The 128,926-nt window shown below is 46.0% G+C and overlaps 1 protein-coding gene across 2 annotated transcripts; it reads left to right on the top strand.

Annotated features, from left to right (window-relative positions):
• Positions 1-51,498: 51,498 nt before the first annotated feature.
• Positions 51,499-116,570, top strand: LOC144165117 (uncharacterized). 2 transcript variants are annotated; one of them, XM_077695230.1, is made up of 6 exons: positions 51,499-51,608; positions 57,473-57,540; positions 68,057-68,158; positions 78,936-78,965; positions 101,086-101,187; positions 114,717-116,570. In XM_077695230.1, the coding sequence occupies exons 3-6, from the start codon at positions 68,106-68,108 to the stop codon at positions 114,769-114,771; spliced, it is 240 nt and encodes a 79-aa protein (XP_077551356.1). In that variant the 5' UTR covers positions 51,499-51,608; positions 57,473-57,540; positions 68,057-68,105; the 3' UTR covers positions 114,772-116,570. The 2 variants fall into 2 exon arrangements, with proteins under 2 accessions (XP_077551356.1, XP_077551355.1); XM_077695229.1 differs by lacking the exon at positions 101,086-101,187 and having other exon boundaries at positions 51,505-51,608; positions 114,717-116,566.
• The last annotated feature ends 12,356 nt before the right edge of the window (positions 116,571-128,926 follow it).

The following is a 128,926-nucleotide window of genomic DNA, read 5'->3' as shown; positions in this document are numbered from 1 at the left end:
TCCTGTGTAGACTTAACCGATTTACTTGATAGTTTGCATGACAGCGTTGCTGAAAATCAGCAATATCCTTCCTTCCTTCGCATGCAAAGGCAAGGAACAAGATTTCCGTAAATATAGCCGTTTAACACATAAACCACCTATTGTTTTACTCTAAATTTCGCCAATCGTATCTCTCATCGGCGTCTTTAATTGCAACCAAGTAGTTTTGTAGTAAACACAAATCTGCTTGTTAAAGGCGACCGCCATACACCTGTGATTAATAAATCACGATTATCAATTTAGCATGCAACGATTTAGCCTTAGAAGGTTACCTAATACCCTGTCAACAGCGCCGTTATTATCATGTGGTGTGTAATAATCAGATCATCTAATAACCCGTGGAATGAAGACTGGAAAGTCAAGAAACATATGGACGTTTCGAGCCGTCACTGAGTTCCAGTATGATCATCAGATAACAAATGGCGTCAGCGGGCCGGAGCCTCAGCGGCAGCCGAAGTATTTCCTTCGTCTCAGGAAATGTTCGACTCATCGCCGAGAAGACGACGGTGCGCGCTACTGGGGCATTATCTCGTAGCCGGTACCACCGCGAAGCACTTTTCATCCTTCCACCGGGGCATAAAGGGTCCTTTTCCACTTTTGCCATACTCTTCTCCTGCACTTTCCTCCTCGCTCTTTCTTTCGTGTCCTCATCGTTCCCTCAGTTACATCGATGGTAGACGCCGACGGAGTTTGCGGAACCCTAGGACCAGCCGATTGAAATTAAGAGCTGGGCTCTAAAAAAATTCAAGCCGTTCCACTCAGCGTTACAACTGACGGAAGTGCAGAGAAAGTGATTCGATATAATGGGCTGTAGCGCTGGTATCTGCTTACTGCTACCTCCTAAAGAAATTCAAATTTCCCGCCTCCGTAGTGCTCGCGCGCGCCCTGCCTGAAACAGTGCCAGCGGGAGTTCCGTTTTTTTTTTTGTGCTCGCTTTTCGTCCAGCACGTGCCGGCGTTGCACTGCCACTTTTTTCGAGTACAATCACAAAAACCAACTCGACGAGCCTTTCGAACTAAATGAGCGGGCTGCTGCTTAATTGCACATATTTTCCTCCAAATGTAGCTGCAGTGTTTGCGCTAAAAAGAGGGGAGATGTATGACAAGCGCCAACGTTTCACGAGTTTTCGAGAAGTTATCAGTATTTAAACCGCTTGGTTTCGGATGCATCTTTGGGATGAAATATAACGTAACGCCGGGGTTTACTTGGGTTCGTTATCTCGGGGCATCGCCTGATTCCGTAGTCGTTTCACATCGACCGTTAGACCGAGCTACGACGACAAGGCCAGCCCTAAATTGCTGTGCACTTAAAAGCCATAAACACAATTTAACAACTCTCATGCGAATTCTGCAGTGAACAACTTGGCACCCGCATTCTGTTTGTACAGAAAGTGCGCGGACCACCAGCCTGCAAAATGCAGCGATATTAGGCGGGATTAGGCAAAATTAGGTGAGATCAGGCAGAAAGTTCTCTCGTCCGTCGCTTTCCATAGCGATGGTTGAACGCTGTGGAAAGCCATGTAATTGTCGTACCAGTAAAACACCAGAAAGCACAATCGCAGCGCGGGAAAACCGTCCCGCTAACGCATTGTCACACTTACTCCCGATGCTACGTCCGCCCGCAAGAGCACCAATCAGTGCTGGCCTGAAAGCACAAGATTGACGGAGGATTGCTTGGGCTTGAGACGCATGATATGTGCACTGTCTCTGTGGGGCGGATGAGACAATCGCAACAGGCGACAGAGAATGTCTTAGAGGTACTGTCAGTAAGCTTGTAGATCTGGTGATAGGGCAGGTGTAACATGAGGAGAGGGAGTGAAGAGCGAAGGAAGTTACCCCAGAGTAAAATCGAAACTGTGGGGCTGGACGCTCTAAGGCGTCTTTGTTGGCTATGCAAAGCCGTGAGGTGGGCGTCGGCAATTGGCACATGTAAGTACAAACAGGCGAAATGATCAGTGCTCTATTTTATCGGTGATGTAGGCGGTGGCAGTAGGTTGTCCAGTGGCAGGTTTATCTGCCCTTCATACAGAAGCTAATAGGGACATAATCCAGCCGTGCCTTGGTGTGAGAAGTTTTATGAGAAGATAGTACTGTTGACAGGTGATAAGGAGTGGAAAATAGCCCTGTGGTCCCAAGTTTCGACTGCGAAGATGTGGTGCGACGCGCAGATGGGGCGGGTTCTCTTATGGCCAGCATGTTTGCTATCGTCTGTGGTTCATATCACCGATGTCCTGCTGCCTTGAGCACATTGTACCGGTCACAACGGTCAGCATTCGCAAACATTGGGAGCGTGCTAGTAATAGTCTGTTTTGTCGTTCCGGTAGTCCATTAGTCAGACCACGGTGTGCAGTGGTGAGCTTGTGCTAGGGTTAGTAGGAGGAAAGAAATTTGTCAATAACAGTGAGCAAAAAGTATGGGACCTGGTCGGTGAGGAGTTGCCAAGAAGCTTCATAATGCCACGTAATATCCAGGAGGAGAAAGTTCGTAACTTCTGTGGCACAGCTGGTTTACATTACCGCATGTAATGATGAGCAACAACCAATATCTTGTTCTTCCGGCAGTACCTGGACACTTTAATAAAAGTTGAATAATTGATTGTCCTGTCACGAAAGGACATTGTAAACTCTCCCAGAAGACGAGATATCTAATTAGGAAACGGCAAACCATGACAATGTCCACCCCAGCTGACAGATTTTAACTTGCGGAACTTTCGAAGTTATTCAACATTCGTAAGACAGCTCACATACAGTAGTATATGGAGAGGAATCATATATGCTGTAAAGAACGGAGGTAGCCTGAAAGCAGGTTACCCTAGAGAAGGGCTGTGGAATTGAAGCAATAAGTGTTCAGGAATGTCAAGTATTGTGGGGATCACGATAAAAACGAAAAAAAACGAAACAAAATAAGCTGGCTGCGAATCTCTGTGCACACCGGACATCCCATGGTTTGGATAATGTTGCCAGTCGGTATGGGCATCACGGTGTTTTTTTCTGACCAGCGTTAACTGGAGCGTATGCACGCCGCCGTACAAAGAAAGGCTTCGTTGAAAAGAAGGGTAGCAGAATCAGGGAGTGCTACAAAGCAAGAGCACAGATATGTAGACTGCCAAACCAGAGTCGTACACCAAATTCCTGTATTGTATGGCGCGTCATGCATAGGGCAGACGGGCAGGTGTGCGAATGTTAGATTGCTTGAGCATGCCTTCTTCTTCAAAACACGTCGACGATGGCATTTGTCCTCACAACGCAACATGTACGGCTGCCTCCCGATGTTTTAGCAAGTTGATGTTCTTACCAAACAGCCGAATCAGTTACACTTAGAGATAGTTGAAGCCTATCATATTAGTAAGAGAGTTGAAAAATTCGTGAGACACCCTTCTGTGGTGCTTACTGATAAAGAGGTTCAGTTCATGGATAACGACCAATAAGTAATGTTTTATCAGTTTTTTCTTCTTTCTATTATTTATTGTTTTGTTTTTGAATAGCACTTCTACACGTGTGCTGCTGTTTGCATTCGCTGTAAATGTGTGTCGCGAGTTTTTCATAAATTCAGTTGAGAGTCAGCGCTTGTCCTGTGGTTATTCTTGTGTCTGTCTCGTCTTTCACACTGTGATTAGTGTTGAACACCTGCCAACACGCCCAACTTGCAACTGGTGTCGTAGGCTGGGTGTAGGGTACGTACTAACACGATAACTTCAAATATAAACAATGGAGCTCGTGGCTTTTAGCGTTTCCTGGGCACCGGCCGCGCATGCGGAGCCCAAATAAAACACAATTGGTTGAGTCGAAACTTGGTATAAAGTCACCGTCGTTGGACGTGTGATTAGTTTAGGCCACATTCATTTGGCGTACGTCCATGGGCTCCGCCCCGTCGGTGTCGTGACCGAGGGAACATTGAGTAAATGGAGCTTTCAATAGCTCCCCAGTACCACCGAAGTACAACCGGTTTAGTACCCAATTGCAACAGTACGTGAACAGGCATATCGACAAAAGAATTTTGTGCACCCGAAGGTGGAGAGAAATTAACAGTGAAAGCTACCTCGTGGCCCACCGCCATAGCGACGAGCCCAGGGGGACCCCCCTTGTCTACCCTAGGAAATAATTGGAAGACCGACGAGTGAAAGAGCGCACGACGAAAGAAAGCAAAGGAGAATGTGGTCGCGAAATTGTGAGGGGAGGGGGGTCCGCCGTGGTGGAGGGTGCCAACGTTCTCCGAAAGTGTGTGTGGGGGGGGGGGGCAGTAAGCTGTACCCGCACAAGGCACGCGACGGCGTGATGCTTGGTGAAAACGTGAGGGGGGCATGGGCTAGAATATGATGTGCATCCGCTTAATACAAAGTTCGCACTCCCTTTTTGAAACACATTTCGCGCCGCCGGCGCTTAGTGTCATCATTGCTGCCGTCGAGAGAACGCACAAGTGAGTGCTGCATCTGCGCACTGCGGCCATCAGGAGTGCGTGCTGAATTACGAGTGAGGCAAGCGGTTGTGCGTTTCGTCAGCCGCTGCAGCTGAAGAGCTGCCAGAGCGGAGTTCCAGTACCACCAACGGCAGACCCCCGGGTGAGTGCTGAAGAATCAGCGAGGCAACCGGTTCATGTGCTTCGTCAGCCACTGCTTACACAATTTTTCTGTAACCATACAAATATGTCCGTCTGAAATTCTTTAGCTCAGCATATTTTGAACGGTCAAAACAGCTGAACAGCTGCGCCAAAATATTGCATTAGGGAGTTTCTGAACCGCCAGCCAATTTTTAATGCGGCAACAGCTCCGTTTAGCAGCCGTTTACGCGGCTGATATTGACATTGCCGCCGTATCAACGTTTCTCACCATATTTTCGTTTCGTAAACCCGGGAAAAGGGACCTGTAGAGGTGGGCCACGCCGAACGGATTTCGCTGCTCTTGTACCGCCTTCTGACCTCTGGAGATAGAGAAATGTAGGCGGAAATCGAACGATCCTAATAAGTGAACATAAGAGAGGCATGAAAAAAAGAATAAATGAGCCCATTTGTAGGACATATCTGCCAGATACAGCACACAATGTCTCTGTATTGAGGCAATACCGATGGGTAGACGTTGCAAGCTCCTGCCGTGTAAGGCCAGCAGCCAACCCTTACGAGATAAGCGACGCAGACGGGACCATGGATGGCCTGCTAAGAAGGTTGCGCATCGCACGAATAGACATCACACTGATTCATTGTTTGGCGGTGACGATGTGAAATAGACTGTCTATATTACTTTTATTTTCGTCAGCGTCGTTTGAAAAGTTGAGAGCAGTGGTTTTGTCAGTTCATTTCGGGTTTGCATCCTACAATATGGCCGGCTGGCATTATGTCCTAAGTGGACACCTTAAAACATCGATAAAGGGTTTGGTACCGACGAAAGAAAGTTCACCGAATACGTAAATCAGGCAGACTAAAATGGGTAAGTTTAACGGTGGAGCATGAGTTTGGCTTTTTACTAAGTGTGACTCGGCTATTAGAAAGGTCACGGGGTGCCTTTAGTAACGTCGTCTCAGACACGTATCTCCTTGGTTATATTACGTTAAAACCAAGAAAGCCAAACCTTGGTATTTTGAATCCCTCCACTGGCACCTCCAGTCGAGAAGATCTTGAAATTAATTTTTGCTTGTGAAAGCATTGTGGTAACCTCCATCCAGCTGAGTTCAGGAAATGCGTGGAGTACACCACAGACTGAGGATACGGCTATACGAGTTTCTCGAGCGGGCAGTCAAGGCACCCTTCGCAACGGTCCTCTCTCTTTGGAGCTTTCAGGAGAGGGTTCACTAGGGTTATTAAGGGGGGCGATGCGGCAGTTGTGCCCGTTTCATCATTATATGGGGTGGATGAAAACATACGATTCAAAGCATTCAACATAGCTTGGCCTTCACGCCCGTTTGCATCAATGATGCGTTAATAACAGCTCTTTTGATCAAAGCCATTTCTTATGAAATACGTTTGCAACCAATCATTGGGAAAAAACTATTGGAGCTACCACACGAGTTTTATTTCGGCATCTTTTTTGACATTTAAAGGGTATCTAAAAAATTCTGCAGCTTCCACTAGTGGTGCAAGCCTGGAGAGAGAGATAATCAACTTTTATTGAGCCCATTTTAATGGTTAGTGAACGCAGCGATGGCGTAGAGGTAGAACAGCCGCCTCGCGTGCAGAAGGACCGTGGTTCGAATCCCGGTGCCGGACAATTCCCACCGGATAAAAAAAAAGAAATCCGCGTATTGCTGGAATTGCACGAAGGGGCTTGGGGTGCGGCCAGACCCCGGCGACCATTGCCGGCAATGCACTCCCTCACCAGAGCAGGATTGGCCACCCTGGTGTAGTAACGACCACAACCTCTCATGAATACGCCAATTAACCCTCCGCCCTCAGTCCCCAGCGGCTGCGAAGCAACTGACCACGGCGGCGGTCAGACCTGTGACGCAGCAGAGGGTGCTAAGAATCCCTGGATCCGGACAGGTCGCCAATAGAATCTGAACCTGGCAACGCTTAACGCGCGAACCTTATCTAGCGAAGCAAGTCTCGATGTGTTAGAGGAATTAGAGAGCATTAAATGGGATGTAATAGGGCTTAGCGAGGTTAGGAGGGCAGGCGAAGCCTTTACGGTGCTGAAAAATGAACACGTCCTATGTTACCGTGGTCTATAGGACAGAAGAGAACTGGGAGTGGGATTTCTAGTCAATAAAAGCATAGCTGGCAACATACACGAATACTATAGCATTAACGAAAGGGCAGCAGGTCGTGTAATTAGGCTCAATAAGAGGTACAAGCTCAAGTTGGTGCAGGGCTACGCGCCCACATCCAGCCACGACGACCAAGTAGTGGAACGCTTCTGTGAAGATGTGGAATCGGCAATGGCTAAAGTAAAAAGACAGTATACCGTAGTTATGGGGGACTTCAATGCTAAAGTAGGCAAGAATCAGGCTGGAGTCAAGGCAGTTGGGAACTATAGTCTGGGCTGTAGAAATAGCAGGGGGGACCTACTAGTTGAGTTTGCAGAACGGAATAACCAACGCATAATGAATACCTTCTTGTGTAAACGGGAGAGCAGGAAGTGGACCTGGAGGAGCCCGAATGAGGAGCACAAAAATGAAATAGACTTCATATTATGCGATAACCCTGGCGTCGTGCAGGATGTGGAAGTGCTCGGAAGGGTAAGGTGTAGTGACCACCGTATGGTAAGATCTCGAATTAGGCTAGATCTGAGGAGGGACCGCAACAAGCTAGTACGAAAGAAGCCGATAAATGAGCTAACAGTTAGACGTAAAGTAGAAGAATTCAGGATCGCGCTGCAGAACCGATATTCCGCGCTTAACGAGGAAGCCGAGCTTACGCCACAGGAAGCCAGCGACAACCTTACACGCATTATCACGGAGTGTGCAGTAGAAGTCAGAGGCACCATGGCTAGACAGGATACTGGCAAACTTTCACAGGAGGCGGAAGATCTAATCAGGAAACGGCAAACCATGACAATCTCCACCGCAGCTGACAGAATAGAACTAGCGGAGCTTTCGAAGTTAATCAATAAACGTAAGACAGCTGACATACGGAGGTATAATATGGAGAGGATCGAATACGCTGGAAAGAACGGAGGTAGCCTGAAAGCAGTAAAGAGACGTCTTGGCGTGGGGAAAAATCAGATGTATGCACTTAAGAATAAGCAAGGCAATGTCATCACAAATCGGGATAAAATAGTCACAGTGGCCGAGGAGTTCTATAGGGATCTGTAGAGTAGCCGGGACATACAGGATAATGCCGAATGAGACAGTAGCTCAGAGGAGATAGACATCCCACCAGAAACAATACACGAAGTAAATAAATCGTTGAAAGAAATTAAAGCGGGCAACGCACTTATTGAAGATCGGATAACAGCAGACCTCCTGAAGGATGGCCGGAAAATTGCACTAGTAAAACTGGCAAACCTGTACATGAAATGCTTAATGAGCGCGGGTGTACCGAAAGCTTGGAAGAACGCGAACACCATCCCAATCCATAAGGTGACATGAAGGACTTGAAAAATTACAGGCCGATGAGCTTACTGTCAGTCATCTACAATGTATTTACCAATGTAATCACTAACATAATTTCCGCCACCTTAAATTTCAGTCAACCTAACGAAGAAGCAGCGCTCTGTAAAGACTATTCAACAATGGACCATGACCATATTCACACGATCAATCAGGTGATAGAGAAGTGCGCGGAGTATACTGAACCCCTGTTATAGCCTTCGTAGATTATGAGAAACATTTGCCTCGATAGAAACCTCAGCCGTCATTCAGGCCTTACGGAAGCAGGGTGTAGACGAACATTATGTAAGACTACTATAGGATATTTACACTGAGTCACCAGCTATCATCATACTCCATAAGAAGAGCAGTAAAAAACATATAAGGAAGGGCGTTAGACAAGGAGACACAACCTCTCCGACGTTATTCACAGCATGTTTACAAGAAGTATTCTGAATATTGGATTGGGAACAGGTAGGAGTAAGGGTTAGTGGAGTAGCCTCAGTAACTCAGATTTGCTGATGGCGTTGTCTTGCTAAGTAACTCGGGGACAATTTGCAAAGCATGCCTATCGCACTGAACTGAGTAAAATCTCGGGCGTGAAAATTATAGCGCAAAAAACCTAAAGTAAAGATCATTAACCTCGGGACAGCAGACCGGTTTGAGGTCGCTGGCGATGCAGTGGAACGGGTAAGCGAATATATATACTTAGGCCAAGTTGTGAAACCTGATCCCAACCATAAGGCAGAGATATTTAGAAGGATAAGAATGGGGTGGAATGCATTCGGCAGGCATTCTCAGATAATGAATAGAAGCCTACCATTGTCCATGAAGAAGAACGTGTATGACAGGTGCTTCTCCCCGGAACTCACCTACGGGGCACGTACTGGAGGCTCACTACGATGATTCAACTTAAATTTAGGACGACTCAGTGAGCAATGGAACGGAAGATACTAGGTGTAACATTAGTGACAAGAGAGCACAGTGAGTCAGGGAACAAAGGCGTGTTAAGGACCTTTTAGTAGAAATTAAGAAGAAATGGACGCGGGTATGGCATATAATCCGAAGACGAGATAAACGTTGGTCATACGCGTAAAAGAATGGATCCCTAGAGAAGGCAAGGGTTGCAGGGGACGGCAGAAAGTTAGATGGACAGATGACATCAAGAAGTTTGCGTGGGTGAATTGGTCTCAGTTAGCACAGCACTGGGGTAATTGGAGATTAATGGGAGAGGCCTTTGCCCGGCAGTAGGCGTAGATAGGCTGGTGATGATTGATTGACTAATGGAAGGATCGAAGGATTGAATATTATTACTATATGGTTTATATATTTTTATATTATTATTATTATTATATTAGTATAATAGTAGTAGTAGTTGTAGTAATATTCTTCTGGATGTTTTTATTATACTTTCTTTTCTTCTTTCTAAACCGAGTCACTAAGTAACTCAGCTTTCAGTCGTGCACCAGCAAAACAGACGTTGCTCGCCGAGATCACCTCTCCCTCGCTCTCAGACTCAACGAGCGCCGGTACAGCCGTCAGTCACTACCTCTGTTAGGTATGTGCGCGTGCGTTTGCACTGTTTTCGTTCCGCATACAAAAGCGGTAGGAGAGCGGCGGAGACGTACCTGCTTGTGTGTTTAAATCCAATGCTTTCTGTAGCCATTTGCAGACCGCAACAAGGTTCTGTTAAGAGCTCTGCTTTGCTAGGGGCATGCTTTAATCTCGCCTGTAAAAGTATTGTTTCGTAATCGTAGCAGTTGACTTCTCGCCATGTAGCATGCCAGTTAAGTTTGTCTTCGGCTTCTTGTCGTCGTCACCAAGGGAGCAACTATTGCTGGCCGCCTCGGCCACCACGTTACCACGCGTCACGGAAGGGGAAGGAGCCCGGTTCGGGGTAACATCCCGTAATGTAACCAGTGGTGTCAGGGTGCGAGATCAAGCACGACGGACGTCATGGTGGCGCGATCTTTTCAGAATTCACAGCGGTCATTGGTGAGTGCCGGACCTCACTTCAATAAGTCTTACGAGGCTTCAGATGATACCTCGTGGGGCCTTGTCTTCGTTGTGTGTGTTTTCCCGCAAGACTATTTTTGTGCAGTGGGAAATTACGTACCCCGTTAGAAGCAGCTTTTTTGCTTTGACTGTAAGTATGTGCGTGTTTGCAAAAAGCAAATCACTGCTGCCGATATCAGAACTCATGAGCATGTCGAGAACGGAGGTGTCCTATCGTTACAACGACATACAACAACTCTCAAAACAGGCGCCGCTCTAAGGGTTTTTGGAAGCCTCCCGAAGTTACTGACAAAGCTAAAACTGCGTACCCGGCAAGTGATTCAAAGACAACCAGCAAAGAGGGCTGCAAATCGTCACCTGAATGCGCAGTAGTAGAATTCAAGACTGGTGAACCGCGTCTCGGCGGTAGAAGCAAGTGGCGATTAGATGTCGCGCCGATTTGGTCGTGGTGTCACTTTGTTCCTTCAGTCGAGTGACGCTGTGTTATAGCGGCTGGCGGCGGTCAAGTGCCGCTGAATAAAGTAATTCAATTGTTTTACGGATTTAGCAGACAGCGATAACTAATGCGCAGATAAGGCTTGCTAAATAGAAGAGCCAGATCCTTCGCTTTTTCCGTTGGAGTCGCTCGTAGGTTTGCAGTACAAGATTGATTTGATTGATTGATTGATTGTGGTGTTTAACGCGCCGACGCAACGCAGGCGATGAGGCGCGCCGTAGTGGAGGGCTCCGGATTAATTTTGACCACATGGGGATCTTTAACGTGCGCCGAAATCTCGCACACACGGGCGTTTTTGCTTTTCGCCTCCATCAGAAAAGCGGCCGCCGAGGCCGGGAATCGAACCCGCGCCCTCGTGCTCAGCAGCGCAACGCCTTAGCCACTGAGCCACCGCGGCGGGTTGGTTTGCAGTACAACACAATCGCTCTAACGTTGTCAAAAACAGCTTGCTAATATGGGAGCTCGGGAAAACAAAAATGAAAGACTTGTTAAACCTAGACAAGCTATCCAATTGCGAAACCATTCATAGTTGTGTTCTATATATTTTGTATAAAAGCTTTTACTGCTCGTCTTGTTAAAAGAATTTTCAGACAAAGGTTTTTATCTCTACCTGCCAACGGTTCTTTTGTGGCACGGGGGACAAGAAACTCGCAACGCGGCTCAGTATGGGGAGGCCGCTTTTCATTCACGGAGCACAGTGTAGATGGCGCGGCCATGGGGCGCTATTCCCCAGCGTTCCCTGCACGCGGGTGACTGCTTGTACCGGTGGGCGCGTCGGCGTGACGGCTTTGTCGTCTGCTTTAGTGACAGTTGTATTCGGCCTGCTTTCGTGCTGCTTCGCGTCCACTGGGCGCTTTCTTTGCACAGCTTGATTAACGTTTTCTGCAGCACGTGCTCGTTAACCCGGACCCCACACAATAAAGTGGTCGTATGGAAAATATAGTTTGCGGATTGAGTTGTACGGCTGGAAAAGAAAATGTAGAGACCACATACAGACATCTGGCCGCTAGAGAAACGCTACCTTTTGCTTACTGCTTGCCACAAATGGGACTCCGTTTCTTAAATTTGTGAATACCAATTCGGTTATATTTTAAGAGGTATTACAAAATGCGAAAGAAACAACTGGATCTGATCAACAGCGATTACAAAAGTTCCATAGGGTTTCTCGTAATTCTCAAACTTACTGAAATAATTAGTTTAAATCAGTACAAATGGGAATCACTGAGCTCACACGCCATATTATTTTGGTGCCTGTGCTTTTGTCGCGCGGTGGTGTAGCACGGAGCTAGCACACCCCGATGGCTAGGTTCCGCTGTCTCACCCTTAGAAAGACTCTACTCGCCGTTTTCTTTCGATCGCCGCACGGCCGGGCTACAGTGGCGGCGTCCGCCGCTCTAGCCCGGCCGTTTCCGACGATGCTGGGTTCGGGATGCCGCCCCCGCGAATTCCATGTCGCCGCTGGCAGAATCTCTGATTTCACTCTTTGTAGAGCAACTTGTGTGAATTCAAGTGACGCCGCTTGGGCAGTTGTTGCGGTCATCGTTGAAAGCTTTGCTTTCCAACAACCCTCACAGCGTGGATTGAAGCCATTTTTTTCTGGAACTAATTGTGTGTTAATAAATCATGTTGTCTAGCTTTCTCCTCGTCTCAAGCACCTAATACAACCCTCTCAATCATAGTGTGCACCACTGTACTACAAATTATGTTAATAGCATTGCAAATATCAGATTCATTGAACGCTTGAATCCTTGACTCGCCTCCCCACCAAAAAAAATGTCTGGGGTAGTACTTCAGCAGGCGCCAAAGGTAGGGGAGCCGCCAGCATTGCCATCATAAAGGAACTTCCAGAGTAGGCTACTGTATGTCCCTCCCAAAGAGTGAATGTGAGCAGGGACTAGCTGGTACCAGCTCATGAGTTATCAGCACGCGGTTATCATCCGGTAATTATCAATACTCGAAACCGTACCAAGTATGAAACCTATGGCGCGACGGGTTCACTGAAAAAAAGAACTAATCAAACAGACCTTAGGCACGTAAACCTCGCGTTTATTTGAAAAGCACTCCGCTGCGTAACAGCCCCAGTTGCGCTCCAGAACCCTCCACGTCTAGGAAGCGGTAGGCGTGTACTTACGTGCATCCACCAGAACTGTATATCTGGGTGAACAAAGGTATGCAACAAATCTTCTTGGTGGACCATTGAGGCGGCTTGAATGCTTGGGTTGCCTCGCGTGGCAGATGAGCCAAATAGAATACAGGGCGACGGCCCTTCTCCTGTGTACTTGTATTGTATCCTATTCGCGACCCTCCTTCTACTTCTCGCACTACAAGAATAGAAAGCTTACTTATAACATAAGCATAGTCGTCCTTTGGGCAAGCGCACATAAATAAATTCCCGAGCCGGACTTCCAGTGCCTGCTCCCACCGGTAAACCAGGAAGCATGAAACGTGATGATCAACGACTTCCTACACGTGTGAGCTACCTCTTTGAGGCTTCGTATGTATGCATGTAGTTAGGTGGTGTGAATAAGAGAGAATAGCAGACTGTGTTAGCACGTGGTTGGATAACATTTAAAGGCGCTTCCGTTAATTAGGTATGCCCGCACTCATATGGTATACAGTATGCGTGCTTTTCTCAGTAAACAGCTGTCACGATCTAATTCACCGTTGAAGCTGGATCCCGGTCTGACTTGTTTTATGGGGTGCCATTGATGCAATCACTCGAATTAAATAAAAGACGTAATTGCGTTGAAAGTTCAGCAGCGGAGGGCATATACTCCCTACACTAGCGGTGGATTGCGGCTCTTTTACGAACAGTGGCGCCCCAAGCGGAAGCTTTCTCTGGACACCAACCTTCGGCCGGAGTTTGGCGATGAGAAAAGCATTAAGCGACTGCGGTAAAAGTGAGCAGCAGTTCTTTTTTGGGAGTCGCTTTTTGCTCGCTCAGACACCCGTGCCGAACTATGTGGCTCTGCTGCAAAGCCGGGTAGGACATCGTGAGTCGGGTCTTGCGTGCGAGTGTCGCGGCGTATATTATCGGTCCTAGAAAAAGAGGAAACTGCTGCTCCGTCCATTTTACAAATATCTCCAGCGCCTTCCCTCGCTCCTGTCACGTGAGCAGGAAGTCTTAGTCTGGAGTGAGCTGGATATTCTGAGCCGCTCTTCGAAGAGCTAGTGACCGGTTGAGTGGCGGTTCTTTGAAAGCGCCTCTCCCCAGCGAGGACCGGCTCTCCTGAAAAATTGCCGCTCAACGGCTCCTCGCTCACTCAGTGAACCATGCTGCACCAGGTGGCTCTGGATGAATTGAGTCGGCACGTTTCGGCAGAGCCAGCAGAGTTTGTTCGGCCCACTCAAACAGGTCTAGGGTTCACATTTCGCGTCATCTATTATCGGTGTGCAAAAGCGCAACCCTATCACTTCGGATAATCTAACCACAGTGTTGTTCAGAAACTGCGCCCTACATTTTACGTAGTAAAATAAATTTTTGTATGCTCTTTCCAGATTTGTTGTTTTCTCGCGTCACGGTTCATTATTAAGAGATTGTTTTGGAGCTAATAAAGTTCACAGAAAAGTTACATTTTTACTTTATATTTCTACCGAGAGTGAACTCGAAGTACCGCAACGACACATCACAACTTTTGCAATGACAATGAAGCCAATTCTTCTGTGTAGAAATACACCGCATGATACTACAAAAAAAGGTTTATATAAAAAACAAATCTTTTCGTGCTTTAATTGGGTAATAATTTATGTTATGCTGAACATGGTTACAGACGTAAATGAAATACTGAGCCACTGAAATGAAGAGGTCCACTTCATCGAACTGAGCAGTTCTGAGCCGCTCACTGAAATGAGCAGTGTCTGTAAAGATGATAGAGATTATAAGAGCCCCGCTGTGTTTCGGGGCGCCGGTTGCCAGCAACCTATTTGCCCCTGTTTTCCCATTTATTTGCCATATTCCTAACTTAGATACTGAGTCTGCCCCGCTTCCCCCCCTTCCACCATTTATTTATTTATTCATTTAGTCAATACTGCCAGCAGACTTTTCGCTGCCAAGGCAGGGTTGCACAGAGCAGTGAAATAATGGATTTCGCAAACTGCGAGCACAGAGGAGGAAAAAGGAATAATTTAGGCAAATAACCCGAATATGCAGAATATTCAAGGAACCGTGACAAAAAACAAATATTACTAAAATCTGTAATCTGTGAGGGACAACTTCGTAACAGTACAATGGGGCATGTAAAAGACAAAGTAAACACTGGAAAAAAGTGTACGACAGGCGTAGCACTAGTTGTAGCTTACGAGGAAAAAAAGACAATAAAGTCATATATAAGGGCCTTAACTGTTCTTACTGCCGCGAGCATAAAAAAAATCATGGACAGGGGCAATCCAGGAGCACAAAAAATACCAGAGGCAAGAGCCAACGCATCTAAATTCATATATTTGAATGGTTAAACGACACTCAGATGTACGAAACAAGAGTGCAGCAGTTTTCGGGTTTACATAGATTTTACACTACACAGATATCACATTACATTGACATTACACAGATTGTAAATCGATGCAATAGATGTTACAAGAAGGTCTAGGTATTTGCACTGAGTAACCTGTTCGATTGGGTTGTCATTTAGTTTGTATACATGCTGTAGCGAGTTCTTTTTACGGGTTATGGGAATTAGAATGCTTTTTAAACTTGTTATGGTCATTTCCCAGCTCCTAGACCGCTTTTAAACCGCGAGCAGATAGATATCTATCAGCAGGTAATCCTCAGATGATCGGACATCATGATAAACTACGCAGTCGTCCTCAAAAAAGCGGCATCGCACAGAAAATTTAAATGACAAATATAAAAAATAGAAATATAAGCGGCCCGAGGACAGAACCCCGCTGCACGCCAGAGAGGACTGCTGTCAATGGCGAGTTGGAGTTGCCTTTGCTAAAAAATTGGTGTCCTTCAGAAAGATAGCAATCCAGCCACTGGGTTTTTTGTGTTTCGTAATATTTGACACAGTTTAGTTTTAGATGACCATGAGAAACCTGATCGTAGGCCTTACGGAAATAAAGAAAAATAACGTCAGTCTGTCGGCAGTTATCGAGTGAAGTAAAAATTTCGTTAGCTATGTGGATCAGTTGAGTTGTCTTTGATAGTTCACGCAGAGACCCATGCTGACTTTTAAAAAAAGTTGTTAGTCTCTAAGATACAGCTGTTGTGGCTGAAAATGAAGTGTTCCAGTACTTTGCTACAAGTGCGTAGCAAAAAATGAGTCGATAATTGTATGCCGAAAGTTTTTTACCAGATTTTTGTTTGGGTTTAACCTTCGCCGTCTTCTAGTCCTTCGTTAGTTCGGTTCTGCCTAATGTTTCCATAAATACTGTAAAAAGAAATTTCCTGCGCCATTCCGTGTACCGAAAAAAGAAAGGCATTTGGGGTTTAATCGGGTCCCACAGTCTTTTTAGCGTCTAAATTTAGTTGGGCCAAAATTCTTCGCTCATCGTTATATCAGGTAGATTTAAGCCTTTTGCTTGGAATGATGCAGTTGTGTTGTTGCTGCGAAAACATCCGACGAAAAAAAATCGCCAAAAGCTGTTGCTAATCTGGTGGAATCAGTAAATTCTGCGGCGTGTATCTTTATTTTAGTTACAAAATTCTTTTTGAGAGTGATGTGCATCGGGAACTTTTTGGGGTCCTTGGTAAGAAAAACATGCATTTCGACAATAAAGAAATTGAACCTTCAAGTATTTATTTTCATTCTAACTTCGTTGCCAAGCGATGTTAATCTTTTAGTCGAGGTTTCAGAAGTGGCGCGTGAAAGGCGTTTTATTCTACGTTTAAGTTGTATCTCGCGCGTGATCAAGGTGCTTGGATTATTTTGTTTTTCTTGTTTAAGGGGTAAAGATTTTTAAATGAGCTCTCTTACTGTTTCTTTGAAAAAGTGCCACAAATCATTTACAGTTTCATGAACGCTGTCGGCCATATCTGTGAACATGTCAAACTTTTGTTTATTGAAATCTAGTATGCTTTCGTCCTGGTCATTATAAAATTGAGAATCGTTTGTTAAGTTTCCGGTTCGACTGGCTTTGTTATACGCGTGAGACTACTGCTAACGAGAAACACTTTATAGTCTGCTATCTGCTATGCCTAGAAGGAGGTCTCCTGAGAAGCCGAACTTTTCAACCTCTGAAGAAACAAACATTAGATCGAGAGGGGAACTACTATTGGCTGTAACTCGTGTCGGAGACTGCGCTAGTTGTTTGAGGTCGTAGGAAAATAGTTATTAATAGTAGGTCCACATGGCAACAAGGAATTTGAGCGATTTTAGTTTCCCAGTTTATTTCAGGCATGTAAAGTTACCGCCAATTATTACATCACTATATCGTTCCTGTGTTCACGAACAAAATCTTGAAAAGATTCTAACGCTGCAAGGTCAGCGAATGGTGACAGGTACACTGCACCATAAACAATTTCAGATTTGCATAATGGAATACAATCCAGACCATTTAAACGTTGCTATCATGGAGTCCTTTTTTACAACTATTGAGACGCGGCCTCCTTTTGAATCACTGTTATGACCTAATTATTTCGTGAGAGTCAGGTATGATGGCCTTGTCAAAGATATTGCCACGTAGCCAAGTTTTAGTAATGATCATTACGTGAGGATCGTGAATAAAAAAGACTTACTATATCGTCAGTTTTGTTCCCGACACTTTTGCAGTTCCCGACACTTTTGCAGAGTAAACGGCTGTGAAGGGTAACCTGAATGTTTCAGAGGTAAGACTTTCTGTCGCCCTGCTGAGCCGGCAAAGTCATGTTTTGGGGTGGGCCGCATTGCAGATTCATGGGGACCATTTTTTCCAGTGCGTCGTCTCAACAAAAGAGCTTCCTGTTGATCTTGATTTTGTCGAATGACTGAACCACTTTATCGCCTTTGTCGCGATATTGTTTGCTACAATCCCATAGGTTTTTCGGGTTCTGTAGCACGGGGAGCGAAAAATCTTCAGATACGCGGAACCCAGTTCCCTGTAGGTTGCAGCAATTTTTAAGAATTTTACCTTTATACCTTCCATCAAGCAACTTTAGAATTACTGGCCTGCACTTGTTTTGGTTTCGTTTGCCTATTCTGTAAACCGTCTCTACAGCAACGTCTGCAATGTTTAACTTGTCTTTGAGGATAGTTTTTAAAACGACGTCCTCGAGGGATTGCCCTGTCGTCTCATCCGCTCCCTTAACGCAGAAAAGGATCACATTGTTTTGTATGCTCCTGTTCTCTGGGTCATCCACTTTCATAAGTAACCTATCCACAGTTTTTTCCAAGTTTGACACTTTGTGTACGTAGTTGTTGACGGTAGCTGACAGGTAGGAAAGTTTCCCTTCGGTAGTTCATTTCTTTGCAGAAGATATAATGCCTCCCTGTATCTCGAGCATATCCTTACTGCTTTTAACATTTCCTTCATGGTTGGCCCGAGATGTAGTACAACGTCGCCGCAACAAGCCAGAAAGTTCGCAAAACAATCATAAACCGCCGCAATCAATGACCGCGGGCGCGGCAAAAGCAAAATGCATCGGTTGTAACTCCGGTAAGCATAAATGGAGTGGAAATCCCTTACCTATAGCAAAAACCAGAAGGGGTTGCTTAGACGCATTGTGGCCAGGCTTCCGAAGTGCCCACTGGTGTAAATCGGGACTGTCCCTGTCTGTATAGTCCCTGGCGGCTATACTGGGGAGGTTGTCCATGTACGCATGTCCGAAGATTCCCAACTAGTGCTGTTCGCTGAAGTGGCCATGATAGATCGAAAAAGATGTAAGCCTCTTTGCTCCAGTAAGCCTCTTTGCTCCAGGGGAAAAAACAAGAAGAGGTTGCTCAGACGCATTGTCACCAGGCTTGCGCCGTGCCCACTCCATAGAGTATTCCCCCTGGTTTTATTATTTTTTTTTAATTGCGAAAGGTTGCTCTGCAGCATAAAACGGTGGAGGCGAGTGTATTTAAATGTACGTAAAGAGGAAGTTTTCGCTAAGAAAGTCTAAAAGGCTCCGGTGATACAGCCCAAAGAGCCAGCGTCTGTAGTCGGGAGGCCGGCCTGGGTTGAGTCCCACGCTATGTAGTACTTGCTGTCGTGAAGGTTGGAGGCCATGGCAAGTCCACAGAAGATGGTGAATATCTGCGGTCGATGCCGACGTGTTGCAAAATGGACATGTCCGGCCAAACGGAGCCCGTCGATCCGGAGGCCAGGTGCGGGTGACAGCTGGTGTAAGAGCAGCCTTGACGCGAATCCTTCGTAGCACCGCCTCCTCACGGCGGGTGAGCCCACCAGGGAGGTGTGATCCACACGGTGGAATAAGTGCGTGTGTGGAGCGCCGAAGGTCTTCTTTGTCGGTGGCCAACTTTGAAATTGCGTCAACTGGAAATAAGGGCAGTGGATGCGTCGTTGGAGGTATACGAGGTCGCCGCATCCGCCTGTTGCTGCCCAGGGGTCGATGTCTTCTGGGCCCAAGTAATCTTCACTCTGGAACCTAGGGCCGCAGCCTTCGCGTGGATGGTTTGGGACATGGGCACTTGATGAAGTACTTTCCGGAGGTCTCGAACTGCTTGCATTGAATCTGTAAAGATGTTGACAGGTTGCGATTGGTCTGGCCTCAGCAGCTTTATAGTCGTCAAGGCGTCGAAAATCGCTTTGAGCTCAGCAAGTGTTGACGGGGGCCTCTGAGGGGCGTAGTAATGGCAGGTTTGACAAACCTGCTTGGCTGGGTTTACGGCGGCTGTCGTAATACGGCTTCCTGAAATACTGGCGTCGACGTAAAACGTATCTTGGCCAGCACTGGATGAGAGTTGCGGCGCAACACGGCTTGACCGACCCAAAGGCTTGCAGTCAGTAATTAATATTCGGGTCCAAGGAGTGGGTTCTGGAGAGGGGTCTGGCGGCGTGTTAGTTTGGAGGCCCCTATACCACCTTAAAGCAGCCACAGATGTGTACACCTGCGCTTTAAGAGATCGTACCTGTCACCGCTGGTGAACCAACTCATCTATCGTGTTAAGGCCAGCTTCTTCCTGTAGTGTGGAGATGCGCGTTAAGCGAGGAAGGCAGGTAATAGTCCTCATGGCTTCTCTATTATTGGCCTCTAACGATCCCATATCGCCCTTTAAACTCCTATCACTGCCCTCTTCCTGACCTTGCGCACTTTTTCCACTCCCCCTGCTGTTGAAAATCTCATTTCCTAGACTACTCTACCTACGTCCCAGTCCCTTCCCTAATTTTCCTCGACCACAACTTCAGCCGGCCGTTTGTTGCTTCTATGGCCCTGAAGTTCAGGCTCTGTCAACGTCGTTTCCCCATCGCCCCGCGGCGTTCGTATCTCTGCGCAGTCTATGACAGTGTGCTCTATGGTTTCTCAATCCCTGTTGCCTCACACACAGTTTTCGTCCTCTTACCCGTAGTTAATCGTATATGCGTGCCTTCTCAGACACTTTGCCCTTGCTTCAAAGAGCAGTGCACTGCCTAGCGTATACGCTTCTTACCATAGCAATTTTGCTTCCTGATTTGTAGTTTCGTTATTCTATAAGTCCCTAGGGATTTCTCGCTTTAATTTTCTGTGTCGAATTAGGCATCTCTCCAGCTTTACCTGCCTTTTACTGTTGTGTATATCCCCCTTTCCCCTATAGAATTTCCGTGCCGTTGCGTTAGCTGTCTGGTGTTCCGCCTGCACCACGTGTCGATGCTTCTCATATGCTACCTGTCCATGCTCCCTGTCTATGCTCGTATGTTTGTGCTCCCCAACACTCCCTCGATCAATTTTAGGGGCGAAGCTCCTCTTGCTCGCGCCCTGTCCCGGCCGTACATGGCACATTGTACACGGCACATTGCTGATGATTATGGCAGGATCCGCCTAGGGATTGGCCAACCAAAGATTGGCCCAAGATGTTCGACGTTCGCGTTCGTTGCTACCCAACAAGGAGGAGAGGGAGAGGAAGAGGTTGTCGTTCGTTGCCTGCGAGCTCAAGACTCTTGCTCGGGCCTTGTCCCGTCCCTCGTTGCTGCCATACACGGCGGAATGATGATGATTGTGGCCGGATCGCCCTAGGGATTGGCCAACCAAAGATTGGCCGAAGAGGTCAAAACGTTCAATGCGTTCGTTGCTACCCAACAAGGACGAGAGGAAGGAGATGAGGTTGTCGTTCGGTGCCTGCGAGATTAAGACACGTACGGGGGTAGGCGACACAAGACGCTCTGCAGAAGGCGACGGCCAAGGTGGCTAAAATGACACACACTGATTTCGCCAAATTACCCATGGAGATTCTCATCGTCCCATACAACCCCTAAATGTTCACCACAAACATCGACGTCGGCGACGGGATTGTCAACGGAGCGGTGGAAAGCTTCACGTGTCGAGTCTTTACATGATGTGTGGGCGAATGTTTTACGGTTTTACCGATAAGCATTTTAGCTTCGCCCCTCTCATCATCATCCACTTCGTGGAGAGGGAGGGATTTTTGTCGTCTATGTCACGTAGACTCTACTCAAATTTTATCTTGTTCTGTGGCTCCGTTGCCTTAAAGGACAAACAGCCCATATCTCTCTGCACAGCTTTATTCTTTGTTTTGCTATGGGGCCAGTCTCCCTACCGCCCTCTGATGTACATCGAGCCCCGCGTTGCGTTCTGGTTTCATGTACACAACCGAATTTCCGAAAGTTAATCCTGGTACCATGATCCCTTTACAGACTCCCCTTACCATGTTGTGCTTGTTGTAGCCCCAAAGGGCTGTATGCTTCATTACAGCCGCGTTCCGCCTTCCTTTAGACTTAAATAGGCATCATGCGCGTGCGTGAATTATTGGCTGTCGTTAAGCCATACTCCTAAATATTTTTACTCTTTTACCAGTGGGAATTTCTACCTGAAGCACTAATGCTGTTTTGCGCTCCGCGACGTCGTTAAAGACCATGATCCACGATTTTTCTCTGGTAAAGGATAGCCCTAAGTGCGTCGCTTCTTCACTGCATATATCCATGAAGCCTTGCATACCTATCCAGTGGTTTGCGTCAACAGTATGTCGTCTGCATACATCAGCCCTGGAACCCATTGTTCCATGAACAGCCCATTGTTAATGTATGATAAGTTGAACTCGAGCGTACTGCCCTATAGCTTCTTTTCTAACCCCACCTGTAGATCGTGAACACCAGTGGAGAGAGAGATCCTTATTTTAAACCTTTGTAGGTGTATACCGCCTCCGCCTACACCATCTGTACCTGGTTCTCCCAGTATAGGTCCCTGAGTAACGTCGTAAGTTCTGCCCCCACTCCCTCGTCCTCGAAGATATTCCATAGGTGCTCGCTGCCAATGTTGTCATACGCCGCTTTATTGTCTAGAATGGCTAACCACAAAGACCGGTTTCGAATCTTCGCCATATCTATGCATTGCCTTATTATAAATAGGTTGTCATTCAGTGTTCCGTCCATTCGAAACCTAATTTGAAGCTCCCTCCTACCCTACTCTCTTCTTCTTACTTCTCCGGCTGCCTGCATTCCCAACCGGTACAGCAGGGACGTGACGGTGACCGGGCTATGTGAGCTGGGTTTCGTCTACTAATTAGCTCTTACAGATTATGGTCATCGTATGCTATGCGTCCGGTATTGCCTTTTTTCTATCCCTGTACTGATGGCCTGTAGTAGCTTTCGCTTGCTCTTTGGCCGTAGGTGCTTCATCAACTCCATCGATATTTCATCCGTGATCACTGAGGTATCTTGGGGGACGTTTCGCTGTGCTTTTTCTCCCTTGAGCTTTTCCCCCTATCTACAGATCTTTCGGCCTCCCCGTCGTGACATCATTGTGGCGTTGCAAGGCCGCTCTATTCATCTTACGAAATTTCTCAGTGATAATTTCATACAGAAATGCCCATGGCTGCTCTCTTCAGCATCTGCTCATCTTCGTTTTCTATACTACCACTTTCTGCTGGTTCTGTGCGTTTCACAAATGCCGCGCATGGTTGTCAAAACTTTTCCGGCTTGTCTTTACCCTTACTTCATATTTGCGCCACCCATTGCTCACTGTTTTCGCCAACACAAACGGTTGCCCTTCCAGTTTTTGTTGCCTATATTGCTCCCATTAGAGGTTCACCTCCTTCTGCTGCCTCCTTTCCCTCTTTGCCGGTCTGTGCTTTCTATACTCCCGTTTACGTCTCTCTATACCCTCCTTTACTTCTTTTTTCACCCAGCTTCTGGGCGTTTTCTTTCATTTCTCTTTATTTGCCCTTTCTTTCTAAACTGTTTTTGCTCCGTAGTTTTGATTAGCCTGTCATTATCTGACGTGGCTGCAGGGCAGATGAGCCGAACCATTCCCAAGGATGATGCGCGATGTAGTTACAGGACGAGATGATGTAATAATATTATCACAAAGTGGCCATAACAGAGCCAGCGCTCACCGCACCCCACACACACTTATTCGTCGTCGGCGCAGTCGTTGATGGTTGCCCAGGGAGCCATGGGGATTGTCCGCCGCGTCTCGTGACATCCGCCCCTCATCCTCGTGTCAAGCTCGACCACTCCAGTTGAGGCTGAGGCAAGCTGAGGATTGGTTGCGGATGAACAACGCGATGAACAAAATAGTGACGAATGGCTTTGCACCGCGGATGAAGATGATGGCGTTGGTGATGCCTGGCTCCGCAACATAGATGTCTTGAGTTCCGACGAAAGGTCAAATAACCCTGCGCCACATAGGGCGAAACGACGGGGAACCACATCTTCGGCTTGTTTAGGCCCGGGTCATCTCGCGTGGTCTTCATCCATGTCTCTCGGGCAGAAAAAAAGGTGCGAGGGACATCACCGTGTTCTGGTCTCTGCAGGGCACGGGCTGCCCAGTGCGGCCTCGTTATGCTTGACGGCTACGTCCACGTCGATGCGATGTTAAGTTTCGGACCAGGATAGGGATGAACCCGCACACTCCACCAAAAATAACGAGGCGGCACAGAAGATGAGACAAACCATGGTTAATGATGATGAGCGGTAAATTTACAGGACGAGTAGATGTGTATACATCATGTAAAACGCCGCCATAATGAACCCTGCGCTTGGTGTGCCCCACACTCAGAATATTCGTCGCCGTTATATTCATTGATGGTTGGCCTTGGCACTATTGCGACTGTCCGCGCGGTCCCGTAACAGTATTCCCTCAGTCCTCCACGATGTCCATCTGTCACAATCCATACTTTTGAGCACAAATACAATTTGTTTAGTGATAACTTTGTGTACTGCCCGGTTCAGTTTGTTGTTGCGCCTCACGGTTTCCCAAATATCCTCTTTATATGCTAGCGGTCACTAGCCACACTGTGATCCCCTTCCTGCTCTATTATCATTCCTTCCAACCTTTTATAAAGATCTTCCGAGGGGAGGCAGTAGGCGATACTCGGCTGTCTCCTACCATACTCCCACGTGATATGACCCTCGCATATTTTTTCTCTATTTGCTATGATTGTGATGAGGTGCCCGTGAAGGAGAAAGAAGAGGGCCGAGGAGCGCGCGGAGCGTGCAGAAGAATCGAATGGGCAAGGGTTCAGTGGACGCATTTGACGTGCTGGGCGAGTGAGCGCGGCCCTGTGATCTCTTGGAGCTAGAAGCCAAGGTCTCAACCGCTGCTGTCGCCGGAGAGCCGTCGGCCGCTGGGCCGGTTACGGAAGTCTGTCTGCTGCCCCGTGCCTGGAGCTGGTGACGCGCTGGGCCAGAGAGCACGGTTCGGGGAAACACCGGCTCACAACCGCCGCTGGGCCATCGAGCCGTCAACCACTGTGCGCAGTCCCTGACGTCCGGCCGCTGTCCCGTGTCTGGACCCAACGTGGCGTGAGACTCCTCAGCGAGCAAGCCGCGCCACGGTACCTCGGCCGATCCCACGCGCACTTCGTGAGGAGACTTCGTGGAACTGCTGCGCAGACTGAACTATGTAGGACGTTTCCTCTCTTGCTCTCTTTAGCGAACAGTTTTTTAGCCTGTTAGTGACCGCATCTAACGCTCTTTGCTTTGGTCTCGTTTCCGCTGTGTGTTTCCGCTACTTTCTCTTTCCTTCTGCTCTCGCCTTCCATGCATAAAGCTATCCCTACTTGCGCACGTATTAGTTAACGACTCGTAACTTTCTAGCTGGTCCTATGCCCATTCATGACAATGATCACGTTCTGGAAATCACACATATCTTGCATTATAGTTGCGTTGATATGTGTACTCATATAGATATTCAATGTGGAAGTTTAAGTACCCTACCAATATTGGCTCCCCGGATAGTTTCAAATCGTCAATATGCATTTTTAGACAAGGCACCATTTTTTCTTCATTTTGTTCTTTACTATCTTTATACGTTTACAGGTACGACATTCTGAAAGACACGTTCCTACCCCTACGATCCCTTTCACCCGCACATGTACTTGGCAGTATTCTTTCACTCTTTTTCAATTAGACCTTGTCGTATAATATTACCTACTCGTTCTCCTTTTCTCTGCGTGGCTGTCTTATTGCAACTTTCGCATACATACACAACGATTACCGAAGGTTCTTCCAGGTCTCTTAGGTGCATCTCGGTAAAGGCATACGCCCGCATTCCTTACTCTTCTAGCTGTTTACGAATTTCCATCAATTTGTCTTGTTTTTTGTTACACTGCAGAATTATGCACGCGTTCTTCAGTTTTCCCCCTCTCTTATTTACACACCGGGGACACCCCTTTTTTCTAGCTGCACCTGCCTGTACCCATCTATCTTTCTCTTCTTGCTCCCCGGTTACTTCATTCTCGTAAAGGACTGCAGGCCCATAAAAAAACGCAGCTCGCTCCCCGCGTTGTCGCCCGATGGCTACTCCCACCTGCTCGCTTAAGTTAGCACCGTTCCTCTGGAACGCCCTTTTCCATCCCACCTGGCGGACATCACTGTTGATGTCGGCGACTGAGAAATTCATCGCCTTACCTAGCTCCCGCATCTCTGTTTAAAGCCACCACATCCCGTCTGCATATGCGACCCTCGCCCAATGATTTCGGGTACTGTGCTCACGACGATGTGTACATCTTGGTACCGCGTCCTGTGCTCCCTCACTCCCTTCTAAAGCTGCCTCAGCAGTCCCACCCCCCTTTCCTTTCGGCTGTAACACCCGATAGAACGAATAATGCGCGGAATAAAGCCTCAAGTATTCAGTTTGAAGCTGAATCCTGTTTACTATCTTCCTTCTTGTGCTGAACCCCGTTGAGCAATCGGCCGGAGGTCTCCTTTCGGGGGAATGTCGCCCTGGACCAGTTGTCCGTCTATGTGACAGAGTTCGCGAGTGGTTTTACTCGGCCCTGAACACTACGGCATGGGTGGTTATCTGTATCGCACACTACGCCCCCTTGGAGGCGTCAGGCGTCCGGGTACTACTGCGCGCGCACTGGGAACTCCGCTGGAGGCTAGTCCTCAACTGTAGGTCACCCTTTCGTTCCATTTTGCGTGTCACGAGTAGGAGACGATGGGTTCGCCCTGTACCTGCGATTCAGCAGGTGGGACTCCGGTAGGCAGTGCTGGCGCTTTGGGTAGCCCCCACCTCCACAATTTTAACCCCCTCACCCCAACCAGCTTGGTGGACCCGGTCGTGGTTCAGCCAGCAAAGGATGATGGCTGAGAAGTGGCCACCCATTTCCCCTCAGCTGAGCGTATTTTATTTTTTGAGAGTCCTGCGCTCCTGCGTTACCCATGCCAGATGACCGGTGCATGGAATCTGGCTGGGCAGACCGATCTCGAGTGCTTTCTTCAGGCCGGACGTTTTCTCACTTCGGGTGGTCTCCACCGTACAGCCCGTCGCTGTAAAGCGGGGGGTGAATCAAGGTATCTAGCGCTTGAAACAGAACGACAACCGACGAGACACACACACACAAGGTCAGACAAGCGCAAAAGATCAGACAAGCACACCAGGCCCTGAACACAAGCACACAAGACACACAAGATGAGAAAAGCACACCTGGGAAGGCATTTAGGCAAACATGCTTGAGGAAACAGCAGAGTCAGTGTCCTCATGAGAGCAATTCCTTTAATTAAAATGCCATCCTTATGCCAGCATAGTTCAGAGGCTGCTGTTGAACCCCCAGTGGAAACATTTGAACGCAGGTCACGTGTACACTACACAAAAAAAGCAGTGACATCACAATCTCTCACACAGTGAAGGGATGTTTCACATGACTGATCAGGACCACACATAGGCGTGGGCACTTGCAAGTTGGTGTATCTTTCTTCTGCTTACAGATATTAGGAGAATCATTGCAGGACCAGCACGCGAAGCGCGTGTACGGGCCAGACAGTGTAGTTGTGAAAAGAATTACGAAAGAAATAGTGAAAAAGTACGACTATTAAAAGTTTGATGTTTCATGATTCTAGATAGTTATTTGCGTGCCACGGCAGGCACTTATATTGTTTTGTCAAATGTTTTCATTCAGATATCTAAGGGTTCCAGGACAGCACCAGTGCTGTCCTGGAACAGCACTGAAGCCCATTGCTTTGCTATTATCTAAAGGTATGTTATTAAAATGAAACACTCTGCGAAGTTTATTCGGGTTTGATTACAGTTTGCCCAGCGTGGCACTGAGTCTCAGTGCTCCCCTCCGCGCTTTGGCTCAAGTATGTGACAGGGCCCGTGGATCGTAGTTTATGGCAAAGGGAATATACAATGTGAAATACTTTTTTTAACTGATTCGTCGTTGATGCAGGCAACATTTTCTTGGAACCAACATTGATGTGAGGTATACGAGCCTATTCTCTAAAATAATAAAAATGGCATGTTATTAAGACGTGTTACTCGTATATCGTATTTCAAAGTCTGTCTAAATGGAAGGAGCCTATAAGTGAGGCTAGTATCCCTGACAACATCCTTGTGTGAATTTGTGATTAGGCCAGATTAAAATAAGCACACTGAAAGCCTAAATATTTTGGAACTGAATTATAGACGCGTCAGATAACGCAATCAATATAGAGAAGTGACGGAGTCTCTCACCTTACCAACCCTTATATGTGCCACATTACAGTAAACAAACTGCATTTTGTTACTTATTTCGAAGCAACTGAGGATATATGGTATCGATTCTTTTTCCTAGAAGTAAAGACATATAACGTTGAGAAATTCCTGGTGTAATGTTCAGTAAATTCTACAGACCGAATATTTCATGTGGCCAATTGTTTTGAAGCCAACCAGGTATTAAGAAGGCAAACACTGAAAAAAAAGCTGCTGCCCCTATCTTGCGCCATTGCTGGACCGTACCCAGTGCGAATCAGGGTTGAAAAACTCTCCTATGTCATTAGGTATGATACAGTCAAACCCGGTAATACCGAACTGTAATATTGCACCGCGATTATAACGATATATCTGAACCAGTGTATAACGATTTTTTTATGAGTTCGCCATACGCAGGTCAACCCCTCCCCCTGCCATCCCCACATAACAAAACAAACACATAAAGTATGCTATTACCTTACACGAAACAATTTCAGTTATTGCATGCAATAAAGCTGTCTTCCGCCTTAACTGCCTACTTCGCCAGAAGGGGGAGATTTTTTTTTGTTTTGGCGGAACCAGCTGGCAACGCATTCTCTACATGAGACATCGTTTGCACCAGTTCAAGTCCTTGTCCTTCATTATCGAAGCGACATTGGCGGAGAAAAGCGTCTGGCAAAAGCGCTTCATAAAGCTTCAGACGGCTTTACGTTGTGACATCCTCTGACTCTTCAGTGATTTCAGCAGCGTCAGCTGCCATGACATCGAAGACGCTGCGTGCACTCGAGGGGCTCACAGTGACGGCAACATCACCGTCAACACCACGGGAATCCTCTGAGGACACTCCTTCCGGTACAGCATGTGGAACTTCCCCGAGCTCTTCGAGCAGTTCGCCGATGATGCCGTCTTGGTCCGGACTCGCTGGCGGGATGGGTTCCGTCGAGAATAGCGTGCGTCAGAAACACTTACGGAAGGTGTCGGGCGTCACGTCGATCTATGTGAGGCTCAATATCTCAACCATACCAATCAGCACCCCCATCGCCACTCCGAGACCACGCATTTGGGTGCAATTGTAGGTGCGCCGAGTTCGATATATCAAATATAAACTTCGTTATAAGGAATATGCTTCACATGCATTTTCGTAACAGATTTGCCTTTGTTCGATATTTATGGTAATTCGCTCTATCCGGGATCGTTCCAATCGTGTTTGACTGTAACTGCAATCACACACTCAATTCCTTACTAAATAAAGACGTGTATTCCATTGGAATGTATCTAGTTCGTAGTTCATTTGAGCTAAAAACTATGCAGTATATAAATATTCTACTGCCCAGCCATGTACACTTCTGCATTACTGATAGCGAATATATTTACTCTCTGACAGAAAGACAAGAAAGTTAGAAAATAATGTTGAGACAATTAGGAACAACCCCGTCTTTATCGATTATGTGGCCATTCTGTGAGGTAGAGTAGCCTAAAAAGCTCATATATCTCGTTTAGAACTGAGTGAGAATAGCAAAGTAGGAGAGCAAAACGTATTACAGTGACAACTCTAGCAAAACGAAATGCTCAAGTTTGGTCAGGGGAAAATTCAAAGGTTTTTATTCACTTGCTAATCGCAGACGTTGCAGTAAATAGGCTCTCGACCCACCTTTCTTGTGGCGCGGTTGCATTACAAACCACTCACCCAGTCATGGCTGCTGAGTCCGCTGACGCAAACGGGAACCAAAAGTTTGTTTCCTTCCAGCATTGCAAATGGCGACGAGCCACTGCTTGCAATCGACTTGGTGTTCACCTCGGTTCTTTGTTATTTGGGTTCAGTGTACATATGTGCACACCAGCGAACAATGTGGGCCTCGTCGGTGTGCAGAAACGTGGAGAATTGTTATATGAGGTAATATTCGTAGCTAGCTACAGGAATGACCGGATGGTAAACTGACCTCCCGCTTTTCTGTGCCTTCATCGGGGCGTAGCATACACCGCCAAGTTAATTTAAACGCCAGAACTTTTGCATTTATGAAAAAAGCATCCTTCACAGCCGTGGTCAGGATGAGGTCTGAGAGTAGATCTGGGTATTTTTGTTTGAAATTATATGTGAAAAACCGTGCGAGTGATATCGTTATTTTAGGAAGAAATTGTGTTACGGTGGGGTAGAGCAAGAACTCACGGACGTCATATCTCTCACGAAAGTGACATGAGCCGAAAAAGTTCCATTCACGCAGTGGCGCTAGGATTCTTGGGCAAGATCAGCCTGGCCGCAATGGGACGGGTGAAACGGTTTGCCAACTTCGCGATCAACTGAACCCTGTATAGCTACTCGAACGCACCTTATACCCTGCCCTATAACATTCTGTACTCAGATGGTGCTGCCGTAGAGGAGAGGTGAAACGAAATACTGCGTCATGACGCTAACAAGCACCGATAGTTGGCACGTCATTTACCCGCCCTCTCTGCTGCGGGTGTGATGTCCCTGGGCACAGTGGTCCTCTCCCGCGGCCCCGTGTAAGAAATCTCTTGCATTAGGGCAGAAAGGCAACGACGCCGAGTGAAGAATGCAGCTCTCCCGACTATTTTGGTGCGACGCGAGACACGCCAGCGGGAAGACGAACACGTTCACGCATTCACAGATAGAGCTACGAACTCTGCCTCTCGTGTTCCACAAACTGAGCTCGTCGAAACGCAAGAGTCAGCCGTACACGCCACGGAACAAGAAGAAAGTGGTTTCACCTTTGCCGAACGGACCCACTAGCAGAACGGTGCTCACCAGCACACCCAAAAGACTGTTGCCGACCCGCAAATGATGCTGCTTTCGCTTTAGCGGACCGCGACTTCACCAAACGATTCGCTGACAACCCGTTCTATTTCGCTCGCACAGTGTAAAACCACCTGGGGTTCCGATGGGATTTCCGCAACTCACTCACGCGTGTAATCCGCTGTGGAATGTTGATTCGCATACCCATGATATACTGACGACATAATAATACGATGTACAAGTTCATACCGATGCGCAATAAAAATTCAACTTCACCTGTGAAGGCACATTTCACGTTCGCGTTTTACCGATTCTTATGAAGGAGGGATCAACCTTTTTTTGTCTAAGCTCGCGTGGCTCTAAAAACCAGGGTTAAGGGCTATACTAGAACGCTTGTTTCATCTATCACGAACGCCCGTCTACCGACTGTACAAGTGCTGTTCCCACGCACTGCAACCGTCTTTCACAAAAATATGCCATTAAAAAGCACCCCTGGGCGTTCGCTGGCGGGTTCCTGGCCAGCGCGTCTCGTATTAGCTGGAAGGCATAATATATGCCGAAGTTTACTACACCTTGACCGTCGTGCTAGTTTCTTAGCGCTGTAGAGATATGTACTAGTCGCAGTGAAATTATGGTGAGTGCGCAACCCTATCCAAATATAGCCAAAGCGACTTCTGTGTATCTATTGCGCTTGTCGGTGCTGTATGGTCCCAAGTCTGGTTTTATTACGGGTAACGTGTTGCTCCTTGTTTACTCAAGTGTGTTTGCCATGTTTTGCGAAGTTGTTGTCTGATGTGTGGCTTCACGTTGGTGTAGGTATTGTGGTTATGTCTGCTGTATTTAACATTGTAGCAGCAGCTGCAATTTGGTCCACGGCTTCGTTCCCGGCTATACCACAGTGGCCAGGGACCAAGAAAAGGACCACTTCAAATTTGTCGACAAATACAGACAAATACCCTTGACGATAACATTGACTACGTAGTATTTGAAAGATTTTGTTGACGACAATGCCCGCGCAACACTGTGGAAATTTGTATAGATAATGAATTGTCGGATGTGGGTTTGAAGTATATGATTAACAACAAGAAGTACACTATAAGCCTCGGCTTTAAAGATACTATTATTTATATTCAGAGTTTTAGTGACGTTAATGCCCGGTCCATCCGCAGCGCAAGACATGGGTTGGTCCTGCACTTCATGTACACCATCAATGCGGCCGATTGGAGGACCCCACAAAGAATTTTTTAGATGCGAAGCACCTGTTCCTTTCGGCTCCGTCGTCCGTCGTCCGTCCATCCGCACCTGTCCCCCTACACTATAAAAAATAGAGTTAACGGCGCCCGGTTTCGATCCCACGACTCTCTGGCCGCAACGGTAGGTACGTGGCGCTCTTCCCACTGCGCTACAAAACTGAGACAGGAGCAAGTGCTACGAACGCGCCTTATGTCCTTCACTCATTCAAACTACGTCAAAAAGCTACCGATACAACGAAGGCACACGAAGCTGAACGTCAACGGAAACGACGAACTGAAAACTTTAGAGGAGGAGTTTGAATTTCCCGTGTGAAAGCTGTGGCGGGAAGCGCCCCGCGCCTCGCAGCTCAACCAGAGAAGAGGACGAAGAGAGCGGGCAGAGGGGTAGGAGCGTGAGCATGCAATAAAGACAAGAACCAGGAGGTGTTCAATCAGGTAACGCCGGTGTTGGTGTGTTCGCTGTCTCTACATTTCTCTACATTTCTCTGTATCTACATGGGGGTTGACACTACGTTCCCATTCGTGCTCCTCTAAATGAAACAACATCACGGTAACACAATGGAACCTACACGGAATCCCTATGATGCTTCGCATCCTCCCCGTAGTTCCCCATGGGAAGATGGTGTAATTTTGTTTGGGCTCCTCTTGCAACCGACAATGTTTCCAGCATTGTTTCAGGACAGTAGAACGTGTTTGAAAGGAACTTATACCTGTTGGTGTCATGTTACGGTAATATATTTTAATTCTTTACGCAACTGTTTGTTGAAATAATGACCGAAGTGGTACAGAATCGGAAACAGCCCTAATAGCCCGAGTCGCATCAGCCCTGGTTGCATGTGCAAATACTACCTCTAAGATTCTGAATATTATGATTAGCGACCTCATAAACGAACAGAAGAATTTTGAATTTTATTATAATGCAGCTTCAACTTCAAGAGAAAATGTTGCTTTTGAAGAACCTCATCCCTTTACACAAATTGTCATTTCTTCCCAGGTGATGTATGGGAAATTGTCTTACGAGTAGCCACCTTTTACTTATATTTTTTTGCTATTTAGTGTAACTGATTGAGATTGCGTTGAATTTGGTGCGTGGCAAATAAAGCAAAGCAGCATGCTGCCGGCAGCTTTAGTTTTAACATCACTTCAGGACTGAATTCAGAAAAAAAACTTTTGTTATGGTTGAATAATTGATTGATCGATTGTTTGATTGATGGTAGGGTTCAACGCACCGACGCAACGCTGGGGATATGGCGCGCCGTAGTGGAGGGCTCCGGATTGATTTCTATCACCTGCGGATCTTTAACGTGCGCCGATGTCTCGTACGCACGGGCGCTTTTCCTGTTCGCCTGTATCAGAAAAGCGGCCGCAGCGGCCGGGAATCTAACCCGTGACCTCGTGCTCAGCAGCGCAATGCCTTAGCCACTGAGCCACCCAGGCGGGAGTGCTGTGTTGGACGGCGAGTAAAGCGGATTACTACTGCGCCTCAGACAGCATGCTAGATTTGACAATCAAGGAATGTGCTACCACGTAAGACTGAAGCATCACGTGTTGAGATTTTGAGTTTTAAGAGGTCTATATAGGTAGTGGGTCTAAATGAACTTTTAGCGCTGTACTGCAGCAATGTGTTGCTTCAGCGTGGAAAACACCAATTTCGTTGATTCGAAATAGGCGCAATGCATGTTACAGTTGACCTCAACACTTAAGTAATAGCAGTTAGGGATAGGTCATTGATCGTTTGCAAGGGGTTGGGCGGGTATTTAGGTTCACATTTCAATTCAATTTGTATTTACTTTTTAAATTGTAAACTATTAATTTAAAAGTTGTTTAATAGTTTATAGTTTAAATTAAACATTTTAAACTATTTTGAAAGACTTTATCAATTTTTTTTAACATGACAAACTTGATCACAGGAAATTCCCCTTGACTAAGTGTTTAAAAACTAAGGGTGTTTATTTTTTTTAATGCCTTTTAAGATTTGTTCTTTCGATTTCTGGCTCCGGTGAAGAACACCTTTCCGTTTTAACTGTACACGGGCGCAAACACTTGCAACGCTGCAGTGTCCAGTCAAATAAAGAATCTTACCATGAATGCAGCACCTGTTCATTTCAGCAGTGCGTAGCTTCGATTCTTCAGGGGGATGTGCACCTGCAAAAAAGCAGGTGCTGTCAGCCAAACAAGAAATTGCTTTGGTTTCTGACCTGTATATAACAGGTCCATTTCTTCATTAACACAGAGATCGCATGTTTTTTAGTGAAAAATTTCACAGTAGAGGTATGACCAGTCTTGCGGAAATACGCACACACTATTCCCCGCCATTAGAAACACATTGCACTTTTCAAAGGCCTCAACACAGCGCGTTTGTGGTCGCGGCAACCCAGAGTTGTTGCGTACTCTTGATGCGTCTCACGAGCACGTGAAAAGTCCCCAGCTTTTCAGTTGTTAATAGAACCCCGTCTGCTGGAAATTGGTTTACGTCATAGTCAACTGAACGTCAAAAGCTGGTTCACTTTGCAGAAATGGTGGGTTATGACGATTTCGTTGCCATATTGAGCACAATAGTGCTCGTCTGCTCCTTGTCTTGCGAAGCTGCCGCTAGCTAAACAGAAGAGAACGGCGTGCGTAGATCCGTCCAGGGTGACACTATACGACGGCCAAACAAGATTGGCGGGTCAAGTGCCAACTTTGTTGCCTCAATTCTGAATATCCCTGCGCTTATAATTGTTGGCTCGCATGTCTGTAAATTCAGCATGCCGCTTTTATAAATGAAAGCAAACATGTCTACAACCATCCACAAAGTGCTTAATGTAGATAGCATTAACATAAGAGTTTAGTTTGTCGGGTGATTTATTCACTCAAAACAGCTATGATAGTGCCCACCGCGTCTGCGCATGCTTTCTCATCTCGCTGAAAAAAAATGGCCCCGGTGCCCGTCATCTGCGTCGTTATCACCCCATTGTCGGCTGTGGTGTCAACAGTTAAAATAATCGTAGTGACATTTTCTGGTGACACTACAATTTCCCTTGAAAACTCCGCATCAGCACCGAAACATCGAGCCGCAATTGTGAATTAGATTCACTGTGGGTTGTGAATTAGATTCACGCGGCAGCACTGATAGTGTACAGGCAGCGCTATACTGACCCAAAATAAAGCCCTAAGTTTTATTCGAAAGAGACGTTCAGATATGCCTTATGAATGCAAGTCTCCCTAACCGCACTCACCGCGACAAATATTGCCTTTTGTCAGCTGGAAACTACGACGGTTCTACTTCCCCATTAATTTCCCTGCCACTAGTACACATCTTGGCAGCGCTAAAACATGCACGATGGTCAAGGTGGAGTAAGCTTCGGCACATAGTTTGCCTTCCGGCTCATACGAGACGCGCTGGCCAGGCACACGCCAACGAACGGCCAGGAGGTATTTTTAGCGGCAAATTTTCTAAAATACGCTTGCAGTACGTGCAAACAGCACTTATAAAGTCTGTACACAGGCATTGGGGATAGCTGACAATAACATGATATAGCCATTAAGCCGTGTTTTGACAGCCACACAAACGCATACAAAATGTGGTTGATTCTTCTTTCATAGGAATTCGTTAAACACGAAAGTTAAATGTGCCTTCACAGATGCTTGCGTTGCGACGAGCTCATCTTGGGAAACACAAGAGGCAGAGGTCATAGCTTGGTCCGTGAATGCGTGAACGCGTTCTGCTTCCCGCTGGCGTGTCTCTCGTCACACCAAAGCAGTAAGAGGTGCGACAATCGCAGTTGGCGTGTTTCGCTGTCTGCTTTTATGCAACAGGTTCCTTACACGGGGTCACAGTGGTGGACCACTGGGCGCCGGGCCATCACACCCGCAGATGAAAGGGGGATAAATTAGGCGCTAACTAGCAGCGCTCATTAGTATCATGATGCATTACTTCGCTCCACCCCTCCTCGACAGCAGCACCATGTGCATGGAGAATGTAATAGGGAAGGGTATAAGGCGCGTTCGTATAGCTATACCGGCTTGAATTGATTACCCAGTTGGCGGAGCGCTTCGTACGTACTGTTCGTGCCAGAGTAATCGATGCCTCGAGTCCTAGCGGCACCGCGTGAATGCAACTTGTCCTGGCGATGTCATTTCGGTGAGGGATACGGCGTCAGTGAGGTCTTGCTGAACTCTGGAATAAATCACTTTTGTGTTCAAAAAAGCTCGCGAACAGTGTCGCCCCACTATCAGGCAGTTGAACACCCAAATAATTTAGCATCTTTACAGTCCTCAAAACTGTGCGGAAAAAAAACACAGACTTCGTATACTACACGGAACACGTTTCAATATTGTGACGGCTGTGCGCGAAGGCTGTGTCATTGAAAAGGCAAGGCGAGTTTAGTCGTTGGTTTGTAAAGAAAGCGTTAGTTTGCACATAGTAGAACATGAATGGCCACGCCGGAGAAGGGCACAAAAAGGTACAAACAAGCAATCTTGTCCCAAACTTCCCTTGGGCCTGGAGCTGCGTCGGCCTAATGGCACTGAAGCTGGCGCTAGTGGTCAGCTAGTGAATATGGCGCAGGCTGGCACTCGCACCACACTCCCCTCTGGTTGAACACACGTCGTGGTAAAAGATGCCCACATATTGTCCGCAGCGTTCACCACACTGATACATGCGGGGAAGCACTGGCGCACGATTTACTTGTGGGCGCACAGTCATATAGGTGGCTAGGTAGCCGTCGATTGCGTTCTGCCCATTGAGGGTGTTGCTGCACTGCCAAGGTGATTCTAGACTGTTCTGCTTTCTTGCACTGGCAGTACGATCCACACTGAAGCGTGGTAATGGCCTTTGCCCAGTCTTTGAAGTTCGAGAAAGGTGGCCCAGTCGTCCTTGCGCAGGATGTTGGCGACAGTCTTTCCAGTTGGCAAACAGTAGCATTACCCTCGTGGAGCTGCGTGTGGCAGGCAGGATGCCACACATGGCTAGCACAAAGTAATGGATCGTCTTGCAGCCAGATGCTGGATTATCGACGCTGCTGGGAGACTTTCGGACGTGGGATTCGTGCAATAGAAGTCCGTCAATGCCACTCCCAAAGTGCTCAGCCAAGCACTGGCATAAGTTATGCTCGGTATTTTCTCGTACCACAGATGGCTGCGAGTTGGGCGGTGGCTGTAGTTCAGCAGGTGATTTTTGCATATACCATAGCTGGCTGCTGCTGTTGAACCTGTAGGCGGTTGTGTAATGAGCGTTTTCCACGTTTCTGGCCATTGATTATGGTTCTGGGCTTCTTGGGCCTGCTTTAAGCTGTTGGCTGCGCTGAACGTTGTTGGCGGGCCGCTCACCGACAGTATGGGGCCTTTCTGGTTGTTGAAAAATTCTGTTTGTTCTGGACTTCCTTTGTCAGAAGTTGCCTGACATAGAACTCGCTTTCGTCATCCACCCGGGTAAAGTGTACGGTATCCGGGAGGCTCAGAACAAAGAGGAGGGGGTCACAGAAGCCGCGTTGTTTGAATAAAAAATCGTGACGTTCGGTCCTTTTCAATTCGCACAGAAGCTGACGTACAGTTAGCGGTCGCTTGGCAATGATCAGCGGGGCACGGGTGATGGCTTCGATGGTTTTTTGATCATTACATTCCCCCTTTGAAGCCATAATTCGTTTGGGCCCCTGAGTTTTCAGGAACTGCTTGCCTGCTGCATCGTACCCGTGTGGGCTCCTACTGTAGGGCAGGCAGTGGCAGGTAGCAAGTCAACGCGGTGCTTCGTATCTGCGGAAAGGTGAGGATCATCGTTCTGGCGAGCAAAAACAGCTTTGTGTTTGGCGAGTATACATTTTTAACTGTGTGCTGACTAGGAGTGGGCTAGCTGGCAATGCAGGACGATAGAATATGAGGATGATGGCACGCGAACAACGTGTCGGATGCGACAAAGTCTGATGCGAGGGTAACTTCTTGAGGGCAACATTTGGGCTGCTAACGCCTGCCATGGTGGCTTCTCTGGCAAAGACAACGGCTCATGTTGAAGGCAGTTTTTGGCACTGCAGCTGGCTTGAGAAAAAAAGAGGGACTTAGCTTGGATCACAGCATTTGGTATTCTTTGCACAAGCCTTTGGTTTTCTATAATGGCGACATTCGCGGCTGTATACTGCAAGTGCGTTGGTTTCGGTGCCTAGAAGATTAGACGTGCTTGATCTGCCGCGAGCATGTCCTCACCAAGAATGAGGGCGAGTGAATTATCATCCAAGCGGAAGCTTGAACAACTCCTGTGGCTTGGTCAATGGATATCTAAAAATGCAGCCCCAACCGGAAGCACTTTGCTTTTCCGACAACAGGAAGAGGGGTCTCCACGGGTATGATCTACACGGGTCTACACGGTATGACGATGCTGGCAGGAACGGAGGCTTTAGATATCAGCGTCACATTGAATACCGAGTGAGGAAACGCTTCGTATTCACCGACTCCCAATAAAGCTGAGTAAAAAAAGGGCACTGCTGCTGCAAGCCATGAAGAGTGACGGGTGCACTGTACAGTGCTGGAGGCGGCTGTGTCTTGGGCGTGGTTGGAGACGCAGATAATACTGCGGGTGTTAAGCGGATGATGCGTATAGAGAATTTGAAGCGAGATGCCATGTGGCATGACATGGGTAGCAGACGGCTTTAGACAAGTGTTGCCCGGAACGAAAAGCAGGGGTCCATGCTCTGCCGAAATAGCTGCAGAAGCGGCTACTTGCTGATCAGTGGGCAGCACTAAAATACGGGCTCTTGATGTACCTTGCGAGGGCAGTGGTAACGATGGTTCTAGATGAGGGTGGTGATGCTTCGCAGGCTTAGAGGAACGAAATGGTTGCGACTGCGGCCTGACAGAACGGGAAACTGGCGGCGGCCTTACGTTGACATTGAGATGTGGCGCGCTCTTATCGAGGCTAGTGCAGGTGGCGGTAAAATCAGCTACCGTTGGTGGCCGATTGGCTGCTATGGCTGCGAGGACGTGTTGGTCTCATAGACCCTGGAGCAGGTAGTCGATCGTTTGGGTATCACAGAGCTTGATGGCGCAATGCTCAATGAGCATGAACTTCTAAAAGGCAGTGTGGTGCAAGGTTGCACCTGGGACAAGGACACCTCCTCCATAACCTGTTCTTGCCCCTACATCAGGGTCAATTCTGTGGAAGATGTGCCCTTCAGGTCTGCACTCCAGGTGGCCGAAGTGGTGCACTGGTTTACGAACGTGATATGCCAGTTTCGCGCCGTACCTTTGAGTCTTCTAGCAGCGATGAGGCGTGTGGTGGCGTCATCTAACGAAGCAAGCTGCTGCACTCGTTGCACGTCATCCGGCCATACGTAAATGCGGTGGCTGGGCAAACCGTCAAACTGCGGGATTGAAGAGGACAGGTCGGGGAGTGTCGTCACTGTCATTACAGGACGAGGCAGCTGGTGGAACCGTAAGGCTAGGGTCTGTATCATGGTGGGTCTAAGGTCAAAAGCGCTGCACTGCACGAGGCGAAAGCATTCCCTTCAACCGGGGGGCTAGCTTCACGCAGCTGCCGAATGTCGGCTTCGAGTCGCCGCATGACGTCTTCTTTGGAACCCGCGATGCCGCCCAGCTGTCCCCGTGCCAATTCTTCCCGTATGAAGTAGATGCTTAGGCGTGATATTCCCAATGATTTGAGGTGCCCCCACATAATTATCAGCATGATACGCCGCCAAGCCGCCTGTACGCAGGTGCTCCTACACACAACACAACGTTGCCGGAGCTTCTACCAGCAAGCGCACGCAGACACGCACGAGGAGGCGAGCGAGCGAACGTCGCGAAACGTTCGGGCGAGGAAGACAAAATGGCGCAACGGCTTCCGAACGACGATGGCAGGCTTAGTTATAGCGTTGGCGTGCTTGCATGGCAGCGTGGTTGCACAGAGGCTCGGGCTTCGACTGTCCCAGATGTGAGGGCTGGGCTTGAAGGCTGTGGCGTTGGAGAGGCATGGCGATGCGAATAAAACGTTTAGAAAAGAAAGCGTTTATTTGAACACTACTGACCCGGCCAAAGAACGGCAGTGCGTCCCAGACCCCGGTTGTGCATGGAGCTCGTACGCTGAATAGCACTGAAGGTGTCACCAGTGACTAGCTAGTGGTTATTGCATAGGATGGCGCTCACAGTAGACATACAAAGAGCTGGATTTTACCTGTGCACGAAAAACTGAGATTGATTCCTCTGTCACAGGAATCAGTAAAACACGAAAGTGAAGCGTGTAGCGAAATATGCAGATGAGCGATCTTTGCTAGGTCGACGGCTGTCTTGTGTGTGGGCTTGACGAGCGACGTCCTGCTGACGCGTCGCCTCGGGAAAAATATACTGGCCTTATTTCCGTGACGGACATGACGTCAGGGAAATCTAGGGGTATCGTGGCATAAAACACTCTTGTGTTGAAACATAAAACCTGAAAACGTCTAACCCTAAGTATAACGTACTCTTTAGAACTAAAGGTTGCTTCCTCGCAAGAAGCCCTGTGTGCAGGGGTGCGCCGTTTATTGTCCGCTTGCTTCGTTGTACTGGCGGTACTTCAATGACGGATATAACGTCTGCGAAATCTACGTGTATCTGGGAATAAAACACTTTCGCCTTACAAACGATGATCCAGACCGGCGTTTACACCTGCATCCCACCGCTGCCCACGGCGATGGCGATTACGATGATGCCAATGAAAATTAATTGGACCAATTTGCGGCGTCCGCGGACGAAGAAATCGGGTATGTGGTGGCCCGCTACGGAGTAGCTCATACAGGGGGGCAATTTTGAAGTAATAAGGCTCTTCCTACACACGGCAGGTTTTGTAGACTGGTGTGGGTCAGGTTATCGACAATTGCGTTACTATGTTGGTGAGGCCAACAAATTATATATTAAGTTTACGAGGTACAAAACAGTTTTTTCTGAAACAAATGTCTTTTGTCAGTAACGAGAGACGAACTGACCTCACTTTGACAATTTAAGGACGGAATCCATAAAATTTACTTATTCAAAGAATTTCATGCTAAAACGATGGGTACTGTGTTTTTAGATAAGATATAACAAACCATGGCTGGTCAACCTCCTTAATTTGCTGAAAATCTGTTACCTCAATTTCGCATGTATATTATATGATGCTTCAGAAATAGTTTAGGGGGACAAATATTGGTCTGAGTGAAAAAACTTAGCAACGTACCCGGCTCTACCCCGTTGGCTACCTGCCTCTGCAACGCGGCGAACCTTAGTGATTTCTAGCGAAAAATATACTCATTAGGCACGAATGGTATTTTTTTGGCAGATCTACGCCTGTTGCACAATTCCCTCTAAAATTTCCTTGGCTAGAAAAACAGGTATTTTATGTAATAAATTTCCAAATCTTGCTCAGAGCACATTTTGTTTTGTAATTTGCCGGCAAGTATTCATGTAAGTACTGAAGCTAGAGCGTTACAATTTTAGTGAGGACCGATCTTTCAAAGTACGAATAAGGACCATAATTATTGTTTCTGTGCAAGAAACGATTTAATAGCAACTGGCGCACAAGTTTGAAAAAACAAAGAAAACACCCCAAGTTTAGAGGCCTATTAACAAGACACTCCTTCGATTTTGCGGACATTCTCCACAGATGTTTGTCGGTGTATGAGCTTCATTTGACACTAAAACCACCTTGCATCATTTTGTCCTTGATGCGGCTACAGCGCGAGAAAGTGGCCTCATCGGATAGGTATTCAGGAGGTCCTGAGACCCGATAACGTGATAGCAACTTCTACTAAATGTGCAGACATTTTATATGTTTTGTACCAAAGGCAAATGAATATTTATAGATATTAATTTGAAGAATTCCGCAGCAAAAACGAAATCTTTATGTAAATTTGGCAAGACATGTGAACATGTACACTTTGACGAAAAAATGGCTGAACCCCAGGAATGCGCACAGTAAAAAAAAAACGCTTCATCCAGATTTTGAAGCTTTCCACAGATGGTTTCCTGTAAATGTACTTGTGTGAGCCAAAGGAATATCGGAGTACATTCGAACACAGCGCGGATACACCGCACCTTTCCAACGGAGGTGAAACGGGTGCAATGTACGATGATAAAACTGGCGATAATAAGTGCTTTGGGACTATTTTAGAGCTTCTTCTAGATTTCCCAAACCGCGGTCGCTGTTTGTCTTACATTATCACCATTTGTTTTTGTGGACACTGCTGGAGTGATGTGCTATATTTGTTTCATAAGACCAACTACAAGGTACAAGCAGTCTTGTCTTGAAATTCGCCCGAGCGTAACTTCCGTTGGCCTTAAATCAAAGGTTTTATGAAAGCCCGCCATAATACGAATGAGGTTCAACAGGTGTACCTACCGCTTGACAGGCGGCTGCACGAAGGCCACAAACGCGCAAGAACTCGCAGGCAAGATGAGCTACGAAAAGGTTTTTGGAAAACATGAACTCAGATAGCACTATATAGGCTTGGCTGGAAATCTTTGGGAGAGGCTTCATCGTGCAGTGGACACGAACCGGTTTAATAATATATATATATATATATATATATATATATATATATATATAAATATATAGACTGAAAAGATAAAAACTCACACAGAGCGCGAAAAAAATAAGGTTAGTAGAGACAGAGACAAACAAGAAAGACTTAGAAAATAAAAATAAGTTTACTGACGTTTCAGGGAGAGGACTCCCTTTCTTCAGAGTACAAAAAAAGTTCGTTTCAGAGCTATATATACAGAAAATGTAGCAAGCGCGAGGGCAAGGTAAGAGGAGGGAGAGTTTGTACAAATGGATTCATGGTTGGTGGGTAGCAAAAGAATGAAGGGAGAGCGGGAAAATTAATTACAACAAGGATAATAAGAACACACAGTCACGCGGTACGATCTTGGAAAAAAAGAGAGAGAGAAGAACCAAACACAGAGACAAAAATAATACATAATTATAAAATAAAAATAATAATAAATAACAAGGTAATTTTCCTCCCCCGTGGCAACGGGGGTGAAAGAGGGGTCAAAACAAGATAGGCCCATGCCCGTGTTTGACATGGGCAAAAAGATTAGTCACGGGGAAGACGTTCCAAAGAAGATATGCACACAAAGGGCAAACATCTGCACATTCACACCCGTTCTAGGAATCGAAGTAAGGTCATTGAAACAAGAAACAGGTGGCTTCTGTTGGTGGGAGGCGGGGGTCGCGCCCAAAAGCAGTAGGACAGGCAGTTTCGACAGGAAAGAGTGTACATTGGTATACAAAGAGCGAAAAAAATAAATAAATAAAAAATAACCAGGTAATTTTCCCCTCCCTTGTGGCAACGGGGGTGAAAGAGGAGTTAAAACAAGATATGCCCGTGCACGTGTTTGACATGGGCAAAAAGATTAGTCACGCGGAACAAGGAAACGAAGATATGCAAATGCACACAAAGGATGAACATCTGCCCATGCACACCCGTTCTAAGAATCCTGGTAAGGTAATTGAAACGTGAGACACGTGGCTTCTGTTGGTGGGAGGCGGGGGTCGCGCCCAAAAGCAGTAGGATAGGTAGTTTTGACTCGAAATGAGTTTACATTGATAGGGGAAAAAAGACAAGGTCAAACAAGTCATAAAAAAAAAAAAAAAACCAGGCAGGTGCACGCGTATGACGCGGCAGCAAGTGGTATTCATCTGCCCGGCGCATGGTGCCAGTTCAGGGAATGCCGAGGCGGTCAGCAACGAATATTAGAAAACAACAATACAAAAAAGAAAGAGGACACGAAAACAATCACACACGCTCGCGTTCACAAATTAATTGCAAGGTGAGAATATCAAAGCTAAAAATGGTACTGCAGCCTTCTACCCAGAACACAATGTCCAGACTTGTTCATCGAATTTGCTTCAGTGAAGCCATTGTGCTAAAAAACGTCGTGCTAGCACGAAACTATACCCAACTACGAGAGCTCGCCAACTAATGGGAGAATATTAATGAGGGAAAGAAATGAATTTTCTTTCTTTCTAGAACCCCTGCACATTCTAGATCACTACGAGACTATGTCCCATTCCCTCCGCCAGGAAGAGGAAATTCTTAGTAAGGATCTAAGCGAAAGAGAATCAGGCCTTCTACGCAGCTACGAATCCAAAAAGGCATCCGCTATATCCGAAACAAAAGTCCGTAAATTTTCCCGAGATAATATCCCTAGCAATGACAACATCCGCAAGAATAAAGTTAGCCCCATTACTAATGGCTGTCCATTATCTGGGAATGCACATGAAAATCGCCCCTTAAACGCGCCAAATACTAACCATTCACAAGCTCTCATTAGTGCCAGTACTAGCGAGTCTGCCAACGCAAACCCAAATTTTTATTCCCCTTCTGTAACCTCTCCCCCGGCTACTGAAACTAACAAAAATCTCACCGGAAATGTGATGAACCTCTCTAGTATTACCCTGTCACCAGATCAGATGAGCGCCTTGTCAAAAGGTCTGAATTTTTGCCCGGCAACTGGCGGTTTCAACGAATTTCAACTTTTTAAGGACTTAGACAACTTCGCCAGAAATATGAGACTGAGAGAGTACTTCCATGACCGTCCTCCAACCGACGAAGCCCGAACCGCATTACCTAGCCATAAGCACTGGACCCCTCCCACGCAGCGCGATACATGCCTCGACATGTATATTAAAGCCGTTTTTCGCGATGTACGAGCAGCATACCAAAAGCAAATCCCTTTCCGCTGTAACATCACCAACAAGGAAAAGAAAGCCTTGGAGGAACTCGCAGGTTGCTCCGAAATAGTAATCAAACCGGCCGATAAAGGAGGCGCCATCGTGATCCTCGACAAAGCTGACTATGTCAACGAGGCTCATAGACAACTATCAGAATCTGCGTTCTACAAAGTACTCCCTAGCGATCCCACTAATGATTATAAGTTAATTGTAAAAGAAAAACTCACTGAACTTGTTAAAAATCAGGAAATAACTGAAACAACTGCTCGTTCTCTTATCCCCTTAAGCCCAGTAGCCGGTAGATTCTACCTTCTTCCTAAGATTCATAAAAATAACAACCCAGGTCGCCCCATTGTCTCTGGCATTGGTACTGTCACCGAGAACCTCTCGCGGTATGTCGACTCTCTCATTCGCGACATTCCCCCCAGCTTTCCATCCTTCATTAAGGATACAAATGATTTTCTCTCAGATATCATGAAGATGGAAATTCCCAACAACTGTTTACTTGTTACCCTAGATGTCGTGTCGCTGTACACTAACATTCCGCATGCCGATGGGATCACCGCTGTATCATGTGCGTATGAGGGGTCGGCGGGTGACAAACCTATCGATTCTCTCACCCTTGAAACTTTCCTTCACCTTATCCTTGAACTTAACAATTTTGAGTTTGATGGTGTCAATTACGTGCAAGTCAGCGGAACATCAATGGGAACCAAAATCGGGCCCAACTATGCGAACATCTTTATGGGATGTCTAGAGACAAACTTCCTCGCAACCCAAAGTTTGAAGCCATTGTACTACAAAAGGTATATAGATGATATATTCATGATTTGGCAGCACGGTGAAATGGAACTTCTTGCGTTTATTGAGGCTTTTAACCTTGCGCATCCTAGCATCTCCCTCTCTCATTCCTACTCTACGCACAGCATAAATTTCCTGGATGTTACTGTCACAGTTTCTCAGGGCAGACTTCAGACTAACCTCTACAGGAAACCTACGGACACGCGCCAGTATTTGCACTTCCACAGCAGCCATGTCAGGCACTGCAAGACTGCAATACCTTACAGCCAATCTCACCGTTTTAGGCGAATCTGCACAAGCCAGGCGGATTTCGATGCTAACTGCAGAGAACTTAAAACCGCACTCTTAAATCAAAAATACCCAGAGCAGGTGATCGATGACGCGATTACACGAGCTAACCAGTTGAACCGCACCGAAATTCTCCGAAAAAAAGCTCCAAAACCCAATCAACAAACCAACCTCGTTTTGACCCATTCGCCCTCTTCTCCGAAAGTTGCTTCCATACTAAGGAAACATCACAATATCCTCGCTCAAAGTGAACGCCTAAAGAGAATATTCCCCGAGCCACCACGTGTTGTTTATAGACGCAGCAAAAATTTGGGCGACGTTCTCACTAAATCCAGCATCAGCCGACCACAGACTACTGGTTGCATGCCCTGTAACAAACCACGGTGTAAGGTATGCCCACAAATGACCACCACACAGCGCGCCGCCAGCACAGCTTCAAACTATTATGTTAATGTAAAAGGGAACTTTAACTGTGATTCCGCCAACGTCGTATACCTGCTGGAATGCACCCTCTGCGGCAAACAATACATTGGCCAGACTGAAACACCCTTTCGTTTGAGGTTTAACAATCACCGCTCCCATGCAAAAACCTGCCCTTCTTTGCCTCTATCAAAGCATGTTAACACTCCTGGTCATTCTTTTGAACAGCTGAAGGCCACAATTCTTGAATCTAGTTTTAAAACGCATCACGATCGCGAGGTTCGTGAGTCTTACCTTATCTATAAGTTTAAATCAGCGTCGTTTGGCATAAATGAAAGTTATGGGAAATTAACCTGTCTTTCCTCCGATTAAAATTTCGGCTGCATTTCTCAGGCTAGTGTTATGCCTGTTCATTTCTTTCCCTCAATAATATTCTCCCATTAGTTGGCGAGCTCTCGTAGTTGGGTATAGTTTCGTGCTAGCACGACGTTTTTTAGCACAATGGCTTCACTGAAGCAAATTCGATGAACAAGTCTGGACATTGTGTTCTGGGTAGAAGGCTGCAGTACCATTTTTAGCTTTGATATTCTCACCTTGCAATTAATTTGTGAACGCGAGCGTGTGTGATTGTTTTCGTGTCCTCTTTCTTTTTTGTATTGTTGTTTTCTAATATTCGTTGCTGACCGCCTCGGCATTCCCTGAACTGGCACCATGCGCCGGGCAGATGAATACCACTTGCTCCCGCGTCATACGCGTGCACCTGCCTGGTTTTTTTTTTTTTATGACTTGTTTGACCTTGTCTTTTTTCCCCTATCAATGTAAACTCATTTCGAGTCAAAACTACCTATCCTACTGCTTTTGGGCGCGACCCCCGCCTCCCACCAACAGAAGCCACGTGTCTCACGTTTCAATTACCTTACCAGGATTCTTAGAACGGGTGTGCATGGGCAGATGTTCATCCTTTGTGTGCATTTGCATATCTTCGTTTCCTTGTTCCGCGTGACTAATCTTTTTGCCCATGTCAAACACGTGCACGGGCATATCTTGTTTTAACTCCTCTTTCACCCCCGTTGCCACAAGGGAGGGGAAAATTACCTGGTTATTTTTCATTTATTTTTTTTTTTCGCTCTTTGTATACCAATGTACACTCTTTCCTGTCGAAACTGCCTGTCCTACTGCTTTTGGGCGCGACCCCCGCCTCCCACCAACAGAAGCCACGTGTTTCTTGTTTCAATGACCTTACTTTGATTCCTAGAACGGGTGTGAATGTGCAGATGTTCGCCCTTTGTGTGCATATCTTCTTTGGAACGTCTTCCCCGTGACTAATCTTTTTGCCCATGTCAAACACGGGCATGGGCCTATCTTGTTTTGACCCCTCTTTCACCCCCGTTGCCACGGGGGAGGAAAATTACCTTGTTATTTATTAATATTTTTATTTTTTAATTATGTATTATTTTTGTCTCTGTGTTTGGTTCTTCTCTCTCTCTTTTTTTCCAAGATCGTACCGCGTGACTGTGTGTTCTTATTATCCTTGTTGTAATTAATTTTCCCGCTCTCCCTTCATTCTTTTGCTACCCACCAACCATGAATCCATTTGTACAAACTCTCCCTCCTCTTACCTTGCCCTCGCGCTTGCTACATTTTCTGTATATATAGCTCTGAAACGAACTTTTTTTGTACTCTGAAGAAAGGGAGTCCTCTCCCTGAAACGTCAGTAAACTTATTTTTATTTTCTAAGTCTTTCTCGTTTGTCTCTGTCTCTACTAACCTTATATAAATATATATATATATATATATATATATATATATATATATATATATATATTTATATATATATATATATATAATGTATATGTGTATAGTGTAAAGTATAGTATATATGTACCGCTGAGATTATTGTAGATGTTTGCTTTCATTTATTTGGTTTCTTTTCTGGCAAGAAAGAGAGGTAGAGGGTAAAACTCCCCTCTCTCGTGAAGTGTGTATCGTAGAGCATATTCAGTCACTTGTAATTTTCCCTGAAGCAGACCAGGCCACTGGTCGAAACTGTTCCAAATAAAGTCTTTGTTAGTGTTTTCCAAGTGGTCGCACCCACGTTTTTGAATATTTAAACAGTAGCCAAGAATTCCTTCTCTGCTATATATATATATATATATGGTTTGGAAATGAGGGGCTCGTTAGTAAAATACAGAAAGAAATGCCGGCAGTCTACAACGCCAAAGATGGCATAGGGGAATGGTTAGACAATTTTTTACAGTTAGTATTATCGTGCGAAAGCTTAGCGAGGGCCTCGGTTCTGGCAGCCTTGATGCCAAGGTAGCATAAGAGGGATTCCCGCCAGTTACCCACTTATGACAGGTTGTAGACGTTAGAGTCACGCCCCGGGGGTTGAAAAGAAGGTACCCTTCTCCCCGTTCAGTCTGAGTGGCGCTGGCTACCACCCTCAAGCGTCAGATACAGTTGTGATAAATATAAATACCCCAGAAAGTGAAGGAGTACACAGTCGCCCAGATAGCCGAATTGGTAAGACATTCCAGATCTAATCGAAAGGCGTGGGTTCGGTCCGCACTCTGAGCGCGTGTTTTTCTTTCTTTCCTTCTCACGTAATTAATCAAAAAAATAATAATGTAACTTCCCCTATGCCATCTTTGGCGTTGTAGACTGCCGGCATTTCTTTCTGTATATATATATATATATATATATATGTATATATAGGGAGTAGTAGAACTTTGAAGATGGTAGAGAACACAAGAGAAGAAAAACTTCGAACAAGGTAAAAGCACGATTGTGGCCTACGTTTCAGCAAAGAGAACTTGCTTTCCTCAGGGGGCCACAATCGTGCTTTTACCTTGTTCGAAGTTTGTCTTCTCTTGTATATATATATATATATATATATATATATATATATATATATATATATATATATATATATATATATATATATATATTATATTATATATATATATATTATATATATATATAAAGCATATATATTATATGCTTTATTTATTCACTACGGTTAGTTAGGTTAATATTTGTTTTAATATTCGTAAAAAAGAAAAATACGCGCCAAGAGTGGGGACCGAACCCACGCCTTTTGTTTGCTCTCTAATGGCTTACCAATTCGGCTATCTGGGCAACTATGTACTCTTCCACGTTTCGGGGTATTTATAATTACTACAACTGTATCTGACCCTTAGGGTGGTAGCGAGCGCCGCTTTGAATAGAGGAGGACAAGTAGACCTTGATTTCAACCCCAGGAGTGTGACTCGAACATCTACAGCCAGTCATGAGTGGGTAAGTGGCGGAAAACCCTCTTATGCGACTTTTTAATTGCACTTTCTCCCTCTAACACCACCTAGGTGAACAAAAAATACAAAAAAATATTTGTTTTGCTGTCTTTAGCTGCGTGGCCTTATAATGGAAAAGTTCAGTTTGATTTTTGGAAGGAAACACATAGACCGATTTGACGCCACTTTTCTTCCTGAAGACTGAAGAAATACCGAAGGTAATTTACCCATTACCGTTTCCCCAGCACCCAGATTTTAAGTGCGAATGCACTTTATAAGTGACCCCAAACCTTCCACCGCCGGCGGCGGCGGCGGCGGCGGCGGCGTCCACAGTCCTCCTCTCCCTAGCAACGGCGTGGAGCGGAGAGGAGCGTCGGTAGCAACGGCGCGGTGACGTCACTTCACCACGTGACCGCGCTCGCTTCGCCTCCTCGTCGTGGCTGCGCGGGTGCGCGCCGCTCCCCGCACCGCTCCTCGCGCCGTGACGTCATGGTATGACGTCACAGCGCGCCTCCTCTCCCCAGCAGCTGCTGCGCGCCTCTCTCTCCACCGTGACGTCACACTCTCTCCTCTCCCCCTCGCTCGGCTGCAGCTGCCGTGCGCCGCTGTCCCTCTCCCCTTGCGCTCGCCTCCTCTCTCAGCCACCTGGCTCGGCGCGCTCGGCGCGGCGTACCCCCCTATATATGCAGCGATAAACTGCCAGACCTCCGTGGGTCGGCTCGCGCGCGCTCACGGGCGAATGCCAACGGATTTTAACTTTACTCCCCCTCATAGCATCACCCCGTGCATTCGCACTTAACCATGTTCACCCTCGGGGAAATGCTTGGGAGTTTTTTTTTTTGCTTTCCTGTGAAGTGAAAAAAAAAGTCAACATACAAGACACGCAGTGAAATCTAAGGTTTGACGAAATATCGTCTGGTCGGGTAATAAAGTGAACAAGCTGAACTACACCGCACTAATACGTAGAAATTCACAGTAGCTTGAGGTGCGGGCGAAAAAAATTGAGTGTAGTTAGACTTTGCAGCTGGTGTGTCCCTACGCAAAACCTGAAGTGCTTGCTACGTTAGTGGCCGGATGCACTAGCCGCCATGTTCATCATCACCATGACAAGAAATTTTGTTTTTGGGCAATTGTAGACGTGTTCAAGCTGCTGGCCCCTACAGTGGTGCTAGTACTCGCAAGGCTAGGGCATTTCTCGGGCCGATTTTGCAGTAAACGTTCAAAAAGAATGGCTGATCAGCTTAGCGAGTTCATTGCGACGAGGGTAACCGCCGCAACACCTTGGTTACATAGAGGCAGCCAACACGTGGGCTTCAATGGGGGTGGCATTGGGAATTAAAAACGTCGTTAAAACAAATTCTTTACATATAGGTTCGTTACATCAAGGTTTTATTGTACTTTTCCGCAGTTCACAATCATTTCATTCCCTACTGAATCGAACGTTCTGGTTTAACAGTATTAAAAAAATTTGGGTATTGCTACCAATCGCACTTTCAACGTCTTTAGTGCTCCTCTGATGAACGTTTTGGATTTGTACTCGTGTTAACTGGTTTTCACGATTTACTCGCTGAGGTTTTATTGCTATACTATGGTATAGCATACACGCAATTTAGATGTCTTGCATTTAACTTTCTCCGTGACACCATTTCCCTTGTTACTGTGCACCAAATATTGCGAAAAGGTATAAGCCACGCGAACAGCTTTTATACTTCGAAATGATCCTGTCTCCATACACGTAGCGTTGAAGCGTTCTTTAACTAGCGTTTGTGCCTGGAGCCGGCCTCCAGTTTTGGCGCTTTAAGTCCATGGTGCCAGAAGTTTCATTCTAACACGTCTACGCGTGCTTTCTGTAACGTTTATTCATGAAGATTTCACCCAACCTTCTCAAACAGGTATATATTTTGTATAGAATTGTTGCCATACTTGTTCAGAATTATATCGGACGACATTTTCTGGTATTCTAATAAAACATGCCGTATGTATAACAATAGCGCACTATAAATAACGTCTTCCCTTGAAGTGCTTTATCTAGTGATGTCTTTGTCTTTTGTGCGTGATCGAAGTCGCACTATGTGCCGCGGACGTATCTCCCATCCATCTTGTTTTCGTCATACGGATCTCTTTTTTAGTAGTTGACGGTTGCGTGACGTCCACAGATTCACAATAAGGCATATTTTTGCTTGTACGGCTTGATATTGCTGTCACTGGGGTATTTCTCAAAATAGTTTGTAAATGTTTCTCCTTTTAAATAGTCAGCACTTTTCCTGGTGCAACCAAATGTTATGCTAGTGATTCGTTGTTCAGCGTTCACGTATAACAAATATTGAGGAAATGCATGCTACACGCGCATAGTACGGCCGTTCCATAAACAATTGTGTTGTACGTGGCAGTACATGGTTTCAGTGAAAACAATGGAACTGGGGAAGAAGTTGCACAATATACCTCAATTTCAACGTCCATCTGGCTGGAACATGGTACCCGGTAGAAATAGTATTACTTGCGTGAAATAAGAACCAGAATCACTTCTGCCGGTACACACCACACTGCCGGAACATCTGCACTCCTGATGGCCGAGGCTGGACTTTTGTTAGCCATAATCGGCTTAACTATAGGTAAGGTAATGGAACGTGCTATTTTTTAGACCCAGTTCTAAACATATTTTTTTCTGAAAATACCTATTAGCGAAAAGCTGTCTATGTAAATAAGCCATATAATCTTGGCGATACATGCTTTCACCGAAAAACGTAATAACTTCCAGAAGCCACGATAATTTTTTTACATCCAGTCATTTCATATCAGGGAAGCAGTTGTGACTAGTGTCGACGAGGCGTCTTATGTTTGTACAGGAGCCCATTTTGTAATGCCCATGTTGAAGCGCGGTGTATATTCTTAGAATATGCGAATTACCGGGACCAGTGCGTAGTATAAAAGGGGTAAACCTAGTGTTTTACTGTGAGCTCACCAAGAAAAATGTTAAAGGGAAATTTTTGGCGAAATCAGGCATGCTGCTAGTAATGGTTTGGAACTTAGTAAGCATTGCACCCAAATCTCCGTAAACGGATACCCTTGTCTTCAATTATTTCTAATAATAATACGTTGAGGTCGGTAAAATGTTTATGTCAATAGCACGTAGGCTGTTTCAATATAAGCTAGAAATAAAAGAAAATTTTCCGGAAATACAATTTTTCAATTGAACACGACTACAAAATGCTAAACTTCTAGAATAACTAATAAACCTCGCCAAGGGAGTCTAAATGTACATAAAAAGCATAAAAAATATTACCATTTTAAAACATATCGCTGCTCAGAAAATACCGCACATTATAAAGCAGATATCGTAAGAAAAGCCATTTTTATTGCTACATGGCCACCTTTGAAATATCACCTATTCCAGGACGTGTCAGATAGCGCGGGTACAAGAACTCTTTTAGACAGTCCGTGTAAAACCTTTCTGTCGGCACTAGCCAATAAAGTGTACAGGGACACGATGTAAAACAAAAGAAAATGCGATTTTGCGAGATCAACTCATGAATTTTTAGTTTTGCTTGAGGTAGGCTTAGGGACAATTCGAAAAACCTCAGTATTCATAGAAAACAGGGAGGCGAATTTCTTATGCCCACACTAGGTTGAAGAAAAACAAATATTATTTGTCACTTTTACAATGACAACCGAAACATTTAGTGGGGCTCCGACGAGAGCCAATGGTTTGCCGTAGTGTTCATACAATCCAAAAGGACGTACAATCGGGCTAGTTGCTGATGCTTCATACTGAATTGCGCTAAGTATAGGCACGTTGCGCTTATGTTTGCCTCGCAAGCAGCAGCGCCGTTTTCGATATCATGGTTGTTGGGGGGTTAAGTTCTTGTAGCAAAGATTCCACGCATATCAAGCGCTCGGTTCGTATGATTCATGCTACGTGAGTGTCGGCGCCCTGTCCGAGACACCAACACCCGGGACTATCACGAGTCAAGAACGGTCGCCCAAACAAAGAAGGCATCTAAGGTGACGCCATGATAACAAGGCCGAGAAGAACCAACAGTTTAAGTGGCGCAGACGAAAACACTCTAGCTGCTGATATTGCAGCCGACCAGTCAGATTCAAGGTAATACAAATTGCAGGGAGGAACCGATGCATTCACCACGGCCGTATTTTTTTACACCGTGTTTACACAAACGTCTATAGCCAGGCGTTTGTCCACCACATTATAGCGGTGTGCGGAAACAATGATCAAATATCCGTAAAGTGAAAAAAAATGTGAATTTTTATTATGGAATTTTCGCCCTATTGCAATGATTACTCGAGTAAAGTGTGTAGCGGGCGTATTCGTGCGCATCACTCACTACAATAAGTGCTTCATTGGTAAAAAAAGCGACTTCATAGATTTACGTCCCAAAAAACAGTGTTTTGGCATTGATATTCCCTTTGGCTGCATTTAGCCTACAGCCCTTAACAAAAAAAAAATCGCGCCAATCCACCCCGTGAATGTGGTTGGAAAGCAAAGCTGTAAACGGCACCCATAACGATTACCCATGCGACGTCACTTAAATTCACTCACATCGCTCTGCAAATAGTGAAACCAGAGAAAAGTGAAATACACTTAACCACACCATTTATTACTTCAAACAGATGTTCTTGCTAAGGTTAATGTAGCACGACACTGGAAACTTTTTTTTTATAAAATTAATGCTCCAACCCGGTGTTAGACGATCTGACTTCTCTTTCTCTGTGCCGCGGATGGAGACGACGAGATTTGCGGCAGAGAAGGAGGAGCAGGAGGAAGAAATACTTCTGTTCAGATTTCTGAACGGCCCAGAGTGCAGCCCTGGGGACTGATTCCTTCTTCTGTGTAGCCCATATGCAGTCCGCGCGGCCTGTGGTGTGTCCACCCGCTGAAGCTGGGTAGGTAGAGAGGGCCTAAACAGCACTATCTCCCATTGCTCATGTTGGGTAGTTGACGGAAAGAGAGGAGGGTGCTCAGGGCTAAAGTCGCACACCCCAATTACGGGGCGGAGTGTTCCTACTTCTCAACAAAAGTTACATTCAGCGTCGTAGCGATTCGGATGCATTAAGTGAAGACGCGTAGGCTGTGGGAAGGAGCCCAGATTGTATGAGCCGTAGGGTAGTGTGTTGTTCTCAGGAAAGGTCAGGGTAAGGCGAAGGTACGGTCTGTCTCAGAAGGCGATAATGCTGGGTTATCTCCTTGAACGTGACAAGCGGGTGACTGTCTTCGTGCAGCTCTATAGCACGGTAGGTAAAAGCGCAGGCTTGTTGGGTGGGCGTATTTGTTGCCCTCCATTGAAGCGTGAGGGGGTGTCCAGATGAGCTGAATGGAACCGTTTGGGGAGTGATTTTTTAGCACGCGCAGTGCAGGTCAGGACACCCAACCTGACTGGCAATTCCAGTAGGCTTTCTGGGAATAGGTGGCTACCCTGGTTGAACCCCTGGTTGAATGAGAGCCAGGCTGATGACTGGCTCTTCTGCTGCTGACATTTTTTGGGTCCTAAGCGACGCACACGCAAGGAGGTTGGTTCTGGAGGTAGTCACGACGATGACGTATTGCTGCCCTCGTTGTTTGGAGCCGTCTGTGTAGATAACTGTATGATCCCCACCGAGGGTAGTGTTTATAGCTTGAGCCTGTGCATTTCGGTGACCCTCGTCATGTGAGGCGTTCTTATTTCTAAGCAAAGGAAGCATCTTTAGTTTTAGTCGCCAAGAGTCTGGGAGTACGTCAAGCGGAGTGACATTCTGGGCTACCCAGCCAATCTGGGGAAGCATGCGGTTACCCACCGCAGTTCTGAGTCGGACCTTCTGGTTAGAAAGATGACCTTCTATCAGCTCTTCCACCGTGTTGTGGAGCCCCGTACTAAGCAGCCTCTGTGCTGTGTGAGCGCACTCATGAGAAGACCAATGGCCTGCTCGACCGCCTTTCTAATCATTATATGAAGCATCTCTATGTCTTCATTGTCGAGAAGAAGACAAGACGGGGGTTGACGTAAGTGACTATTGAGAGGTCAAAAGCTTCAATTAATCGAAAGGTACCGGATTCCTTTAGGCCTCGCTTCTTGGTGGCAACTCGCCTGATCATGTGTATGATTTGATTAATGCTGTTTTTGAGGCGCTGTAAAGAGACGTCACTCTTGGTGTTAGCCACGAGATGTAGGCCCAGAATCGTGATGCTGGGGCTCGGAGTGATGGCCTGGCCATCAAGGAGTATTTGAATGTATTCCTTGAAACGTATTCCTTGATGTATTCCTTGACCACAACGAGCTGTGATTTTTTACGTGAACACTGGAGGCCACAGGCTTTAGCACATTGGCGTACTAGAAGTGAGAGACCATGCATTGGTGTGAGCTTCCTTTAATTTTTGTAACTCTTAGTACATGAGCAAGGTGCGCACAGGGCCGCTAGACGGGCGTGAGTGGTCGCGTGACACTTTCACGTGGCATTCAGCGAGAACGCAGGGGGTAAACCCGTAGATGTGCTTAGTGAGTACACCACCTGTTTTCCGCGTCTTCGCGTGGGCTCGTAGCTAAATTGGTAAAACAACAGGCTCTCACTTTGTTAGTCTATTAGTTCCAGGTTCGATTCCCGGTGGTGCCAGTAAATTCTTTTATTTGTTCGCTGGAGTTTTCTGGTGACACCAACGGTCGCGAAAGAACCCTTGGGGGGTAGAGGTAAAAAGCTTTGCTTTAAAATCGGTACTCTTTTATCGATGCCCTAGCATGTGCTACAGACAACGTTATTAGGAAAGGGGCTGCCCTCACGCCGGCCTCTGTCGGGTGCAGCGTTCGTATAGAGAAGAGTAGGACGCTAACAGGACTGGGACGAGGGGCAATCTTGATATAGTTTGTTTAAAAAGGTAAGAGAAAGGCGGGACACCTAAATATACACACAAGAGCCACTCTCTGCGCTTGCGCAGTAAAACTGATAAAACCGAAACCCAAAACATGAAGGTGCAGAAACAGATCTGCTTAGACGACCACGAAACACACGGACACTGTCAGGAAAATGTGGGAATGTCTGCTTGCAATATGTTATCTTTCTTATCATGGTGGCTCGGTAAATGAATTTTGGTTCCTCACCAGTAAGCACGATTGACGGAAGGCTAACGCACCCTTCCTCTTCTGTGATTATGAGATATGCTTCAATAATCTCGCGCGCTATCCTGTCTTTATAGCGCGTGCCAGAGTGTGCGTGTTCTGAAACTGCGGTGTGCACTCGCGCGGTTTGCAAGTTCTGCAATGATAAGAAAGATAACATATTGCAAGCAGAAACTCCAACACATTTTCTGCCAGTGTTCTTGTGTTTCGTGATCCTCTGAGCAAATCTGCTTCTGCACCTTCGTGTTTTAGTTTAAGGTTTTATCGGTTTTACTGCGGAAGTGCAGAGTGTTACTCATGTGTGTATATCTAGTTGTGCCCCGTTTCTGTCGTCTTTTTCAATAAACAGTTGCAAGTTTGCGCCTCGTCGTAGTCCTGTTAGCATCCTATTCATCTGTATACTCAGCGAAATGCAGTACGTCCATAAGATACAGTTTTAATAGTGTATTATCAAATCTGGAAATGTCTACCCTCTGAACCCTCTACCGCATGTTCATGAGGCTTACAGAATGTTGTTACAGTTCCGGCATTTTAAAACATAATAAAAAAATTCTGCACAAAAAAATAAATGAAAAAAGTCTGTTTTTATAGTACTGAACTGAAACTTGGTTCTTCCTCAACAACTGGAAGGCAAACTAAGATCGGCTCAACGGACCATGGAACAAAAAATGATAATAATAACACCTAGGGAGAGGAAAAGAGCTTCCTGCATCAGGGAACAAGCTCGTGTAGATGATATCCCAGTTCAAGCAGGGAAAAAGAAATGGACTTGGGCTTGCCTGGTAGTGAAACGAACCGCCAGTCGTTGCACTATCAGAGTAGCACAGTGGATACCAACAGATGGATCTAGAAGAATGGGGAAGGAAATAAGACGATCAAAGGAGTGAAAAGGCAAATTCACATGCAAGCAGTGGACTCAATCAGTGCAGGACAGGAGTGGTTGTGTAAGCGAATTGGAGAGTCTTTCACCCTGGAGTAGACCTGAGTAGGCTGCTGTTGATGACGATGATTCCCAAATACTATTCCAGCGAGCCAAGGTAGTAGCGAAAGCATGGAATAAAGCAGCCACGCATACGCTCTAAATGAAATAAAATAAAAGTCTACTCTTCCTTCTCGTCTCACTGCTGTCAGGATGATTAAAATTTTCCGGAAGCAATACCCCTTGAGGTAGCATTGTAATAGCATTTACGTTAAACGCAGTATTCACATTCTATGGACAGTGTTAAAGTAGGGAAACGAGCTCTGGCTTTACGCTTGATAAATTATCTGCTGTATTATGCTACTCTCGTTTAATATTCGGCAGTGAAAGTGCTCTCTGATACACTGTGCAGCCTTATATTTATTTCTTTTCCTTCCCTCTAATTGTCTTGCCCCAGTCGTGCCGGCCATTGACGCCTCGAGCCTTAGCCCATGGTACTGTCAGCGCTTGGTTTCCCCATGGATTGTAAGTGCCTATTTCGCATTGCTTAACCTCCTGCCTTAAAGGCCTTTGAAAGTTTAACTTCATGTAGACCCTATTCGATGAAATATTGGTTGGGAACATTAGTTACAGGTAATTGTGCAACTATCAGTCCAATTGATAGTTCGGCAAGTAGTAAAGGTGGACGTCAGAAATCGTCAAAGAAATAAATACGTTGTGCTTGGAAGGTTGAAGACCGTTTCTTCCGAAAGAACGAACAGCGGAATGTAGGATTACACGTTAATCTTAAGGTCTTTCGCTACAGTGCACTAAATTTGGCTTGGTAGCATTAAATAAGATTACACGCTCTCGTAACTCTCTTAGTCGTACAGCACAGACTGCGGCGCGAGGCTGTCCACTACGAATTCTACAAAGCGAAGCCGAACGGCAGAGTCGACTGTCGCCGCACGTACGCCAGTCACTTCCCAGGGAAGGGATAACTTTCATATTAAAGCGTTTATTATGCGAACAATCACGAGACAAAAACCACACTGCTCTTCGCACCTAGCTCCGTGGGACCTAAACCGCCTACGTCCACCCAGCCATGGATTTTCGGTCAGTTAGCGTCACCGTGTCTTAGCCGAAGTGAAGCGCGCTAAAGTAACGAGGGGCCTCGGCCGAGTGGCACCGGCGCTCGACCTCTGAGCTTCCACGCGAAACTTTCAAAGGGGGGACGCGGTTCAACCCGAACTGCTGGCTGAAGCAGGTAACAACGCGATCAAGGCATAAATAAATCATAAATGGTGGGTGGTGGGCCCTTACGCACGCAGGACTCAGCGACCAATGCCATTAATGCCACAAAGGCCATTGTGGCCAAAATGCAAGGCATACCCTGTGCTGCGCTGTCAGACGTTCTCTTCCCTTGTCCCGGGCAGGCCGCCGCCGCCGCCGCGTCTCGAGGGAAACGATTGAGGGACGCACGCCCCTCCACGCCGAGCGGAGGAATTTGTGTCTGTACATTCCATTTCCCTAAATTCCCACCTTATGGGGAACCCCGACCGACGGCTACTAGTTCAAAAAGGAGGAGGAGGAATGCCTTTATTAACAGAGGGGGCATTATGCCCTGTTGGGCAAGGAGAGGGACACGAAGTAAAGGAGGGAATAATAAAAAACTCTGTTTAATGTTCAATCACTTGAAATGGTGGATAGCATTTTAAAGTCTGTGAACATATCGTTAGTGAATTTTGTGAAGAGATAGGTGCAACGTTTCTTAAAAGGTATCGGTTCATGTTACTAGACCAACTTGTAGAGACAACTGGTGAGCACGTATTCAATAACTTTCTCAAGCACTGAGGGGTCCTCTTGAAGGCGTTGCAGATGCAGTTCTTCATCTCGGGTTGGACAACCGAGGTCCAATAGTGGCTCGCGACTGGTCTGGAAGTGTGCACTGTGCCATATCAAGTGATACAGGTTAGGGATGCACTTCTCGTCACAATACGGGCAGCGTAGGATGTGCAAGGTGGATCCGTGGGTCCATATTTGTAGTACATGAGGGGTTAGGGCAGTGTAAGCGTAATTCTTATTACCGACCACCACCCCCCGAGCATGTGAGCGTCTTGAGCTGGACCAGTACACCCACCGGGGTGGTATCTTGAAACCTCTTGCGACCTTCTGCCTTGAATTTTCACAGGTAAAGTTGCCAGTCTGGTTGTGGTAGGAGTTCAAATGGGGCACTGGAAACCACTGGAGGTGTGTCCAGTCTCTCCCGGGCGGCGGTATGAGCCGCGTGGTTGCCATGTGCCCTAGGCGTGTCTCTCGGGGACCAGACGATGCAAATGACGATGCCTTCCAGTTGAAGATCTCGGATGGCATGTAGTATATTCGTGGTCATATGATTAGGTTAAAGCGTTCGGTTCAATTTTTTAAGGGCGACGTGAGAATCCGTAATGATGTGAAATTTACGTGAGGAGAGTGAGTCACAATGATCGCGGATGGAATGGACAGCCCCCAGGACACCCATAGGTTCAGCTTCTTCAGCTACTACATATGTATTGGAGATCTTCCGGGAACCATTTAGCAAGGGGGCGTACGGAGATGTCCAGGCAATCGCAGCCTCATTGCCGCACACGGCGGCGTTCGTGGATATGCCGACTTCGTTCTCCATCTTGTCGTTCTGGATAGTGCGAACGTATAACTCACGTGCCCTCACCTGCCGTCGAGTTATAGGGCGACGCCATGGGGTGCCAATCGCAGGGTGCTGCCAGGGCGGAAGGGACAACGTGTAACGAGTGATGTCGTATATACTGTCCATGTAGTCCCATGAGCCGATAGTCTTGTCTTTGGGGGATTGCTCATGATGTTCATTAAGACGTAGCTTGGTCTCTTCGATCAGGGTATCAAGGGAGGGAAGGGGTACAATTTGGTGAAGAATATCTACGGGGGTGAATTGAGGAAGACCACTAATTGTCGGAGAAGGTGCCAATTTAATATATGGAGATCCTTTACGTGGTCTGGGCGAAGATCATATACCGGAACGCCGTAAGTGAGGTGCCCGTGTATAATGCTTGGCTGTGCAATAGCACGGCCAAGCATTGTACAAGCCTGACGACGGGCACCACCAACCTTATTGGATAGGCGGAGGAGGGCATGCAAGGTGTTGCGCCAAGTAGCTTTCAGAATAAGGATCCATTTACGGGGGCTATTGCAACTGCTAAAGGGCAGGCCGAGAAGACGAATGGTGCCGCCTTGAGAATCCAGCTTCGTATCGGCGATCTGGATGGAAATGATCTGATCTGAATTTGTGCCATTTTTGCCATCAACGTTGAGTAGCTGTGTTATAGTGGGTGATAGCCGTTATTGGAACTGGGAAACGCAGCGTTCAAGACTCAATACGGCAGCCTGGGTTCTGTTTGCATGGAATCTTTAAGGATTTCTCTTTTTGGACGAATAAGCAGAGCGCCTTACCCATCGTCTCAAACGAACACTCCTAATGCAAGCCATACAAGAGTAGGGTTCACTAATGCATCCGAAAGCACACTACGCAGAAGACACTTAATGAAGAGCGAAACGAACATAGTACGCTGGAAATGACATTCTCCTGAATGGTGTGGAAAGTAATGTTACACAATTTACAGAACCTGAGCTATGGTTATACCACGTACGCTGTAGTAGAATAACGTTGCTGTTAATTGCATTACACTATGTACACGTAAATAGATTACCCTAAGTAAACAGGGGTAGAAAGAACCTTCGGGAGATTCACACATTAATAAGCACTTGGAGATCCTCAGGAGCAGATGTTTTTGAGCGCGCGTGGGAGTGAATGCGAAATTCTCGAGCAGTGAATACAATGGGCAGATGCGCAGTAGGAATACCACTGTTTCATAGGGTCGACGCAGCAACTCTATGGCGCCGCGCAGGTAGTGGTACAGAGCGTGAAATGGCACCTCTATGCAAAAGCTCTGTAGCATCGAAAAGCTTGAGAGCAATTATCTAGTTCGGCCTGTGATGGATAGGGAAGAAGACAGGAGAGCACTGGCTTGAACTTCAACCCAAGGGTACGTCCCGGATAAAATTCGTTGACCTAGCGAGCCGACTGAGCGGAGCATTGGGAGTCTCCCGATAAGGTGCGACTAGGTGGTTTGCAGGACGCTGGGCTTTGCGTGAGGGAGGTAGCAGCCGGACGACAGTAGGGGTTTTCGATAGAACACAATTGTCGGCCTCCGACGAAGGCGTCTCGTTCACGGATCAGGGAACGCCGACTACCCGAGCTTCTCAGACAAAGCCGCCCTGGCCACCTTCGGTCCTTGTAGCCAGGATTTGAAGGAGATCGGTGTTGCTCATGCGTAAGTCAGCAGAGCTTTCTAAGGCACTCGCATTGTTGAAAACGCGGGGCACATGGCAGCTCGGAAGTTACGTCACCGTTCAAAGAAAGCATACAACGCGTACAACGCATCACACAAGAGCTCGCTCGGTCAGCGAGCACGCAATCCCACGCACGTGTGCCCAATCACGCACACAGTGTTATACATTGAATGACGTCCAAAAAACTTAAACACCCTCCTGAAGGTCAGAGCGGTGCATGGGGCATTCTTGGCCGATTCATGGGCACTCAAGCAATAGACGGAACTCATGGAACCAAGGTGAAATATATTTAACAACGTTGGCAGTTAGCGTCCAGTTGTATGCACCGACTCGATGCGTGCTGGAGAAGTGAGAAGAGAGGAGGAGGCGCACACGGTCGCATGCGCCATTCGTCCGCTTACAATTAACAGCGCAACACACAACAGACGGAGATGCTTATAACTCACCGGACATCCAAGACAACGAACTGGCTGTGAGAGCAGGTAATATTGCGCTCAGGTGATGCACAAAGCAAACAATGGCCGCCGTGCCCCTACGCGATTAGGAAACAACAAGTAGGACAAAGGCCAGGAGTGGAGAAACTTCACGACAAACTCCAGTGCTGCTCCGTCACGCTACATGCACACTAGTTTCGTACTTGCGGGGACACCGCTGGCATCCGTCTACTGGGCGGTGATGCAAGTTTGACGCTGGTGTCAACGTACCTTCAGATAGTTCCTGCCTGTGTGCCCGGCAGGCCGACGCGCCCGCCGCGGCCTGTCCCCCTATGGGGGGGGGGGGGGGAAAGTGCGCGGGAATCCCTAATTCTTCAAGGGAAGGAGCTCGCGCCCCTATGCGCTGAGCGGAGGAATCAGGGTCCTTACACTGCATACATTTATCACTAGTCTGGGGGGTCATTGAAACAGCGCCAAATATTCAGCTGTAAGCATACTAAAAAACCACGCCACCTCCACTGACGTGAGACCTGGGGAGTGGCGAAGCATGCAGTGTATCAGTGTATTCAAAGGGAGTAATTCTCTCTCTTGCCATACGGAGGGCACTGATATACGCGACATCGCAATTACGAAGATGGAGGGAAGTGAAATTGAAACGGGCGACTGCAAATTTTGAAGTTAAAGCGAGTACGCAGAAAAATGGCCGCCAGTAAGCGCGAACGAAAAACCAGCATCCCGGTGTGTTCTTTTTATACGAGTTTTTGCCGATGCAAATCAAACGTACAAGCTCGAGACGATGAAAACAAGTACCCCGGCATGTTCTTTTAGTTCGCGTTACTTTCCAGCGCGAGGCACTGGAAAACGAGTGTCCCTATGTTTCAGTACCGTGACCACTTGAGAATACAGCGACATGAGACGACGACGACATAAGACGCCGATAGCCCCAGACCCTAAGACGGTTCTCCCCTAAAATCGATGCTTACACTATTCGCCCCGGCACCCGCCGCTTCCTTCACCTTGATGACACTCTTCGTTTCGAGGAAGGCAAAACAAGAGCATTGACCTGTTGGTATCACGATTATCTGATGGTTGAACACGGCAAAAAAGGTGAAATGTTTGTAAGGTCCCTGCGCTAAAACTTTTCGAAGGAGCTCCGCAGCTGTGTTTTTTTTCTTTTTTATAAAAAACACCTGAGCAAATATTGAAGCGTGTGATGGGCTGGAAGTGTTGGAGTTGGACATGGGGAGTTCGAATAAGTTGCGCCCCTTGGGGATATTTATTATTTGTCAAAAAGCTGGACTCTAATATTTTAATTTTTCGTTTACATAAAAAAAACTGCCACTGGGGATGACGATCCAACGCTGAACTCGTCGTTATCAGACAATAGCCTATTCACTGAGCTACCCCGCAGGCAATAATTGTCACTTGTTTACACTTGCCACGTATGCAACGTTTTGAAACAATTGATGAAATGGTACATTTGGGCAAGTAATAACGTCTTAGGTGGGTGCCTTATCCGCTGCGTAGGGCAGCAACCTAAGCAGTCGGATTTCGTGGGATATTTCTTCTCTCAGCCTTGCACACTTGTAAGACAAGCAAAAAAGTGCGTTTCAACTTTGGCGTTTTGCGAGCATCCGTTTCTATATGTTGCGACCACGCAGATAGCGTTGAAAGCATTGTCATGGATGTGAAAATAAATTACCTGGGAGATTGCGAATTAGGTGCTGAGGAAAAAAAAACACTGAATGAGTGTCAGCGCGGATTATTAACGATATATATTCAAGGCGTTTCCTCCTGAACAGGATAATTGTGGTTTTCTTTGACTGCTCATATATGGTTTGCGTATATTCTGCTCGAAGAAAGGCGCTCCGGGCTCGCTTCCCACAAAACGACAGGCTCGGTTACAGTCTTTGGTGCGAGTTTGGTTTCGGGTTCGACACCATAGTGTTGCGGTATTGTAACCTCTCATGTGAAGCAAAATAATCTGCAAAGCCTCTCCTAGGCCCCTTTATTCGTTGACAACAGTGTGGTTCGACCTTGATTTCATTGGTTATGAGGTTTCAAGCACCTACTCTACGCAGATGAGAAGGTGCGCCTTAGTGGAAGGCTCGGGATTAGTTTTAATTTTTTTAATTTGCGCCGAATTCTCAAACAGACGGGCGTCTTCGCTTTTCGCCTGCAAAGCGCCCACTGCGGCCTGGAATCGAACCCGCCTCCTTGGGCTGAGGCGCACAGTGTCTTTGCCATAGAGCTACACCGGCGGCTGTATGACCTTGACGATTTATAACGAATGCGTTGTTCGTAGCCCTTTAGACCCTGGTGGTGTCCTTTGGTGACCTCACCTAAAAGCTCCAGTAGCGCATAGAGAATGAAACCAAAACTGCTAGTTTTCTGGGGAGTTGTTCTTTAAATACACCTATTACGATACATGTCACTGTAGTTTTATTTTACTGAAGCTGGACGCTACAAAAAAGAAGAAGCTCCGGTGAAGAAGAAATTACGATATTGAGGCTGAAAAAATGGCGGTCCGCGTTTTCTTTCCAAGCTTGTAAATAAGTGCACTACGTATGACATCTGCTATTTGTAGGTTCATGTGGTTATAAGGTTAGGAAAATAAGCAAAAATGACGTCTCAGCGTAACATAAACGTTTTATTTGCCAGTGGCCCTAATTTCGTTATTATTAATCTGTTAATACTTGCATGTCCAGCTCCCTTTTAATTTTGTGGGCATACGGGAACTTTACATTTAGGAAAACACACGGAAAACATTGTTTTGCTTGAAGTGCAAAATCAGGCCTGAAAGAGGAAGCAATCTGGGAACACCAGACTTGTAGCACTTCTTAGACGCCACTATTGGCGCTCAGGGGACGTATCGACCCGTTTAACGCGTCGTAGTGCCTGTGTTCCATTTTAAGACTAGTGATTGTGCGGAAGAAATAAGGAAGGCTTTGAAAGAAATGAAAGCGCGCAAAAAATCTGGTAAGGATCAGGTAACAGAAGACCTCTTGAAGGGAAATTGCGCTTGAAGAACAGCAAACATGTACACGCAACATCTAATGGCCGCGAGTGAACCGGAGTCTTAGAAAAACGCAAAGATGAACCTAATCCATAAGAAAGGTGACATGAAGGACTTTAAAAATTACAGGCATCTGTCAGTCGTTCTGTCAGTCAGTCAGCAGAACTGTCGGTCGTTTACAAGGTACTTACGAATGTAATCGCTTACAGAATTTCTGCGACCTTAGATTTCAATAAACCTAAAGGACAACCAGGGATTCGTAAAGGCTATTCAACAATGGACCACATTCACACGATCAATCAGGTAATAGAGAAGTGCGCTGAGTATACTGAACCCCTACATATAGCCTTCATAGATTATGAGAAAGCATTTGACTCGGTCGAAACCGCAGCAGTCATTCAGGCATTACGGAAACAGGGTGTAGACGAGCATTATGCACAAAATACCAGAGGATATTTACAATGTGTCCACAGCTACTACCATCTTTCATGAGGAGAGCAGCAAAATACTTAAAAATAAGGGCGCCAGTCAAGAAAACACAATCTCTCTAATGTTCTTAACAGCATGTTTACAAGAAGTATTCAGAACTTTTGATTGGAAACAGGTTGGAATAAGGGTAATGAAGAATATGTCAGTTACCTGAGATTTGCTGATAACGTCGCTTTGCTAAGTAACTCGGGGGACTAATTGTAAAGCATGCTTTCTACAGTGGACAAACAGAGTAGAACAGTGGGCCTGAAAATTAATATGCAGAAAATTAAAGTAATGATCATTAACCTCGGGACCGTACAGCGGTTTCAAATAGGTGGCCAGGCAGTTGAAGGGGTCAGCGAATATATATACTTACGCCAAGTTGTTACCCCGGATCCAAAGTATGAGGCAGATATGCTTAGAAGGATATAAATGGGGTGGAGTCAACACAGTAGGCATTCTCAGATAATGAATGGCAGCTTACCGTTGTCCCTGAAGAAGAAGGTGTATGATAGCTGCATCCTACCAGTACTCACCTACGGGGCAGAAACTTGGAGGCTCACTCAGAGGGTTCAACTTACATTCAGGACGACTCATCGAGCAATGGAACGCAAGATGACAGGTGTAACATTAAGTGACAAGAAGAGAGAGGAGTGGGTCCACTGAGGACATATTAGTAAAAAATAAGAAGACATAATGAACGTGGGCAGGGCATTTTTTTCGATGGCAAGATAATCGTTAATTATTAATGGTAACAGAGTTGATTCATATAGAAGCCAAGTGTGTCAGGGGGCGGCAGAAAGTTAGATGGACAGATAAGATGAAGAAGTCTTCTGGAATAATTTGGTCGCAGTTGGCGCAGGACGGGAATAATTGGACAATAATGGGAGATGCCTTTGAAATGCAGTGGTCGTAGATAGGCTGGTGGTATTGATGATGATGATAATTGTACGGAACCCCTCACTGAGAGAGACAAAGAACATTTATTGGCAAATTGTTTAGGAGGGCTATACCTCCACTCTAGATATGGCCCAGGAGCCCTTGGGTCCTAGCAGGGTTTTGGGTGAACTGGACGGCCCATAGTTGATCCTCTGGGAGTAAGCTGACTAGTACTGCGGCGCACTGCTCATCACTGGTAATTTTGCTACCCTAACAGGTCAGCTGAGAACGTGTCCATATTATATGCACATGATCATCCCGCTCTTTGCATCTTTCGAATCTATCCGAAAGCTACCGGTGATAACAGCTCGTTCGGAGAATCTGCCAAACCACACATTGCCTTTCACTGATTGGTGAATGAGCGGGAGGATAGCGGCACCGTTCAAGTCTGTAGTCAGTTATTAGCTTCCTGTTCGAGACACAACTGTTTGTACCCGTACAGCGAAGTGAGTTGACGGACATGGTTTCACTTATGGAGCGTTTGCTCGTAAAATCCGGCCATTCTAGGCGGAAACCTCAACCTACAGCTCTCAGCAAGCTAGATGTCTCACTGGCCTCTTATTATTGGCCTTGAAAAAACTAAACCGGCAAATTATAGAATCACCTAATGGAGCCAGTAAAAACAAATTTTCTTGCATGTCAAGAGCACGCAGGTGTTAAAGCAGCTGGGCCACAGCTGTTGCCATTATCGATCGACGTGAATTTGGCAGTAAACCACACCACCACATCAACCGTATGTGCATCACAAGGGAGAATTGTTTAGGAGGTGCGCCAGCGTACAAAAAAATTACGCCCACCTCCCCTCGCGGGAACCCTGGTGTGATGCGACGCTGAGGGGGTTCAACCGCAAGCGGAGAGCAACCGTCGACCGAAAGGCCGCCGGAGAGCGGCACACCGGTTATAAGTGCAGCGCGCCTGAAGGAGAGGAGACCGCGGAGAGAGAGAGTACTGCAAATGCGCAGCACCGCGCACAGCGCCGCCCACCGGCGGAGTGAGATCGCGCTGGGCTACACACCCACAGATGTTGAGAGAGAGTTTTCGCTCTCACCTGGGCACGCGCCGGCGTGAGTGCGTCTGCCGCGGCAATGACGCAACACAATCCAACACAATCCACTTTAATCCAACCCAATTCAAATCCAATCAAATCCAAGCCAAGCCAAGTTAAGCCAAGCCAATCCAATCGAATCCAATCCAATGCCCCTCGCGAGAGAGTGTTCATTATCGGAGAGGAGAGGGGTGAGCGCAGGAGAGTGCGGACGCCGCCGCCGACGACGACGACGGACTTACGCAGGAAGGACAGGGCCGCCGACAAGATATGCTCTCAGCGTCGCATCTAAAAATCAACAGTGCGAATATCTCTCGCTATTCACGTGATGGAATACACTTGTTGAATAAGTGGCCCTTTTACCTAGCCATGAAGGCGAAGTAAGTTTTAAAACGTAATTTTGTGAGCCACGTACGCTAGTCTAGTGACGTTTGAACCCACAACATACAAACGGTGCATGTGGTTTTGTAGGCTCGTCTTGTGTGGGTATGCACGTGTTGATGGCTTTGGGCTTGATTTTGTGCGCCCTGCTTCCCAGTGTTCAATTAGCAGAAACCCTATCATATTTACCCTAGTTGGAAGAGATATATCTTTTACATTGCGACGTACCTTCATCGAGGAATTCACGTTATTTTCTTGCAAATTTTTCTCAAGTCAATTCAGCTAAGCGTGAGGTATAATTCTGCTAAGCATGGATAATTATATTTGTAAAGCGCATGCCTCTTTTGATGTCTCCCAGCACTGTGCTGGTACTGTACATTTGAGTATTTTTTTTGCTTCCCCCTATTTCAGACGTCGGTTGTGACTCCATGCATGTTCCCATGCTTATTTATCTCCCCCCATGAGCACCATCACATTGTCATGCACAGTGAGGTGGACGGAACTTCGTGCAAGGTACGTGTAAACACTGCAGATATTTTCAGCGTGTTCTTCTTTGCTTTGGGCTGTTTTCACGCCTTTCTTTGTGCGCTATCTTTTGATGTGGACAAGGTTGTTCCGGTCAACAAAATTTCTGTTTTTCCTTCTAAGCAAGAATTTTTTAACTGTACTCTATGATCACCAACTGAAGCGAGAGTTTTAGTTACATTGAAGTTGGTAGCACAATGCATTGTGTGGAACCTCAATAAAAGTAGTTTACGAGGAAATGTGGTTTTGGTATTCTTCTTAAGGAAGTGTTCAGAAAGATATAAAGGAGCGTTGTTTAATGGTCAACCCAAACCATGTAATAAGATATAGCGCGATACTAAGGACTACCTCAGAAACTTTACAACTGAATCATCCGCATTCATTTTCAGCGTATCACTGATTGGAAAAAGTGGCATAAAAGTGATACCTGAAATTAAAATGGAGAATTTACACGCTGGATGAATACACAGGATATGAGGTCTGCTTTTACACCACAATATTTTGTTTATACGCGCATAATTCGAGACACAGCTGTTTAACATAAAGAATCAGCCTGGCTTAGCTTACGTTTAACATTAAGAATCGGCCTGTTTGTAACGTCTACCTGAACGCTTCGCAACTCCAGTGGTTAGGGGCGCTGTCGAAAGCAAGTGAGCAAAACACGAACCTTTAGCACTGCATAGAGATTACCTCTGTACAAATGGCACATGTAAACTAGAGATTGGCTAAAAATGGCAGCACCAATTCATTGCAACCACATCTGGAGCGTTGTGGCCAGAGACAGTTGGCCACAAGTACACACATGATGCAATCCTACACAAGGTGTGCTTACTGTTCTTTAATACCGAGTGAGATATTGCTATTGATGTTTCATCGTATTCGCACAGGTATACAAAACACCTTTGGTTGTCCCACGTATACATTTGGTATAGTAGGGCCAATATTTTTAGTCAAAATTTCGGTATTTGGTAACGACTTGTACTTGTAACTGAAACTACATCCGCAGTTTTTTAAAGTAATTATGGCTGATAACAAAACAAAAACCATACCTATGGGTGCAATTACCCAGCGAGCTGCAAATACTCCAACGAAACAAAAAAATGGGCCATGAAAGCAAATTTAAGTTGAATTTATCCGGAAGAATTGCTTTTTTGTAGCGCCCCCGAGCTTGTACGGCAGAAAAGGCTACTTAAATCATGGCAAAACTCAATTTAGGTTACATTTTTGGTTCCCTGCTCAAAGTGTGTGTTCTGCACGTTTGCGATGACCTACAAAAAGAAAGGGATAGAGAATGCAATTTAATGATGCTGACGAGGTCTGTCCAGCAAATAGCCTATCATACGCCCGGTGAATAATAAGACAGATGAGAACCAAAGAAGACACCGACATCTGGTATGGAGACAGAGTTCAGTAGTTCGTAGTAAAAATAAAAGAAAAGGTACATTGCACTGGAAACACACTGGTGAACACACCGGAGAAATGATCGCTTTCAATTTGAGCGGAGTTCAGACACCGCGGAGCGATCACACTAGATCATGAGTTCAGTAGCTCGGGATAAGAACAAAAGAAGTGCTAAAAACGCACTGGAGAAATGTTCACATTGAATTTGGGCACAGGTCAGAAAACCGCGGAGCGAAAAAACGGGATCAAGCACGTTCAGCGCTAGCATTGCAGTCATTCTGAACAGAACCCCGAAATGTTCACTGGGACCCCACGCAGGGTTTAGGAGTGGAACGGTGATGAATATGGTCTGTACCACACTGCGCATTTATGATCGGCACTGTAAAGAATGTTAACTAGCCTGAATGGCGAAGGAAGCTGAGGAAGGACTTCGTCGCACCTGAAGCCATTTTTGCACATGACTAGGGGCCAAGCACATCTTGCAACGTGAGGGGCGATGTGGGTAGCCTGCCAAAAGTCACTATCAAGGAGCGTCTGGGCTTGTCGTATTGTGTACACGCACATAAGACATGGTGAATGTCTTCGGGACAGTCATGGTCTGGACAGAAGGTTGAGCTCCTCTGCTGGTGCTTGAAACGAAAAAGGCAAGTGTAGGCGACGTTCAGGCGTATGCTCTGTATTACGGCTGCATCGTGTTTGGCGAGATTAGGGGGCAATTTAAAAGTACATCCTGGTTCAAAAGACTAGAGCGTGGAATAGCGGCGTGATGGATCAGCCCATACGGAAAGCCGTACCTGCCACGCAACACGAACCAAGTGCGGTTGCATCCTTCCTGGAGAGTGATATGGCCGTAGTAGGCACTTAGTGATTGTGAGCATGGGAAGCCGTAGCGTCTGCTTTAGAATTACCCGATAAACCACAATGTGGCGGTATCCACTGGAGTTAGACAAAATATACAGTTCTTACGGCTTGGTGAAGAAAAAATTAAATACCAGAGACTAGCTCTCCAGTAGGAAAAGACTGAAGGCATTAAAGGGTTGCGCGGGAATCGGCAGAGAGCCCATTGGCAGGGTGACTGCGTGTTGATGTATTCAAGAGCCACACGATGGGTGGCAAGCTCCGTCACTATAGATGGCGTCTTGTGACTGATTTTTCGGGTTATCGTTGTCCATGACGCAGGTACCCAAATACCAATCGTGGAAGATCCTTCCCTGACTGAGCCATCACTATATATATATGTTTATGGCCGGCGTATACACTGTCTAGAACTTTTAGAGTTTAAAACCTAAGAGCTGAAGCGGAAAAAGTTCCTCTTCGCGTCACTCCTGGCACGGCTGTGTAAATACCTATTGGCCGGAGCACCTATATCGGGCAGGAACGCAGAGGTGGGATCACGTAATAACCGAAATAACATCGCAAAAAGACGGGACAAGGAACGACGACACACGAAGCTGAAGCAGCTCAAAACGACGGGACGCCAACGAAGGCATATTTAAAAAGTGTTAACTTCACTAACCGTAGTAAAAAAAGAGCCTAACCACACCCCTATGCCTTCTTTGGCGTTATAGACTGCCGCCCTACCTTCCTGTATTTCCTCGACGAGCCCATCATTTCCTAACTACATTATTCTGCGAAAGCCTAGCAAGGGTCTCGGTTCTGGCAGCCTTGATGCCAAGGTAGCATAAAGGGTTTCGCAACAGTTACCCGCTCATGACAGGCTGTAGACGCTCGAGTCACACCTCAGGGGTTGAAAAGAAGGTCCCCTTCTCTCTCTTTAGTCAGAGTGGCGCTGGCTACCACCCTCCAGCGTCGGATACAGTTTTAGTAAATATAAATACCCCAGAAAGTGAAGGAGAACACAGTCGCCCAGATAGCCCAATAGGTAAGGCATTTGAGATCTACTCGAAAGGCGTGGGTTGGGTCCTCATTCTGGGCGCGTGCTTTTCTTTCTTTCTTTCTTACGTACATTTTAAAAGTGTTAACGTCACTAACCGTAGTAAAAAAGAGCCTAACAACACCCCTATACCTTCTTTGGCGTTGTAGACTACCGCCCTACCGTCCCGTATTCCCTCGACGAGCCCCTCATTTTCTAACTATATATATATATATATATATATATATATATATATATATAGAGAGAGAGAGAGAGAGAGAGAGAGAGAAAAAGGGTTGGCAGTCAAGAAAACCTCAGAAAGCAAAGGGGAGGTTGTGGTGGGTCATAGAAAGGGATGAGAAATTTTTTGAGTCGAAAAGAAAGTGGTGAAAAAATGCCCGTCAGGTGGGATCCGAACCCACGACCTCCAGAATACCGGTCTGGTGCGATAACCACTACGCTACCGGCGGGGCTACATTGGCCTCCTCTTTCTTGGGTATTTATGTTCAGCTGTTGTTGTTTCCTGCGCTTGGGGGTGGTAGCGTAGCGAGGGTCGTTGGAGGTCGTGGGTTCGGATCCTACCTGGCGGGGATTTTTTTTCACTTTCTTATTTTCCAAATTTTTTATCTTGAGCTCCTACACCCTCCCCTTTGCTTTACGAGGTCTTCTTGACCGCCAATTCTCATTTGCTGTCTTATATATATACATATATATATATTGTTACGAGGCAGAACCACGCAAATGCAGTGTATTGAAGAAAATTACAATGCTGAGCAATGCCAGCGAGAGAGTACAGAGACCGGTAGCAGTAAGCCCTTCGTCCTCTTCTATAGTTCAACCCAAACGGCACATAGCCGTAGCTGCCCTCATCGTCTTCTTCCAACTGTTCCGTAACACAACCCCCCCCCCGGCGGGAAGACGCCGCCACGGCGTCTGGGGTCATAACCTTTAGGTGTTGGGGTGGTAATGCTTGAGCCGGGCCACGTGAACAAGGTCCGTGTGAGGCTGGGCAGAGGTGGGTGGGTGCGGCGTGATTTCGTACGTAACGTCGGTGACGCGGCGCAACAGGCGATAAGGGCCGGTGTAAGGAGAAAGTAGTTTGGTAGAAAGTCCTACATGACGCTGGGGTGACCACAGTAGCACCAATGAACCTGGATGGAACTGGACATCGACGTGGTGGCGATCATAGAGGGACTTCTGGGATGCTTGTGACGAAGTGAGGCGTGTGCGAGCGATCTGACGAGCGAGATCAGCCTGTGCAATGGCGTCGCTGACGTAGTGACTAGGAGGAGCTGAGGCAGGCGAGACAAGGGTATCCAAGGGTAAAGCGGGTTCCCTGCCGAAGAGCAAGTAGAAAGGGGAGTAACCAGCTGTGTCATGGCGGGAGGAATTGTAGGCGAAGGTTACAAATGGCAAGGCGGCATCCCAATCCCGGTGGTCTGAGGAAACGTACATAGAAAGCATGTTGAGCAGCGTGCGGTTTAGGCGCTCCGTGAGGCCCATCGTTTGAGGATGGTAAGCGGTAGTCAATTTATGCTTAGTGGAACAGGAATGAAGAATGTCGGCAATGACTTTAGAGAGGAAATTGCGGCCCCGATCGGTCAAGAGCTGTCGAGGGGCTCCATGATGCAGGATGACGTCGTAAAGGAAGAAGTCAGCGACGTCAGTGGCGCAGCTTGTGGGTAGGGCCCACGTTATGGCGTAGCGTGTTGCATAATCTGTTGCAACGGCAACCCACTTATTGCCAGAAGTGGAGGCAGGAAAAGGCCCCAGAAGGTCGAGACCGACGCGGGCGAAGGGTTCGTGAGGGATAGGAAGGGGCTGAAGGAGTCCAGCAGGCAATTTGCAGGGAACCTTTCGCCGTTGGCACTGGTCACAAGCTTGAACATACTTCTTGACCGAACGGTACAAGCCAGGCCAAAAGAAACGGCGGCGTGCGCGAGCGTATGTGCGCGTAACGCCACGGTGACCAGAAAGTGGATGGTCATGAAGTTGTTCCAGGACGGTGGAACGCAAGTGAGGAGGTATGACAAGCAACAGGTCTGGGCCATCGTTTTAAAAGTTCTGGTGGTATAAGACGCCGTCCTGCAGTACGTAATTCCTGGAGGTTCGATCAGGACAATTTGTACGGAGGCGATCGATTATTGATCGGAGGAAGGGGTCCCGGTATTGTTCCGCACCGATTTGCAGCAGTGCGGAGATAGAAAAAATACAGGCCTCTGTGTCATTCCAGGCTACGTCTGGAGTATCCACGGGATAACGCGATAAACAGTCGGCATCACGATGCAACCGTCCCGATTTGTATACTACTGAAAACGAGTATTGCAAACGCAAAGCCCAGCGGCCAAGGCGGCCCGTAGGATCTTTTAGTGATTGCAGCCAGCACAGGGCGTGATGATCCGTGACCACAGAAAACGGACAGCCAAAGAGACATAGGCGGAACTTCGCCACTGCCCACACGAGAGCGAGACACTCGCGTTCGTTTATGGAATAGTTGCGCTCGGCGGCCGAAAGGAGGCTGCTGGCGTACGCGATCACGCGTACTTCGCCAGACTGGTGCTGCACCAAGACCGCTCCTATGCCGTGACCACTGGTGTCAGTGCGTAGTTCAGTTGGAGCGGAAATGTCAAAGTGGGCTAGAATAGGAGTGGTAGTAAGCCTATCAATAAGTGTGGAAAAAGCTTCAGCTTGTGCAGATTCCCACGTAAATAGAACGTCTTTCTTGAGGAGGTCGGTTAAAGGCCTGGCAATATGGGCGAAATTTTGTATGAAGCGGCGGAAGTATGAGCATAGGCCAAGAAAGCTTCTGACGTCTTTTGCGGTGTGCGGTTGGGGAAAGTTTTTGACTGCGTGTATTTTGGCGGGATCGGGCTGCACGCCGCGGGCATCCACGACGTGACCGAGAATTTGAAGTTGACGTTGGGCGAATCGGCATTTGGATGAATTGAGTTGAAGACCTGCGTGACGGAAAACAGACAGGACCGCAGATAAACGTTCTAAATGAGTTTCAAAGGTCGAAGAGAAAACGATGACGTCGTCGAGGTAGCACAAGCAGGTGGTCCATTTAAGGCCGTGAAGGAGAGCGTCCATCATTCTTTCGAACGTCGCAGGCGCGTTACAGAGCCCGAAAGCATTACCTTAAATTGGAATAGACCATCCGGTGTAATAAAGGCGGTTTTTTCTCGGTCCATTTCATCCACGGCAATTTGCCAATAACCGGGACGTAGGTCGATGGAAGAAAAATAATTTGCTCCGTGGAGGCAATCAAGGGCGTCGTCAATTCGGGGAAGAGGGTACACGTCCTTTTTAGTTATGTGGTTCAGGTGACGGTAATCGACGCAAAATCTCCACGTGTTGTCCTTCTTTTTAACCAGTACTACCGGTGACGCCCAAGGGCTTGAAGAGGGCTCGATGATGTCCTTAGCGAGCATTTTGTCGACTTCGTCTTGTATAATGCGACGTTCAGTTGCGGATACGCAGTATGGCCTGCGGTGAATCGGGCGGGCGTCACCCGTGTGAATATGGTGCTTGACCACACTTGTCTGGCCGAGAGGGCGAGTGCCAAAGTAAAAAATGTCGCTGTAAGAGAGCAGGAGGCGATAAAGGGCTGCAGTATTCTCGTGCGAGAGATCGGGTGAAATCATTGTTCTGAAGGCATTTTCCGGTGAAGGGGAGGTACAGGAACCGGCAGCGGATGCGGGCGAGGCAGACGGACGTTACGAGGCAGAACCACGCAAATGCAGTGTATTGACAAAAATTACAATGCTGAGCAATGCCAGCGAGAGAGTACAGAGACCGGTAGCAGTAAGCCCTTCGTCCTCTTCTAAAGTTCAACCCAAACGGCACATAGCCGTAGCTTCCCTCATCGTCTTCTTCCAACTGTTCCGTAACAATATAAATATGTATATAAATTGTGAGCATGTTCTGAGCATCACGTCCTAGTTGCAGTGACTGGGTCGTACATTGTGGGCAACATCCTGTGCTTCGTCTTCTTCGCCTCATAATCATCCTGATCACCATTCTACCTATCCTCCTCTTTGGAAGATCATCGTCATCGGAGGCTGGTGCCGGGTTTGCGACGGTTGCAACGCTTTCTAATAAACGTCCTCCTACACCTGTCCTTAAAAAATCTCTCTCTCTTTCTCTCACTATATATATATATATATATATATATATATATATATATATATATATATATATATATATATATATATATATATATATATATATGTATATATATATATATATACATATATATATATCTTTATATATATATATATATATATATATATATATATATATATATATATATATATATATATATATATATATATATATATATATATATATATATATATATATATATATATATATATATATACATATATATATATATCTTTATATATATATATATATATACAGAAAGAAATGCCGGCAGTCTACTACGCCGAATGCGGCACAGGGGAATGGTTAGACTATTTTTTGACCGGTAGTGACGTTACATTATTTTTTTATTAATTACGTGAGAAAGAAAGAAAGAAAAACACACGCCCAGAGTGGGGACCGAACCCACGCCTTTCGAAAGGCGTGGGTTCAGTTCCACTCTGGGCGCGTGTTTTTCTTTCTTTCTCACGTAATTAATAAAAAAAACTAATGTAACGTCACTAACGGTATAAAAAACAGTCTAACCGTTCCCCTATGCCTTCTTTGGCGTTGTAGACTGCCGGCATTTCTTTCTGTATCTCCTAACGAGCCCCTCATTTTCAAACCCTATATATATATATATATATATATATATATATATATATATATATATATATATATATATATATATATATATATATATATATATATATATATATATATATATATATATATATATATATATATATATATATATATTTATATATATATTTTACATATATATTGTTACCTGTGTATTCAGCGACAGAGAGCAGACAGCGCTGACGCAGGGTTCAACGTGGTTTGCTGGACACGCCAATCGTCAGGAGCGGGTGTGCACCGTTTAAGTGTGTCTCCATCATTCCCATCATCATTATAGAATTATAGAGTTCACAAGCATGACCATCACCACAAAAGCCGTGAAACAATCGAGAACGTGTCCCTTCGTTGGCGCGTGTTCTTGCTGTGACCGATACCAGGCATGAGGCACAAGTTTCTAGAAATACATTCTCTTTTCCGATGTCCTACTGGCCTTGGTCAACTGTTGCACTGTGATACTGGTAGAGGTGCTGGGTACAGGAGCTTCTGATGCCCAGGTCTCACTCTGACAACCCTGGGAGACCTACCAGCTTCTGCACACCCGTACATCGCTGCAGCTGCCGCAAGCTAGGCCTACTTACAGAACACGGCTCCCTGCTTTACACCGTACCAAAGCGCCGGGTTTGTGAACCAGAGGTAATGGCTCAATTATCAGTGCCTCCTGAGATGCCGCTTCAGCAGTCGCGCACTCGCAACAGCTTTCACGGAACCGAATACGAGGACGTAAATTACTGGCTGTAAGAATTCAAGCGCGTCGCCAGTTTCAACCAGTGGACACCTGCACAACAGCTTGAGATTGTCTACTTCTCGTTAGAAGACGTGGCGCGGACATAGTTTGAAAACCACGAACAAAGGTTAGAGACTCGGGACGACTTCCATCAGGAAGTGCGCGACACCTTCGCCACCAGCGACCACCGTCACCGTGCACAAAACCACCTGGAAATACGCATACAAAAGCCCAATGAAAGCGTCGCGATGTTTATCGAGGGCATGGCCCGTCTGTTCCGGCGCGCGGATCCCAATATATCACAGCCCAAGAAGGTTCAGTATCTGATGCACGACCTCAAAAAACTGTTCTTTGCAGGTCTTGTGCGCAACTCTCCGCGTACTTTGCAAGAAGTTATTATGGAGGCAACTGCTATCGAGCGAGCTGCGCAGGAGCTTGGCCGTCAGTATGCCTGAAAGTGGATCAAATTTCTGAGCCCGTCTGCGACATTACTGCTCACCTCCATGGGCGACATCAACCTACCCGAACTTGTCCACTCGATTGTTCGTGCGAAGTTTGCAAAGTGCGGAATAGGGATCGCCCCGTTGCTGCAAACTGTCATCTAGGTTGCGGACGTTATGAGGCAAGAAATTCGTCAAGCAATCTCCGCTTCTGAGCTTTCACACAAGCTTGTGCACCACATGGACTATGAGACTCCTATCCTATGTCAAATGTCCACCGCGCCGAATGCAGCGACTGTACCACCTCCGATGTACTCCCGACCGCAACCTCCTGGCTTTTGGACACAAAGGGAATTCCCGCCTCGTCCGCAAATCCGCAAGACCGACGTGTTACGCAACGAGTACTACCAGCCCTTCTGCTAACACTGTGGCGAGCCATGGCATGTTTATTGACGTTGCCCCTAGCGCGAGATCGGGCTACCAGGATTCCCAAGGACCGCCCGCCGTCCTCGTTTTGGCGAACGGCCGGTCATCATTACTGAGTACCTCGCCACGCGTCAGTCTTCGACGGAGACTCATTCGTCACGTTCGCCGTCGCGAGCCCGCTATGCTTCACCCACCAGTCGCGATTACAGAGGCTTCCCGACGAGGCGGTCTTCAAGTCCGTTGCGGGAAAACAAAAGGGAGCAACCTTGGAAGGCAAGGTTGCTAGCGGCGGAAGCGCGAAAAACCTCCCAGTACTATCGACGGCTTCTGATGTCACGGCGGCAAACAAGGACGTCGACGCTGTCACGAGTGCCGATCTTTCAGTCGCCATCGACAGTCACGAGGTAGCGGCACCTGTGGACACTGGAGCAAGTTATTCTTAGTAAGCCAGGAAATCGTTAACCGGCTAAGAAAAGTAAACACACCATGGAACGGGCCTCAAATTCTAACTTCCAGCGGCCACTTGATGACACCCGTGGGTACATGCACCGCCAGAGTTCGAATAGGTGACAGTGATTACGTCGCGACCTTCGTAATCCTTCCGCAGTGCTGTGAAAACGTGATTCTGGGCATGGACTTCCCACAGGAGCACGATGCAGTGATTAACATTCGCGAACAATTGGTCAGTTTTTCGAAGAAGAAGACCACCCAGAAAAGTCATGAGCAACGTGTACCAATACGCACCATCTGCGGCACTAGCGTGCCCCCATGGTCATATATATTGTCAGCGACGTTTTCATACCGATCACTACAGTGGTAAAAGGGGCTTTCTTGGTGCACTCGACTGCTGGCCTTTCTTTCTGTGTTAGTTTTTACGGTTCAATTATTTCGAACATATATGTTATTTTTGGAAAGAGCAAAAACGGCAGGGTTCGTTCAGTTTTTCTATGTTCACTGTTAATTCCAATGTTCAGTGTTAACCCTAGATATGACCTGCATTACAAATATTTCTTTCAACACGTAAAGTATCTTTCGAAAGCATACATTTTAGTTGCGTTCAAAGATCTTATTTTGGCCACTTGATGCGAATCCCAAACAATTATTGTTCCATTTCAGGTCCCATCTGGACTACATCAAGACACAAAGGTGAGGGTTTTAAATTGGTGCATTGCCGAAAGATGTTCACGCCAGCCCTGACCTTAACAACAATTTTTTGTTGAATATATTTTTAATTTCTCTAACAAAGCATATATATTAAGGCGCCCTCAACACTCATATTTTCTTGGCCCATATGAAACAAAAACGAATATTGTAATTTCAGGTTCCATCTGCTGTACAGCAAAAAGTACAGGTAGTAAAGAAAATTAGTCGCCACCAGTGCTCTGTGATATTAAGTTTGAATATTTTCTGTCTGTAAGAGAACTGTACGTGGCCAGATGCAATCCGAAAGTTTTAAAGCAATGCCTCGGGTCAACCCAGGCCGCCTTCAATAAGCTGAATCCTGGGGACTCGCGAAGCAAGCAGTCTGCTCCGGTGTTTCCCACAGCAAAACTACTGCTAATGGGCGACCGTCCATCGCAGAAAACACCGTTTTTAAGCGAACTCACGTGATTGCATCTTTCTTGCCACATGACAAGGGCTGATTGGGTGCCGGAGAAGTGCCGGTGGGAGGAACAATCGCGATCTTGCTGAGCTGGGTGGCGCCCTGTCTTGCGGAGTAGAGGACTCAAAAAATTTTTTATTGCAACGCTTTATATTTATTTATTGATTGATTTATTTACTGTCATGGTCAATAGACATTACCGAGGGGAGTGGTCAGAAAGAAAAGTAAGAACAAAAAGGAACCTACGCTAATAATTGTACAGTTAGTAAGTTTCTCGTCCAAAAATATTAGCTATTGCGTTCTTGAGAGGTTGAAGTCTTGAAGGGTTGCCGTCGGGTAAAAAGGCCATTCCATTCTTTCTTCGCGCGTGGCATGAAAGACTGCGCAAAGAAGTTATTTCAGCGTCAAGGGATACCGACGCTGGAGGCGTGATGCAAACATTGTAAAATATGAGGTGGACTGATTTATCAAATCAATATATCACAAGGCGTGGGGATAGAGCTCGTGAAAAAGATATAATCATGAAACGTTACGGCTTGATGCGAGAGATGGTAGGCTAAAGTGAGATTTCACGATCGATACACTTTCAGTTTGATTGTAATTATATTGAATGAAACGACCCGCGTTATTGTGAAGCATTTCTAGTGACTGTATTAAAGGGGTACTGACACAAAATTTTGAAGGCGAGATAACTTCGGAAATGGATTGGTGTGGACACGTATACATCATCTGCAAAATATCAGCGGCGAATACAGCCTAGAACATAATTTAAATCAATTTTAAGGTGTGAGAAACGCAACCGAGCAGCCAGCAGAGGACCACGCGCACTCGACATGCCGTGGGTATTTTGTAAATGAACAACATCCACACACGTCACGAGTTTGTGTTTGCCGCTTCCGCACTGCCAGCGCTTTTCGCCGGCTCGCCCGGCTCGCCGCTCCAATCGGAGGGCCGGAGGGCGGAGCTTCTGCTCTCGAGAACGAACGACCCGAGCATTGACGGCGGAGGCGCCGTGAATTAGTCAGCTCATCGGGCAGCTCGCCGCGACCAAACTTCTACAGCAATTCCTGGCACTCTGTTTCTATTACTTTTGATTTACACTGGACGCGAAAACACGCCGGAGACATGAAAAGCCCACTGAGCCAGCCGCACGGTCGCTGTGCAGGCGGCGGCCACAGCCGCGAAGTGGCCCAGGCCGGCGCCGATAGCTCGAGTGATAGCTTGTTACAGCTGCACGAAATTGCACCCAAGTCCCAACCTCGGCAGTTTATATGAGAAAGGAGTTAATGATGCGATGGCGGGTTGCATTAAAAATTGTCATCTGCACCGCTTACGAGAGCGGCAATCGAATATCCGCCGCAGTGCTAAGCCGTACACATCTGTAGGCGGACCTGTAGGCAGACCGCCCGGCTGCTCCCAGCGCTCGTTGTTCTCTAGCCGCGGCAGCATTTTCACTAGCAGCGCCTGCGTCACGTCCACGGTCGGTTTTTAATTAAGCGGCTCACGAGATCAGTACGTGGGGGCATTGGCAGAAACTGCCGGCGACACGGATTCGACAGGGCTACGGCAGCTTTGCTCTGTGTTATCCCTCCGACGGTCACGTGGTCAGCTTTGTTCACACAAAATCCATCGTTTCGCGGCACCCGCTGAAACCGAAACGGCGACTGGCCGCATTGAAAATGCCTCTAATTAAACAATGGTTGCACGCAGGTTTCTACAGGTGATAAGTAGGTCACTAGCTACTTATCGCAACAAAAAAAAACAAGATGTCAATTTTTTTCGTCAGTGCCCCTTTCAATTGACGTAACAAGGACACTGTATTGATGCTGCGTGTTCTAGGTTTATGCGAATTAATTCTTCTTGAAACAGTAGGCTCAGAGGTCAAGGTACTTTCGAAAAGTTACGGCACATGTACCCTATCATGGTGTGGGCGTTGTTAAATTTATAGGCGATATGAACGTTCCATGTTGGGTTGGTTGTGATGTTTGCACCAAGGCATTTGTACCAGGGTACACTTTCTAACGGGTTATTACGAAGGTATTAGACTCGCGGTGACCTAGAAGGTCTGGTTACGCGCATCAGTTCGCAATTAGGAGGATTGAATTCCATCAACCAGTTGTTACACCAAAATGAAATCACAATATGAGCTCGCTCAAGAATACCTAAGTTATTATTGCACAATACTTCTCAGAAGATCACGCAGTCATCCGTAAACAGATTGATTGTGGTTGTAACATTAGAGGGTAGGTAAATAATGTGCAGTAAAACAAGGAGTGGGCCAAGAACTGAGCCTTCTGGAACACTTGAGGGCACTGAACTTACCTCCGATTCGTTGTTTTTAGCGCTGACGTCTTGAGAACGGTTTCTTTAAAACACTCGCTTTAGGTTAACAGTTGTGAATCTCAATTAAGATACCGGAGTCTAAGCAAGGGAAGTTTAAGACATACTTTAACGAAAGCTTTCCTCAAGTAAAAAGCTACTTAATGTACCTGTGATCAACGATCGAGAATAACGCATGATTTATGAGTAAACAATGCCAGCTGTGTTTAGCATAAATGTGATTTGCAAAAGCCATGTTGTGATGGTGTAAAAACATGTTCGTCTAAAAAACGTGGGCATATGTGAATAGCAAATATCTTCTGATTATTCAAGGGGATGCTAGTAAGCAAAATTGGACGATAGTTCAGTTGGGAATGCTTGCTACCAGATGTGTGAAATGGAATTGCCTTCCAAACATATTTATGTAATTGTAGAGACCCTTCGGTTTTGAGCTGCTGAAAAATCATTGATTTTATGATTGAAGAATAACAAAGCGCGCCCAAAATGTCATTGGGGGTAATTAGGATATAGCGTTGAGCTGAAGACACATATAACAATGCCCAGGCATTCTTTATACCATCATAATCAATTACTAGCGGCAACATTGCATAGTAATCAAAACATTCTAGCTCTGGTGGTGGGCAGTGCGCAACGGATGAGAAGTTTTGCAATAAGATATTGTTCAGCATGTTTGGTACGTACTTTTTAGAGCTCCCATATAATCTTCTGTTTAGAGTTCATGTATATTCTTTATATATTTACCAGTAACAACATAAGATGGAAAGAACCTTTGACAGAAATGCAAGAGGGCAACACACCTGGTGAGGATTAGATAACAGCAGACGTCCTGGGGGTCGGCGGGCAAATTATACTAGAAGAACTGTCAAACCTGTATACGCCATGCCTAGTCACGGCGAGTGTACCGGAATCTTGGAACCCGTTACTCATCGTAATTCATAAGGAAGGCGGCATGAAGGACTTGAAAAATTACAGGCCTCTCAGCTTACTGCCTGCCCACTACAGGGTACTTACCAAGGTAACCGGTAATTTTTTTTCTGTTACCTTAAATTTTAGTCAACCTAATCAACAAGCAGGGCTTCCTTAAAGGCTATTCAATCGTGGGTCATATTCACACGCTCAATCAAGTGATATAGATATTTGCGAGGCATGTTCAACACCTTTATATAGCCTTCATAGATTATGAGAAAGTATTTCACTCGGTGGACACCTCAGCAGTCGTTCAGGCATTGCGGAATCGGGTTATAAAGGAGCATTACGTAAGAATATTACAGTATATCTACAATGGCTCCACAGCTACCATCGTCCTCCGTAAGGAGAGCAGTAATATAAGGGCGTCATACAAGGGGACACATTCTCTTATTGTTATTCACAGCATTTTTACAAGATTTATTCAGAAAAATGAATTGGGAACAGGTGGGCTAGCATATAACGGAGAAAACCTTAGAAACCTTAAATTTTCTGATGACGTGGCGTTGCTGAGAAACTCTGTGGACGAAAAGGCAAAGCGTGAATATATTACTGATTGTTATGTTATTTAAATACATTTTAAATGAATTTAAATCTTGTTAGTATATTTTACCCGGTTTTACCTATTACACATTTGTTTTTTGGCCATCGTTTGACAACTTGTTTAATGTGACGACAGCAGAAGCCGACAGCCACTGAGTCAAATCCCGAATTCGTAATTCCCCCTGTCATCTACTGTAAACCTTTGTTACAGTGGGAGTTAAAATGTCAGCTGTAGGTCTAGGATCTAGCGCGAGACTTTTGTGTATTTTTGGTACAATGTTTGCGACTGCTGTTTTTACCTGCTATCAGACAGAGAGGGCGAACATCTATTTTTAATTAAACATACTTTGCGAGTACAACTTACCTACCGTCCTTTTGCCTTGGATGTGCCAAATGCTTAACTTCGTCGTGCTTATGAACGGACAAAAATGTTGACAAGTATAAAGTATGGTACCTTATTTACTCATTTTGAAATGCTTTTTTAGATAAACCTCTTCTCAAGGACTTCTTCCAACTTTTAGATAGGTGGCTGAATCAAGTAACAGATGAACGCACAGTGAGAAAAAAGGCCGCGTATCTGCTCTTTTGTTGCTAATATCGACGAACGACGATAGTCAACTGGAGACCCTGCGAAGTGAACGACTCCATTGACTGTCCCACTCAACTCTCCTGCTGTTTCTCACCCGTCTCTTCCTCCCCCCCCCCCCCCCCAAAGTTACACGCTAGAGGTTTGCTCAACTTAGTTTATAGTTACCGCGTTCCACTGCTGCAAGTCGGGTGTCTTGAGGCCACCACTGCCGTACAGTGGAGAAGCGCGTGAATTAGGGTACCCTACTACAACGTTTAGCCAACCACGTTGCCGTACTCCACGACCGTTCCCAGTGGAACGAGGATCCTACATAGTGGAACCTTTCGTTGCTAGTGAACAAATGTAGCGCAGCAAAAACACAAGGCGCTCGTCCGTGTGTATTCTTTCCGTCCCTTGTGTTTTTTGATGTGGTACATTTGTTCACTATGAATTACCAACTAGCCCAGTCTACAGCTTTACTTTCGTTGCTATTTCCGTTTGAATTCTTAAATGCCACCAGACGGTAACGCGGGCAACAGTGGGAGATGGTTTCCTTCTGTTGATAAAGTATTTCATTTGGCATCGCAAGAACTAAGCATCCATGAATATGTTAATAAAGTAACACTGCAAATATCACTTGCTGCCTCCTATGTGCGTACTCTCTTGTTCATGTTAAACAATATTTACAAGTAGGAATTCTGACACCGGAGTTAGACGTTTAGATTAGACTGGAGGTATATAAGACTCTTGCGCAGCCTTTGTTTAACTTTGACCGGGTGGCTCAATAAAGTCCCAGACAGACAGACAGACAGACAGACAGACAGACAGACAGACAGACAGACAGACAGACAGACAGATCAAAATGCCTTATTTTAAGTAGCCGATGGAATACTACCGTCTTTAGAAAATTGGCGCAGCTTGCACTGGGGCTGCAAGGCTGAAGAAACAGCAGAGCTGGTGGCCCCCTACTTCTACGTCTTAGACCCGCCTGTTGCACCTCACATGCATTTCCGGAATTGCCGCTGGAAGATCTCCATGACTAGCTGGCATCGAATGTTTTCTCTCATGCTTTCAAATCTTTCCAGAAATGAACCGCGTTAGCACGCGCCAGAACTGGCAGCAACCACCTTGTCCTACTCGGCGTCTGTAGCGCCAACTTAGCGGCTGCGCTCCCCACTTCAAATGCAAACGCAGGTGAACCCCCAAGAATAGCGCGCGAGGGTTCAAGCCGCGAACGTTGGGCAGAGTGTTCTTGAAGGTCGAGCTGGCCACCGTTGGGCGCTTGGTTTTTTTTCGCTAGGTGTTTTTTCTTGGTATTTTTTTACGAGCTCCTCATGCGGCGCATGCCCACCCGCAAGCCTGGACGACCCCGGGTGCTCCAAACGAGGCGCACACTCATTTGCACTCGGGTTGGCTGGGTTTTTTCGTAAGGTTTCACGGCGGTATTAAAGCACTAAAAAGCTCTGGTGTTAAAATTTATCGTGTTTGTGTACACCAAAAAAGACTATTAATATTATATCAGGCGCAGTATTATATCAGGCGCAGTATTATATCAGGCGCAGTATTTACTGCAATGCATGTCATCATAGCCATTACAATATTTCTTTGTCACTTTTCGAGTTACGAAAAGCAAAAAAGCGTTCACCGGGAGCAATAGGCGACACTCCAACAACAACAATTTGGCCATTTTTGTTTCATACTTGTCTTGATTCAGCGGCAGAGTCCTTTTTTGTGTTATGAGAATGTGCATTTACCTGTTCCGTAATAACCGGCAAAACATTAGGTGTACTCACCGCGATATCCATAAAATGACAAAAATTCGAAGCGAGAATTTTTTTCTTTTAGAGAATAGCAATAAGATTCCCGTCATGAGAAGTTGTTTAGGCCTAGGTGGCCATGCTGAAGGAATGCATCGACGGACTACTTGTTTTTTACAGCTTTAATTGGCCCTATAAACTCCACTAGCCTGTTGGAGGTGTAAGGTTTCATGGCCTCCCGCGTGAGGCAGCTTAACAGCTCCTGTACTGTAAACAGATGCATGGTGCCACAAATGCGAAAGTACATTTGACGGCATTGCATTATTGGGTTGCCTAACATTCATTTCGTAACCAGTATTTTTTGTCTTGTTGGTGTCTGCGACCATTTCTCCGAGGGAGGTGGTTGGACTTTCAAAAAGAAAAGTATGAACGGAGTGACACTACCCAAGGGGTGGTAAGGAAACTTATAGGGAGGGAGAAAGCGATTCCTTGAGTCCCTGCCCTTCAAAGCCCCCGGCCACGTTCCCTACTTAAAGACCGGCCGTGGGAATCGATGTCTCTGACCAGGAATATAGCAGAGCTGGTCGGTGCCTCTTCCTCTGTAGGAAGAGGGGTGCTCTTCCGCTAGGATCTCAGCTTCTTGCTCTAGAAGAAAGGGAACTACGCAAATAAAGCACCACGCGACTGCCGGTGTGCTCAACAAGGCACGAACCACTCCCAAAAGGTACGGGTTTATGCCCAACTACAAAGAATGTAGTGCGCTGAAATATGTGGCTGCTCTATTTAAAGGCTCAGCTCATGTATGCAATCGTATAAATGCCCTTGAGGAGAATCTTCAGCGTAATGTTCTATTAACCTTCCCAATTTTTGAGGCGACCGTTCTTTTGTCTTCCCGGCAGGGGAGTCGCATTCAGAAATGCGTATTATACAAATGCGAAATGGCGGTTAGTGAGGCAGGTGAAGTGTGTTGCACGCTGGAAACCACACGGCATGTCCTATATAAAAGCCCACGTTTTTCTTTGTAAAGAAGGCAGCTCACCTCAACTCTGTTGGAGCTTGGATCTTAGCGGTGGTTGTGTGGACGCCAGCAAAGTGCAAGGCTACGACAACGCTCACGTGCTTCCTAAAACGACGCTCCTGAAAAATGGCTGCAATTTCACAGGCTGTAGACTCAGGGACCCTTATTGAACTATGACGTCTATAGTGCACCAACGTTCTGCACAACTCTCTACGCTCTGTCCTGTTTCCTGTTCTTTTCCTTTTATCTTCTCGCAAAAGCAAGTGTGTGTATAGCTAGCCCGTTCACTTTACCTGGTTTTATTACGGTGAAGTCCGTTTATTCCGGAACCCTTCTGTCCTCAGCCTGGCCACCACCGATGGCTCTTTCACAATTCGCGCAATACGCTGATGACGGCCCTAATGCGGCTATCAGCCGTTGCACTTTGAACTTGCTTTGGGAAGGACGCTCGGAGGCAGAACAGCGGAAATTGGAGGAGCGTCACCGCAAACCGTCACACGAATGGACGCCGTAATAATCGAAAGCCGCTGCCGCACAACGTTCAGCCACCGCGGTTTCTGCCATACGTTTCACTTTGTCGCGTAGCTCCGAATCCCTCCCGGCTGAAAAACAACTTGCTCATTTGGAACGCTGAAGTAAGGCCATACTTCTTGTTCAGATATTCATAGAAGTGCTTTCGGAGGTACATTATACTATTATATTTAACAAACAAGAACGCGCACATCACATGCCACCAGTTTATGTGTGCACGGATTGGGGTTGGCGATGCACGCGCAGCTAGGCTTCATGCTCTCAAATATGTCATAGCACACAATGCGACCTGGCTGCTGTCTTCCGTGGTAGTGCAATTTGGTTTGGCGTGTTACACAGGCCGTAAGACGCCTATACGACGCGGAAGGGAAACGGAGAGCCGCATGTTTGTCCTCCAGACGAAACCTCCACTCCTTCCAAGTTTCACTCAGCTCATTGGCGAGGAAGTGTGCTCAATGACAAACTACAAACAAACGTGTTTTCTGTCCTGGGCTTCTTAAACTGCGCCCTGCTTCATTCGTCATCCTTCTTAACACAGCGGAAGGCTACTGAATATATTCCTCATTTGCTCCTTTGCCACGTATAGGATGCCAACTGGGCCAGGTACGATTCCTGCATTTCTTTTACCTTTTTTTTCATTTGGATCATAGGCAAGCATCTCAGGATGTTTCAGAGCACAACCTACTTTGATATAAAACGCCTGCTTACGGAAGTAACTTCATCGTAAGAAGCGCATTAAACGGTACACAGAAGAGAAGACACACAGGATGACACATACTTTTAGCTGACGTCGTGTGTGTCTTCTCTTCTGTGTCCCGTTTTAAGCGCTTCTTACGATGAATCAAATATAACTAGCCCAACTGTCAAATTTACTGCACGGAAGTAACGCCTGATTAACTTCCACTTTCTAGACCACCGAACCCGCAAGTGAATTTCTGCCTTCACAATAATCAACATAAAGGTATTATTTAGTAGACGCAGGTTTCATTTGTTGATTGATTGATTGTGGGGGTTTAACGCGCCGACGCAACGCAGGCGATGAGGCGCGCCGTAGTGGAGGGCTCCGGATTAATTTTGACCACCTGGGGATCTTTAACGTGCGCCGAAATCTCGTACACACGGGCGTTTTTGCTTTTTGCCTCCATCAGAAAAGCGGCCGCCGCGGCCGGGAATCGAACCCGCGACCTCGTGCTCAGCAGAAGTTTTATATGTATCTCCGTGACCAAAAAGCAACCGCCCACATAGCCCTGCGCTAAACTTCCCATACCAATTTTTATCATCATGGCACTTTCAAACATGCATGGGTTGCTCATCAGCAACGAAAAGGTTCTCCAAGCACTGCAAGAGAAACGGACGCTTTCAGACGGGTACAGTCGACCTAGAACTTGTTTGTGCTGATTTGGACAGTCTTATTGAAATGTCCAACTAAATATTTACACAGCATGACTCAGTGAGCAGGCAACCAATAAAAAGGCAGCCAGTGCTCTTAAATGGGTCAGGGAACACAGCAAACCGGAAGCCTTCAAAACACGCAGCCAGACATTGTTGCCATATATCGGACGCCGTTCGCTCCTTTAATATTTCTTTGTAGGCCCCTGGGATGCTTTAAGTGGAAGCTGGCACGCACAAGAAGAACATAGTCTTACTTCGCCTGAAAATGCTTGGATAAAAAAGCACGCACTTAATTACGAATTTCACCACGTAGGCCCCCGCGTGCTTCCACACGTGACATTCGTAGGGCCAAGGTTGCCCGACAAAACTTTGTAAAAGTTAAAAAAAGCTCCCCGTGCATATCAGAGGGAAAAAAAAACATACTGACCTAATAACAGGAACGCAAAGGTTCGGAAGCAACGATGAATAAAAGTTCACCCGCACCCCACACAAAGTAAACTGCACAAAGAATTGACTCTAATCCACTCTTTATAGGTGGTGAAAAAGCAAAGCTTTATTTGACACTCCCAACAATTGCCCATGTGACGTCACTTGACGTCACAAACGTGGCTCAGCCACGGCGTCAGTCCCGGTCGGGCGACGGCCGGGCAGCCACGGCCACGGGGCCATGGCCTGGCCAAAGCTTTGGATGACACCGCTGTAGCCCGGCCATGCGTCAGCTGAAAGAAAATGAAGAGGACCGTCTTTCGAAGGATGAGACAGTGGAACCTAGCCATCCTGATGTGCTAGCCCAGGGTTACGCCTCGATACGACAAAAGCGCCGACGCCGAAACAATTCGCAGGTCTGCTTTTGAAGCTCATATATACCAATTTATACTCGTTAGTTTCATAACTTTAAGTAATGCGAGGAAGGTGAGGGAACTTTTATATTCGGTATTTCTCAGAACCAGTTGTTCTTTTGGCCTTTGGAATTATCTCTTAAAATACAACCGAATTGGTGTTCACCAATTTAGAAAACACGTATTCCCATTGGTGGCAAGCAGTGCGCAAAAGGTAGCTTTTCTCTAGCGGCTAGGTGACTGTAAGTGGTCTGTGCATTTTGTTTTCTACAACCTCAACCCGATCCTTAATGTATCTTTGCCGTCCAACAACTTCATTCCGTCGGGTTCGGTTACCCAGGAATTACTGTCGAGCAAGTTAATCAAGCCGTGCGAAGGAAGCGCGCAATGGAAATCATGCTGCCCCAAAACAGCGCCAAAACATCCGGCGCTAAAGTGGACGACAAAGCCGTCCCGCCGGCACGCCCGCAAATGCGAACAGGCCCCTGAGCGCGGGAAGAGCTGTGTAACTATTCATCGCGCCGTCTACACTGTGCTCTGTAATTTTAAACCTCACGCCACGAAGGTAGCGATGGCTCGCAGAGGTAGAAGACTTCGCTTTAAAAACTGATGTAAAGCAGAATGCTAATTATGACGTTTGAAAAACGTCCAAGCGTGAGGTAACATGCCTACCTACTGGTGCCGCCTCCACCCTCCAGGCCGCAATTTAAACGCCGGGGAGCATAACGGATGCAGCTAAATTATGCAAAAGCGCCCAGGAAAAACATCATACATTCTCCGCCTAACTCGGTAGGGATTTCTCGCGAGGGATTCCTTGTCTTCTGAGCTTCGACTTAGCAACTCTCGTGTGCGCACTTCATAGGTCTAACGTTTCTTTTCGGTGGGTGCGGCGCGAATGGGAGCCTGCTCCTTGGCGTTCGCTGCAACCATGTCGACGTGGAGCTAAGGGATGGACGCCGGCTTCACAACGCCATAGACCCACATTCAATTCTGGCCATGCGAAGCGTTTGCTTCTTTCACTTCACCCATGATCATTCATCATAATCGTCCAATTACGTTGGCTTCCCTACAGGGCGTATTGGCGTTGGAGATGTCATCATGGAGGACATTACATCTTAGCGTTAAAACCGGAAACGCGTACTTTTTGCAAGCTATGTACAGTAAATCTCCACATTACTACAATCTTAAGGCTGGCGGCTATAAAACAGAAATGACATTCGCATAAATAAATACGTAGAAAGCACAACACAATAACTTCTTACACCAAGCGACAAGCTGTATCGAGTAAATGAAATGAGAGCCATTCTTGCATGTGAATGTGGGCAACCAGCGGCGCTGTATAGCACATGTGGAAGGAGCATACTCGGTACTCTTTGTTGTACTGAGCCGTAGGATAGCCCGTTCTCTCGGGAATTCCTCCATGTCACGCATGCCGTCAAGTTCTGCATAATAAACTAAAACAGAAAAGCGCGCAAATCCACCCTGTGGAGCTGCTTGAAAAGCAAAGCTGTAAGCGACACCCACCGCGTTTACCCATGCGACGTCACTGGATTACGCACACGTTGATGTACAAAGAGTGAAACCACAGACACGTAAAATTCACCTAAATGTACGCTTTATTATTTCAAACAGATATACCTGGCGAGGGTAAATCAATGCATGATCCATGAATGGTGGTTGGTTGAGTTGTAGTGAAAAATTACATAAGTAGAAACTTTTTATTTATAATATAAAACGAAGCTTAAATCCGGTGTTAGACGATGTCACTTCTTTTGGTTTTTGCCGCAGCGGACAGAAATGAAGAGCTCGGCGGCAGAGATGGAGAAGTGAGATGCCATGCATTAGTGTGAGGGCACCATCTGGCTTTCCCGTCTTCGCTTGTGCTCGCAGCTCAATCGCTAAGACAACGGGCTCTCGCAAAATTTCTCTATTCGCTCCAGGTTTGACTGCTGGTGGTAAAAGTAATTTCCTTTACTTCTTTAAAGCACCCAGCAAAAAGTTTGTTTTCCGCTCACGCTGTGCTATATCCTAACGTTACCAGCAATCACGAAACTACTCGCTACGCCTTGCGCATACGCAGAAAACGTTCGGCACAACACGTGCAGTGCATTTCACGCTTCCGGGAATGTTAATAGTTAGAGTCCCTATGCTGCGTCGTTCGCATTCGTACCGTGTTGACCGGTACGCGAGTACGGATGCGCGCGCGGGAACGGTTCAGGAAATTTTTTTTAAAGACGATAGTCTTTTTGAGCTACTTAAACCCAGACATATTGGTCTGTCTGTTGGTCTGTCTGTCTGTCTGTCTGTCTGTAACTCGATTCAGCCACCCGGCCAAAGTAAAATGCTTGCTGCGCAATAGTCTTATATATTCACAGCCAAATGTAAACGTCTAAGCCCGGTTTATATGTTCATACTTGTCAACTTTGTTGAACAAGAACAAGAAATTACGCAAATATAAGACTGAAATTACTACACAAGAGATATTTACAGTGTTCCTTTATTATAAATTCCTGGAGTTTTGGGTTTTCGATAGCAAATCATATTCTACATACCCTGCAGAACAACGCGTACCACCTGTTGTTGCCCGCGCCACCTCCGGGCGGCATATGAGAATCACGCGGCAACAGCAAAGAAAGGTTCCACTACCTAGGTTTCACGTTCTGCTTGGAACGGACGTGGAGCACGGCAACGTGGTTTTATAAACCTTGAAGTCGGCCACCTGGATTCACACGCGTCTCCTCCGCACTTCAGCGCTGGCATCGGGGAACCCGGACTGTAGCAGAGGAACGCGGTCAATTCAAATCGCCTTGAGCAAACCTTTGGTGTGTTTACCTTTGAATAAGCGCTACGGAACAGGAACAGCATGAGAAGTGAGCGGGAAGGCGGAGGGTGGGCATTTCCTTGGCAAATATCTACAAAGACTATCGTCTATGGCGACATTTGCAACGAAAGTAGCTGATACGTGGCCACTATTTTTTCTTCATTGCCGGTATTTGACAGTGCAACACAAAACAAAGGTACTCTGGAAAACACAATCTACAATAAGGCCCCCATGCGATGGTGAACTGGCGTTGTCATTTAAAATTCCCTAAGCATGGCGAGGGGTTCCCCCCCTTGCAACCGCTCAGGGACAGAAAACGTCGCTCTCTGAACTTCAATAAACTGGGAAACAATTTCGCGAAATATTGTCGCGTCGGTCGCGCGTCTACTCATAGTTCAGCCATGCCACGGGCGGTCGCCAAATACTGTGGAGGCCCAACAACATGACTAGATCATACGGCACCCCATCCTCTCTCTCTCTATACACAAAAACCGTATTCCATGGGGTTGAGTGTTGAGTGGAAAGTTCTTTCAAAGTATCCTTTGGAGGAAATCCCATGAAAAAACTGCTGCCTAACAACGGAGAAAGACATGCTCCACTCTGTCGGGTTGTTGGCGAATAGAGCAGTCAGTTCCCCATGGCACAGAAACCCCCTTATCCTCCATCCATGTTGCAATTGAAAGTGTGTCCGTGTGTAGTTTAAAGACGACAGACTTCGCTCCTGGTGATACTTCCATTCGCTTAACTCTTTTTAGAACACCTTGTCTTCGGCCTGCACTGTATAAACCTCTTTACATTGGTACAGGTAAGACCACATGCCATAAATCGGCTATATAAGCTTTTTTTTCGACGACGCCCCCACCGTAACGAACCCGCCGTAACGAAACGTACCGGAAAGAATGCCAAAGTGCCCCGTCGGGTTCCAGTCAACAGAAAATCCACGGAAACGACGGACCATACGGACTGCTAAAACTTTCTGTTATTAGTCAACACCAAATCTTCCGTAACAACAATTCGTGACACACCACACAATCTAATCCAAAATCTCCATGGAGAAACTTCTGTGAAGATTTGCGAACGCACCCGTCTGCTCGTCCAATTGCTTCGCGTCGCCCTCCTCTGCGTTTACATTCACGGCGTTCGGCATTGTAAGTGAGAGCCACTTTACGCCAGGCAGGTGATTTCCCCAAGAGAGCAACGATACATAGTAAGGGCCGTTACTCTATCTTTTTTGGCCCTACGCCAGGTGCAAGCCAGTAACTTGTTTCTTTGGTCTACTTCCCAATATAAAGCTGACGTCAGTAGTATTTGGCGGTCTTTTAGCTTGCTCGTGCTACGCGAGGTGCCACCTAATTTCTTACGTATTTGTACTGCCTAGTCATAGATGGCGCTGGGATAGTTTGATGTGCAGATATCAAAAATTGTATAAACCGCAGGCACACATACCTCCCCTGTAAAGGTATACGAAAATGACACAAACGCAGCTAAGAAGGGATGTGCACTTTTTACTCACTTAAAGTGGTAGCTCTTTAATTCACAAATAACTATTGCAAGTTTGTTTTTGCCAAATATGCATCGTTTTATAACTTCACCAGCTTCACCTAGACGAATGAGGTATTGTTATTTTTCAAAGTAATTTTTGGCCAAAACTTTCTCAAACTCTTAGTCGTGCCACCAAATGATAACTGTACAACAAAATTCTCAATAGAAAAAACCTTTTTTTATTTTTATTTAGCTAGAGGCATCCGCTGTGCAGTGAACTAGTATAAATGTAAAAGAATGAATAATAATGAAGTAATGATAAAAACATTTGTGTAAATGAAATAATTTCCACTTTTCACCACAGGTTTTTGCAAAATGAGCTCCAAAATACAAATTATTGAACAGATCTCTATTAATTATCCTAGTTTATTGCACAGATACGCATGTGTAACACGAGTACGCAAAGTTTCATGCTACATACCCTACTTCAAAAAAAAAAAGGTATGCACGTTCGCGGAGTGCGGGTTGTGTCGAAATTTTTTTTGAGAAAAATGTAAACAAATTTTTGAACCCGTGATAACAAAAGAGAAAAATGCAGATAGAGGCCTAACATTTGCTGAAATTATAACTATGGCCTCTGTGGGAATAACAAATATAGAAAGCATTGTTTATATACCACTTTAAGTGATTTCTTTGGCAGATGCGATTTTGTTTTTGATTGGCCGTAGCAGCTCCAGGTCTAAAAATCCATCCAGAACTACAAAGATACTCACAAGAGGAACGTATTTTTCTGGAAACTTGTTTCTCAATGTTTCACAATTGAGAAATAGTACCAAACAACAATGTACATTCCTGCTTGCAAGAAGTGCAAACCAGTCTGATCAAGGTGAACAACGTTTATTCAGCACCGTATATCCTTGTCGTGGCAAGTATATGTTTTATGATAAATAAAAGTGCACAGAAAACCATACAAATACACGTTAATAACACTCCAGACAACATGCGATGAAAAAACTTGAAAATAGGCAGCTTGTCACAAAAATACGACGGATATCGGAAATTATTTTTTTTCGGTTTCGTGAAATGAGGGCAAACGTTGGAAAACTCTCTGCATATCCCGAACTATTGATAACTGGAACGTAAAGTTTATTTTTGCTTGTTTCTAAATGCCTAGGAATAATTTAAAAACATACAAAATATAATACATGCCGACTTCCGTCCCCGCCGAAACTGAAAACCGATTCACAAATTCATGGTTGGGCATTGCTTTTGGTGGTTTAACCTTTCGCTCATCGGGGATTTAGACTTTATAAAAACAACAATTACGCTGACAGGAATAGAATTATCTGTTAATTTGATAGAGACAAATACCATCCAAAATTTTTGATATAGCAATGTGTAAGCGGACAATTAGTGATCTCAGGTATAATACAATTTATTGTAGGTTTTGGTCTTCCAGGGTTAGTGCTTGAAAATCCGCTGTAACTCCATGAATAAACATGATATGAAGGCAATTTTTTCCTACAGTGTTATTGAGTGTTTCAGACGCTGCTCAAAATAAAAAAAGGAAAAAGAATTATTGAAAACACTGTCTTTTTTAGTGGCCTGCCACCTTTAGAGCATAGAGGCGTGAACAACAGGCTAAGCACCTGGCTTTGTGTTAGGTCTATTGCTATTTTTCGTTTATATAAACGACCTTCCGAACTATGTTAAGTTGTCAACCACACAATTATTTGCTGACGATTGTGTGTTGTATTCTACAATCACTCAGTCAACTAATTCTATCAGACTTCAGAATGACCTTGATAACCTGTTTATTTGGTGTCATGACTGACGAAGGAAACGTAACTCAACAAAATGTAAAAGCATGCGTCTATGTAGCAAAAACTTCAGCTTCAAACACTTGTATCAATCTTTTTAATTATACTTTCTTATAATCAGTGCACTTGTATAAATATCTTAGTCTCAACGTTACTAACAATCAATTCTGGCAAAAACACGTCGAATACGCCGCTAATATTTCTAACCGCATGCTTGGCTATTTGCGACGAAACTTATCTTCCGTACCAATGTCAGTGAAACTAAAACTTTGCAAAACGTTAGTACGCTCTAAACTGGAATACGGATACGCCATCTGGGACCCCGGTCAAGTAACCCTAACTCTCACTCCTGAAGTCGTTCAAAACCGCGCAGCCCGTTTGATTTTGTGTAATTTTTCACGTCATACCAGCGCTACAGACATTTAAACAACTCTGGACATAACCGACTTATCGTTTCGTTGAAAATGATCTCGCCTTTCTCTTTTTCATAAAATTAGTCATTATAGTCCATCTTCAAAAGAGCAGCCGAAACGTGTTTTTGCCAGGATTGATTGCTAGTAACGTTGAGACCAAGATATTTATACGAGTGCACTGAGGATCTGAAAGTATCATTAAGAAGACACATACAAGTGTTAGAAGCCGAAGTTTGTTCTACATAGACGCATGATTTTACATTTTGTTGAGTTAAGATTCATTCGTCAGTCATGACACCAAACAAACACGTTATCTAGGTTATTCTCAAATCTGGCAGAACTAGTTCAGTTATGATTTTAGAATACAACACACAATCGCCAGCAAATAATTTCGTGGTTGACAACTCCCTTCCCCGTCCTACATTTAACCTCGTTTCGATCAAAGGTTTAAAGTAGGTGTTCCATTTTGCCAAACAAAGCACTACAGTGATTTCTTCGTTCTCAGAACAAGCAAAAACTAGAACTGCATTTCCGCTGCCACCGCATCCTTCACCTTCCCTGCAAACTTCAAACTCTCCGTTATGCAACAATTGTAACATTTCGCTTAATTTCCTGGAAATCCTTCGGGCATAGAAAGTATTCAAATAAATAAACACATAAAAAATTGGCCGCACATCTGCTCCTTCCGTTGCAAATGTAGTCAACAGGCGATAGTATTTGCAGATATTTGCAAAGGAGATTGCCCCCTTTGCTTTCCCGCTCACCTCCCATGCTGTTTTTGTACCGTTGCGCTCATCCAAAGGTAAACACACCAAAGGTTTGCTCAAGGCGATTTGAATTTACCTCGTTCTACTGCTACAGTCCGGGTTCCTCGATGCCAGCGCTGCAGCACGTTGCAGACGCGCATGAAAGGAGGTGGCCGACTTCAAGGTTTATAAAATCACGTTGCCGTGCTCCACGTCCGTTCCAAGCAGAACGTGGAACCTAGCTAGTGGAACCTTTCGTTGCTGTTGCCGCGTGATTTTTTATTGGCTGCTTGTAGGTGGCGCGGGCAACAGCAAGCGGCGGTTGGTCTTCTGCAGTAGATGCAGAATATCATTCGCTGTCGAACAACCAAAGATCCAGAATTTTTTGATAAAGGAACACGAAAGATTCCTTGTGTATGAATTTGTGGTCTTATATTTGCGTAATGTCTTGTTCATGTGCAACAAAGTTGACAAGTATGAACATATAAACCGAGTTTAGACGCTCACATTTGGCTGTGAATATATAAGACAATTGCGCAGTGTGCATTTTACTTTGGCCGGCTGGATGAATCGAGTGATATTTCTTCCGGCTACCGCAGTGGAAGGACGTAGGGTCATCTGCTCCCAAGGGGCGGCAATTGCGGCGCTGTTAAGCCGCGGAAACAGGATGGAAGTTAGCGATAAGGAAGAGTACCACAATATTTTGCCCTTTCTGTCAACCGGACGGATTGTTTTGAACACAGTTTTTCTACATGGTGACGTAGAGCTCGACCTTTTCAAGTGGAAGACTTCAGGGACATGCTGCCCAAGTGTGGTATGCTTTCCGAGATAGTTGCCTTGGGGGCATACCAGATAAACCACATCTGGGCTGTCACGTTCAACAGACCTGAGGCGACGAAAAGGATTGCAGAAGCCGGTGAGGTGCAAGTGAACGGACGATGCTGCCTAGTCATCGACCCGCAACACCAGGAGGTAAAGTTGAAGCTTCATTGGCTGTTCCACGGCGTCGCAGACGACGACATTCATGCGGCGTTAGCGGCGTTCGGAAAGGTGACGGAAATTACCAAGGAACGCTGGCGCATACAGGGCGTGAGTGAGAAGGGTTCTACGACTCGCACCGTGCTTATCAAGCTGAAGTCCGTGTTCAAGGTGGACGATCTCCCCCACCAGACTCGAGTTGCAGGTGAACTGACACTTGTTGTGTCCCCTGGGCGTCCCATGCAGTGCCTGCGCTACCACACCGCCGGCTACGTTCGCCGAGACAGTAAAGTGCCGCGCTGCTCCATTTGCTGACGCTTCGGACACGAAGACGCACAGTGCGTTAAGACGTATGCAAAGGTGACGGGGGCCGTGAGGTGCGACGATTCGTCTGATCTCCTCACGGACACAGCGGAAGCAGAAGAAGCGGCAGAAGGCGCTGGGGAGGCGTTGTCATCGGAATTGCCGCCAGCTTCTCTTGAACCCAGTGACCAAGGTTCGGAGGACTCAAACCACGGCGGGCAACCAACCATGGAGTTCCCGCCCTTGCGTGATGCACAGGTGAAAAGTAGCGAGTATGGTGGCGACCACTTCGAGGAAGACGAACCCGAGGGAATCGAAGGCGACCAGCAGAAAAAGAACGGCGTCTCCTCTGCCAGTATCGTCAACGCCACTGCTAAGCGGTCCCGGGAAGAGACCGGTCGCAAGGAGGAGGCAGAAGGTGGCAGCGGAAACGCAGACCCACATCAAAAGGCAGCTGTGTTGCGGCGTTCGACCTTGGGACAGCGTCCAGGCGTGCAGCCTGGTCGCAAGCCACCGGACACAATGCCGGGGAAACCACAGCCACCTGGACGCCCAACCGCGGACGGACACACCTGGGGACATGGAGACGGGAATGGTAAGCGCCATGCTCCCGGTTTCTAGCCGCCCACCCCCTTCTGATATGCCTGCTGACGGACCTTTGACCTTTGCTACACTAAATGTGCGGGGGTTGCAGCCAAGAAGAAGCAATGTCAGGTGTACCGCCTGCTTACAGAGCAGGACCTAGACGTACTGGCGGTGCAGGAGACAAACGTCGAGAGGAATGACCAGACCAGGAGCATGGTGCAGAGGTTCACGGCTAGGTACTGTGCGTCTATTCATCCTGCCGTTGGACACTCCGGTGGCTGCCTGCTTTTTGTGAAAAAGCGGATAGGTCTGTGCGTAGAAAATGTCCAAATGTGTTCGTCTGGTCGCTTGGTTGTGTGCGATTTCACATTTAATTGTGTCGAATGGCGGGTCGTTTGTGTGTATGCGTTTAACGGGGGGGAGGACAGACGTTTTTGTGTCCAAAATATCCGTCAGTACTCCAATATCGAGAGGCAACTTATCTTGATTGGGGACTTTAACTGTGTGTTTTCTCCGCAGGATAAAACGAGCAGTAGTCCTTATAAGGATGCAAGCACTGAATTGTTGGTAGAAAGTGTCGATGAATTTGGTTCACTAGACGTGGTGGAATTAGAAAGTGGTCAAGACGTGAGTTTCACCCACTTCCAGGGTACCAGTCAGGCGAGGCTGGACAGAATATACGCGTCACTTGATTTAATTCAGAAATTTTTAGGATACACAGTACAACCAGTGTCGTTTTCTTACCACTCCATGGTTAAGTGTAGCCTTGGGCCAAGAACTCAAGAGACTGCTCTCTCGTGGATCTTTTGGAAAATAAATGCTAAACTCCTAAACGGCGAAATGTTCATTGATGCAGTTAAGAAAAAAATTGGACATCGAAAATGAAGACTGTAAAATTCGGGAACAATGGGAATTATTTGAAGAAGCCATAAACATTATAGCCATAGATAGATAGATAGAAACTTTATGGTTCACGGGATGGTGGGGCGGATCAGCCGCCTCGGTCCAGGCAGCCGCTGAGGGCCCTGATTATGTGGGCCGCCAGTTCCCGTTGCTGTTGGAGACTCGCCGCAACAGCCAGCCACTCTCCGGTGTAATTGTGTGGTTGGGTAGGGTTGTAGGGGCACTCCCACAGAATGTGGTCCTGGGTAGGGGGAATAAGGCAGTGGGGACAGAGTGGGACAGGGGTGTAGAAACATCCACCTGCATAAGGCACGATGGAAAAATAAAGGAAAGGACATTACGCGACAATTTAACGAAAATACCTTCGGAAGAAGAAAAAACGCCTGGGTTGTATACAGAGGACATACGGAACCTCAAACAGCAACTGGAGATATTAGACGAAGAACCCTACCGCTGGGCACTCGTTTGAGCGAGAGCCGTGTGATTATCAGTGGGAGAGACGCTAACCAAACGGGCGCTTGGAATCTAAAAGGCACGTGCTCGACGAAATACGATAGACTAAATTGAACGGATTGAACGCGCGTCAACTGATGTAGACGGCATCCACCAGATTTTCTTTGAATATTGTCAGTGTTTGCGTACCGACAGCGTAATGTGGAAGGCTTTATAAAAGACTACCTCAGCCGTATGCCAAGCCTTAATGATGAAACTAAAGATAACATAGGACAGTCCATATCTGTCGCAGAAGTCAAGTCAGACATCGATAATTTAAACCCAGGGAAGTCGCCCGGTCCTGACGGGTTAAGCGCGGCCTTTTATAAGGACTTCAAAGAGGACGTATCACCGGCTTTAACGGCGATGTTTTTAGAAGCATTTCATCTGAAACACCTTCAACCGTGGTTTTCGTCTTCCCACACGGTTGTGATACCGAAAACGGAAGAAACTGAAAAACTAAAGTTTGTAACGGCGTAACGGCCAATCGCTTTGTCGAACGTTGAACGCTGAACCCCCATGGAATACGGTTTTTATCTATAGAGAGAGAGGATGGGGTGCCGTACGATCTTGTCTTGTTGTTGGCCCTGCAAAGTATTTGGCTGTCGCGCATGGCATGGCTCAACTGTGATGTATACGCGCGGCCGACGCGACAATATTTCCGCGAAACTGTTTCCCCGTTCATCGAAATTCAGAGAGGGAATTTTTCTGTTCCTGCGTGGTTGCCAAGGGCGGAACCCCTCGCCATGCTTAGGCAATTTTAAATGACAACGCCAGTTTAAGGCCCTCAGTTTAAGGCCACCATTTTAAGGTCGCCATGGCATGGTGACCTTATTGTAGATTGTGCGTTTTCTGTCGTACATTTATGTTGTGTTGTACTGTCCAAGACCGGCAATAAAGAAAAAAAGTGGGTGAATCGAGTCACAGACAGAGAGACAGACAGATAGACAAACCTACATACAGACATACAGACAGACCAAAATTTATGGGTTTAAGTTGCCCAAGAAAGACTATCGTCTTTAATAAACACGGCACTAGGAGGGAAGTGAGCTTCAGGGTAAACACTGGTGGATACTTGTAGAGTGGTCTGAAGTGATAAAATTCGGCACCAAGCACGATTTTCACCACAAACATGGACGCCCGTGTGCGTTGTACAAATCATGCAGAGGGCGAAGCTGGCCTTACACGCCGGTCACTCTGGTTTGGCAAGGAACGAGGTCATCCTACCCTGGCTTCATATCCAACGGCCAAGAAAATGGCTCCTTCAGGTCAGCATGGGGATCCCTGTCGCTCACTGTTTCTGTTTAAGAATATATCATCCATGACCTGTGAAACCGCCTTGCTACCTGGTGAGGCAACACGTTCACCAGAAACGGTGCGGCGGGAAACGTTTTGCTGGAATCGCAAAAATCGCCGTTGCGTTTCACACTGAAGTCACTCGCCCTATTGCAGACGCAGAGTGCTTTTAGCACTGTCATTGTTTCGTTTTGCTCGGACTACATCATGGCTTTTCTGCACCCTATCAGGAACAACTTTCTACCTACAGGAATGTTGTAAGCTGACTTAGTTGGCACTGTTCTATGGCGGGTAACAGTGCAAACTGGAAAAAAACATGAAAATCGAGACACGCGAACAAGCGGTGACCTACTATTGATTTTATTAGAAAGAAACGCACAAATATATGTTGTGAGAAACTGCGACCGGTAGGCAGGTTCGTACACTTTACTCTCCTCAAGCACCCGCCTCGTTACCCTCTCCTTACCCGCTTGGGTTCGGTTACACCACGTCCACTGGCGATTGCCCGCTGAACGCCCTTCCACTTTGGATCTCGGTTTTCGCCTTCACACTCGGCCACGACTGCGAGCCTGACCGAAGCGTAGGGAAGTGTCAGTCTGCGCACATTTTTTTTTCATATGCGACACATGGACAGCGAAGTTGTCTCTTTTCCGCTTGTCAAGGTTTGCAGTGCCCGAGGGAGTGCCCACTCGCCACGTATTTGCGCCTAAATGCTGTGTGATTACGAATGACCCGTCAAACTTAGGTAGAAGCTCCTGGCTTGTTGCCTGAGTCTCTCGGTGCACCCATACCTGGTCAGCGATGCCATACTGCGGTGCGCGTTTATGTCGGCAATCGTAGTAAATCTTCTGGTTCCTATGCGCATCAATGGCGTTCCTGCGTGCTTCTGTTCTGATTTTGTCGCACAGCAGACGTCGATCGACACGTCAGCCGACTTTGACGGGAGTGTGCAAACTGGCCGCGACGTCCAAATTCGGAAGTTGCCCATAAACTATTTTCTACGGGGTTTTTCCCGTGGAAGATTGGAAGCACCTGTTGACCAAGCAAGCAGCGGATTTCGGGTGCCTGTCCCAGTCGGTTCCCCTACCTTGTGGGTCTCTATGTATGGTGCCAGTCGTGGTTGAATCGTCTGGTTAGTTCTTTCTGTAAGGCTGTTAGCCTGGGGTGGTAGCAGGACGCAAAATGCTGTTCGACTTCCCCTCAGCGAAGAAAAGGGCGTAGCTGGCGGCTGCGGAACGTCGGTCAGCGGTGTGATATTAGCTTTTTGGGCATTCCATGTCTCCATTGGAAATTCGTTTTCAGTAACTTGATTACGTACTTTGCAGCTAGGCAGGGCACAGCGGCTACCTCGAGGTATTTTGAGAGGTAGCTCACAGCGACAATGAAATAGCGGTTTCCGTCAGCCGTGGTGGACAAAGGCCCCACGTGATTTTTGTCAATGGTGTAAATACTACCGCTGGAGGTGTGATGGGGCTGAGTAACCCTGGCTGACTTCCCGTAATTCTTTTGTACCCCTAGCAGACTTCACAACCGTATACATAAGAGCAAATTTGGCTGTGCATATCGGCAACCAAAAGCGCTCCTGCACTTTCCGGAGACTTGAGCGCTGCCAGATATGTCCATCCTTGGGGGATTTATGAACGGCGCAGAAAATTTCAGCCCACAGTGCCGCAGCGATTGCAATTAGGTGGTGGTCCTCGTGGTGACTTTTGGACCACACGCAGTGATATCGTGTTCCGTTGCGAAGAAAAAAGTTTGGGTTTTCTGATGAGGTGCTCAGAACACCAATCATCGCAGCCAGGTCGGGATTGTCACGCTGTGCTTTAATAACGTCTTCCTGCGCAATTAGGATTCCAATGTCCCTACGGTGGGACTGCGAGCATTCACCAGTGGGGTGACGTGAGAGCGCGTCAGCGAGCTTTTTCAGCGCTCCTGGGCAATGGCGCACGTGGTACGTGCACTCTTGCAGAGTAATGATCCGGCTGCCGAACTTGTGCTTGAGATGGCGCTTGGTGAACATCCACGTCATTGCGGCGTTGTCCGCCACCACCGTGAACTCACGGCCGAACAAGTAGTCCGGAAATTTTCGACGCTCCACACATTGGCGAGGCACTCCAGCTCATTCTAGTGGTCATGCCGCTCCGTGCCGGACAGCTTTCGGCTATCGTACGCCACGATGTGTTCCTTGCCGGTTGTATCCCGCTGCATAAGCACAGCCCCGAGGCCAACCTTTCTGGCATGGGTGTGCACTTCTGCCTCCCAGTCTTAGTTAAAATGGCTTAGTACCGCGTAACGGGTGAGCTGTTCTTTGAGCGTTTGGAAAGCCTCTGCACCCCAAACAAATCTTGCGTCTTTCCCTGGGAGGTCTGTAAGGGGGCAGTGGTAGAAGGGAAGTGAAGGACGATTTGACGTAAGTACGAGGCAACGCCAACAAATGATTGCTCGTCTTTTAGGCAGGATGCCGTAGGGTAGTTCACCACGGCCACGATTCGCTCAGGAAGCGGCTCTACACCGTCGGTGGAAATCCTGTACACCAGGTACGGGATGGAAGTGGCCCTGAAGCGGCATTTGTCGCGGTTCAGTCGAAAACCAGCCTCGTACAGCCGTGTTAATACAAGATCCAGGTTTCAGAGGTGGTCCTCAGTGTTTGACCCAAGAACAAAAATATCGTCCAAATATACGACACAAGCTTGGCCTTTCAGGGACACCAGGACTGAATTCCCGGCCCTTTTGAAAGTGCTGGGTGCCGTCCGCAATAGGAATGGCATGCGGTTAAAATCAAGGAGTGCTGATCGGGTACGAAAGGCTGTCTTGCATTTGTCCTCTTCTGAAACGGGAATTAGCCAGTACCCGTCGCGTAGGCCTAGTGATGAAAAGTACTTCGATTTAAGCACCGTGTCGAGAGCGCTATCGATGCGAGGCAATGGGCATGAGTCCGGTACGGTGAGCGTGTTCAAGCCCCGGTAGTCGACACAGAATCTAAGCGTCCCGTCTTTTTTGGGCTGGAGGACGACGGGAGCAGCCTAAGGGCTGGACGAGGGCCTGATAGTTCTTGCATTGAGTATCTCAAGGACCTGATCGTCGATCACGGTTCGCTCCTACTCAGCATAGCGACGTAACGGTACACAGACTGACGGGTGATCGCCTGTTGGTATTGTGTGTACGAGGACATTAGTGCGGGGAAGCTGCGCTGTGTTGTCCGCGAAAAGTGCTCTTTGTGGCACTCGAGCAAACGGTACAGAGTATCCGCAAAAGCAGGTTCGCCTTCATCAATGGCCAGAGAGGACTGTCCGATGGTATTGGGACAGAGGTGCACTTGCCCACGGTCGATGCGTACCTCCACGTCGTTTGAAAGGAGGTAGTGTGCCCCCAGGATGAAATCTTCTGGCAGGTCCTCAAAGACCAGAACTGCCGTGAAAGATCTGCCGCCAGCCCGCGTCCATAAGGTCACCTCAAGGGCTCCTACGGGCAAGGCACAGCCCCCGAGGCCGTGTAGCGGTGGCGGTGTCCACGGCTTCATAACGTCGGCCGGGGCGTGGTGTCGGTGGAAGACAGTGCGCTCAGCCCCAGTGTCAACCAGGGCCGTTACGTCACCGATCCCACCGATATGCACCTGAAACATGGGCCAGGGGAGGTACTTGGTAGCATGTCTGTGGCCATTGCGCCGGACAAGCCTTGTTTTTAGGGCGAGCGTGCCCGAACAAAAGTTTCCCTGGTGCTGAAGTACGCCTTCCCTTGACGTTGACAGGCAATTTAGTGGAGAAATCGCCGTAGTAGCGTTGGAAAGCCACCGAGTGCCACCTACCTCCAGTTCTGCAGCCTTACGGATGGACGTTTTTCGCGGCAAATTGGACGGCTGCACGGCTACAACTGCAGCATGGACAGGGTCTGCCGGGCCACCTAAGACATATTGCCTCACAGCAGGCGACTCCCAAGTGAGGTTACAGGCTGTCAGTAGGCGTAATGTATTTTAAATATAAGTGGAAACATACTCGTGAGATCCTTGGCAGCGAGCACGCATCTGCATCATGCGGTCGTCATGAGCCCCGGGCAAATCGCCAAACGTGGCTATGAGTGCCTCACTCCAGCTTACCCAGGTCGAATATGAGTGCCCGTCTTAAAGAATCCACGCTCTGGCAGCATCGCGTAGACGAGCTTTCGCGGATTCCCGCTTGACGTTCTCAGGCCACGCACGGAGAACGGCAACGGCGTCTATGTTCTGCAACCAGCCCACCGCGTCGTCGCGGAAGCCATAGAACTCTCCGACACCAGCACCCACCGAAGATGTAGCTACCCCACTCAGGAACGAAGCGGAGACGGAACCAGTGAAGTCTGCAAATCGTCGGGTACACTCGACGACGGCGTGAAGAAGATCAGCGGTGGTACGTGCGTTAGGGGGCGTGTTGGTACTCAATTCGCGCACGTGCGGGCTGCCCCCGGTTGAAGGCGCTTGAAGAGATGGAATGACTCTGACCCTTCGAAGTACAGTCCCTGAGGGCGCATCAACGCGATGGTGATTGATTCCGGAGGGCGGGGTCGCCTGGGATTGGGAAGTTTGTCGGCTGCGCCATTGTGAGAAACTGGGACCGGTAGAGATGTTCGTACGCTTTACTCTCCTCGAGCTACCACCTCCTGCTCCTCTCCTTCCGCGCTTGGCTTCGGTTACACCACCTTCGTGGGTGCTTTCCTGCTGAACGCGCTTCCAGTTTTGGGTTTGGGTTTTCGCCTTCGCAATACATACGTCGCATCCTCATGGAGCATACACGAAAAAAAAGAGGGTGACCTAGCCCAGAGCTTCGACACGTACAAGGAATTATACACTGCCAACTATCTAACTGGAGCTGCGTGAAAACTGTCAGTGGTTGTCCAGGTGTCTTCCAAAAGTAGGAAATGCATCGTAGACTTAGGTGTAGCGGCTTTCGGCTGTTTGACTTTGAAACGAGATGTCGTTCAATTGGCCAGCCTAATCCTTTCGATTGATTGCTTTTGCGGTGGGGTTTGACATGACGAAGCTACACCTCGGCTATAAGGAGCGCTGTACTGGAGGGCCCAAGAATAGTTTTGGCCACCTGCGATTTTTACTGCGCGTAAAAAGCTCGACACGTGGGCGTTTTTTTATTTTTTTATCCTTAGGCTCTGCACCAAATTCCACAGCCACTGAGCTACCGCGGTGGTGCCGTCCTAATACTTTCGGCGAATATAAATAGCTGTATTCATTGAGTTAACACATCCATTGGAGCGGTTGCACATCAATATGGGTTGGCCATTTCCGCAAAAGAAAATTAAGTTGTTCAATTTTATGCTGTGACCTAGTTTCCCGTAATTTTTTTGTGTTATTAGGATAAACTCCAATCTACGGCGTCGTATTCATCCGTGCCGTTAAAAGCATCTGGGCTACATGCGCCTTTTTTGTGTTGAGCCGGCGCTCCCTGCATCACAAGCGGCGGTTTTCACGCCCTCATGAGACTGTGATATAAAGTTGCAACTCCTTGTAGGGCGTCGTCTTTGAGAAAACTTATCGGGCGCAGCGAACGGGTGCACTCGTCCGAAACTATGTTTATTCCATTGAGTCACTTCTGTGTGAGGCTAATGACGTCGATATAAATATGTACAAAAACGTAATGATTCGATGGACGGGTCGTTGAACGAACCACCAAAGGAAACGAGCAGTCAGGAACACCAACGAAGAGAAGCCAGGGGGAATTCTTCCATTTTTTGGGGTTGAAGTAAATATTATATTTTGAAATGAAGGAAATCAATTTCTACAAAACGTAATCTTCAGGGTAGAACCCAAACGATGTTCTTGGGAAAATAGTTCTGCCGCCGTAAAACTGCGCTAGAATTCAGAATGTGCTCTCTTCTATTTTCGTTGGTGTTAGCCTTGCTTGCGGGGCAACGTACCGGTAGTCTGGGCGTGAGGCACTAACTGGGGAGCATGCTTGTTTAAAATTTCTTATTTCAAACATCTCACACAATCTCATTCACCACACGCTAAGAGCGACTTTTCCTGCTCTTTGCTTGGATTTCTTGATCCCATGCTAGCGTGCATATAACGGATACAAAAAAGAAACAGTTGTACAAAATCCAGAAAGTCTCTCATCCAGCGGGGGGTGTCTTCAAGAAAACCGCATATGCAACCGGAATGCGCGCACGTGGATGTAGTCATCACCAGTCTATCTACGCCCAATGCAGGGCAAAGGCCTCTCTCATTAATCTCCAATTACCCCCGTCCTCTGCTAACTACGACCAATTTATCCTCACAAACTTCTTGATCTCATCTGCCCATCTAACCTTTTGCCGCCCTCTGCCACGCTTGCCTTCTCTAGGAATCCATTCTGTTACCTTTAGTGACCAAAGGTTATCTTGCCTTCGCATTACCTGCGCTGCCCACGACCATTTCCTCTTCCTAATTTCGACTAATATGTCCTTACCACGCGTTTGTTCCCTGATCCCCTCCGCTCTCTTCTTTTCCTTTAACGTTACACCTATATTCTTCCGTTCCATTTCTCGCTGAGCTGTCCTCACTTTAATTTGAACCCTCTCAGTGAGCCTCCAAATTTCTGCGCCGTAGGTGAGCACCGGTAAAATGCAGCTGCCATACACTTTCTTCTTCAGGAACAAAGGTAGGCTGCCATTCATTATCTGATAATGCCTGCCAAATTCACTACACCCCATTCTTATCCTTCGGATTATCACTGTCTCACGGTTGGGATCCGGGGTCACAGCTTAGCCTCAGTAGATATATTCAGTTAAAACTTCTACTGCCTCGCCACCTATCTTAATTCGCTGTGCTGTCCGAAGGTTTTTGATCATTACCTCAGTTTTCTGCATATTAGTTTTCAGACCCTACTCTCTTTGTCCAGTGCAGTAAGCATGCTTTGCAATTCGTCCCTCAAGTTACCTAGCAAGTCAACGTCTTCAGGAAATCTGAGGTTACTTAGCTATTCTTCATTAACCCTTACTCCCACCTGTTCCTAATCTAATGTTTTGAATGCTTCTAGTAAAGATGCTGTAAATAACATTGGAGGTATTGTGTCTCCTTTTCTGACGCCCTTCCGTATAGTATTTTACTGCTCTCCTTCTGGAGGATGATGGTAGCTGTGGACCAATTTTAAATATCCTCTAGTATTTTTACATAATGCTCGTCTACACCCTGATTCTGTAATGCCTTAATGACTGCTGAGGTTTCGACCGAGTCAAATGCTTCGTCATAATCTATAAATGCAATATATAGGGGTTAATTATAATCCGCGAACTTCTCTATCACCGATTGTATATATGAAAATGGTCCATTGTTGAATACCCTTCACCAAACCCTGCTTGTTCTTTGGGTGGAGTGATATATAAGGTGGCACATTACATTGGTTGCAAATTACATTACTGAAATATTACATCGGTAAGTACCTTGCGGACGACTGACAGAAGGTGATTGGCCTGTAATTTTTTATGTCCTCCATATCCCCTTTCTTACGAATTAAGGTTTTGTTCGCGTTCTTTATAGATTCTGGTAAACTCGCGGTCATAAGGTATTGCGGTTACAGGTTTGCCTGTTTTAATTATACAATTTGCCCACCATCCTTCACGAGGTAAGCTTTTATCTGATCTTCACCAGGTGCTTTGCCCCCTTTCATTTCTCTCAAAGCTTTCCTTACTCCTTCTGTCATTGCTGGTGGGATGCCTATCTCCTCTGAAGTGCTTTCTCGTTCGGCATTATCCTAAATGTCCGATAGAAATCGTCCGCCCGCTACTATGACTATTTTATCCCTCTTTGTAATGACATTGCTTTGCTTGTCTTTGACTGCATACATCTGATTTTATCCTACGCCTTAACACCCCTTTACTGCTTTCAAGTTGCCTCCTTCTTGACAGCGTTTTCGATCCTCTCAATAATATACTTTCGTATGTCAGCTGCCTTACGCCTATTGATTAACTTCGAAAGCTCCGCTAGTTCTATTCTCTCAGCTGCGGTGGAGATTGTCATGCTGGTGTTTCCTAATTAAATGTTTCGTCTCCTGGGAAAGTTTATCAGTGTCCTGTCTAGCCATCGGGCCCCGACATCTACTGCACACTCCGTGATAATGCGTGTGATATTGCTACTGGCTTCCTTTGTCGTAAACACTGCTTCTTCGGTAAGAGCTGAATGTCGGTTCTGCAGCGCAATCCTGAATTCAACTTCAGGTCTTACTGTTACCTCATTGATCGGCTTCTTGTGAACTAGCTTTTACGATCCCTCCTACATTTTGCGTAATTCCTGATCTTACCATACGGTAGTCACTGCACCTTACCCTTCCGAGCACTTCCACATGCTGCATGACGCCAGACTTATCGCATAATATGAAGTCGATTTCTTTTTATGCTCCCCATTCGGACTCCTCTACGTCCTCTTCCGGCTCTCCCGTTTGCAGAAGAAGGTATTCATTATGCGTAGATTATTCCGTTGTTCGGACTCGACTAGTAGGTCCTTCCTGCTATTTTTACAGCCCAGACTGTTGTTACCAACTGCCTTGTCTCCAGCCTGATTGTTACTTACTTTAACATTGAAGTCTCCCATACCTGCAGTATATAGTGTTTTCCCTTTAGCCTTTGCCGATTCCACATTTTCGTAGAAACGTTCAACTAGCTGGTCGTCGTGGCTGAATGTAGGCGCGTAGCCCTGTACTACATTGAGTTTGTACCTCTTATTAAGCCTAATTACGAGACCGGCTGCCTTTTTGTTCAGGCTATAGTAATATTTTATGTTGCCCGCTATGCTTTTATTAACTATAAAGCCCACTCCCAGTCCTCGTCTGATTTCTACACCCCAGTAACGTAGGACGTGTCCATTTTTGAGCACCGTAAGGGCTTCAACTGTCGTCCTAACCTCACCAAGCCCTATTGCATCCCATTTATTGCCCTCTAAGCTCTCAAACAACACCTCTAGACTCGCTTCGCTAGATGAAGTTCTCAAGGTAAACGTTGCGAGGTTCAGATTCCAACGGCGGTCTTTCCCTTTGCAAGATTATTAGCTTCCTCTGCTGCGTCACAGGTCTGACCACTGCCGCGGTCAGTTGCTTCGCAGCCACTGGAGACTAGGGGCCATGGGTTAATTGGCGTATTATTGGGAGGTGGTGGCGTTTACTACACCCCGGTGGCGAATCCTGCTGTCGTGAGGGACTGCGTTAGCGCCGATTGTCGCAGGGTCAGACCGCACCCCATGCCTCACTCTGCAATTCCATCAACACGTGGAGTTTTTAATGGTTTTCTTATTCGGGTGGGAATTGTCCGGCGCCGGGTTTCGAACCCAGGTCCTTTTGCACGCGAGGCGGATGCTCTACCTCACCGCACCGCTGCATACCATGGATGTAGTATTGGTCAGTTAGCAGCGTAGACGGTCTTGTGCTAGCCAAAAATCGTCGATTTTTGTATGGTAGGAAATACTGCCTTAGAAGATACTAGAGTTTGTGCCCACACCGTATCTTCAGGGAGACGTTGGCGCCTCGGCGCCGGAGGATGTAGCGTCCCGGGTCCGCCAACTTGTAGTTCTTATTATGGAGGCCAAAAATGCCGCAGGTATTCACAGCACATTGCAGATATCCTTGGACATTCGTCTTGAGGTCGTTTTGTTCTGCGTGTGGCAGCATGGTTCTAAGAGCCACACTCAGCTGTGGTTTGTAAATATTCCGGCGAATTCATCCCAGAGTTTTTTAAACACCTCCTTTCTACGGGAGCGTAATATGAAACTTCGTTTTGTCCGCCGTATTCTTCTGAATGCCACCCGGTCCAGGCGTTTGGTTTACACATTCGTTTAAATGTGACATGCCGTCTCACCTGTGGAGTGTGTCTTTCCGTAGCGCCACACTACTTGAATAAGTTTGGCATTGTATACACTTCGACCTGCGTTCAGGATCTTTATGTTACACCATAATATCCTAAAAACAGAATTTTGCAGTTGACTAGAGCAATGACAAGTGTGGTATTGAATCAACCGTGTAGGTCTGAAATTGTGACTCTAGACCTATAGTTCTCAATGTAGGTTTTACGCTAGGTGCCCTAAGGGTTCAGCCTTAAAGTTTGCCACAGAATTTACGGAGAGCGTACACCTTGTCCTAGGGGTAACTGGCACGGGTAGAGGAAATCAAACCGCAATGTTTGCAGTTTACAAACATTGTGACCACTCGACTAAAACTGAGTGCCCTTGGTGCGACACTGATGGGTTTGTACCAACGGACTATCTCAGAAAAGTGTAGCACTGATTGACACATTGCCCCAAGTGAAAATGGTAGCTGGTCCCATTTGGCTTATGGTTGCATTCCAAGCCAGACACAGCTGGTCCATGATCGTCCCAGCTTGAATTTTACAGTAAACCAGTAGGGAACAGCTATATTTTGCTTGAGGATGCTCCAGGCAAACGGTTCTATTTCTCTTTAAAAGTTACTTGGGCTACCCATCCCTAAGTTCGTAAGGAAAATCAAAACTGCGGCCTCATAAGCCTAAATGCTGATCAGTGAGAAAAGCACAGTCCTTTCCATTTCTGTTCTGAAGGCAGTTTTCTGCAGGGCCTCCCGTACCGGTTACGTCAAAACACCCTGGAGATTTCCTCGGAATCAGTATTGTTCACCTTATGTATTTAAATGCTTTCGCTTTCGAAGGCGCAGTTAGACTACCGTAGTAGATGCTCATCGGCAAATGTGACCAGTCATCTTGCAGTTTTACTTTCTTTTTTCCTCGCCCAACAAAAATGCCAACATTTCTTTACACCAACATTCACAAGGGCCCTTTGACCGATAACAGAACACTGCTTGAAAGTAGCGAGTTGGTTTGGAGCGATACTTTGTCCTTAATGTTTATTTGACTTGAACAATGCCCCTATTGTAGTTACATAATTCTGCGCAAAACGCAGTTGCTTTACGTCCATTGCGGTATTTGTACAACGTAACAACTCAGTTCTATGTTCTTGAGAATAAATTAGAAAGAATCTGTTCGAAAAGTGCTGTAAAGATGGCATTCACGTAAAAGCTTAGCCAGTGATTTCTTCTCTCGGCAACACAAAAAACCGCAACCACAGGGCCGTCCATGTGAACGCATGCCTACGCCACTCGCAGAATGAAACGACACAGGCCCTGGCATCTGTCGTCTGTATCGTTACAACCGAAATTCGGCTTTCACGCCACGAGATACGAATAATCGCAGTGACATTTTGTGATAATATTCTACTTCCCATCAGAACTTTGTACGTCAACTGGCGAATGGAGCCGCGGTTGCGGAAGAAAACTGTGCGATGCCATAAATGCCTACGGTGCAGAGCAGTTGCCCGCGAACACGGATATCGACATCGGTGCGTCCGCCCCTGCTCACGACAGAGTCATTCAGTACAGAACTCAAACAAGTCTTCTAAAGAAATTGTGAGCATTCACGCGCACGGCAATTTAGGTACAACGGTCGCATAGCAGTAAGTGCTTTCTTAGCTGGAAGACAGGTGACATCTACCAAAAAGTGGCCGAAGGGGAAGGCACTCCCTGAGAGCGGAGAAATCTGTGGCCTATACAGCCAACACAAAAACACGGCCGCTGGCAATAAGCTGATCTGAGCGCACGACATCACCGGTGTCGTGCAGAAGGTGGGCTGTGAGACGATACGCGAGAATTCTTTTGCGTTTGGTGGGGCATTATACTGCTTCAGCTGCTGCCCGTACAAACGCTTCCACGCAACAGGGCTACGGTGGCGCTCACTTTGCAGCATTTCAACCACGACAACATTTTGCTCGCTCGTAAATGCCGCAACTGTCGTAATAACTTTGAAGAACCACGGGATTTCACGTCTCAGCCAACTGACGTGCGTGACATTCCATTTTTTACGTTCATTGATCACGAAATGGCTTTTGCATTGGTAGTCTGAACATAGCCTAAGTTTCGCCGGAACCACTCGGTTGTCACGCCAATGAACGTAACACCACTGTTATTGCAGTACACCCTACGTTATTCAATCCGCCGAATATGCCTTGTCTAAGAAAATCATAAAGTGTGCCTCGGGCAACCTGGTGCACCTTGAGGGTCGCGGCAGCCTGTGCTGCACGCGGCTCGTGAATACGACGTTGCCTTGACAAATAAAGCGTGCAGGCGCAGGAATGAGGGCCGACAAACATGGTTCCCTGCACGCGCGCCAGTCCAGTGAATACAACCTGTACTGGTACAGCTGCAACCCAATAGAGTTTGGCCACATACCATGCGATGTCAGCTTGAGGAGAGTGTTAAGCGTTTTAGAGGAACTAAAATTCTAATGCTGGCTTCTCTGAAATGTTTGATAATTGGTTGAATAAGAGTGTAAATTCAATTCTAGGTCGTGTGAAGGTTGTGGCAAAGTACTCACTCACAAAAGCTTTGCTTTACGACCCTTGCTTCTACGACGCCGTCACATATGAAGCGACTCCGACATTTATTTTTCTCTGGCTGAGAGACAGTTTAATTAAAATGGGGTGTATAGGAATACTTGATCTTTTGGTCGGCATCATAATTTTTATTTTTGTTACTTGTGATGCTGGTGTAAATATAACTGTGTTGCCCAAGCAATGCAGACAGCCTGCGCACATTCGTTTATGTTTTACGCCAAAACATCGCCGCTAGTTCCATTTGTTCACGCCACAGCCATGCTCCGCGTAGTTGCAGAATATGAGAGGGCTGTCAGAATAGCTTATAGGCAGAAATATGTCAAACTTAACGTTCACAAAAACACGGCCATCCGAAGAAAATGAAAAAAAAAACATCAAATAAACTTCACATACCACCGACGCTTTCAGGGGCCTTCCGTTGCCTACACGATCTATCAAGACAGCAAATTGTTTTGGGGTTCTTTTTTATAGGCTAAGACAAGTGAATGTGCACTTGTATTGTTCACATTTGTTCGCATTTTAAACGAACGTTGTAACGCTTCGTATTACCGTTCCTACAAATTTCAAAAAAAATATATACATACTATTTTTTATGATGCTCCTCAAGTCCGCAGCAAACACATCCCGAAAGGACCTGCTGTGGCAATATTTCATTTACGCATTCATCGCTTCATTAAATATTTTGGAAATGCTATACTTAAGAGCAGTCATGTTCTTTTGAGTTACAAATATAGCTATATAAAATCCGACTTTCCTTTTATTATGCCTTTGCCTTATCCCCACTTCACGAGGTGGGTTGCCTTCGTGGTTATGCAACACAAATATTATGCATTTGTATCTGAAGAAATACCCTCCTGCAATTGTGAACACAGCTCAAAAGGGAGAAAAACAAGAAAGTAATTGTAAAACTCTGTAGGGAGGACTTAAACATAGAACGATGGCTGGACTGTGGCTTCTAATAAGGCGGCGTGGTATTGATGTGGCCTATATTTCTTTTACCCTGTAATATCCCATTAAAGTTACTTAAATTATATAAAGCATAGTAGTAGTGTGCAGGAAGTACATAAATAATGGAAATATTGTACACTGAAATAGTGAAGTACAATACCTTTTATTTTTTGCACCTTTCATTTACAGATGGGCACCTGCAAGCGGGGTGTTTGCACTCCAACAGTCGGTCATCGAGTGCTAAAGCGGAAAAAACGTTTTATTTGCCTAATAGCACTTGCTAAACTTTTGAAGGCAAAGAGAGAAAAAAGACTGCTTAAAGAGGAAATTGAAAGACTGAAACATTTGACTCTGTTAAACAGTCTTCGAACGGCAAGCCTTGCGGGTGGTAGAGGTCTTGGTCTGCAGAACTTGAACACTGTTGCAAGAGACGGCACTCGAATACCTGCCGATAATTTGGGAAGCCGTGATGTTGTTGAAATCCATATCACTCCCACCCAAGGCGGAGGACCTGGTGTGGATATGTCTGCAAGAGGGAGCTCCCGTCCGTTTCTTTTAGGAAACAATGCCCGAGGTGGCAACGATGCACTAGATATAACTTCTTCCGTGCCTGGAAACCCTAGCCTTATGAACAGCTTTGATCGCGTTATAAATGGCGGTAGGACTAGTTTCAACCACGAGAGAACCGGTGGAGTTGGTGCTGCAGACTTTACTGCTGCAGCCTCTGATATCGCTAGGATTAACGCTGTAGCTAATGCGGGCGTTAGGGGCAGTGGTGGTGTTACATCTGGAATAGGAAGGGGCCGAAACTTTGCTTTGGGAATCCACAGCGACGGCAGGAGCCTTGAAGGTAATATTAGAGAAGGTGATAGATTTGGTGGATCCGGCCCTCCCGTAACTGCGGGTCGGGTAATGAACGCCGGCAGTATCTCTGGTATTGACAGGCGTGCAGGCGGAGGCACTGGAAGCCGGGCTACCCGAGTAAGCACCGCTGCAGCCGCAGTAGTAAGCGTAGCCCGCACAGGTAGGAGTGGTGTCGGCGGGGAGGGAGGTTCTGGTAGTTTGACTGGTTACGGGCCCAGAGCGGTTTCAGGGGGAGTAGTAGGATCAAGTAGCGCTGTTTCTACTACCGCCACTGCTAACCCTAGTTCTACGTACATCGGCGTTCGGTCAGCGGGTGCTGCATTTACCGGGTCGAGATCGTCAAGCGGCACCGACACCGGAGGAGATAGTAGCTTTGTAGGAAGTATAAGCTCAGGTACTGCGGGAAGGGGCAGCGGCATCGCGGAATCAAGTGTCTCTTCTCGGGGAAGGGATTATTTGGGGTCTAGGAGAGGTACAAATAATCTTTTGCGTTTGGAGGAAGTCGGTGACAGAGATATTGGATTTGATGATGGAGACAATGGAGATGACGAGGAAATTGAAGTTAGGTCCGGCAACCGTGACGGCTACCGTGGTTGACACTTTTAAAAGATATGTGTACGTCGCAATTGCAGCAAATATTTCGAGCAGTGCACTCAAGTGAAGGTCATTTTACAAAAATATATTCACCGAAGTTGTAGGGTTATATATTTCGAAACCGTTAAAATGAGTGCGGCATTAATAAATAACATTTCAAGGTCAATGGATGTACGTTGTGCGAGTTTTTTAAAATAAAATATTCAGACTCCCTGTGTAGCATGATGGGCCGAGTTCCATAGAGCGACTGACTGAAGTTGGACAAAACTACAAACACCTTATGTGAATGTCCATATTATTTGGTCCCTTTGCATTAACGTTGGGTGCATCGCTTTCGTAATCCGAATGAATAAAGTTCTTCACCATTTTTGACAATTGTTTCTGTAGCAAACCCTATTAGTAAAGCCATTCTTGGTTTGCTTTTCTGTTTTTTATGTCTGCAAATAACAGCTTCCTGTGCTTTACTTCCACTAGTAGCGCAGAGTGCGAGTGCATATTGCGAGCACTCTGAACCCGAGTATGGAAGAGTGTAAGATGTCACCCCTAAACTGGCACATTGATCTACAAATAAAATCTGTGCCCGATACTATGACGGACTGAAACATCACCCAAAGTACAACCACTGGAGACTTGAAACTTCGGGAAAACATTTTTATGATGGCGTAGGGGCGATAGAAGGCGGGATTGTCGGACATTCTATCTCGCAAACATGCGCACATACGAAGTGTTTTTTTGCTTATAAATGTAGCCCGTAAAATAACTAAAAAAGAGTTTCGTAGTTATTTCCTAATCAAAACATGTAGTGTGAATCTGCATTTCGGGGCGCATTCTGCGTTAAGCATTTCAGAATTTCTGTCTTACGAATTTGCTTATGCAACTGGTTTTTGCTGATGTATATTACTGATTCAAATGCACAAAACCAAGTTTCAGAATTGCGCCTTGCGACGCCAATAAGAGAAGTAAGAAATATTTTTTCTTCTAAATTACCCTCCTAACTAGACGAAATGAACAAATTGCATTTGCTAATATTTAGAAAAAAAAACGGAGAGATTGAAAAGCGCTGAAGTAATGTCTCTTGTATTATTTTTCGTCCCAGTCAAGTTAATACTGGTTTTAGGGGACTTAGGTAACTTATGCAGTAATCTAAAAATTATATTAGGATATTCTTCTGTAAATGGAGATGTTGAGAAAATTACGCTTTTTAACCATTTACAAAGTAACTGCACAGCCCGTCAATATATACAATATGTTTTTGCTTGCAAGTGGTGTGCCCTCAATTGTCCAAGAACCAAGGGATTTTGTCAAAAACGCGAAAAGAGAGACGACACAGCTTTTTTTCTTGCATCCCTCTGCCCAACTACTAAACTAAAAGTAATGCCGTGAGGCGAACACATTTTAACAACCTAACCACCTCTAACAAACACAAACGAGGTTCCGTGTGTTTAGCCCACGATTGCCGCAATAAAGTGAGCACAGTAATTCAGTTTAATATAGACGGAGGCATTACCGCTAATATTAGCTGTAATGCCTCCATCTTGCAAAAATGAAAAATACAATGTAGCATGCATACCACTGGGCAAAATGCAAAGAGGAAGTACTAGGTGGATTTGAACTAAAAAATGGCGCTTTTCAAACCAGAGGCCTTCTAGATGCTGCATTTGTACTGTGATACCCACCTTCGTTATTTAGTCAGTGTCATTGGTGAAGCGTTGCATACATTACATATGAACATCCGTGAAGTACAACCAAATACGCTTTTGCAAATTGTCAACTACCAATCCTCCACTGTTGAGACACAATAAACCGTTCGTTTTAAAATCATTAATGATGTCGATGCCGTGAACCGTCGTATTTCATATAGAACAAACAGTTCGTTTACACAGGCTCCTGTTTAAAAAGCTGACAAAGGTGTTATGCATCGAGGCCAATTACTCATTTCTTACTTCGACTCCAAAACAACGTATGAAAGACATTTTTCTTCTAGATGAAGGGAACATTTTTTTCTCTCGAACGTTCACTTCTGATAGCATGTTTCACATGTTATATTCACCATCGAGCTTCATGAAATGGGCCCTGTAAAAAATCGAAAGGGGAGTTGGCGCTCGTTTATGTTGAATGCCTCAGGCTGATTCATGGTCTAGCAATACTTTAAACACACTTTCACGACATAAGCGCGCCTTCCATAATGGAGTAATCGTCCTCAAAATTTACATGTTACATTTATAGGACACAATAACTTGAACGAAATACACAAAATCAATGCTGTGCAATCGTGCCGCACTAATGTTTTGCCCAAAATGGTGAGCTCAATAAATTTTAGAGCTCAGTAAGCTAAGAGCTAAGTAAGAGTAAGAGTAAGCTAAGTGAGAGCCAAAAAGTAATAATAAAAATATGAGATTATTTTTACAACTTGCGCTTCCTCCAGTGTTTCGCGTATTCAGGACATCTTGCGAATTTTTGAAATGCATGGTGCAAAAAATAGTTCCACCATCCGGTATATTTCTGCAAACACTTTCATGGGGACAACACTTAGAAGGGCGAAGTATGTTACAATATTTGTTATTACTTTTTGTTTTATTAATTTATCAATATCGTAAGCCTAGGTCAGGCCGTTACAGTTTCAAAGAAAGAATGCTAAGAATAACGGCGCTTTTCCTCAGTGTGCAAAATGACAAGTTCGGGTAATCCTACCAGTGTCGGGGATTCACAGGACGGGTTTGTATTCAAATGATTCCTTTTTATGCTGCCACTACTTCATTGAAAAAATTTTGTTACCACACATCAATAAATATAATTTTATTACTTTAGAGGCAATATATATGACATGTAAATACTACGAAGAGGGACTCGCGAGATGCCCCTTCCTCTACGGGATTTCTGAAGCCCCAAACCCATTGTACGCATTGCACAATAGTGCTTCACTAAGTATTGTCCACAAAATCATAAAAAAGGCTAACAATTGCAAAAAAATGCCGAAACAAAAGAAGCGACAGGCAGCTCATGCTTCTGTTACATGACGAAACGTAATGATTAAGACGGGTAAGGAGCTCAGAACGGTTTTCAGAGTGTATAGGGGCCCGAACGTGAGACAGAAGGCACTGCTGGCGCCCTTCAACAGCGCCACCCGCGGAAGAAAATCGCAAAAATGGTATGGACATGCCCTGGCGTGTGCATGTGGAGCACGCGTGTTTCCGTGTTGTTTAAAAGTGCAACCGCTCGTTACCCTGATAATGGTAGTCACATGACACACATTTTTTTTCAGAAATTAAGGGCGGGCGACGCTTGTTCATTTTATTAAATGCCTAATTCATGTTAATTATGAATATTCAAGGGGATAAAAATCAAATATTGTCACTAGGGCTTGTGAGGTATGAAATTGAAGGTCTCGATGAGGGGAATCGCGTGAGACAAATTAAAAGTTGCTTCCTGCTAATAGTCATGAGATAGTCACGTGAGTCTTGGATTCGGTTGAAAGTGAAAGTGATTCCACTAGGGCTTGTGAGGTATCAAATTAAAGGCCGCAGTGAGAGGAATCACGTGGGAAAAATTAAAAAAATGCTTTCTCTTTAAAGTCATGAGATAGTAACGTGAGTCACAAATTGGGTTAAAAGTCCCACTAGGGCTTGTGATGTATCAAATTAAAGGTCTCGATGAGGGGATTCACGTGGGACAAATTAATAATCGCTTCCTGATTATACTCCTGCGATAGTCACGTGAGCCCTAGATTCGGGTAAAAGTGAAAGTGGTGCCACTAGGGCCTCTGAGGTATCAAAGTAAAGGTACCGATGAGGGGAACCACGTGGGACAAAGTAAATATTGCATACTGGTTATAGTCATGAGATAGTCACGTGAGTCACAAATTGGGTTAAAAGAGAAAATGATGCCACTAGGGCTTGTCAGGTATCAAATTACAGGTCTCGATGAGCGGAATCACGTGGGAAAAATTAAAAACTGCTTCCTCGATATATTCATGAGATAGTCACGTGAGTCATACATTGGTGTAAAAGTCAAAGTAATGCCACTAGGGATTGTGAGGGATCAAATTAAATGTCTCGACAAGGGGAATCACGTCGGCTAAATTAAAAATTGCTTACTGGTTATAGTCATGAGATAGTCACGTGAGCCACATATTGGGTTAAAAGTGAAAGTAATGCCACTAGGGCTTGTGAGGGATCAAATTAAATGTCTCGACAAGGGGAATCACGTCGGCTAAATTAAAAATTGCTTACTGGTTATAGTCATGAGATAGTCATGTGAGTGACAAATTGGTTTGAAAGCCAGAATGGTGCCACTTGGGCTTGTGAGGTATCAAATTAAAGGTCTCGATGAGGGCAATCACGGGGGACAAAGTAAAAATTGCTTACTGGTTACAGTCATGAGGTAGTCACGTGAGTCTCAAATTGGGTAAAAGTTAAAGTGATGCCACTTTGGCTTGTGAGTTATCAAATTAAATGTCTCGATGAGGGGAATCACGTGGGGGAAATTAAAAACTACTTCCTGGTTATAGTCGTGAGATAGTCATGTGAGTCATACATTAGGTTAAAAGTCAAAGTGATGAAACTAGTCCTTGTGGTTATCAAAATAAATGACTCGATGAGGGAAATCACGTGGGACCAATTAAGAATTGCTTCCTGGGTATAGTCATGAAATAGTCACTTGAGCCACATATTGGGTTAAAAGGGAAAGTGATGCCACTAGGGCTTCTGAGGTATCAAATTAAAGGCCTCGATGAGAAAAATCATGTGGGACAAATAAAAAATCGCTTCCTGGTCATGCGATAGTCACGTGAGCCGTAGCTTTGATTAAAAGTGAAAGTGGTACCACTAGGCCCAATGAGGTTTCAAATAAAAGGTCTCGATATGGGGAATCACGTGGGACAAATTAAAAATTGCCTTCTGGTTATAGTCATGAAATAGTCACGTGAGCCACAAATTGGGTAAAAAAGTGAAAGTGATGCCACTAGGGATGTGAGGTATAAAATAAAGGTCTCGACGAGCGGAATCACGTGGGGTAAATAAAAATTGCTTCTGGGTATACTCATGAGATAGTGACGTGAGTCATACATAGGGTTAAAAGTCAAAGTGATGAAACTGGGGCTTGTGAGGTATCAAATTAAAGGTCTCGATGATGGAAATCACGTGGGACTAATTAAAAAGTGCTTACTGGTTATAGTCATGAGATAAACACGTGAGCCACAAATTGGGTAAAAAAGTGAAAGTGATGCCACTAGGGATGTGAGGTATCAAATTAAAGGTCTTTACGAGCGGAATCACGTGGGGTAAATAAAAATTTCTTCCTGGTTATGCTCATGAGATAGTGACGTGAGTCATACATAGGGTTAAAAGTCAAAGTGATGAAACTGGGGCCTGAGAGGTATCAAATTAAAGGTCTCGATGATGGGAATCATGTGGGACAAATTAAAAATTGCTTGCTAGTTATAGTCTTAAGACAGTCACGTGAGTCAAGCATTGGGTTAAAAGTCAAAGTGGTGCCAATAGGGCTTGTGAGGTATCAAATTAAAGTCTCGATGAGGAGAATCACGTGGCATAAAAAATCACTTCCTGGTGATAGTCATGAGATGGTCACGTGAGTAACGAATTGGTCAAAATGGTGCCACTAGGGCTTGTAAGGTATCAAATTAAAGAGCTCGATGACTGGAATCATGGGGGACAAATTAGAAATCGCTTCCTGGGTATAGTTATGATATAGTCACGGAGTCATAGGATAGGTTAAAATTCAAAGTGATGCGACTACGGCCTATGATGTATCAAATTAAAGTCTCCATGAAGGCAATCACGTTGGAGAAATTAAAAATTACTCCCTGGTTATAGTCATGAGATGATCACGTGAGTCACAAATTGGGTTAAAAGTCAAAGTGGTGCCACTAGGGCTTGTGGGGTATCAAATTAATAATCTCAACGAGATTAATCACGTCGGATAAATTAAAAAAATGCTTACTGGTTATAGTCATGAGATAGTCATGTGAGTCACAAATTTATTTATTTTCTTTATTTACAAGTACCCTCAGGGCCGAAGTAATATAGAGGGAAGTGGTAAGTACAAAAAATAATATTTATAAGAAAAAAATGCTTAGCAATTGAAAATACATGTACATTTCAAGTAGGCTCTAAAACAATAACAATCAACTTCGAAGAGGATTTACACAGTGCTAGTCCAAAAAATACAAACAGTTCGAAGTCAGAATGGTGCCACTATGGCATGTGAGGTATCAAATTAAAAGTCTCGATGAGGGGAGGATGTGAGACAAATTAAAAATTGCTTACTGGTTTAAGTCATAAGATACTCACGTGAGTCACAAATTGGGGTAAAAGTGAAATTGATGCCACTATCTTGTGAGGTATCAAATTAAAGGTCTCGATGAGGGGAATCATGTGGGACAAATTAAAAATCGCTTCCTGGTCATGCGCGAGTCACGTGAGCCATAAATTTGGTTAAAAGTGAAAGTGGTGCCACCAGGGCCTATGAGGTTTCAAATTAAACGTCTCGATGAGCGGAATCATGCAGAACAGATTAAAAATTGCTTACTGGTTATATTAATGAGATAGTCACGTGAGTAACAAATTGGGTAAAAAACTAAATTGGTGCCACTAGGGTTTGTGAGGTATTAAATTAAAGGTCTCGACGAGTTGAATCACGTGGCATAATTAAAAAATCACTACCTGGTGATTGTCATGAGATGGTCACGTGAGTAACGAATTGGGTTAAAAGTCAAAGTAGTGTCGGCACACTGGGGCTTATAACGTATCAAATCAAAGGTCTCGATAAGGGGAGTCCCATGTGACAAATTAAAATTGCTTACTGGTTATAGTCATGAGATAGTCACGCGTGTCATTAATTGGGTTAAAAGTCAAAGTGATGCCACTAGGGCTTCTGGGGCATAAAAAAGATCTCAACGAGGGGAATCACGTGGGACAATTCTAAAGTTCCATCACCGTTATAGTCTTAAGACAGTCACGTCAGTCATAGATTGGGTTAAAAGGTGAAGTGGTGCCACTAGGGCTTGTGAGGTATGAAATTAAAGTTGTCGATTAGGGGAATCACGTAGAACAAAATAGAAGTTGATTCGCGCTTATAGTGATGAGATAGTCACGTGAGTCACGAGTCACGAATTAGGTTAATAGTCAAAGTGGTGCTACAAGTCTTATGAGGTATCAAATTAAAAGTCTTAATGAGGGGAATCACATGGGATAAATTAAAAATTGTTTTCTGGTTATGGTCAGCAGATTGTCACGTGAGTCATGGATTCGGTTAAAAGTGAAAGTGGTGCCACTAGGGCTTGTGGGGTATGAAATTAAAGTCTAATTGAGGGTAATCAGGTGGGATAAATTAAAAATTGCTTCATAGTTATACTCATGAGCTAGTCACGTTAGAAATAGGTCGGGTTAAATGCGATGTGATGCCACTGGGGCTTGGGAGAGATCGAATTAAAGGTCTCGATGTAGAATGTTTTTATACAAACAATTTAAAAAAAAATAACAAAGGAATACTTTTAAATAAAAAGAGAAAAATTACCAGTTCGGGTTACATCAGTGCGCATCACAAGCCGACACAAGTCCGCAAAAAATCCGTATTAGGTTAGAGGGCATATTGTGGATGCGACGTTTTCTTTACTTAGTACTTGTTTGCATTTCTTTATTACAAAAACAACATGAAGGGAAATGTGTTTGCTGAGAGTTTTTAGAAACCGTATTTTTTACTGTATTAGTGAACTTTCTTCACTGTTGATGCACCACTGCTGTTTAGGCCACTCAATTCGCCGCTGAATGAGCTCCCAAACCTCAGTTCGCCACTAAATATTATTCACCTAAAACTTCCTTCGGTGTTGTCGTGTAGCGCTGAAGTATTGACATATAAAGCAAATGTCATTAGCTGGAAAGATAATTTGATCTGCCGTCTGAGAGTTGTATAACATATGCTACGCAGTATCGATCGTAATCTATAATATTGCTCATAAAATAAAATAATATTGAAAAGGTGGAGCATTTCTATGGCAGCCGCTTGTGTACCCAAGGTAATGCGGCTTTCGCAGAAGACTCCATGCCAATACACTCCTTGCACAACGTTCGCGCTCGCCGCCTGCATAATGTGGTTGCCCTCAAACGAGGCGCAATGGTGAAGTAACACAATGGCGATGAGGGAACACAGTGAGAACTTCACATGTGTTGCTGAGTCTACGCCCACCATGAAATATATTGGTACTGGGTTCTTTCTCAATACGGGCTGACTTTTCTGAGCCACACCAAAAATCGTTATTCGGATTTTGACATATATACTGTAACAGTCGAATGAAGTGAGCCTCATAGCTAAGCTATGTCATGAGGTACAAGATGTCTAGCGGAGCTACAGAAGAACGATTGTTACAATGATAATCACAGTCACTGCTTTGTCTACGCCTCGAATTCATACGGTATTGGAATGAAAGTGGGCGATGAGTAATAATGTTCTGGAACCACACATGTGGCAGAAATGAATCTATTACCTTAAGCGTAAATGCATGTAGGGTGCCATAAGCCCGCGCTATATGGTGCGAATTTACAAGCGAATTCGCAGCTGGGGCGTCGCTAGTGCGGCAGTATGTCGTTTTTCTGCACAAGCTGCAACAACCCAAGTGATAGATTATCGGTGCTGCCGAAGCTGCAAAATTGTTTCAACAGGTTCAGAGGCACAGTTGGAGAAGACGAAGCGAGAAGCGACTTAAGGAGAACAAAAGGGAGAATGGGCTCAAAATACAAGAACAAGTGAACACTCCTTATATGGCGTTACCGGTTGCACGAAAGGGGTGGTCACAGCCTCTCCTAAAGTTCCCTTATTTTTATGGTGGAATAGTTTACAAATGGTGGCGCCAGAATTGAGATAGTTGTGAATAGTTGTACCGAAACGACACAAGCAGGAATCTCTATATTGGGATACATGCCTGTCGATTTATTCATTGCACTCTTAAGGAGCAGAAAAAGGTATAGTGCTGTCACGTTTAAAGAGCAACCCTGGCAAACGTCTTGAAGGGTGCATCACGGCACTGTTGCGCCGCATATTCCCTAAGAAAAGGGTGACGTTCCAACTAGTATTGTTGGTGACAGTCATCCTGGACTGCGCATCACGTCACGGTGGCGTTACTCGTTCCGTCGGTGGCTTCCAACATGCCCTCTAGAGCATGAAGCCGTTTATTACAAATTTCACTACAGGCAAGTCTGGCACTGCAACCAGGGGCCGTCATGGGACTGCCGGAAAAGGTCAAATTTTTACTTCACCTGTCTATAAAATTCCTGTGCTTCGTGATTGCCAACTCTTTTACCGGCGGTGGGTCGAGTTTCTTTTGCACCAGAAGCACGATGCTTCCTATCCGCTACTTTGGAGCAAACACTGCTTGCTTTCTTGAGGCGCTGTGTATTGTTTTTTTTTTCGGTCTGTTAATTCGTGGCAAAGAGCAATAGAAAAAAGAGCTCTGAACAGATGGAGCGAACGTAGGGGAGTCGGATCAAATTGAGCAAACTTCGACTGCGTCTATGATGGTGGAGGGGGAGCGGAAAAGACCAGGGTGGAGGGGGGAGACACGGGGGTTTTACAGGCATGGTTGGCAGAAGACTACTGTCTTTCGATGACATTTGCAGCGAAGGCCGGAGATATAGGGCCTTCTTATTATTTCAGTTAAAATTTTAAATTATGGGAGTAACGCGCCGCGGATGTGCACCTGGGCCACGAGGGTTCTGGATTACGTTTGAGCACCTGGGCACCTTTACCGCGCGACGAAATGTAGAAATACGATCGTCTTTTTTCTACTCCATATGAAAAGCAAAGATCACGAACGGGATCGAACCCGCGTCCTTGGGATCAGCAGCATAACTGAACCAATGCAGCGGGTGCTATTTTCAGTTAGTGCTGTAAGACTTACAGAGAATCTAAAACGGCTTCCAAAGCGCGCTGATTCGTCATGTGTATATTTATTTACTAACATAAAAACGGAAAGCACCATAGATATGTTTACCATCCTGGTACATTATTGTGTTGGTGTACGTACGTTACTCCACATGGCATATCAGCCACAAGTAACGAAGTAGCAATAAAGAAACAAAACATGAATATATCTATTTTTTTATATAGAAGACAAAAGCGTCACTTCGAATTGCAAGGATATGCCACCTGAGTAGAGTTGTAAGTTTCCCTCAAATTGTGAAGGGCGTGAAAGAAAGTTTCTTTTCATGTTGTTTAGAAAAATACCGGAAATAAAAAAACACGATTCCAAATATATAAAAGGTTGGTATGCTTTTAAAGGGCTGCTGAAGAGTTTTTCAAAACATTTGTTGGTGGCATTCCTTTATAGTTTTGTTGATGCTGAATCAGGAAAAGGTGTTTATTGCTTGTGAAAATGCACCCAAACAGCATTTTTTTTTTCGTGAAAGCAAACGACCCCTGCCCATGTGCGGTAAGAGATGTGGCTGCTTTTTGCGATCGGGCCCTGGTAGATAACGTCCGATTCGGAAGCCCCGGAGATGCGTCGGCCACTCAGCATGCAGAGCTCATTCTGTTCTCATTCATATACGGGTCAGAAGGTCCGCAGTAAAATTGAAGACGCACAAAATCTGCCCTTAGAATAGGGGAGCTTGAAGGAAGCACACACGGAACAAGTCTGCTCGCGGCGAGCTTAAAAAACGAATTTTCCCAGAACGACTCATGGCCGACTTCTGATTTTGGGATGCAGGGAACTTGTGCAGATATGCGATTGTCGGTTTCACTACCAGCGCGAACCCACATTCCTAGCACACATTTCAATACCCTATTTGCCACTTTCTCGCATGTGCAACTTTCTTTTAGCATTCGGGAGGGCGATAACAAGCGCTAGGGCATCACTTTGACTTTTAACACAGCGTATGACTCACGTCACTATCCCATGACTATAAGCAGGAAGCAATATTTAATTTGTCACGTAATTCTCCTAACGGACACCTTTAATTTGTTACCTCACAAGCCCTAGTGGTACCACTTTCGCTTTTAACCGAAACTATAACTCACGTGACTAGCTCGTGACTATACCCACGATGCAATTTCTAATTTTTCCCATGTGATTCCCCTCGTCAAGACCTTTAATTTGAAACCTCACAAGCCGATTGACATCAATTTGACTTTAACCCAATCTATGACTAACGTGACTATCTTATGCCTATAGCCAGGAAGCAATATTTAATTTGTTCTACGTGATTCTCCTAATCGACACGTTTAATTTGATACCTCACAAGCCCTAGTGGCCCCACTTTGACTTTTACCCAATATATGACTCATGTGACTATCTCATGACGATTACCAGGAAGCGATTTTTAATTTGACCCCCATGGTTCCCCTCATCGAGACCCTTACTTTATATTCTCACAAGCCCTAGTGGCAACATATTGACTTTTAACCCAATCTATGATTCACGTGACATGATTATAACCAGGAAGTGATTTCTAATTTCTGCCCCATGATTCCCCTCATCGAGACCTTTAATTTGATGCCTCACAAGCCCTAGTCGCATCCATTTGACATTTAACCTATTCTATGACTCGGTGACTATCTCATGACTATAACCAGGAAGCGATTTCTAATTTGTCCCCCATAATTCCACTCATCGAGCCCTTTAATTTGATACCTCACAAGCCCTAGTCACATCATTTTCACTTTTAACCCATTCTATGACTGCATGACTATGACTCACGTGACTATCTATGACTCACGTGACTATCGCATGACTCGAACCAGGAAGCCATTTTTAATTTGTGCCACGTGATTCGCCTAATCGAGACCTTTAATTTGATACCTCACAAGCCCTAGTCGCATCAATTGACTCTTAACCCAATCTTTGACTCACGTGACTATCTCATGACTACAACCAAGAAGCGATTTTTATGGTGTCCCCCATGATTCCCTCATCGAGACCTTTAATTTGATACCTCACAAGCCCTACTGGCATCACTTTCACTGCTAACCCAATCTATAACTCACGTGATTATCTCATGACTATTACCAAGTAGCAATTTTTAATTTCTCTCACGTGAATCCCGTCATCAAGACCTTTAATTTGATACCTCACAATCCTTATTGACATCACTTTGACTTTTGACCCAATCTGACTGATTAATTATTAACTAATTTACCTAAATTAGGTAATTAACTTCTGAACAATACTGCCTCAGGAAAAACTCGCGCAAGCAAAAACAGCGCTCGCGCTGAAAAAAAAAAGAAAGAACGTGCCGCAGCTGTGGGCATCGCGCCCGCAGGTGCGGCACGTTCTTTTTTTTTTTTTTTTCGTCCATAACTTCCGTTTTCCGCCAATACGGCAAAAAAATGGGGCTAGAGTCGCGCGGCAAAGTCGAGGTTCCGGTCCCTATGGCATACGTTGGAATAACGCTGAGTTGTGGACTTCTGAAGCAAGCGTAAGTCTGGAGATCGAGGCTTGCCCTATATGTGCCAGGCGGTACAATGGGATTATCACGGATTTTAAAGGATCCCCGGATCTGACGTCCTACTACTTCCTCTTACCTACGCGTTCTTATATGACATGGAGAAACGGTAACTCAGAAAAACGCGACAAGTAATAACAACATAGTAACAGGTTTTCTTAATAAAACAATTATGGGCACAGTACCGCGTGTTGTTAGACTAGTTGATACTAGATTTCAGGGGTGGCAGATCTGCGCGTGTGAGACAATACAATAAGGAAGGGACAGGACGGGCAGAGAATCACAATTAGCTTAATTGAAAAAGCGAGCATCAATATATACCATCTATAGGCCTCCTGCGCTGGGGTTTTTGCGATATGCAGCGCCCCTAGTGGCCGACGCCTATGGGTAGTACAAAAGCAGACGACCCTCGCCGCCCTCCATGAGTTTTCAATTACTAGGCACAGTGCAACCTGGTTGTACTCAGTTTATTCGCTTTGGGGCGTGTTT

The sequence above is a fragment of the Haemaphysalis longicornis genome, unplaced genomic scaffold (assembly GCF_048455015.1).
Source record: "Haemaphysalis longicornis isolate Haplotype H1 unplaced genomic scaffold, Haemaphysalis longicornis Haplotype H1 scaffold_14, whole genome shotgun sequence".
NCBI classification, from domain to species: Eukaryota; Metazoa; Arthropoda; class Arachnida; order Ixodida; family Ixodidae; genus Haemaphysalis; species Haemaphysalis longicornis.
This window is presented reverse-complemented; position numbering and strand designations above follow the sequence as displayed.

Excerpts from the sequence above, each read along its gene's own strand:
- LOC144165117 (XM_077695229.1), top strand. The coding sequence starts at position 51,563 with ATGGCCGAGGCTGGACTTTTGTTAGCCATAATCGGCTTAACTATAG. Across the intron at positions 51,609-57,472 it reads CATAATCGGCTTAACTATAG|TCGTGCCGGCCATTGACGCC; the intron begins GTAAGGTAATGG and ends GTCTTGCCCCAG. Across the intron at positions 78,966-114,716 it reads GACTACATCAAGACACAAAG|ATGGGCACCTGCAAGCGGGG; the intron begins GTGAGGGTTTTA and ends TTTCATTTACAG.